At 38.2% G+C, this 120,588-nt stretch overlaps 1 protein-coding gene and 1 long non-coding RNA gene across 3 annotated transcripts; one reads left to right on the top strand and one right to left on the bottom strand.

Annotated features, from left to right (window-relative positions):
• Positions 1–24,000: 24,000 nt before the first annotated feature.
• Positions 24,001–35,356, bottom strand: LOC106047423 (uncharacterized). The gene is made up of 4 exons (XR_001213777.3): positions 35,055–35,356; positions 34,914–34,972; positions 33,207–33,337; positions 24,001–32,570 (listed from the first exon to the last, which is right to left on the bottom strand). It is a non-coding gene; the product is annotated as an uncharacterized lncRNA (long non-coding RNA).
• Positions 35,357–35,499: 143 nt separating this feature from the next.
• Positions 35,500–79,143, top strand: LRIG3 (leucine rich repeats and immunoglobulin like domains 3). 2 transcript variants are annotated; one of them, XM_048065425.2, is made up of 19 exons: positions 35,500–35,841; positions 43,360–43,431; positions 43,666–43,740; positions 58,506–58,640; positions 59,276–59,419; positions 61,733–61,876; positions 62,186–62,329; positions 62,751–62,894; positions 64,322–64,402; positions 65,089–65,160; positions 65,543–65,614; positions 67,905–68,068; positions 71,310–71,630; positions 72,196–72,477; positions 73,090–73,542; positions 73,756–73,914; positions 74,983–75,126; positions 75,205–75,480; positions 78,402–79,143. In XM_048065425.2, exons 1-19 carry the CDS (start codon positions 35,642–35,644, stop codon positions 78,644–78,646), a joined length of 3,327 nt encoding a protein of 1,108 aa, XP_047921382.1. In that variant the 5' UTR covers positions 35,500–35,641; the 3' UTR covers positions 78,647–79,143. The 2 variants fall into 2 exon arrangements, with proteins under 2 accessions (XP_047921382.1, XP_013054322.2); XM_013198868.3 differs by lacking the exon at positions 35,500–35,841 and adding an exon at positions 36,077–36,676.
• Positions 79,144–120,588: the final 41,445 nt, after the last annotated feature.

Here is a 120,588-nt window from a genome sequence, read left to right as displayed (position 1 = left end):
AGCCCCCACTTCCAGCACTGTGTTTGTTCATCGGGCAGTGACAGATCAATATAAAACACCTACACGTTTCAGGATGCAGCTGCATAATACCTGATCTGGTCTGACTGCTGTTTTAGCACCAGGCTCTATGATTTCTCGTTTGTTCTCAGAAATAGGGAGACAAGGAAGCAAGGCCTGCATTACTTCCGCTGAATTCAGTGGCAGAGCTCCAACACCAGTAAGATCAGCAATTAAACTTAAATGATGAACTCAAACCCACAACAGAAATTAGTGACAAAAGCGAGATTAGAATTGAGGAGTTGTTGGCAGGATTTAAAAATGGACATGTCAATCATGTTTCTGAGACGTAACTGCTTAAGTAAAGCTTAGATAGATTAAAATGACACAGGACAACTGGAAGAGCTAAAGCCATATTTCTAAAGTTTCTAAAAAAACATCATATTTTCTGAGTTTGGTAGAGGCCACAGAGGTAGAGGTAGAGGTTGAAACCTGGGTAGGATGCTTTAAAAAGAACTAAAGGTTCGTTAATCCTGAAACACCAATGTCATTGTAAACAGTGGTGTTTTTTTTTTCACTTCTCATGTCTGACTGCAACTATCTCCTCTCACTAGTACATTTACCCGCTTAGATCACTCCTCAGACAGCTCAGACAGGGAGCAGCATAACTGCTTTTACTGTGTCACAGGAATCTTTTGCACTATGTAAATGGCAAAAATAAATAAAATAAAATAGATTTAATACTTACATAATATTATCTGCTTTCAAAATATTTGACACACACATGAACACTCCTACAAACCATTGCATTTTACAGAGAGTGGTTTTCAGACCAAAAATTGGTTTCCTTTAGGAGCATAAGTTGTTCATCCATGTACTAGATCCAAGCACATGGATGCACAATTTATACTCCTAAAGAAACTTCAGGGGAGAATAGGCCACATCAATCCAAACCACCAGATCCCAGAACTCACTGCAGCAGCAGCCTCTATAGAAATAAAGAAAACGACGTACTTGACAGGAAGACATTCACTTGATGAGCATCCTTGATCACAGGACAGGGGAGAATAGGATCTGTTATTCTAGATGGAAAAGTTTTGAAACTGGGCATCTTTGAGCATGAGGGTCCTGGGAAGCCTAAGATTAGCTGCAGAGTCACAGCTCCCTCCCTCATGCAGGACTCCATGAAACAAGCTCTTATCTGCAGTGAAAATGAAGCTGCAGTATCAGTGCTGGCACTGACCTGTGAACATCTCAGCCATAAGCACTGTGGCTGGAAGTGGGGAGGCAGGGTTGGATACACACTTATACGGACAGTCTAAGTCTTGTTATTTAGTATAAGATAGAGGAGTCAAAATCCAGGGTGCCTCTTTTCCATGTGAGTGATTAACTACTGGACTATAAAGGCAGGTTAGTGTGGCTCACTGACTTGTGAAATTGCATGGTCTGGCTCCAACAGGAGGCTCGGTGAGCACTTTGTGCACCTTCTTGCTGCCCCACTCTTCATCCTCCACCAGCGTGTGGCTGAGGGCTCGCATTTCCCTCAGAGGTGGCAGATGTGCACGTGAATTTTCAGGCAGAGAGCAAAATTAATTGAGTGCTTCCTTTGCAACTGCTGTAATCCCCAGGCTGTTGTACAAAAAAAAAAAAAAAAAAAAAAAAAAAAAAAAAAGGTCCTTGTCCAGTCAACAACTTTCAGAAGAAAAGCATGAACCCTGCTCCATTACTTCAGAGGATGGTTTCAAGTTTCTGCCGCTGGGGGAAGGGGATCAAGAGCCAGACCTTGAAAAGACAGAAGCAAGTTTTGGCAGACGTGCATTGAGCACCTCAAAGTATGTGGGCTTAATATGTATACCTGACTTCTCTACAGACCCTGAGCAGATGTCTGCACAGCTTAGAGGATTCATGTAATGTGTCTGTTTGCCCAGGCCTGTAGAGGAAGCACAAGAAATAATGCAAAACTTTTGGATTTCACTCTAAAGTTTTGACACAGAACAGTTAATGCTGTAGTGCCTCATTTATAAATAAATACCTACTTTCTTGAACTCTGTCCTCTTCTAGTGGATATCTAGTGTTTGAAACATTGGTATTTCAGAGAATCAGGACAGAGCTAAGAATATAAGTCACAGCAATTAATTTGATGGAGTTGGCCACTCTCTCACTTCGTGAGATACAGGGAGGAAAAAAATAAAGCCAGATGATTTGAACTGTCAGTGCCAGCAATGTCCTCCAAAACAGAGGCAAGTTCAAGGGAAGTCGTATAAGCCTCAATGATTCAGTCATCTGTAGGTATAAAGCCATCCTTGGCATTGTTTGTGAACCGCATATTTAAAAAGCGGGTAGCCTTAAATAATGCTATAAATACATTGAAATACATTGTCGCAACAAATCTTTTCATTAAATTCAGGCTGTTGTTTGATGTTACAGTAAATCCAGATTATGGATTTCAGTAGTTTGTCCTAAAAATATCTTGGCCACAGAATAAAAATTAAAATAAATAATATTAAAACAGAACAAAACACAACTCTAATATAGTCTGAGCTCATTCCAATGCAAACTTGTTGAAAAACAATAACCTGGGGTTCTTTTTGTGTTGCTAGGCCTTATGCAGGACCAGGTATTGTCTTTCACCCCACTCTAACTTTGTGCCAGATCAGGTAGCATCTGCAGCACTTGCAGCTGCTGGAAAACCAGCACAGAAACAGAAAGCCAACATAATTGTTCTGTTGTGTGCTCTGGGTAATTCAGCATAAATGTGTTCATCTGCCCGTATATAATCTGTATAGTATTTGTACTGTTGAATCACCTGGTATAGCAGAGACTCTGTAAAAGCAATCAAGAAAGCAAAATCTTATTTGCCTAGCAAAGGAATGGAGAGGAAATACAATGGAGTTTAACTAAAACAGAAAATAATTATATAAAGTTCAGGAGCTTAAGGATACTAGACACATCTTTACAAATATGTTCACTCAATTCGATTGCACTTAATATACGTCTGGTACATACATAGCCTAACCACCATCTACATGCACAGAGGGTCCAAAGCGCCAGTCTTGCTGTGCCATGACTGTCTGACTGAGCTTGTCTGGCAGTGGACTACCACATGCTGACTCTGAGGATCATCTCAGAACAGGAGCACAGGCCTTTGCACCCTGGAGTTACCACTTGCACAGAGCACTGTGTGATATGCCTGCAAGATTTATTTGCTCTTCACATGCTCTTCGCATGGGTGGATAGGCATGTGTTATTTCACTAGCTACAAGCTGGAAGAAAAATACCCCTTCCTCCCTTAAAAAAGAGGGGATAATGAGGAGGGAGAGGGGAATTCATAGTTATCCTTTTAGTATTGACTCTACACTGGCAGAATGAATGTTTTTCCTTACTCTATGTAGCTTTTTTTTTTTTTTTGTAAATTCTTTAGAGTCTTGGTCCATTTGTTCAGAAAATCCCCTTATTTTCTCAGCAGGCTTCTCACAGTGGTAGGACAATACCTCATCTCCTTCCTCTCTTTCGTCCTCTCTCCACACAAATACATTCTAGGACCTTTCTTATGATTCGGGAAGCCAATGCATATTCCAGTACTGTGGTGTAACTTCTAATATGCACAACTTGGAAAGCGCCTTAGGCTGGTGCACCACTGGATCTGCTCCATTCTAGATGAAGCTAATCAAAGTGAGACAAACTTCAAGGCCCTACTGCTGTGGGTTCTGATCACTTCTGTATTCGCAGAAAAGACTAAATACACCAAACATTGCTTGTGGGTAAACTGAGCAGAGAATATGTATTGAAGGACATGAGCGAAGCCAGTAAAAGCAACCCACTCACAGAAAATAGTTAGATTTTTTTCCAGTGAGCTGTATTCATTTGAGGTTAGTGGTTAAATACAGATTTATATCAGAGTTTCCACCTAATAAAAGAATCTGTGTGGATGATTTCTGTTTAGTTACTGTTAGTAGGGATTTTCAAAATGTAATTTTCAAAAAAACAGCAGGATATCTTACTGAGAACATTATCAAAAGTTCATGAAATCAGGGGGTGTTGATTGTGATAAAACATAAATGGCATTCTTGATTTCTTATGTTTTTTCTAGGCTGGAAGAGGAATGTATTGTTGGAGAAGCTGATACATTTGCTGTTCCAAGAGCACAAATAGAGTTTGTGACCTGAATATGCTGTGCATGTAGAAAATATGAAGCTATATAATCTGATCCCATGGTAGATGTGATAACTTACAGTAAATATGAAACTGAAGAAATCTTTATGGTTATTCTGTAATCATAGAATCATAGAATCACAGAATAGTTTGGGATGGAAGTGACCTTAAAGACCATTTAGTTCCAACCTCCTGCCATGGGCAGGGACACCTCCCACCAGACCAGGTTGCCCAAAGCCCCATCCAGCCTGGCCTTGAACACTTCCAGGGATGGGGCATCCACAGCTTCTCTGGGCAGCCTGTGCCAGTGCTGCACCACCCTCATAGTACAGAATTTCTTCCTTATATCTAATCTAAACCTACCGTCTTTCAGTTTAAAACCATTCCCCCTTGTCCTGTCACTACACTCCCTGACAAAAAGTCCCTCCCCAGCTTTCCTGCAGGCCCCCTTTAGGTAGCAGAAGGCTGCTTATAAGGTCTCCCTGGAGCCTTCTCTTTTTCAGCCTGAGCAACCCCAACTCCCTCAGCCTGTCTTCATAGGAGAGGTGCTCCAGCCCTCTGATCGTCCTTTGGCCCTGGACTTATTCTAACAGGCCCATGTCCTTCTTACGTTGGGGACCCCAGAGCTGAAGAGCTGAACTCTTTCCTTGCTCTCTATAGAAAAAATGCCAAGCAGTGTTCTGTCTGCAAGGGAGATTAATCATTTAATAGCAAGTGAAATTATAGATTTGATAAATGTAACCATGTAAATGAAGCAAATATCTTTTGGCAGGACACCACGCAATAAACTAGAATGATGTAAAGTCACCAGGACCCACACTGAATGGATTAGATACTAGCTAACTGGCACGTCTCAAAATGCCAACTATAAATAGAGAGTAATTCTTGAGTAAAGTTCTGAAAGGGCTAATCTTTGACCCTAATATTACTTAACATTTTAATGAATGAATTAAAGAGGAAAAAAAAAAAAAAAAAAACACACCACAGACATCACCATAGCTTGCTTGTAGCACAAATTTGAGAAGAGTCCTGGGGAAAAAAGAAAAACAAAACAAACAAAAAAAAAAAAACAACAAAGGCTTATATACTGACATCGTTTTATCTTGGTTGCTTAGGTAATGATACGACTTTTGTCATGATCGGAAGTCATGTACTTTATCACAAAGACTAAGGACCATTCTACCAAGACTGAGGGACGTGAACCAAGACAAGGGGACTTGCACTGGGTCTCAGAGTCCCTTGTGGATTAGACTTCCCAAAACGATGGTGGTACTGAAAAGGATAGTGCAGCTCACTGAAGTGTAAACAGGGTGATAATAGTTGAAGTGGGAAGATTTCTCAGTGGTATGCTGAAGTTGAATCAGAGATATCTGACTTGATATTAATAATACAGCAAATCAGTTGCCTTTGTTATGTATGGGGTCAGATGAACAGTCCCTTCTGGTCTTAAAATATATTAATTTATGTATGGGAAAAAAATTACCCTCACTAAAGCTTTATCCATCCCGAGAGGATCAGTGGAGCATACAAGGAATAGTAATCAAGTTTCTGGTTATTATTTTAACAACAAAAAAATGCAAACAACTCTCAACAATTCTTCAGATAATTCAAGGTTTCCCAAACCAGACATTTCAAAATGTCATCTTTTTAAAACTTTGCATTCCCTTGTTTTCCCTTACCCCCTCCAATCGCCAGTGAATAGTGTTCACTCCGTTTGAAGTCTTTTTTTTTTTTTTTCCCCTCCCTCTCTGTTATTCTCAGGAATTCCTCAGGCTTGAAAACGTTATGGAGTTATTAAAAGAAAACTGATGGTCTCCCCTCTGGCAGGCACTGGCTGTTTTCTCCCAGCAACTCCATCTCACCATCTGCCAAGACCCACATGGGGTAATGGCCAGCGAGTGGCAGCCAGACACCCACAGTCTCACCAACACCTTCTCCCTCCCCTCTGCACCCTCTCTGCTGGTGGCCGGGGGGGAGCTCAGCTCGCGAGCTCCTCCTGCAACCCACCACCACCTGCAGTTTTCCCCAAGGAAGACAGATCTGGAAGTTTTATGGGGTGATTCAAAGTGGCCAGAGACGTTTGGAAAATCAGGACATTTGCATTGCCCTCCTTTTCCCTGTCTTCAATGAAGTGTTACATTGTAAATGTAAATTGTCTCGAGCAAAAAATAAAAAATAGGAACATTGCAGACGTACATAGAATGAAATCCAGACTGCCTGATGAAAGGGCTAGCAATTAATTAAAAGATTATTACAAATCAGGACTTAATCATGTTCTCACGGGTTACAGTGTTGCCTTTAGACAGTTTGCTGATATTCAGTATGGAAAGTTTTTCTTTAGAGTTGTTCCAGCAAAGAGGGTGGAGGGGTTGCAAAGTTTACCATTAGAGACATCGAGAAGTAGTTTTATCAACTGCTGGATTGCAAATCTGTGACAGAAAAATCACTCCAATCTTTTCAAATTGCTATGTACTTAATAGAAGACCAATCCTTTAAATGGAGAAAAGATACCATAGAAAGAGTTTTCTTAAACTAGTACAATCTGGGGTTGAGGAATTTGGAAGGTGTTTTATATGGATTTTTGTGGTTTTTAGCTGGGTGGCCAAAGTATACTACATTAATTTTAAGTCTGCTCTTGCAGACTGCAGCAGAGTGGAGAGTAAACAATTAGGTTTGTTTGCTCTCTGAATTGTGATACTTTGGGTCTTTCATTGATTTAAAGGTATGTTGATATTACTTTACACTTTGACAGCACCTGCCAATACAAGATCTCAAATGCTTTACAATAATTTATCAGTGAAACCCACAGATGCTCAGCAAGCCAAATACATTAATGATGAAAATGCAAATATTTGATACATAACAATGAAAAAAATATTTTAAAAATAAGAAACGTTCTCTTTGATAGGTAAGTGTTATGAATCCTGTTTTGTATACGGGGGAATAGAACAGCCAAGAAGTTGATAGTCATGGCCAGCTAGCAGCAATACAGCACAAAAAAGGTACATCCACTGAAGCAAGCATCACAAATGGGACCAGTATTTTGAGAGGCGCCCAGTACCCCGTAACTCCCATGCCTGTCCACATAAAACCAGCTGGAGTTGTAGTTCATACAAATAACTGTCTTTCAGCTTAAATCGTCAGCTCCCAAACAAGGTTCCTCCTGGTCAGAGATTACAGGATATGAAAGGTTTGTTTCTGCTGTTACGGTAATGGGAAAATGTGGTAAGGATAGGCTGAGAGAGAGCATATGCTGCTCCAGGCAATGCTAATGAAGGGGCCACTCATTAGCACAGTAGCCTTCTCTGCCATAAATCTGCCCCTGATTTGTTAATGTTTGCTAATATGTAGTTTACTGTAATAAATTAAAATAAATTGTACTAGCTAAATTGCCTGTGAAGTTGCAGCTTTCCTTTGCAAGACTGGAGCTGCCTATTTGGTTCATTTGCTTGTTCCGCTCTGTCCTGCTCTGCTCTGTGTGGCTTCCTGAGTCTCCAGTCCCCAACTCCACGTTACAGATTCAAATGTGCCCAGGAGTTCTAAGCAAAACAAAACAGAAACCATTGAGTTTCACTTGGTTTCATGCTGAAATCATGCAAAACCAGACACATTATTTTTAGAGCAGGTAATGAATCAAATCACACAATGAGGTTTATAAGAAGTTTCCAGTCAACCTGAGTTGAGATAGGAGTACATAGGTCCAGACCATGGTGTTAGACCAAGACAGCACTGATCCCAAGCACCTCATGGACTTTTACCAGTGCATATGGTAAAATGCTGATACTCATTTGCTAGATCCATATGCTGCCATCAGTACTGTTGACCACACAGAATCTAGACAGATGCACAGAATAATCACACAGAATACCTCTGTAAGAGGAATTCAAGGGGTATGCTAAGGTGCTAAATTAGTGTCATTGTCCCTAAAAATAATTTTAAAACTTTTCTTTTTTAAATCTGTTCTTGACTGCAGAAGTCTCATGTAGTTGGCAGAAAAATATTAGAAGCTTTTGTTTTTTGAAAACAAGACTCACAAAAAAATACTTTCTCTGGCAAACAAATTTAATGTAAATGCACTATTATTTGGTTAATGGTAAAATATTATAAATGTTGGCCTAGACCATAACGATATCTACACCAGTCACTGTTTCTGAGGTCATTTATGAAGTAGGATAGAACACAGGACAACTATCATTGGAGGTTAAGATATTTACTGTATTGAATAGCAATCACCTTGCAATGTACTGTAGAGATTTAGTTTTGCTACACTACAGTATTATTTTTTCATGTAATAAGTAGTTCCTGGTTTGTCTGAAACTCTTGTAACTTTTTGCACATGAAAGAAGTATATGTAGTGGGAGAAAGGAGAAATTATGGATGATCTTCAGAGGGGTTTTGATAGGATACAGATTCAGCTTCCTTTTAATCATCTGGATGTCATCTGGATAATCATCTGCTTCTTCACAAAAGAAAACAAACACTAGACATTTTTGGCACAAGATTTAAGTAGGCTGGTATTAACCAGCAGCTGTAGATCAAGTCCCCCCATAGTAACTCTCCCCCTCAATAGAGATTCTAATTTTAAATATTTAGGTTTCCATGTAGATGAGACTGTGTACTTCTGGAGACACACTCAGGCGTTTGTTTATAGAGAAGGGGTTGAGAAGAAATTAGGTGTGTTTTATTATTTAAAGACTTGTTATACTTTGCCTGTCAGGAGAAGTTTAGCACTATAATTAATGTTTCCATGAATTAAACATGGGGGTCTAGTATGTACAGTATTTTAAGTAAAATATATGGTTATTCTATCATCTGTTTAACAGACTTTGCCAGTTCATATTTCAGTATTCATTTTCAATATTAGTGAATCTTTGTTTCTTCTTCCTTTATATATACATACGTACATGTTTATTGTATTGCATTGGAAAGAAATGTAAATCTTCATTACTATAAAAACAATAAAATATTTTCAATCTTCTACAAGTGCTCAGAATATTTGACATGCAGTCTAGACTCCGATATGAATCTAGGGTTGAACCTATAAGTGTAACTTTCTGGTCCTGGAAATAATTCCAAACATTGAAAACACTAAGCATTGAAATGTTGCTTTATGCATTATATTTCCCTTCAAAAGAATGCAAACTATTTAAAATATTTTTGCTAGTTTACAAAGATATATGACATGTCCATATGCCAACAGCCATATGGACAAATATGCCTTACTGGAAGATCTTATTTCAGATTTTAAAAATCGTAAGGCTCTGAGAGGAAGATAAAAGGTTCTCAAGATAGGTCAGTGCCTACCCGTTGTTATTATCATCAGTAAGGTCTTTGGCATGTGGAAATCTTTAATAATCCAGGTACTTCTATACACTCTGAAATGAGAAGTGCTAGATGTGAAAATCCATCTGATATAGTGAATGATCTTTCAATCCAGTTTCTTATGCCAGTGTGTGCTAATCAAAAGGATAAATCCAGCCTATTTTATTCTCACTTAATGTTCCATTAACTATCTGTGAATGGGATTGGCAATGTTTAGCCTGAAGAACTTGTGACTTAAGTGCTGCTCTGAGATTGGATCTGGAGAAACAAGGAAACTCCACTTACTACTTTTTTTTTTTTTCCCCAAGTGAAGAGGGCTGGAATGAGACATTATCTTTCAATATTCTGAAAGAAAACAGCACAGTCAGTAGCTGAAACCAAAAAGAATGCAAGGGAACCCACAAGCAGCATCTTGTATGAAATGCGTACAGAGAATGTCTTAAGAGGTTCCACCCTTCAGAAGCTAACCACAGTGCTATTTTCTTGATGGAAGTAAATAAGCATAGTAATGGCATGCAGAGATATGGTCATGCTTTGAGTGGGAGATGGATTTTAGGAGAGATCAGGGCAGGGGAAATTTGGTAGATTGCAGGCTAGAAATTAAGATGCAAAGACAATACAGAATTACTTCTGGTTAACAAGTGAGGAGAAGTATTTTATTTTACCTTTCTCATATTTTTTTCTAGTGGTTTCCAGTTTCCTTTTCTCCAGTTCACAATGCAGAGCCCCCAAAGCATTTCAATGGCAGAGCTGACTCTACCTCATCACAACTATAATGCTTCCTGAGATGGAGAATATGGGAATAGCCTCACAGACCATTTTCTTAGGCCTGTTCCAAACAGAGAATGTTCAGAGATTAAAATTAAGTCTACTTTAATTCAGACAGCAGGAACTACTAGGTCTGGGGAGTGGTGGTAGTGGTGGTGGTGGGGGTGTTAAAGTTTTCATTTTCAGAAAAAATGACTTGAGTGACACAAGAACAATTTAAGGTAAGAGGAACTGTGTATCTAAATCCAGTTACCAAAAGTATTCATGGCTTCACATTAACCATTTTTGCCTTGTATATTTCTCTCCTTTTTCACCATTGAAACTACTAACTGATTATAAGTACATTAAATTAAAAAGCTATATAGGATTAATAAATGATTTATTTTGCAGTATACAAAGCTTATGCAAGCTTAAATTGACCATATGTTTTGACCTAGAGAGGAACTTGCTTGTTTTGTTTACCTGTAACCGTACAAAATCCAGGTGGTAAGAGTGCCACGTAAATGAAATGAGGAAATGAAGAGGACAGTCTAAATGATGAATGTGGACTTGGATGTTTGTGACTTTCTATTATATCAGTGGAAGCTATATAGGTTCATCAGAGGTATGCAGTCAAGTCAACTCATTCCAGGAAAAAAAGTAGCTTTGAAAACTGGAAAATATTAAATAGGGAAATGTACAAAGATTTCAGAAGAGATAATTGAAATAACATCTTTTCATAATTTTCTACCTAAATTCTTCTTCATTCTACATTCTAATCACTTTTCAAGGCTAGTGATTTAACCCTTCCATTTTAATCAAGAGAAATTCCATAGCTATATGATGAAACAAATGCATTTGGTAGGTATTTACCTCTTTGGCATTCCTACCAATGGATCTTCTATGTCAAAATAATGCATTTCTTGAATTGCTGACTAGCTTTCCTTAAGTAGCCCACAGGGGTATTTGGTATTCACAAAGTATTACTCACACAGTTTGCAATTTAACCTCTAACACGACAGAATTTTCCAAGGAATAGTTTATAAACATCAGCCATTTTATTGTTATTCCAAGGGCAAAGAAACAGATTTTGCTCAAAATTGCATTGGCAGCTCTTTTCCTCTTTTGAAACACGCAGAGGTGTTACACGTTTCCACCAGAAAACCTAAAGATAGGGCTTTTCCCACTGTCATGTATAAATCAAATTACAGTATGGACATAATCCATGAGTCACACGTTGAAGATAGTATGCTTGCAGGTGTAGAGCACAGAGCTGCCACTGCTCCTTCTGATATACCCTTACAATCACGTTGCCAGGGACAGCAGCTAACAGGAAACACTTGGGTAACCCATGCCTGGATAGTGCAAGACTTGTAAACATATACATAGAGAACTATTCACCTCCATCTCCTTCACAGAAAGCAGAGAAAGTCCAGGTCACCTTTTTTTTTTCAAGAGCCTAAACGTTCAACTCAATGAAAATTTAGTTTGGGACTAAGAAAGTAGGGACTGAGTAAATCTGTCTTCAGCTGCTTGGAAGGGAATGGACTTTAGGAGCCAGATGGTCCTTCCCAGTCATGTTCCTTGTATGAGAATGGAGTCTAATATAAGTGATTTGAATAACTCTTTTAAGATGTTATTTTAACTGTAACAGATTTAGACTTCTACTTTCAGTTATTCTGAATCACACCCAAGTTAGATATTTCAAACAGTCAAAAATCAGCTCTGCAGACACCCCCAGGATTTCTTTTCCAATGGAAGAGATAACAAATCTCAGACTTTTTATGGTGGAAATGTCTCCACGTCATAACCAAAGACTGTTGACACTCTTAATAATTTGTTTTGATTCTGTTGCTGTACCAATAGTGTTAGAATTATAATAAATTGATCTCAATTTTGTTACCATTAAATTTATTTAGACACAAGGGGGTGGCTAAAATCTTTGTAATCAGATTACATTAACATACTCTCTGTTGCTATAGCAAGAGCAGCAGAGCAATGGAAAATGGGAAAATACCCCAATACTGAGAGTTTGCCCATAATTTATTTGCCTGATGCTAAGTAAAACGAATACTGCAGTGAATTTTTACACATTGTTCTAAGTTCACACTACATCAGCAAGTAGCATGGACCAGTGGATGCAACCTACTTGGTGCTGTACATATTTCAGATGTGTTTGTTTTGGACTACTTCTAGTCTGGTCCTGTGGACTGAATGCCCATTAAACAGTTGGAGACTCCCAAGTGCATTCCTGGAATATATCTGCATTCATGATCTCTGAGACTACTCAACAATGTGAGCTAAAGCAGGGAAAAAGGGGCCAAAATGCCCTCCTTATGACTACTGGGGATCTAGTCAATAAAATTGATGGAATCTAGTTCCGTAAGTGCTTATGTTTCTCTGTTGACTGTAGTGAGAGCTTGACATGATGAGCTTATTATAACTCTCTACACTGTGGAAAACAAATGACACATTGTCCATCCCAGAAGAAGAGAATGCTGCGTGAATAGGACATTTCTAACAGCATGACCTTATGTGAGTTCTTACATATCTACTAAATGTAAACTACTCTCTCAACCCACTCTTCACTCCACGCAGCATGTTCCCTCTCCTCCTCTTCTATCTATTTTCTGGTAATTGGTAGCACATAACCTGCTGGTTCTCTGTCTCAGTTAAAACTGGTAGTAGATTCCAAAATGACGGGGCATGACCTGACAGTCATGAATGCTGAAACACTGTTCACTCCTATACACTTAATTTCTTTAGGAAGAAAAAAAAAAGGCTGAAACATTGAAAACATTAACAAAATCACACCAGAAGACTCAAAAACCTGCCACTTCATATAAAAAAAGGAGCCAATACTTTATAAGCTTTGCAGTCAAAGTAGGGCTGCCTTACCCAGTGTGTGAGAGCAATGCAACACTGCAGATTTTTTAGCTGGAGCCACTAGCTGTTAAGCAAATATCTTTCTTACAAACCATTCACTTCCATTTTGGTTTTAAGTTACACTGGGCAAACAGAGCTAAAAGAACAGAGCTGAAGCAAAGAGTCACTGAAATTCTGCAAAGGAACAAACCAGAAAAAGGCATTCCTTCTTTTTCTCATATTTGTAGAAATGGAAATCTGAAAAGTGAAAAACTATTGGTATGTTGAAAGTTCTGAGTATCTTGGGCTGTTTAAACCCTTATAGATTACTGCAGAGAAAAAGATATTTCCACAGAGTTATTCTCTGCCAGTATCAGAAATTCCCCTTTATTAAACAAGTTCAAATAACAGCTCAGTTTTTCCAAACTTAAAGAAAATGCGAAGTGTAATGTTTTCCACAGAGAAAATGAGACAATATTTTCTTTTCTGGAATAAGTCATTTTACATTAAATGAAACAACAAAACCAGAAAAATAAATAAAAAAAATCTAATTGTCATGAAAGTGCAGCTCCATCTGAGAACAGCAGCTGCCCCCGGAGAAAGCGAAGTCCTGGAAACTGAAACATATTTGGTATGGAAAATAGAATCATTACTGTTGTATGTTACAATTTTGTATACTACTTTTCTCATATACTACTTTTCATACTAAAAGTATGAAAAACAGAACTCTGCTATTACTTAATTGTACATTAAAAATTTAGAAATCAGCAATGCATCCAGCAATGAGGACATTGATAGACATCATCTGGAATTTTAGATCTAACATTTTTCTATCAGAAAATATCATACAGTTTCAGGTCTTCCTTGAGATTGAAAATGAAGATCTAATGAATAGCTTTTAATGAGGGGATTTTCAACACGGAGTTTTTGATCAAAATAAGCATAAAAAAGATTGCAGAGCAGCCAGCAGCTGAGAGAGGTGTGTATGGAATAAGAGGATGGATGTAGGTTCCTGAATTGCTTATACAAATTTGAGCAGCTGCACCATGAGGAGCTGAGAGGTGTGACTGAGTACTCGGTGATCTTGTGGTTAAGACATCCACTGGGTTGTGCAAAGAACTAGTTGTGCAAAACATGGATATGAATGATATTCTTCCACATTGCTGCATTAACTGCCAGACTGTTCTGTGGTGGGTCTCTTGCCTTTGGTTTTGACCAGACATTCCACCTGGTCAACACATAACAGTTTCCACATTTCCCAATAAAGCAAGTTTCACTGGAAAATTCCCAACCAGCTTTCATCAAGAATGGGCTCTTTTTTGTCGGGCCCAATGAGACATCCCACCACCTGACAACCTTTCCCACACTTTTTGGCAGGTAGCACTTGGTACAAATGCCAACGGGCATCATCCTGAGGCCAGAATGTGTTCACTGTAAACTGAAGCAGGCACTAAGGGGACTCCCATGAATCAAGACAGAAGCTGGAAACATTTTCATTCCTGGATAACAAGAGATCTGGAGAGAAGCAGCCCATGATGACAGCCCATGATCAAGCTGCAGCACATGCCTACACAGGTGCTAAGACAGGAATATTGAGCTGAAAGCAGACTGGGGTAAAATTAGTGTTCTCTATTTAGAAATCCGATTCCAGTTAGACAGTGAGACACTGAAAGCCATGAATCATAGAATCATAGAATGAGTGTACTGACCAGAAGAAAAAAATGAAAGGAGACTGTGGTGATATACCTTTTCAGATGCTGTGAGAAACTGATGCATCCTTCAGGCAATTAATTATGCAGTATAAAAGCACCTAGAGACACAAGAAGAGAACATAAGGAAAAGTATTAGTCCCAAGGTGCATGATACCTACAGAACAGCTAGAACTGCACTGTCCAGAGCAGCACTAACACCTAATGAAACTCCCAGGCCATGTTCTCTAGAAAAGAATGAGTTAGTGGGATGTGGTGCCTCACTGCAAGCACTGGTAACCATTTCAAAGAAAACACTGCATGCTGCAAGACTAAGCACAGTTCATGTTACTCAGACACTATTGTACTGCAAGGATAAGGAAGAATTCAGTAACAGCATTGCTAGTGACAGAGATACACATCAAAGCATGCCTTCTGGAGGTAAGTATTCTGCCAGCTCTATGAAACAGAAAGTATATGCAAAATGCAATTTCCTTTTTTCTCTTTTGAGAGTACTGAGGATGGCAGACAGTAGAAAAGTTCATACTCCAGAGCTAGCCATATATCAAGGAGAAAATGTCTCAGGAAGTTAGTCCCTATTATAGGCAAAGCTACAAGATGGACTTCTGTTTGAAAGGCAGGGATAAAGCAGCAGTTCCAGAGGATTTGGCAGTTGGCAAAAATACATTCATCACATGTGGAGGAAGGGATGTTTGAGATGAGCTGGAGGAACAGCTACTTCACAAGCAGAAATGCTAAATCAGTAGCATACATGGTTCTGTAAAAAATATTCATAGTCCATCAGTCAACAACAACAAAAAATGAGATCTGTAATACATTTTTTCATTATAAAAAAAAATACAGAAATTAAAAGATAGCAACAGATTAGCACTCCATTTACTAGGAAGCAGGCTGAATGGAAGGCAAAGCTAAGGTCACAGCCAAAATGTCTGTGGTGCCTATAAAGCCTGTCAACAAGTTGCTCTGATTGTGCTGGGACTGCTAACATCATGCTGACCAAGAGCTTCTTATTGCTTCTTTGCACTACTCTATCACCATTTCTACTTGTGTGCACGGATTCTCAGCTTACACGTAAATTCACGCAGGGACTCCCTTTTTGATCTTTGGAAGATGTGTGGCAAACCCGACTTGTTGAGACAACAGGCCTCCATGCCCTGCAGTAGAACACAAATCAGTCTGTGTCAATTGGGAACTTAAGCACAAGTTATCATGGAATAAGTGCTTTGAAAGCAGATGAAGACAGAGCTGCAAGACATCCTTGAGTGTCACAGTAGTTATCAACCATACAAGAAGGGGCCTTAAAAAAGGATGCATCAGAGAACAATGTTTCTGTTTCACACTCTAACAGAAGAATGAATGACAGAACAAAAAAGCAGTAAATGATAGGGCATAATAACGATCTGAAGATCCAAAGCCAATATACACAGGTCAGCAGATCTGGGTACAGCTCTCAAGAACTGGGAAAATGCAAGAGCCCTGCAATAGGCTGACAAGCACTGGAGAGTTGCCAGTGATTGGTCCTAATTTATGTAGATAAGCTGAGGCCAGTATCTGGACTAAATAAGAATCTGGACCATCAGTGACACCAAACACTTCCGATTTTCCCGCAGGACTTGCAAACATCAGATAATAGCAAGCAACATCAGGAGCAAGCTGGAGGAAAATGCAGTAAAAGCTACATGAACTAGAAAGCAAACAGGAACGCAGAAAAACACTAGCAAATCCATGATGACATGAAAGGAAAGAAGAGGTTCATCAAACATCTGCACACTACTGTCTGGCCCCAGTAAGTCAAGAAAGGCTTTCACTGAGCACACACAAAAGTTATGGCACAGCTGTTAAAGAACTGTATGCCCACCATGTAAGTGCTAAGCTCATACTCAGTGGGGATAAGCTATAAACTGTTTGAAATGAGGACTGTCTCTGAAAAAAAGGATCACAATTAAGATGTGTTTTCTCCAAAAACACCATCTCAAAAGCACCTCCAATCCAGAGCTCATGCTCTGCGCTACCGCTAAGAGAGGATTTTCTCTGGGTCTGCCATGAAAATCTCTAGACAGTTCTGATGGCTATGTTCAGAGGGAGCTGAAGGCAGTCACTACCTTTTCCATCCAGAAGTGACAACAAACAGTGTGAGAGCATCATTATTAATTTTATAATAATAATTTTAAAAAAAAAAGTTAATATTAGGATTTACTTTACATTGAAGCAGATTTACAGCAACCAAATGAGGAAATCAGTGAAGGGAGTGCTGATTGCTGCAGTGAAATGGTTAAGAAAATCATCACAAGTTTTTTTTTTCAAATGCTGGCTGCAGATGTTAAGTCTACAAATAACCATGTTCTTTAAAAATCTATGAATCCGTGCTTGGTTAGTGAACTGCTTGGAAAATAAGTAAGAGCTCTTAGCATGCAGTTCCTGGCAATATGCAGTGCACACTGTGCAGTGTGCCCTAGGGAGCTCCAGCAACCAACACAGAGACAGGATTTTGATAATTGCAGTCTTGGAATCAGGAATTTATTTTTAACCAGAACCTGACTGCTTCCATGGGCCAAAGTCACTTATTCAAATGTGCATTGGGAGTCAATGGCAGAGTTGGAAACTGAGTTTTGCCTTATATGCCAGAACTCTGGAACAGCACAGGGAGAGCACTCTTACTGCCACTTCCAACAGCTCACAAGGAACCCGCTCACAAGCAGCTCCACTCATGGTATCTGCCCAGCAGAAAACTATGTCCTCTGTGTACCCTGTGGCCTCTCCAGCCACAAGAAGTGATGCAGATGCCCAGACAGAGCTCCCAAGGCAACACATGGCCATCTAGGTCTCAGGCTGTAGAGTGTGCCTGAGCTTTCCGCCAGTGTCTGATGGCAGCAGCAAGCACACCTGTAGGATGTGTGCACAGGTAGAAGAACTACTCAGCATGGTCACAGAGCTTTGGGAAGAGGTTGGCAGGCTGAGGAGCATCAGTGAGTCTGAGAAGGGGATCGACTGGTAGAATCATACTCTAGTGTCCTTGAAACTGATGCGCCAGCCAGGCACAACACAAGACATAAAGTATCCCCTACCCTCTTGCCACCAGGCAGTAGATGGGGACCTAAGAGACGGGGGAATGGAAACAGGTTTCTGCTCAGGGCAGGAGGCAAACCCCATCCCTGCCCACCTCACCTTCCCAAGTGCCCGTACACAACAGATATGCGGATCTGGAACTTGATGGACAGGCAAATGGTGATGTGGATGAAGGTCCATCCAGGCTGGAGTGTTGCTTAGGGCAAGTCAGCCTACTCCTGTTATCATGAGCACCTCCATCACACACACACACACACACACAATATATATATATATATAAATAATAATAAAAAATAATAGTAATAACAAAAGAATGGTTGTCATAGGGGACTCCCTTCTGAGGGGAACTGAGGGCCTGACATGCCGACCAGACCCCACACACAGGGAAGTCTGCTGCCTCCCCGGGCCTGGGTGAGAGATGTTACTAGAAAACTCACTAGCCTCATACTGCCCTCTGATTATTATCCATTATTGGTTCATCATATTGGCAGTGATGAAGCAGCAAAGAAAAGTCCAAGGGCAATCAAAAGGGACTTCAGGGTCTTGGGGCAATTGGTTCAAGGATCAGAGGCACAGGTAGTGCTGTCCCCTGTCCTTCCAGTAGCAGAGAACAATATTGAAAGGAACAGGCAGACCCAGATGATCAATACATGTCTCCAAAGCTGGTGTCACTGGCAGAATTTGGGGTTTCTTGATTGTAAGATGGTCTGCACAACATCAAGCTCAGGAGAAAAGGATTTTTGTGCAAGACTTAGCAGGGCTGGTCGATACAGCTTCAAACTAGATTCAAAGGGTAAAGGTATAAAACCAGGTTCACCAGTAATAAGTTATGAGATAGCATGTCAAAATGTGAGGGTCTGTGTGCTAGTGAGATCCTTCGGTCTGCTCCATGAGGTGCTGGGTACAATGAAGCACATTGAAATGTTTCTATACCAATGAATACAGCATGAGGAACAAGCAAGAGGAGCTAGAAGCCTTGGGTCAGTCCCAGAGCTACAACATCATTGGTGTAAGAAAAACATGGTAGGATGAGTTCTGTGACTGGTCTGTTACAATGGATAGTTATAGGCTCTTCGGGAGGGATAGGCAGGGAAGGCGAGGAGGGGCTGGACTGTATGGAGCTTGCAGTTGGTAATGACACAGTTGAGAGACGCTGGATAAGGATTAAGGAACAAGCAAATAAAGGGGATGTCGCTTTGAGAGTCTACTGTAGACTACTCAGCCAGGATGACAACACTAATGAATTATTCTTTAAGGAACTAAGAACAAGCTTTAGATCAGCCACCCTTGTCCTTATGTGTGACTTCAACTTGCCATATGTTAACTGGGAATATCACACAGCTGATACAAACAGGTCCAGGAGATTCCTAAAACATCTTGATGATATAACTACTTGGTACAGATACTAAGGGAGATGAGGAAAGGTGTCTTACTGATTTGTTGCTTGTAAACAGAGAGGATCTTGTGGGTCCAACAGTCCCCTGTTGGATCCTGATGCTGTTCGCCATTTTAGGGAGAAAATTTGTGTGGCCAAAGCTCAATTAGAGGTGAAGCTGGCCAACACTGTGGGGGACAATACTTTATTTGTTTATTTATTTATTAACAGCAAAAGGAGGACCAGAGATGACATTGGTCCATTACTCGATGAGGATGATCACCTCACAAATAGGGACATAGATAAAGCAGAGAAGTTTAATGCCTTCATTGCCTCTGTCTTCAACACTGATGAAGACAATGTTGAAGACAGCTCTGGGATCCCTGGGGCCCTGAGTTGAAGGAATGTTACTGCGGTAATGATAACTCCCAGTCAACCCCAAACTTGTGCAGGATTTGCTGCTCCACCTGGATGCATATAGTTTTATGGGGCCTGATAGGATTCATCCCAAGGTACTCAGAGCTGGCTGATATTGCAAGACCTCTCTCAATTATTTTTCAACAGTTGTGGGAATCTGAAGAGGTCCCAAGTGGGCTGGAAGCTGGCAAACATTGTTACAATTTTCAAGAAGGGCAAGAAAGAAAACCCTGGTAATAACAGGCCTGTCAGTCGCACTTCAGTGCTTGGTAAAATTATGGAGAAAATTATTTTGGGAGTTATTGAAAAACACCTAAAAGACAATGCAGTCACTGGTGACAACCAACATGGGGGTCACAAGGGGAAAGTCCTGTTTAACAAACTTAATTTCCTTTTATGACAAGGTCACCCACCTGATTGACCAGCGGAAGACAGTTGATGTAATCTTTTGGATTTCAGCAAATATTTTGATACTGCTTCTCCCAGTACGCTTCTGAACAAAATGTCCCGAATACAGCTAGACAATGCATAATACTATGGGTAAACAATTGGCTGATGGATTGGGCTCAAAGGGTTACAGTAAATGGGGTTACATCACGCTGGCGGCCCATCACTAGTGGGGTTCTGCAGGGCTCCATTTTAGGGCCAGATCAATTTAATGTTTCCATAAATGACTTGGATGCAGGACTTGAAGGTATACTATGTAAGCTTGAGGATGACACTAAATTGTTAGAAGCTGTTGACTCTCTTGGGGGTAGAGGAACATTGCGGAGAGATCTTGACAAATTACAGGGCTGAGCAATCACCAAAAACATGAAGTTTAACAAGAGCAAGTGCCGGATTCTGCACCTGGGACAGGGCAACCCTAGATATACGTACAGTCTGGGGTACGAAAGGCTGGAGAGCATCCCCACAGTAAGGGATCTGGGGGTTCTGGTCGACAGCAAGCTGAACATGAGCCAGCAGTGTGCCTGGGCAGCCAAAAGGGCCAACCATATCCTAGGGTGCATCAAGAACAACATTGCTAGCTGGTCAAGGGAAGTGACTATCCCATTCTGCTCTGTGCTGGTGAGGCCTTACCTCAAGTACTGTGTGCAGTTTGAGACACCACAGCATAAGAAGGACATAAAACTATCAGAGAGTGTCCAAAGGAGGGCTACAAAGATGGTGAAGGATCTGGAGGGCAAGACATATGAGGAGCAGCTGAGGTCCTTTGGTTTGCTGAGCCCAGAGCAGAGCAGGCCGAGGGGAGGCCTCATGGCGGCCTGCAGCTCCCTCACGAGGGGAGCGGAGGGGCAGGCGCTGAGCTCTGCTCTCTGGGGACAGCGACAGGACCCGAGGGAACGGCATGGAGCTGGGACAGGGGAGGGTCAGGCTGGGTGTTAGGGAAAGGTTCTGCACCCAGAGGGTGGTTGGGCACTGGGACAGGCTGCCCAGGACAGTGGTCATGGCACCGAGCCTGCCAAAGTTCAAGAAACATTTGGACAACACTCTCAGACATACGGCCTGATTTTTGGGTGGTCCTGTGCAGAGCCAGGAGTTGGACTCAATGATCTTTGTGGGCCCCTTCCAACTCAGGATATTCTATGATTTTATGAACTCTGTGCTGAGGCTACTCTTATGTGACTGGATAGAAGCTGTACTTACCAGGTTCATAATCAAGAAAATATACGTGGAGCACTGTCCTTGCTCATTTAAAATCAAAGCAGAGATAAACTTTTTTTTTTTTTTTTCCTGAGATGAAGCAAATTTAAGTATAGACTTGAATTTATTTTATTTTGGGTGGAGGGGGGCAGGAGGGATGATGACATTGGCAGTTTCCTTAAAAAAAAAAAAACAACTGCAAATATAGATTTTCATTTTTTCTACAGAGAAGTTTGATAAACTTTTAACACACATTTTGCCCAAGGCTAAGACAGTCTTCATTGCTTATGTAAGGGAGAGAATGGAGACCTATTGGACCTGTCTACAGATATCTCGAGTCTCTCCAGCACCTTATGACTCTTCACTCTGTGGAAGCTGCTGGCTTTGGATAACACATTTAAGAGATGGAAAGCAAAAGGTGAGGGAGCCCATCTGCTAGCCACAGGAACTTCCCCTGCTATCCCCATGTATTTCCCATTGGAGATCCAAGCAAGAGTTAGCACCTGCTGCAAAGCCTGAGGCACAAATAGCTTCCCCCCTGTCCTACCTGGCTGTAGCTGAGAGCTGCTGGGGGCCTTGGCTCCTGGCAGCCACCTTGGGTGGTCACACTGCAGGGACTGCACTGGGCACATTAAAGAACAGGCTCTAAACTGGACCCTAGCTTTCCTCATGTCTGTGAATCCAAGAATCACAAAATACCCACCTACATTTAGGGAGGAACAAAGCACAGACTTCTGTTGTTACTGAAATTTAACAAAATTATTCCAGAAATAACCTCACACCTCCACAGGCTACGTGATTCCCAGAAAGTGCCATCATTCACTGAACTGAAACACCTGATTTATTATACACAGGTGTGAGCTAATTATTACATATTTATTACTTATTATTTTACTATGTGTTTATTTTGGAGAGGCAATAGACTTTCAGTAATTAGGCCTGCACCCATTATGAAGCCCTATTTTAAGCTGCTTTGTACCTTTGACTTGCCTTAGCTTGAAATTTACCACATTTATTCTGTAGGCGGTGGGGAAAGGGTCTTGTTTAGTTTGAAAAATGAGTATGACCTACTGCTTCAGTTACTGGATTTCAATTCAGAAACAGCAAAGTTATTTTTCTTGCATATTTCATTAAAAAGGTGAAGGGTATGTTTGATGGAGGAATTACATCTATTTTGTTCGACTTTGACAAGTTCATTATGAAACTGCTGTCTCTAAAGCACATGGGCCTTAGTCCTGCCATGAGTTCCAGCTTTTCACTAGTCTGATCAGTCTGAACATCCACAAAAACTGAGTGAGTAAAGCAAACAGGTGTCCACCTAATCACAATTCATCCTCCAGATTCAGGAGTTTATGATCTGTTTTCCATTTTTCCCATGCATCATCCTCTGTCAGATCAATAGCATATTTGGTCATGAGACAAGGAAATAAACTACCTTCAGTTTGAATTGAAAAATTTTAAGTCCCTTACTGGTACCTATTGTTGCATTTAAACAGTTTTGTGTGGTGTGTGTGTTTTGTTTTGTTTTTTTTTTTTTTTAATAATAGATTCTACTACCGAAAGCGCCCTCTTTTCTCATTATTTAAACACAAATCTGTGTCCCCCTAAACAAGGTCCTCCCCTTTTAGTGGTAGAACGGAGGAAAGTAAACCATGCAACAGTAGGTTCCCACCATTGCGACCAGGGATAGGATTGCTTTTTGTAACAATAGTATTTTCCCTCAATAATTCTTGCTTCCCTTTAAACCAATCAGGGTCAAGCCCTTGTAGTCCTCAAGTACAATTGTTTTAATCATGCTTCCCTCTCTTCAGCAAGTAAGTGGTTTTCACTCAATTTTGCTCTATTCCTTATGGAGAAAAAAAAAGTTTCTTAAAAAATTTAACACTTTTATAAATTTTAACAGAGAAAATCATTCTATTGTTGTTGGAATTTCTCTGGGTTCAATTTCCTCATTCTATTTGCTTTAAATATTTTATAGTTGCAACTACACCGTTACATAGTTTATAGTTATAAAAAAATTATTTAAATCGGAAATAACTTCTAAAGAGACAAAACAAATTGTTAAATTACATTTTTTAATACAATAAACAGCTTTAGACTTCACATCGAGTCTCTCCTTTGTTTAGCTAACATCTTTAACATCTTTGTGACCTCTTTCAGCTGATGCCCAAAAGGTGCAAACTTTTCAGCAGACTAAAGGCTTTTTCGAGGGAAGCAAAGCTGTCAGAGATGGGCTGACAAAGTAATTACCAAAGGGCTTTCTATAAGGATTAGAACCCTTTAATATGCTGATTAATCAGCTTTTAAATAATGAATACCCTTGAGTAAGCCTTTCCAAGTAAATGAAATGTCTTTACTTGCTGGTATATGATAATGCTATTTGAAAAATCAATAGTGATTAATACCTGAAATGCATTAAGTGTACAAATATAATTATTTTCAGAAAGGAAAAAGTGTTTAGTAACATATTTACTGTTTATTTGTACTGCCTGGCTGATGCTTTATTCAGGGAATTTCTTTTTCTTCCAGGAGTAGGCAACAAGCATCCCGCTGACTTCAAGCCCTGCCAGGTAGCTGATTGTCTCAGACTCCATCCACAGTTATTCTACACATCGTGAGGGCTGCTTTGTGTTTGCACTTGGATCCTCTTAACTCCACCAGCTCAATAATGGACCTAAACAACTAGTTATTGAGGGCATTCAGCATCTCAAATTACTTGGCACTTTGAGAAAGTAAGTGATAACAGTCCTGCTCTTTCGAGCTCTAATTAGTGCTATGCATTGTAAATGGCTTCTGAAAGCTACTTATGATCTCCCAGGCAAAGGTAACCTCAAAAAGCACATAAATAGCAGATGATTATTTTTTTAAAGACCAGTTATAATTATTATTCAATGTAATGTAGGAATATTCTACCGCTTCTTTACAAGGAAACATAATCACTTGTAAAGACTTCTAAACTTTTAAGTAGCAGGCCACTCCCACCCACATCTTTGCAAGTATTTACCAAGAGGAAAATGTCAAATGTTCTGGGTGAACCAGGACTGAGTCTTTTGTCTGTGCTTCCTGGTAAGCTCAGAAATATACTTACTTGATCTTTCACTTTTAAACCTACTTTTGTGTTAACTTTCCCGCCTTCCAATTATTCTCCTTTACTGCAATCTACATTTCAGGGTACAATTCTCTATTTATATCGATTTGGCTATTTAGATTAATTTTCTTCTGAAAACAAACCCAAAGCTCTTATGTCTGCCTTTGGAATTAAAATATCATTCACACGTCTAAAATTAAGTATGCGCATAACTGTTTGCAGAACAGAGCCTGAAATTACCTCCTGTCTCTGTTTCTAATATCTCCAGGCTGCGTTTATTATTTGCTGTCCTCTAATTTTTGTCCATTCTTTGAGATCACCAGTGAGAACAATAAATGTAAGCCTTGACATCCTACAGGACATTTCTCTCTGGTGTCTCCAGTCCCTTTGTTGTTCTTTTCTGAAGTTTCCAGCTGCTGCGACAGATCAATTACAAAACAGATCAAATCAACAGATCAATTACAAAACAAAACAAAAAATTAGATTTCATGGCACATATGTATTGACTGTTCTACTTTGCTCCCAGAATAGACCAAATACAGAACAATTCACCGAATTTAAGGCAGCAGTAGGACTGTTTTTAAAGTCACTGCTAGATACGATATCACTGTACTGTTAACTATGGGACACAACAGCATCATTCTCACTAGCTCCCTTACCTACAAACTTGGACTTTATATAAACATTCTTTTAGAATAAAATTTATAAAAGCCGATGGTTTAGCAACTTTGGGGAGAAATGTCAGCCTCTTTAAAGCCAGGTAATAAAACTCCCATCAGTTTCAGTTTCATACCCCTTATTTGAAGCTCGTTTGGTCTGTGTGTGGCAATAACATATTTCAAGTTTAGCATCAAAAAGACTGAAAATTCAGTTGTGTAACGATTTAGTGAGTTTAAAAGAGTGAAGGAAAGGTTCCTTCTTTGGGAACTTCTAACGCCCCAGCAGAGATGGTGTTTCTATCAGTCACAGAAACCTGTGGGATGCAGCAGGATTTTCAGGTTTTCCTGCCAGGCTGTTGAGCCTGAGGCTGCTATACAGTCTCAGCTGAAGGCTGCACTACCTGTGCTGGGAACTGACTGTGCTCCTTCTTCTAACAAAAACACACGCAGCGTATGAAGTTAAATATGTGTGATCACATGTGCAGAAAGTTTAAGTACATATAAAACATATTTGTATATGTATATAAATATGTGTGTTATATATGAATTTACAGGTATAATATACAAACGGGGGTCTGAGCTTTTATCTGCATATAATTCAAGTCAAGAAAGTAGGATTAAAAATGTGCCTTAGAGAACTGTAGCATACATGCAAACTTTGTGGCTTAGACAAGCTTCTGCAACACTAGAAATGGAAGAACTTACAGTACAAGCACTGATGTACGTTGTCTGGACTCTTTTCAACTATTTTGCAGTTTTTGAGCCCCTATACATTTTTTGCTGGCAATATGAATGCCTATCAGGTTTATGAAAATGAGCTTGTTTTTCTTGTAATTCTGGTTCCATGATCAGTAATACCCGACCTCTGCATTTCTGGAGTAAATGGAAGTGCACAACGGAACCAGATCAGGTGTGACCATGTAATTGTGTTCTGCAAAACTGGACAATATACTGTTTAATGCTATCTTTAGGATTTTATGCTAGATTTGTGTGAGCTATGGATAGATCAGATGTGATCCAGCACTAAGTTAAACCAATGGAGGGGGACAATATCTGAGCCAGCACCTTTTCAAGGGCAATGATACTCATGGAAAGAAATTGAATGCATTTAAGAAGCAGAGTGAGCTTTGTAGCTTAAAAGGACTATGCTGTTTCTAATCTCAGACTCGGTGCCCAAAACCTGGATTTACCACCATAATAAATCAGATTCTTCAGGCCACAGTTGATTTGATATGCTGTTTTCAGCAGTAACAACAGCCTAAGGTACACCCAGGACCCCTTGCCACTGGCTCCCTGTTCCATATCACAGTGCCTGGCACTTTTTGTGGCACCACATGACAAGCTACATGAATGAACAGAGCCAGGTTAAAAATAACTTCAGAAAAAAAAAAAAAAAAAAAAGCAATAGCTGGCTTCCTGCAAGGCACCACAGGCAGCTGTGCTCACACCGTGGAAAGGGTGGCAGGGGCAGGTCTGAGCAGGCAGTGGTGCTGAATGGGAAAATCTGCAGCCACAACTGCTTGAGAAAATGGTTATGAGGAACTGCTCACAAGGATACTCCGTTTGCACAGCATTCCCGCATCCTCCCAACTTGAAAAGTTGTCCATGGATGTAGAAAAGTCCTCTGGTGTATCAGATGTGCAATTTGCTGGAGAAGAGATGCTGGAGACAGCTTCGGACTTCCCATGCTTACTGAACAGCTGCAGCTATGATCATTTTCCTGTCAACTGTAGTCAGGTCTATTCCGCCAGAAATCTGCATGCTTAGATCCTAGTTCATGAAAGAGTTCTGGTAAGGAGGCATGCTCACCATCCATCCCAACAGGCTTTCAGTTTTGTATCCAAGACTCATTCTTAAATACATGCTCAAATCCTTTTCTGAATCAGGGCTTTTTACAATAGTCTGGAACTCAGACAGCTCTGGGGATCAGTGTGTGCCATTAAATAACGACAGCAAAAAAGTTTTTTTTTGCATTTGCAAAGTAGTCAGTAATGGCTTCTTTGGTAGAATTATTCATTTGTGTGAGCTTCTCTAACACATTTTAAAATTAAGTAGATATATATAATTCATTTTTTAAAAATCTGTTTAAGAAAGTGAATTAGAGAATGAAGTATTTGAAAAGCATTGCAGTAAGTTTAAGAGACATAAAATGCAAAAAAAGTCAGACAGCTATACTTAAAAATTAAAAAAAAAAATCCTACCACTTAATCTTTAACTGTTGCCCTTTTTTAAAATAACAACATACATTCAAAAGCTGTGCAAGAGATTATGGGTTTAGTCTTAACTCTGAATACCCTTTTTTGTTGATTGCATTTTAACATAATTTATGGTTTATTTTTTATGACACGTAGCCATATATATGGGTATAAAGCATACATTTATAATTTAAGAGATTAATTTATATACGAGCTGAAATATACACAAGACTAAGTTTCTTGGCTAGATCTCTTTTGATACTATTTTAAAGTTGTATTATTTTACTAATAATATGCAAGTCCAAAGGTTTAACATTGCCTCAGGAGAATTAGTCTCTGAGGAACACATTGCTCGCAGCTGCAGTGAAATATCCATCATTGAAAATTTCAGCACTTCTAATTCCATCTCAGTGACATCAGTCAGATAACTGAAATATTACTCACATGTGGTATTCAGGGAGTGTGTGTATGAAATTATCAAAATTCTAGGAAAGTAATTTTGTGTTTATCCTTAGCAGTCATTTTCCAGCAACAAAAAATCAGAATGAAAAATAATAGCGCAGTGGATTTTTTACATTATGATTAAAATAAGATGTAATTTTCCCTACGTTTAAAATGATCAGCAAGCCTCTTCCTGTTTACTTTTGTTTTTAGCTTTTGTTTCACAAAAATGAGAAAATTGTACTGTAGAATTAACTTAGCCAAGCTTAAGAAGACATTTTTTGATTTATAAATCATTGAAAGGATAACTCAATTATAGAGTATCTGCAATTCAATGAAAGCCAAAGCCATGGTTTCTTCAACACTGTTGCCTGATTTATGCCCAGCCTGATCAGATGTTAGTATCGCTTTGATTTTGACATGGCACACGTTGGCAAAGGCACCTAAAAACCTGTATTGTGTCTTCTTTTCCACTTAGGATGTGGTAGGATGCTGTTGTTTTTTCTCTGGAAGGTTGCTTTTTCTACTGCTCAGGTCAGGTACAGTCCAAAAAGAACAGTCCAGTAAGACACTGACCTATTTGGCTTGTAACACTGCTAAAGTATTGCACCCTTTTAGGCTATTTAGTTCTTCTCCATAGCCAGCAACAGCCACAGATGACAAAACTGCACAGACAGTCCCTGAACCAGAAGTTTCTTGTCTGGCAATGACAGCACATAACCAGAAAAGGACTTTGAGATTCAACATGTGCAACTCTCCGCACTCCTAAATATTTCCTTTGATAGATCAGAGAGTACAAAGAGGCCTAGGAAAGGGAACAGTGAGTGAGAGGAGCTGCCTAGGCTGCAGACCTAGGATGGAAAACAAAGGCAAAATTCACAACAGAAAACATTTATGTAAATGTTTGGTAACTGTTCTCTTTGCTTGCCCTGGAAGAAAACCCATCTGAGAATGTCACAGAGGGCCCAAGCCAAGAGAAGTGCCATGGCCATTAGTCAGTGCAGTGCACCTAGGATTGGAAAGCTGACAGCTAGCATGGCTATTTGGAAGGTATCATCTGCATTTCAGAAGATTCTCAAACCATGTTGCCCTAATGTGAGAGATGTCAAAGAGGTCATAGAAAGTTTTGCTTGTGTAAGATTCATAAAAGGTGTCAGAGTGATGAAAATGGTATCCTTTGCAGTTTCTCCCCATTTAATACTAAGAAGATCAACACAAAGAGAGTTTTGCAGATGGTTGTTCACCAATCTGGCCAGCTGGTGCACAGTGCTGGTGTTTTCTGCAGCTCCTGCTGGGCTCTAGCTGGCGTCTGGCCCGTGCAGATCAGCACGCAGTATTTGCTGCTGTCTGATCCAGCCTGCTCTTTGATGCTCTGGCTCACAAAGCCAGACTTTATTGGTAAACATGGCTATTGCAAGTAACTGCTTGAGCATCTGAGTAAGTGGTGCAATGTCTGCTTGGCCTACTTCTTACCAGGTCAATGCTTGCTTATTTTGCTTTATATAATAATTGCAAAGCAACAGGCAGCAGACAGCAGAAAGGGGGGAGCAAGGCCAGATGACACACAGTCTGCTATAACTCACCAGCTTCCCAGTGATAGCAACGGGATAGCTGTGCAAAATCTCAAGTGCTACTTGCTGTGCTGCAACACTGGGTATTCATTTTTTGAGAGCTTTAAACCATGTCCTCCTGAGCCTGTTATCAGCTTTCTGTAGCCCTCTCCAGTCCACTCCTTTCCTTTCCTCCCCTCCCCTTATATCTGACCCCAAATGGCGTATGATACTTCACCTCAGCCCTCACCAGCCCAGCTGTCATTATTTAGTTCCCTCACATAGAAAACTCCAACTGATATATCCTAAATGCCTTCTGTGATGTTTCATTGTCGACACATACTTGTTTAGTTTGTGATACGTGACTAGATCCTTTTCACAGGGTGCCCATTTTGTATTTTATTGATACTTCTCTTAAGTATAGCACTGCCCCCTAGTTTTACTAAATCTCATTTGATTTAATGTTAATAAATCCTTAATAGAACTTGTTACATCAGTAGACAACAAGCAAACTATTACATGGGTATAAAAAAATTGAAAACTACACCAATTCATATTTGTGAGAAATTTTGCTTGTTACTATTATAATGACACTTAAGATACCTACAATTTAAAAGGTTTAAGAAATATATATACATATTAGTCTATTTAGCTATTTAATTTTTATGTGTAAATGCATACAATGGGAATCATCTAAAAATACAGGATCTAATCTCAGCTAGTCATAAGGCTCTTTCCACTCAGTGGAGAGGGAGAGAAACCTCCAGAGGCTGATTCATTCAAAATGCCTTGATTGCTCATTTTAGAAAGGTAGTAATCACTCTCTGGAGGTGTCTTCCTCTATCCGCTGACTACAGAAGGAGCCAAGACAACTGCTTTAGAATAGATACCAAACTTCTAAATTGCTAAAATTACACAAGATGAATCCCAGCTGCAGCTCATTCCCTCTGGAACAGTCAATTAAATCTAAATTCTTCAAAGATTTAGGCCTTAAGTCCCACTGATTTCACACTGTGAAATTCTTACAGCCACTGACTTCAATGAGAGTCACACACCTAAACACAGTGCATACTTAATTTTGGAGGCCTCAGAACACTGACAAGAATCGTACCAAATCTGCCCATGATGATTTAAACAAATACTGCCTTCAAACATCCATGCATCTCCTCTGGCAGACGTTTCCATCCCCACTGCAGAAGGGAACGCATTAGTGCTTCAGCTGCAGTAACCCACTCACTGTAAGGAGGGGAGGAGAGAAGAACTGGAGGTGGTTGTATCTTGGAGAGCCACAGCTACAGTTGACTCAACGTGTCTTTCAGATTCCCCTTTTGGCCACTTCTTGATCTTTCTTACCACAAAACGTTTATTTATTTTAAAAGATTATTAAAAAAAAAACCAACGTACTAAAACAACTAGTAGAACAGACCTGGCAGGTGTTTTACTACAGTAGCACTATCCTGAAATTACTTCTACTTATTTTTATTCAAATTGACAACATCTCAACTTGAGTGCTCCTTAATGACATAAAACTAACTCTTCTTTTTTCCTCTTTGAAGTCACATCATTGTAGATGTTGATTGTTTAATTGTCCTTCCAATCATGCACTTAACTTCCCACTTAGCCCCATGCAGGACATGACTTGAAGACATTAACAATCGTCACTAATGTGGATTGCCTTAGGATGTTTAAGTTTATTTGTAATGGAGGCAAACAGTGTTTGGATGAATTCTATAAATGTTGAACATTTTCTGCCTTAGGCAAAGTTTTCAGTAAGAGTTCATACGGTTTTTCTGGTTGTAATCAGTACATTCAAATTATGCATAATTTGGTTTTCATGGTTTCAGTGTTGGATCACATAAAGTCAAGTTTAATTACTACCAAAAATAAATTCCTTTATGCACCTTGGGATATTCACTGTGGACTTATGATGCACTAGTAGGAGATTCACAATTGCTAGGAAATTATTTAAGAACAGTGTATTGCTTTTCCGCAAATGCAAGTGAAACTGCAGTGGTTAATCAGAGGAATTGAAATAAATGGTCATAAAGTTTTAATGCTATTATTAACTAAAAGTAATATCAATTCCTATACCAAATTGGCAGAGGAAAAGGAGGGTGGGAAACCTCTGTATTTAGAAACATTTCCATGAAAAATATCACATGATGTGGGGTGAGATTCTTGTTTATATACACAAAGGGAAAAAGTGAAAAAGGTCTTCTGCTCCAACAGGGGAGGGACTCTTCGTGGGACTCTATAGCAACTTCCAGACAGGTGCCTGCGGCAAAACCTTCTATTGCCTATTGCAAGCTATTTCATGTATGCAAGCAGTCTTCACAAAAAAAAAAAAAAAAAAAAAACTGTGTTCTGCTCTACTTTTTTTTTCTTTTTTTTTCAAAGCAGTACGATCTCAACAGTCAATCTCTCCCTCCAGCTGTGGCCTTAGAAAAAGTTTTACTAGCCTTATGATTTCATTTATTTTTTTAAAATGGGTTAAGTAGGGGGAACCTGCAACAGAGAGTGGTGATTGTCTGAGGATGAATTCTTACTTCCTTCTCCCAAATAGTCAGTCATAAACATCTTCAGCTAGAAATAAAATGTCACTAGGAAGATTTAGGAATGAATAGACAGGACGTTAATTCTGCCAGTACTCCTGCAGGGGCATTTATGGATAGGAAGGTGGATAGATGGGCCACTGATTTCTATCTCACTTTATCTGAACTGAGATGTGTCAAAGCATAAGTAATGTTGTTCTGTTTTGCTTCTGCTTCTTGCTGCTGAATACTACCTAACTCACTTTATTTACCCATGAAAAGTAGAAAATCTGAAACAAATAGTAGACACAGTTTTGGATTACCTGGTAATCAAGGAGTACACAAGGACACTATGATGTCCTTAATGGACACAATCATTTAGTGGATGTAACCACTCACTCCTTTTGACCTTCTGACATAAATTCTGCAAATTTAACTGCATATAACCAAATAGAACTATATGTAATTGTCTCTTGAAGTGGCTTGACTCCTTTGAAAACTGACTAAACAAACTGAATTTAGATTAATCACATTGTTAAAGTTCCTAGTACTAGTAAAAGCCATTCTAACTTTAAGACATAACAGAAAATGTATAGGATCTTAGTTGGTTTTACTTTCAGTCATCTGCTAAACCAGCCTGATTTGAGGCAGACTTCTTCCAGAGGTAGGTTACTTGAAAGCAGTGCTTATTTTCAATGTGTTAATGATATGTAAAAAAAATCATACTTAGCTATGGGTGTGTCTTTTGCCTGAAGTTAATGCATCTTTTAAACAAAGCATGTTTGGACTTGAATCTGTAAACGCTCGTTTATCTGATTTAAAATAATCAAGGAAAGAAAAAGACACCATTAGTCTCATCCCGTAACACCCATAACATCCCAATGAACGGTCTACAGTTCACTGTGTAACTTCCTTTCCTCCACTCCCAACTCACTCAGGCTACCACGCTGGTAGTCTTGTGGAGAAAACAAATCTCATTAGCCAAACAGAGAGCTTGAGGGTCTAGTTTTACAAGATTTTTTCTCTGCAGCCATGCTTCCCCTTTTTCAGCATTGTCCCCTCAGGCTGATCTATATTCTGGCTGCCAGGGAGAGGGCCTGTCTTTGCCTAAACAACCATCACCACTGATAAGCTTCCATGTACAGTTACATGGAAAACTGGAAGAAGGAATTATTCCAGCTCAGAATGAAAAGTGGTGGAGGTGGGAGATTGTTTTTTTTTTTTTTGATGGGTTTGTAGCCAAATCATTCTCTTCGTCATGTTGACTTTGCAGTTACACTAATGCCAATGACAAACAAGGGTCGCTAGGAAGCCTTGTTACACGTAGAGGTAACAGGGTGAGGGAATGTGAGACCTTTCATTTTGATAGAAGCTTACTTAGGGCAGATATAGTCCAGCCAAACCCATGAAGAAGACATATGGGAAGTCTCCCATTAATATTTACTTACGTACAATCATGGTGCACTCTCAGCCTAAAAGTAATGATGAAGAGACCCCTGGGTTTGGGGGCTGCCACCCTTGCAGCGTTCATATCAGTTGCAGAATTGGTTCCTGAGATTTCTGGAGAGAACAAATCTCCCTGTGGGAAGAAAGACTTCCTCTCATGGGCTCTGAAGGCATACAGGCATTTCAAAATTCATAATATAATCAGTTTTAAAATGCTTTTCTGAGTATTCAGAGAAAAGAAGCTGCAAAGACAAATGTGTTAATTTTCTGAATTGATTTACCTTTCTTAATTTAAAACAGCTTCATATATTACTAGCACTAAATATGCATTAGGTTGTGTGTTATAAGGGCACGGTATTCCATGAATGCATGAATGGTTTTCAAAATAACAAAACAGTTCTTGCCCTTTTCAGTATTTTCACTTTTTCCCCCGCTTTTTCTCTGATTTTTTCTTGTTCCATACTTCACATATATACCAGATATATTATTCACTGCTATCATAAACTAAGTACAGAATGCTTTGCTTGTATTTTTTCTTACCCTTGTATGTTAAAACTGACAGTTTAATGGCCCTGTTGCCACTTACCAGTGAATCACTGCCCTTGCCAACACTCAAGATAAGACAAGCTCGCTTTTCCCAAGTAAGAGGCACTTTGCTGTGTACTCCGGGAACTGTAGTACAGAGCTTGGTTACTTTAAATCAATTTTAATTTTAGTAAGGTGTGCAATAATTCTCTGGTGCGACATAAGGATCATCATCTTGAATTTTGATTACTCTGCAGAACTAGCAAATACAGCCTATTTTGCCTAAGCAATGAATGCAACACGTTCAAGTGTCTCCTGTATAATGGTGTGAGACAACTGCACAGCTAGAACAAATGCTAGCACTTTTGAAACAGAAGATTGCTAATGATGTATAGTTTTGAAAATCTGAATTTGGCACTGTACACATTTTTCCTACTGGATGTGGAACAGCTCACTGTTTCACAGGCTTTGTTAATCTAATGTCAACCTAATGGCTTTGAAGGGAAGAAAAAGGCTTTAAAAAGAATGAATAATTATGGCATGCCAATCTTCCCAAGATAGTTTTCATTTGCGAGAAATAAGAGTAACTTGCAAATATACACTAGTTTTTGTCCTATGTTTCATTTGTTTGCTTGTTTGCTTTTACGTGTAGAAAAATGTTTATTTCTGCAGTGTTTGTTTGCTTTTCTGCAGTGATTTCCTTAAGGACCACCAGTGGTCAACTGATCAGAGGCTGAGAAAATACCACATCACTCTGTAAACCCTGTGCACCTGAAACAGTTGCGTTGACAGCGGCACGTGAGTGTTCTTAGTTATGGAATGCCTACTTGGTTTGCAAATTCGGGATTTGTGATTTAAAATAAAATGTAGTTTTGTTTCTGTAATCTAACCTGTTCCCTGGGATACATATGGGAACAATAAAAAAGTTTCAGCCTTACATATCTCAGTAATGGAGGGAAGGGTCTCTCAGTGCTGCAGGACACGAGTGCCCAGGCCATCTCCCACCTCTTAGGTGAAATGTACATATGTAAAGGTGGGACACAAAGTGCTGGGTCCATGCACTTTGATGCTCTGCTGCTGCTGAGCAGGGGCATGTGACGTCTCCAGTAACTGCATCCACTCCAGGGTCCGGGCTTCCATATGGAACTTGAACAATAGGTATTTACTTAAATTACATAGATTACCTCAGAGATGTGGAATCTGTACGCCCTGCCTACTTCCCTGAACCTCTGGAGCTGGGATCCTGTGGGGAACATAATGGGCTTAATTACTGTGTCTGGACTAGCCGCGCAGGACCCGGAAGGCAGGAGTTAACCTCACCTCACCTTTTACATGCCAGTGACCCCAGCCTTGGCTGGGAACCTGCCGGGGCCTCCGGAGCAGCTCCGGGACCGCTCCGACCGGCGCTAAGCGGGCTCGCTGGGAATCCCGGGCGCAGCACGGCCCCGCCGCGCTCCCCCTCAGGCCCCGGGGCCCGCCGCGCTGCCAGGCCCGGCCCTCAGCCGCCTCCCGGGGCTGGAAGCGGGGCCCGGGCACCCCCGGCGGGACCCGCCTGCCCCCGCCGCCCGGAGCCGGGGCGAGGCCGGGGGGCGGCCCGGGGCTGTTGCTGTCACACGGCAGGGGGAGGGGGCTGCGGGCGGGGCGGGCCGCGCCGTGCTCGGGGCTCCCCCGGCCGGGCGGAGGCGGGCTGAGGCGCTGCAAAGTTTGCCGAGTGGCTGGCGGCGCTGCGTGCCCCCCACTCCCCCCTTCTTCCCTTCACTTTTTTTTTTTTTTCTTTTTTTCTTCTTCTTTCTACCCTCACTGCCTTCCCTCCCTCGGCGGTGGCTCCGGGGCATGCACCCGCGCTGAGAGGCTGTGTCAGCCGGGCTGCTCGACGGACGGGAGCAGCGCGGGCAGCGGCTCCGAGCCCGCCATGCCCCGCCGGCACCGCGCCGCGCCCGCCGCCCTCTTCCTCCTCCTCCTCTTCCTCGTCCTCCTCCTGCTGCCGGTGCTGGGGGGCAGCCCCGCCGCCCGCTGTCCCGTGCCCTGCCGCTGCGCCGGGCACCTCGTCGCCTGCAGCCGCCTGGAGCTGAGCCGAGTGCCCGAGCGGCTGCCGCGGGGGGCGGTGCAGCTGTGAGTATGGGGGGCTCGGTGCTGGGGTGGGGGGGTGCCCGTCCGCCATCTTCTGCCCCTCGGGGTGCCTCGGTCCGCGGCCGAGGAGGGCAGGGGGTCGGGGGGGAAATGTCGGGTTTGTGGCCGAGCGGGGCGAGTGTGGGGAGGGATGGATGGAGGGAGGGAGGGAGGGAGGGAAGGAGGGGGCCGGCTGTCAGCGAGCACCGAGCAGCGCGAGCCCTCCGCGCCTGGCCGACGGCGCTCGCCCTGGACCCCGTGAAGGAGGGGGAGCAAAGTTGTTTTACTGACTTTCTCGGGGAACGTGCAAAAATCGCCAAGTTAAATTCGATTTCTGAGTCAGGAAATAAAAACCAAACTTTCATATTGGCCTGGGTTTTATTTGTGCAGCTCTTGGGCTTCGTTCACTGATGGTTTTGGTTTAAACAACTTTACTAGGGCTGGACCTCGCCAAGTTTGGTTCGGTGACACGGGTTTGTGAAACTTACTAGCACGTAGTGAAATGCCATGTGTAGAAAACTTACCTGCAGTGACAAACTTTTATGGACAAAGCATAAATCACGAAAGCTTTCTAAAAGCTTGAAAAGTGCTGAGGGACTTCGCACATTTGTTTTTAATCTCTTGTCACTCTGGTGTCTTCTATACTAGTCGTATTAATTTTCTATTACATTTCCAAAGCAGATCGAGATAAGGACTTTAAAGTAAACAGGAAGACTTTCAATTAGCTGTGGCTAATTCTGTTCAATTGCCTCGTCTGGAGGTCATGCTGCTTTACTCATGAAATGTGGATGGCTGTATTGACACCATATGGAACTGAACATACGAATGACTCCAGGAGGTGAATATTTCCATGAGCAGCGTAGGAAAGTGTGAGGGGAAAGAAACTTTTTTTTTTTTTCCTTTTGGCTTATGTGTTTGAAGCATATGAATCAAATACCGGATCTGCTTTACATTCAACAACTGGTTTTGCTTCTTATTAAATTTCATCCCTCCTGTTCTTTTGAACTATTTCAGTTACCTAACGTAACTGAGTTAAACTAAAAACTGAAGTTTTCTGACAAAACTTAAGGTATTTTTGATACTAAGCTAAGCTTCACAGCTTAATTTCATAGCTCAGTCTAGTTTAGTGCTGCTAAGATAAAATTCAGATGTGACGGTCACTAAACAAAAAGCAAATGGAAAAATCACAGAACTTTCATTTGTAGAGCTGTTTTAAAAAGTATTTTGCATTAGCAGTAATTAAATTTGTCTATTCCACTTACTTTACCGAGAGACAATAAAACACATTGCAGAGCTTTTTTGTTAGCACAAGGGAGGTTTTTCTAATTAGAATTCCCTTGGTAGTGTAAATTGTCCTTATGTAAGTTCACATTCCTTTAAAAGTGTGAGAAAATAAGTTCCACTTGTATAAATAAGCTTTGGTCTGTTGTAAGAAACCCCGCTGTGATTACTCATTGGACAGCTGTGTCACTTGGTCTTAAACTCACAGGAGTACATCTTTGTAGGTGTCACCAAGCCATGTGGTCTGGCTGCTTTTGTGGTTTTTGTTTGTGTCAAATGCCTTAGAAGTACCCTGCTCTTTCTTCCTTCCCCTCTTCTGAATAAGGGGACCAGGGGGAGCGTGGCGTTGTCTGTTACCTCCAGCTACTCAGCTGCTTGGAGCTTTGATTGCACAATGTGTACAGTTATAACGCTCTTCTTTTTTACATACGCAAAAGAGGTTTGAATAGCCTGGATTATTGTTGCAACAAACTATGCATTTACAAATTGTAAAAGACTGTTTATGAATTTTATTGGTATATGGTGACTGTGTTTTCCATGGGAGTCCATAGCATTTATAGCCAAAGGCTAGTAGTTTAATTGCATTATTTCCAATACTCCTCAGAAAACAACTCTTACACCATGTTCTCAGCACAGGCAGACAAGGTCTCCCAGGCAGAGTAGTGAAAGCTCTTGTGCTTGAAAAGGTGTAGGCCCATGTTGGGCTTAACACCTTCCTCTGACCAGCTGTCTACACATCCAGACAGAAAGTACATCTGATGAAGTCGGCTTTTGAAGCAAGCTCTGTTTGAATCTCCCCTTCCTTTTGTATTCATAACCTCTGGTGAAATAAACCAAGAGTTTATGATGTGGAAAATGCTGTGTGACATTCTAGTGGGTGAAGGGGGAAATCAGGAGATGAACCTGAATACTGAGTTATGTTCCCCGTTTTCATAGCAAATGTGAGACTACTGCTTTCTACATAAATGGCTTTATGAAATGGGGTGTAAACAGGGTATAATTGCCAGCTTTGCTGTGACTTTAGCCGTAAATACCATCTTTTGTAATGCGGCCTTCACAGATGATAACAATCCACAGATAAATATTTGTAGTGACTTTGTGTACAAATGGTTTTAAAGTCAGATTTCAATTTACTTCTAGTATGTGTGTCCCGAGATGGAGAGAACGTTTTGCTGTGTTAGAGCTGCTGATGTTTCATAGCCAGAAGTGGAGGGAGGAAGAGAGTTTGAACACTGGCCAGTGTCCTCAATGTTTGCAAATTCTCAGAGGCATTGTCGAGTATGCCTTGCCAGGTTCACCTAGGAATGCTAAAAACTGTCAGCAAGACAGAAGGGAAAATCTGAAAGATGGCTTTCACTTGTGTTTGTATTACATCTTTAGTATTTACATTTTATAAATCCTCTAGTTCTTTACCAGAATTGCCAGAAAAAAGGGCCGTATGGTTTTCACAGCTGTTTTTCAATATTTTCCAGACTAAAACTTGAACATAGCAAGCTGATTAATGAGTCACTTTGGATCAGTGTCTTAAAACAGCTACAGCCTGGCTTTTTGTTTTTCAGCTCTCCTGATTTCTGCTGAATTAGCAGCTCTATAGGCCCCAGTGGGACTGATTAAGAAGCTGTTGCTGGATTTGCATTTTAAAATTTGACTTGGGGCTCAGGTTTCGGAGTTCTCTAAGGAAGAAGATGATAATTGTAACTAAGTGTTGTAAATTAAGTTAGTCTAAAAGTTATATTTATAAAATGTGTGAAGAAACACTCACCCTCTCCCTTTATGCATTAGGCCTTCCTTTCCGTTTTTTATCATATAAAGATTGATGTTCAGAGTTATGTTTTGGTTTTTGAATGCAGAAACTGAGTTGTGAAAGGTGTTCATATGAAAGGAATGACGTATAGAAAATATTTTCTTTCATTAAACAGGTTCTTAAAGGGCCTCAAACTGTGGCATTCTTTTTAAAGTAGGTAGAATCCCTTAAAAGCTTGATAACTTTCATTAGAATCTGAGGTGAAGAACAAGCATACATTTTTTTATTGTTATAAAGAATTTCTTAATAAAAATATAGTTTCTGAGGGTATTCACTATTACATCTGTAATGGCTTTTGAAATTCTAGAAGTAGAAGAAATCACGGAGGAGGTTTTCTCCTCACTTGTAATGTGGTTTCAACAGACAAGGAAAATTCAGAAATGGAAAATGCGTGGTAATAATCTTAGTACTTTGTCAGTGTTCATTTCTAAGCAAGGGAAAAATACTGATTCATTTTCAAATCTTTTCCTTGTATGTGTTTTAAGGCACATGGAGAAATGCATTGAATTGAAATGCACTTGTAGCTTTGGACAGGGATGCTAGAGTTTTATATTTTAAAAATGCCTCAGATCCATTGTTTGTAAGTCTCAGAAACTTCTTTAGGCTTCAGCTTCACTTATAATACATGTCTTTTACTAATGTTCTTACTCTTGGTTCACTTTCAGCCCTTCTGATTTAACTTACAAATGTAACTTGCAAGGCTTTTTTTTTTTTTTCCTGAAGCTTCTCATGTCAGCAGTACTGAAATAATATTTACAAAAATACATCCAATTCATACTTTATGCAACAATTGGTAGACAAACATGTATACAGCTATGTGAAACACGAAGTTCAGTATTGTCTGGAGTTTGTTGTTACCGTTTTGCTTTGGCTTTTTTTTGGGTGCAGTTTGTGTTTGACAACCTGTTGTGAGTAAACCAGGAATAAGAATTTGTATGGATGTGTTTTTTAAAGTAGGTGCTACATGGAAAATCTGAGAGTGTTAAAATCTTTAGTGTTAAAAGGCAAACACGAAAGAATAGTTTGAAACCTAGTGCAAGTTGTTACGCTCACGGTCGCCTTGATAGACTCCAGATGGATGTGAGCTTGAGCTATGAGTGAAAGTGTCTGGCTCCAGCGTGGTGATCATGCACAGCAGTGGTTGTAATTGCAGGATTTTTATAGTTTAAGGACTCTGCCAGATTTTTTTTCTTTTTTTTTAAACATGTTATAACTCCAGCAGAACAAATCTACTCACGTCTGTTACTGTCTGGTGGGTCCTTTAGGCAAACGTTTTAAATAAACCTTTTGCAGGGTTTTTAGATGAAATGAAGAAATGCAGGTTTTTAGCACTAATGTTGAAAGCTCTTTGTTGAAATAATTACTGATCCCGAAGTCTTGTCTAAAGTATGAAGAGCAGTAACAAATTAGGCACTAACAGCCATGGCTTCACTAAATTTTGGCTGTTTATTTGCATAGTTCTTATAATCCGTACAGTCTAAAGCCAAATACCGAGTTAAGTTTAAGGGTAAAAATTGTCTCTGCTTTGTCTGCTTTAAAGGAACAAGTTAGATTCCCATCGCTGTTACAACCTAGATCTTTTGTAACAGAGTATTTTTTCAGTATTTACATGTAAGAAGGCAGTATGAGAATATCAAACCTGTACAGCTGATGTGTTCAAATGTTAAACAAATGGATTTTTCTCAAGTCTATGGCCAGACAAATGTTTGCACTAGACTTTTAAGCAGTGAAAGATGCAGTCCTCTAACTCAAGTGTGGTTAACCTCATTTACAGGAGAACTCAAAATCATAGTGATGAAACTAACATTTGTGGCTTTTTTGAAAACGTTTAACACTATATTGGTTTTCCATTTTTTTAAGAGGAAAATCTTGAGGGTTTTAGACACCTGGAAGAAGAAGACACAGGTGTATTTTAGGTGTGTGAGTCCAGAGCTGCATCGCAGAAGACATCCTTCCGTGGCCACCTGAATGCGGTGAAGGGTGTGCCTCTTCTCTAGGTGGCTCCCCCCGGCACCTGCCCCACTTTGTTTGTGCTGAAAAATCGCTTACACACCTGCAGCTCTGCCCTGTGTGCATTCCTGAAGTGCCCCAACTGGGGAAAGGTGACGTTCATCTCCCCCCTGTGCCCGACAGAGTCAAGCTGGGGCGGCTGCACCCCGGCCCTCTGGGCCTGATCCGTTGCTGCACTGAGTGGCTGAGTGCTGGGGTACCCTTGGTAATGTGTGCATGTGGCTGGGATGGTTTGTAATGCTGGGGGTTGTTGAGTGTAATTTTTTTTTTTTTTAACTTAGTATGGTTCAAAAAGGGGGGGACGGGTGACATTGCCTGTCCTTTGCTTGGTGACCCGAGTCCTCCCTTGTGCTGGGGTTTCGGTGGGCAGTCACTGAGCCTCCTGCTGGGGCTGTGCTGGTGCTGCAGGTGAGGACTGGGGTGGGTGGGGGTGGCTGCCTGTATCCTGTGCGTAGCAGGGCAGATGCTGTTTAAGAGTCTTGTAAAGCAGATACTTAGTCCTGGCAACACTGGAAAAGTACTGTGTAAAGCAGCAAACGGGAGAGGCTAAAGCATGGTTGTGCTGTCCCCCTGCACAGTTTAAGAAGCATAAGTGCCTGGCTGGGTCTCAGGACTTCTCCTCTGTGTCCAAGGACCTGTGGTATTGGGTGAAGAGAAACCCATTCTGTAGATCCACAGTTGCTCAGGGCTTAGTTGTATAGCACGCCTAGCACAAACTGTAAAGCTGGCTTGATTTAAGCCAGTTTTGATCCATGTGCAGCATGGATATGCTGGTTATCAGGAATCATTACTTTGAAGACTATAGAAGGAGAACAGACACGTCTGTGACAGTCACAAACCTGTGCCTGGCGTGCTTAGTGTAGGTGACCATGTACTGAATTATATTCTCCAGAAAAAGTATGGATTACGGGAGTTTACTCAAGAATCAAATGGAAATATGCTTCACTTCTACATGGTCTGATGAGGATCTGTCTTGGTATTGGCCTAGGCATTGACTTCCAGGCCCTTCTAGTGATGCTCAGCACCCTCATTTCCAAGCCCTTTCCAGTTTTATCACAACCAGGCGTGTTGCTGAGTGCTCCAGATGCAGTGCTCAATTAGCACAGGGAAAAAGTGTGCTGATGCAATTCTTTGAGGGTCTCACTGAAGTGAGGTTAAGAACTCCTTCAGAATAGTGAAACTTTTGTTTCCTGGCTTGTGTTAAAAACTGAGTGTTACGATGTACAGCAAGCACTTTGCAGACAGCTCTATCAGTGCAGATAAGGTAATGACAGGCTGTAGTATGGGAGCAGGAACTTGCAGGTTGTGGGAATGGATGACTAAAAAGAGGGAGGTCTTCAAGCAGGGCTAGCAGTGGTAACATGGCCAGATGTAAATCTTGTACTGCTTGTGCAGATCTCTATAGACTTGCAAGTTTGAATTTCTGTAGTTAACTTTTCTGTCTTCTACTGTATAGCCATTCTTTTATATCTGTGATGTTTCCAGTACTTCTGAGACCACAGCAAATGTTTCTTAGGACTGTGTTTTATGATGGTTTTCAAATGGTCAAGAGGCCATATGGTGAAGAATTCCCTACATGTCTGTAGGGAAGATAATTTCCTGACAATGGTCAAGAAGGTGTGTTGCACTCTTAGTACCCTAGCCTGTTTAACAGCAAACACTGTTGTTTGCAAAGGCTCTAACATGGGCTCTCGTAAAACTGCATCAATTTGTATTTTGGGATCTTCAGTGTGGAGTGGCACAAGCTGAGCTCGAGCTACTTCAAGGGCAAGTAAGGCGATGATAATGTGAATAGTGCAGAGACATCTTAAAATTCAAGATAGAGTTAGGCCTTCCTGTATATATTTTCTTGTTTAAGGTCCCAACTGAATTTGGTTATGTAAGAATAGAGCCCTGAATTGTGTGAAAGCATGTAAATGGAACTGAGATTTATGTACAGTCCTCACTATGTACTGAGGATTTGTGAGTTGCTTTGCAGAAGCAAGTGAGGAGAGTAGATGGTGCAAGTATAATAATTGACTCAAGGTTGAAATGGCAATGAGTTTTTATGAATTTTCCTTGTAGCCAACAGGTTGCTTTAGCCAGATATTTTGCTGGGAAGAGAGGGTTTTTTGATGTGTATAAGTCAACATTTTGAGGTGTTTTTTCATGTGTCTTCGATACATAGACACGCAGGCACACACAAAACACAAAATGAGCAATTCTTTTAAATGGTTCAGGAAAGTCTTTGACACTGTCGGCAGTGATCAAGCTGTTAGCACTTATATACCTTGTAAAGTTAAATGCGTTTCTATTCTAGTTCTACTAACATAAAACATAACTTTTTATGTACTTGGAAACGAATGATATTTTCGATTGTAATTGTCTTGCTTTATGCAATATTTCATGGCAAAACTGACAGGTTGTTTATTTTTGTAACCTCATAGGGACTTAAGTCACAACAAATTATCTTCAATCAAGACCAGTTTCTTGGATCACCTCCATAGTCTTCGGGAAGTGTAAGTCCGTTTGTCTTTATTTTTTTTTTTTTAAAGTGGTTTGTATATGTTAATTGTATCACTGGGATATCAATAACTTGGGATAATAGGTTGACAGTTATGTTCTGATATTTTACATTAAGTGAAACTGGAATTAATTTCAAATTTTGGGTTGACACCAGCAATTTAATAAATCCAATGTATATACTTCTGATTTACGTTAAAGCTAACTCTCAATTTTTTAAATATTAATAGGAAGTTGAACAACAATGAACTGGAGATGATTCCAAATTTGGGGCCAGTATCTGCAAATATAACTCTTCTGTCTTTGTAAGTAGATCTATCTCTTGTCCCTGCTTAGTGGAACTAACTCTGTAGGGTTAGTGGAAATATGTGCATTGCAGAGATTAAAGTAAAATAATTGGAAATAGAGCGGCTTGTGGTTAGGAAGTTGATTATGTCATATTATTTAGCAGGTTGTTTAAAATGTGTATAATTGAGCTTAATCCTTGTAGTTTTTATGCTTCCCTCAGATACAAAGACTGCATTAGAATAAATTTATGTTGTGGTAGTGCCCAGAAGCCTCAGCCCTGTTGTGCTAGGCACTGAACAAACATTAGTAAATGTTACGTAAACTCATACAATGCAGACTTTAAAACAAGAGTTACACTCTATTATTACACGTCTTGGCTGAAATCCCAGTTGCGTTAAATCATGGCAGAAATCCATTAATTTCAGTGGGCAGTGTGGGGAAATCCCCTTGACACGCAGCTTTAGGACAAATATCTAGGTTAGAAGATGTTGTGTCAATGTCTTTAAAATGTCTTTCTGCGACCATTTTTATGTGTGGCATAAAATTTTTCCAGTTGTGGTTAATACATACAGTTGTGACACAATTATGTACACGTTCATTGCTTCGTTTGAAAAAAATAATAGGTTACCTGATGTGGTATCTATCATACAGGCATAAAATTGTAAAAGGTAAATAGGACCCCAAACCAAATTTCCTGATTTTAGAGGAAATCTTATTCCTGAGCATTTCACCTGAAATAAGTTCAATTGTTTTTCTTGTGTTCTAATTTCTCCAAAATGTTGAGGGTAATGCTTAAAAAAGAAGTTTGTATCCTACTGTTAAGTGGAGAAAAAAAGCCAACGTGTTTTCATGTGTGGGGTTTGAGTTTTATCAATGGGAATCTAAAGTGTTTAAGCCTAGTAATATGTAGCCCTCTGGCCAAATCCCACTCATGAATACAAATTGCAAGTTACCTTTTTTGAAGAAGCCTGAAGGGTTAAAACAATACAGTAAACTTCAGAAAGCTGTTCAGCTAATTAAATTGATCACTATTCAATTGCTTACATCTGGTGATTTATAGGGGTTTGTTTTTACTCTAGGCCCAGGTCAGCTAAGTCAGCTGGTGCAGCCGCTGTGTCTGGACTGCTCTGTTTGAATAAGAACTAAGTGACATTTGATACTGATGTGGTTTCTTACAGATCAGAATCAGAAAAGAATGAAAGAAAAAGCAGATGGTGTCTGACAAATAACTATTGAATTTAAGCATATCATCTATTTCAATTTTGCATTAGTGTTGACGTTATTTTTACACTGGCATAGCATTCTGTAGTTTAAGCATTTCATTGATCTAAAGAATGTATTTCTGTTTATTTTTTTTACCTTGTTAAGGTTCTTTTTACCACAAGGTTGGAAATATTAACTTAATAAAGTTTTATACTGTCTTGCCTTACTTGTGATGAATACAAACTTGAGAATTTGTCTTAACATCACCTCTAGTCCTTTTCATAGAAACTTAACTAGTTTAGATGAACCTAAAATCACCCTTCTGAAGCTGTGCAAAGATTTTTGTTTTCCTCTGAGAGAATGAAAATCAGGTGCTGCTGGATTGGTTGTTCCATATCCATAGGTTACTAGCTTGGTTCTTTTGCCCAGGTGGTAAAACATGGAAAAAAAAAACAACAAACTTTATTAGATCTGTTTTCTGTACTATGACACGTACAAGGGGGGAGGGGAACATTCTAAAAGTTGTTTTCATACAACCAGTGCGGTTAAAGTTGGTCTGGTTGGGTGATAGCTTGTTCTTATTCTAGTTTCAATTACTTCTGTATGGTTTTGAGAGAATATAGGTATGCCCAAGCTGAGATTTAATACCAGTTGTATGACCACTGTAAAGATTCATTGAGATTAAGTACTTAAAGAACTATTTCAACCACATTAAAGTTTTACATTGACTAACAACTGTCAGTATGTAATAGTTGAAAACAATTGCTTGTTCTTTCTACATACGCTTGCATATGGCATGGATAATTAGAGCATTTATAATAAAAATAAAAAATAAAGCATTTTGTTCATTTAGCAAAGGTTTCTTTTTCAAACTTCTTACAGGTTAAAAATTATTCCTGTAGAAAGATGGTAAGTCTCATTTTACAAAAAAGGGTATAAGTAAAGAAGAATAAGTATGCAGCAGTTGTCTGGCATAAAAATACCTGTAATAAACCAGTTTCATAAATCTGCAAATGTTTCTAATACTTTTTTTAGAGGTTTTAAAAAAAAATGTATTCAGTTATGGGAGGGGTTGTATCAAACTGAATTAATATGATACCTAATTCAAGCGAAGGAAACGCATAGGGAACAATTAGAATATAATTTTTATGCTCGTCAAAGAATAACTGCTTGAAATATACTTCTGATGACTTTCTGCAGTTTTCAACTTTAAAAATGAAAGGAGCTTGTGGAACCTTTCCAAAACAAAGCACTGTTTCTTTGCTGAGTCTTTGTTCCCGCTTCACCTAGTAGTGGAAAAGAGGTGGTTAGTCTTCTGAAATTTGATTTGATTATGTTCCTTATAAGATACATATAAGTCCATACATTACTGTCAGTGAAAAGCCAGCTGTTCCTTCCAAGGAGTCCTCAAGGAATGCTGTGAAAGTGGTGCCTTCCTTTCTGGCCAAAATCTTTACTGGTCAAGAAACTTTATTCTATGAAGCGGATAAAATTCTTCCAAGTACTTGTCAACTCAACAGTGGAGACTTAATTTTACCTGTTCTGCAAGAATTTTTTTGCCTTGCAGAAGGGATTGCACTCATGGTATGTCTACAGTGAATGATTCTGCAGGTATCTCCATACAGCGCTGAATGTCTGAATTCTTTTAGCAGTATCAACAAGCATGAGTGGATTATCATGTTAGTGTAGTTTCTATTTCTGGAGCTACCTCATTTCTAGCTATCTAATTGATATTTATCTAGCTCAGATATTTTCATACTGCTGAATTATGCAGGGTAAACATACCTGGAGCAATAGATGTTCCCAGTCTCATGGTCAAAGTCTGTTGGTAATATTAAACATTGATGCCAACATCTCGTTTTGTATGGATGCCAACTGAGAGTTGAACAAGGTATTGGGCACGCACACCCCCACCACTTCCCTGGAAAGACCATATGTCTGTGTGAAGGAATATACAAGCAAATGGAGGTAGGCTCATTATATGGCTGGAGGTGCATCTAACATACTCATCACATAGATAAAATGTGATGAATATGTATCATATCAAACTTCATAGGAGAGCTGCTGAGCCTTCTGGGAATCTGGAAACTCTTGTGAACTAAATGGGTGGTACTTAGAGCTAAATCTGTTCTGGAGGCCTTTGGCTGTGAAGCTGTCACGGTTTCCCGGACATTAATAGATGTAATATCTGCTGGACAGAGCAAAAAGTAGGACTTATCTTCCCTATCCTAAATTCCTGAGAGTTCAACACGGTAAGGATGAGTTGGGAGCTGTAGATCCTCTTCAGAATGAATGGAGAAAACTGCTCTTCCTGAAGTCTTTTCTAAGTTCAGATGACTTGTCCACTAAAGCCCATCCAGGTATCTACTTTAAACTACTTTTTAGGTGTCTGAAATTAGGTTCCTTTTGAAACATCTAGCAAATGTACTTAGGCATTGCCTGTTTTACAGTGATTGTTACTTGTAAAAGTCTGATAACATCTTTCAGCATGATTGACCATTTAAGTAAATTATTTGAAACTGAAATGTAAGGCTTTCTTTCTGCCTAGACACCAAGCCTTTCACTATCTTCTGGCAGAGAAGGCAGAAAGAGAGAAGTTGAGCCATTTGCTTCCATGGACTTCCAGCTCCCCAGTCAGAACAGTAGCTGCTAGGTCGCTCCAAGTGCTGGTCAACACCAGGTTTTGGAGAGAATACTAGATTTGCTAACTGATTACCACAAATATATAGAGTATGGATGCCATCCACAGTAATGTAGCTGTATTAATGTAGCCATACTTACCTATAGAACCTGAAATATGTTAGATGTTTCCTAATTTGCATTCCTGAAGTGCTTTTAAAATTGGTTAAATTGATATAGAAATTGTTCTGAATCATAGAATGGCTCGGGTTAGAAGGGACCTTAAAGATCATCTAGTTCCACCCCCCCCCGCCATGGGCAGGGAGTCAGATTTGAAAATTCTGTACTTACAGGAGAATAAATGAGTTATTCTCCATTATTTCTGGATAGGTGGATCTCTTTAGTGCCTGTTCCTCTAACAGACACAGATATTCTAGTTCTAGGAAAACAAGCAAAATTCTCAAGTAGTTTCCTATTCTAATGGTATTCCTTAACCAAGATATACTAGTCCTGTCCTATTGATCATGAAAACCTGCTAGAATTCATGACATTGATACGTGGGAAGAAAACCTTGCCTCTTAGGTCTGTCATTGCTGTAAAGTTTTGAACCTAGTTTGAATCCAGATTCCTTACATTCATACTCTGAAGAGTGGAAGTGATTTTTTTATTATTTTTTTTATTTCAGATGTCCATTATATGTACTGGTATAAAGGTAGTATATACTAAAATCAAGTATGTTTCAGCACGACTGCTTTGGTTGTAAGCTAGTAATGTTCAAAAGTTCTTACCAGAACTTTTCCATAGTGTCTCTATAGTATAGATAAGCTCTTTCACGATTCCCTGGAGAGAAAAAACAAACAAAAAAACCATGCTAGCACACAGGATCTGAGCTTATTATAGTAGACTTGATGCCTTCTCCAAGACTGAAGAAGTCTTGATTCCACTTTTGGGAAGAGATATTTAACCCACATAAGTAAAACAAACAAATGTTGTTTGAGTGTGACTTTTATCCTTCAACTTTGATTAATTTGAAATACGTAATGCTGTTACTACATACCAGAATCAAGGTATGATTTCATGCAAGGTTGAGGCTTTGTTCAGTGTTGTCATCTTTGTGTATGCATGCATAAGCATAATGTATGTCATACAAAAAACGCCTGTAGGTCTAGCATATGTTGTCGTGGTGTGTTAAGAGCTCAAGAAATTATTTGGATTAATAAAAGATTACTTGGAATTAAATTGGGTTACATTCAGAATAATTGGGAATCTCCCAACAGTCAGCGATGGAGGGCATTTAAAGATGCTTTGGGTTGTGATTTAACCTAAGGGCAAAGCAGTGCAACTAAAGCTGAAGAAATTGATTGAAACTGAGTAAAATAAGTACACCCTCCTTATATGAAAGTCCTGTATGGCATTTAACTGCCAACTATCATTTGTCTGCAGAGTCCAGTTAATACCTTCTGAAGATTTTTAGTTTATGGATTTATGCTTTGTGAAGAAGGAAGAACACCCACTGGTTTGCAAATTCTACAACATTGTTTAAGATTTTGTTTAAGGATATACAGTTTCAGTGGTAAATTCATGCTCCTTCACATGTGGAACTTAAAAAAAAAATAAAAATAAATAATAAAAAAAAATTGTGAACATCATCCAGCATCGTCAATGTACTGTATTTTGAGTGATTTGGAAAATGGAAGACAGCAGTCAGTGACTTCAGAGAGATGGACTAACTTCAAGCATTAGAGAATTCTGCCTCCCCAAATAAATTTTATTGTTCTTATCAAAATATAAGAACTAGAATTAATATTTTATAAAAGCATGTTTCTTATTACCTACACCCAGGTTATGCTGTGTGATAATCATCTCAGCAATAGGAACTTGAAAAGACGTACATGCCAAAGTCTCTATTGTGTTGTCCGTGGCTGTGTGGTGCTTAGCTGTCGACTGGGTTAAGCCACAACACGTGTATAGGGAAATTCTGACATTAGGCTAGCATTAAATGAAATGTTTTAAATAATCAAGAGATTTTCCATCTTGATGAACAGATTTTGTTTTTGATTTAAAAGCACTAATATATGTGGAACAGGTGATTTAGATAGAAGTATTCTTGTAGTTTATGTTGTAAAAACTGATCGTATTAATCTAGAACATAAATAGTTTTAGTAAGCCATAGTAGAAAATACAAAGTTCATGATGCAGAACAAAAGGAACAATGATTAAACAGTATTTTTTGAAGTTTTACACTAATACCTAAAAAGAGGCGTATAGAATATGCAATACTGTAGATGTTTTTTTTTTTTTTTTTTCTGCTACCTGGGAGGATTCTTCAAACCAATCTGCACAGGAAGCCTTAAGGGCAGTTGAAACAAGGAACCACATGGCTGTTCAGTTTCGAGTTCTAAGATGATAAAAACATTGACAGTATCTTGAAATGTGAGGTTTCTTGAAATGTGTACACTTGTCTGTTAGGTGGTAGACTGAATCCATGGGTTGGTTTTCAGTAGACTTTGTACAGCATTCAGTTTGTAACATCGTTTTGTTGGTATATGCTGAGTTTAAATGCTCTGAAGACACATGAAGTTTTATATCCTGGATGCTTAAAAAGTAAATGACCAAAAAAATTAAAATATTGGTCAGGAGATAAAATGGGCCCAAAGGACTAGGAAGTAGGCAGTCAGTTAACTGTAGGGGTCACAGGTTTTCATAGTAAACAAAGTTATTCCAACTTTAAATGTAGTTTTCTTATCAGCCACTCTAAAATGACTGATTATTCAATTTTTAATTTCAAGCCTTTGGTGTTCAAGGAGCACTTCTGAAAAGCAAAGCTAAAAGTCACTTGTTATATTGAAAAAGTGCCAGGTCATCATGTTTAAACGGAAAATAAATCAGCAAAGTTATCTAAGTCAAGAACAAAGATTTGAAGAAAAAAAGGTTGTTTTGCTTTTTTTAGTGACCAAAAACAACAAAACAAAGTTTAAAAAAAAAAAAGGCAACAGGGAATGCCTAGAAAGTTTTTTCAGGTGCAGACTGGTGTTTGCTCTGAAAGGCTGGTTCTGCTTGTTGCTCATCTAATCTGTGCAGAGGCTGCGGTGAACTTACTGCAGAAGATCTGCAAGTTTAATATACTAGGTTGCATAAACAAGCTCTGAAATTTTAAAGCTATATTATCTCAATACCCTAGCTTTATCTTTGTGTCTTACTATATTAGCTTCTTCCCTTTATCTTGCTTAGTTGCTCATTAATCATGATTTCAGTCGTCAGTAAAATTTCCTCTGTGGACAGCACACTTTGCTCCAGTTACAACATGGTTGTTCCCTGAGATTGGTAAAGCCTTATGCTTTCAGGCAGTGGAGGCAGAGCTAACTCCATTGTGTTACAAACCTTTACTTTGTGTAGCTTATGGTATTGCAATGTCAGGTTCTTACAGTAAATAAGTAATAAAAACGGGAGTGGTCCGTACCACTTAACATTTTCAGACTACGTATCTGAGTCTTCTTTTTCACTCTTACAAGTAACTAAACTACCTCTTAAGTTGAAAGTGGCTTCTCACAGATCTTTGCTAAATAAGATGGTGAACTATGATGAAAGATTTGTAAATTCATCTGTATTTTTGGCATCTTCCTGTTTTCTTCCATTCTTTTTATACCATGAGAAGAAGAGGGTGTTGCACCCAATTTTTTTGGGGGGGGAAGTACTTGAACATGTACTGATCACTGTTTTTCATTCTTAATATGTGTGCTATCTCATCCTAGTTTGATTAATCAACATACAGCAAAAATACCTATCTAATTTTATGCACAAATGTAGTTACTGGAAAAAAATGGTGATTAATCCTTTGTACTATTCAGAAGTGATCTTATTTTAATCATAGAATCATTAAGGTTGGAAAAGACCTTCAAGATCATTTGGTCCAACCATCATCCTACTAGCAATGTCACTCGCTAATCCATGTCCCTAAGCACCACATCCAACCTTTCCTTAAACACCCCCCACTGACAGTGACTCCACCACTTCCCTGGGCAATATTGTGTGCCCTTTTCTGTTTAAAATAAGGAAATGTATATCTAAATACTGGCATTTCAGATCATGCTTCAAACAGTCATTTTGAGAAGTAGAATTCAATTAGCTGAAGCAAATATGTAAAATAGTTTATACATCTGCTCAACTGGCAATGTGGAAATAAGAGTGATAATTTTCACTGTTTGGCAGTATCTCAGTAAGGAAAGTTTTTGCAAAGTGCCTTCAGTAAAGACATATTTTTTCATAGTCCTTGTTTGCAGGATTATTTGGAATAAGAGTAGGAATGACAAATCTGACTGCCATTTTGCAGTAGGCTGATAAAGGCAGCTGTATGTGGAATCCAGAAGAATGCTATCTCAGTTCATATTTAGAAAGCTGCAGTCACAAGAAAGAAGTTTAGATGCAAGTCTTGAAAATGAAAGCTTGCATTCAGTAGGAGTGGATGCCTTTCCCTTCTATGCTTGCCAGAGAAAGTGGTATTGTGTGTTTATAAATCTAGCATACTGAACTGAAGTCTGGCTCCCAATATTAAGAAAATTTTGGTCAAATATTTTACATCCTTGTCATCTCTTCAGTTACCACTTTATTATGGGAAGGATTAAGATTTGGATGCTGCCTGGAAGAGTTTGTTTTGAAGAAGGATTGAAAAAAAGGATAGAGGAATGCCAGACTGGGCTTCAGGCATAAGGCAACTTGGAGGAAGTCCCAAAAATGAGAGTGGTGGTAAACCATGTGTGACTTGGGCTGAAGTTGTGAGCAAAAAGCTAGAGCAAAGAAACTTACTGGAATTAGTTTTTGCAGTCTTTGCCATTTGGTGTGGAGACTAAGAGGAAGTAAATGAAAGAATTTGAAAAGGAACCTGTCTTAGTCAGACCTGCAGACATGGAAACTAGATTTTTATGACAGCAATTAGATTGAATGATGGGAAAGGGAAGAAGAATCTAGAAACCCAGAGTTTGCTGTAGCAGAAATATAAAGTAGTGAGAGCCTAGACGAATGCTTTTGCAATGAGAATGGAAAAGAATGCAAATTTTATGAGCTATTTGCAGTGGAAAAACTGGCATGATTTTCTGATAAACAGCGTTAAAGAAAAAGATGAATTAAAAAGAATAATGGATCAGAAAAACAGAACGCTATTCTCATGTGACAAAATGGAAGAATGGCAGGAAATTTTACCATGAAAAGTTGGAATGAACTGAGATGCCAAGCGTAAGTAGTGGGTTTATATCATAGAGATGTGGTAGATGGTTATTGCAAGAAAGAGTGGTATGTGGTGACTCAGTGCCTTGAATGAAATAGAAGTAGACAAGGAGAAGGTCCCTCAACAGTTGAGATTTGGGGTAGACCTAGAAGGGCACCCAATCTGAAGTGCCTACGCTTCAGTCTGCACTCTGCGAAAGGGAGAATAGTCTCTGAAAGTAAAGGATAGATGTTTTTCTTAATGAGCCCATAAATCAGATTAAGAATGTGATTTATAACATTGGAGGGTGTTACGCTGGGTTTAATCTAGGTCATACTTAGAGCTGTGTAAGATTTTAGCATTAATTAACAATCATGGAGTGCAGCGAGTCTGCAATGGGTTATTATTTCTGTTGTCAGCTCCTGCTGAAATAGCTGTGTTTTCATTGCTTTTGTTTACCTTCATTAAAATAAAGTGATGAGCTTATGCATTCATTTGGCTATCACATGCTAAGTAACATGGTTATTTTGGAAAGGCCAAGAAGTGGAATGGGAAGAGTCCAGTGTATCAAGAGAAGAGTTTGGAAGGAAACTTTCATTATGTACTGATATTATGACTGGAATCAGGAGAGAACTGCTGTGAAGTATCAAGTGTTTGGAAGTTTGTATTTGCTTCTGTTTTCTTTTTGATGATGAAATCATCTCTGAATCCCAGAGCAGTTTCATTCTGCATCTTTCTCTACCCCTTTTCTCAATTTGGTTTGGGAATTAGTAAACCTTTGGTATCAAGTTTGGCACAGGGAATCAATAGGCTTCTGAGTTTTGGTTTTATCCTATAAAGCTATGACTACATACCAGAAAAAGCACAAAAAAATAAGACCAGAGACTTGCGGACATCTGACATGAAAGAACAATGACAGACAAGGAATGTGGAATGAAGGAGGCCTTCAGAAGAAAGACCTGCTTGCTTCAAGGAACATGTGGAGCCTGTGCGTCAACTGGACGGCAGACTTGTAGACTTAAAAGTAGGACTGGAAGTGAGCCAGCTCCTGGCTCTATTTCTGGCATCATCATCTCAGAAATATTTCACGTGAAACCTTTTTTTCACCATTTCTAACTGTTGCAAAGATTTTAAAAAATGAAGGGTCTTAATTCAATGCAATTAATCGGATATCTGATGATGAGAAGTTTGTAGTCCCATTCACTCACATCAGGAAATTTTTGTAAGGGGAGTGTTAAGCTTGAAATTATAACTATGATATTATAAGTAATGCAATTGTTCATTAAGTTCTAGCTAATTTTATTAGTCAACTGTGTAGAAATCAGACAAAAAATTTAATCTTTTCTCTCTCTTTCTTCTTGTAGGAGAGTTACTGAGACTTTTTTTGTGGTATGCATTCCTTAAAGTTTTCCAACCTCATTCTAAAAGCCACAAAACATGAATCTTCCAGCACTTTCTAAGGAAGTTTATTACAATCTTGATCTTTCATCTTTACAAGATGAAGTAGTAGAAGATTATTTTTTATCTTTTGGCTAAGTTTTCTTCCACTCATTGTCTTCACATCATTGTTTCTTGTGAGAGCTCCGAAAGTCTGGAGGAGTTTGGGGGAAAAAAAGTGAAGGAAGCAATAGATGTGACAGCAGTTGTGTGACATCAGTGGGTGAATTGAAGGAAGACAGGTTGGAGCAACCACAAAGATTTAAAGAAATGTGAAAAAGGAGGCTTTGTGCTGTAATGTAATGGAGACCACCCTGTACGTGCTCGGATGTGGACAGTCATGTCTGCTTTGCCTGTGCTGACATGGCTGCCTCCAAGCCAGATGTAGTTTGGAAGCTGTGTAAACACAAGATCGTCAAACTAAACATCTATGAACCCCAGTGTCTTGGCTTCAGCAATGTTCAGAAAGACACATCTAGTCCTAGCAGAACATTTTTTTTCTCTTTATATATGCTCTTAGTCTTTAACAAGAGACTCCAGCATCATTGCATTTGCATGTTCCTAAGGCAAATTTAATATATCCTTTCAGCCAGGGATTAGTTGGGGGGCAGGAGTTAAGACGTCTTAGTACAGAATTATAAAGGTGTTAAAACAGAGTTGTTTTACACCTAACAACTTTGGAAAACAGACTGCATAGACACAGCTCTCCAAAATTATTGTTCTAGACAATTGCAGTTTTACCAGTTTGCTCCACCTCCAGACTCACACACTTGCTCCTTGTCAGGATCGTGGTGCAGGATAAGAAGTCTAAGAGATTCTCAGAACACAGCAGGTCAAGATCTACCTGGAAGAAAGGTATGGTTGAGCAGGAAGTGCAGGAATATATATATATATATATATATATGTGTGTGTGTGTGATATATACATATGAATATATATAAATATATATAAATAAATGTATAAATATAAATATATATTAAAATATATATATATATATTTGTGCTGAGGTTTTGTTTAGAAAGAAAAGATAGGGCTTCAGGTCTTAATCTATTTCAGAGTTGCAGCTTCCATGTTATAGAATGAGAGCAACGAGCAGTCTCATTTGTAGGCTTACATAGTTACTTCGCTGAAATAGAACACATTGGATTTTGACAATCTTAATCAAAAGATACTTAGTCATACTATCTCAGATCTTAATTTTTTTTTCAGCAAATAAGAACTGTGTTGAAGTAGTGTTAACTAGATCCTTAACAAAATGGATACAGCAGTTGCTGTCTTGCTTTATATTTCCCTAGAGGCAAGGAAAGTACAAGTCAATATGTCAAATGTGTTGTAGCTGTTGTTTATATGGAATGAATCTTGAGATCATGATTGATAGGGCTGTTATAAATGTTTTGGCCTAGTGGTATGGCTAAAGTCATGAATGCAGAGAGGAAAAGCTAGGGTTTCTCATATCCCTAATGAAAAACTGATATTCTGTCTTAAGATGCTATTCACATGGACTTGTGTGAAAATAATTAAATCAGTCTGCATGCACTTATTTTTTTCTCCTGGAAGTTGGAGTGTAGACACTCAAATGTCGAGACATATATCCAAATTCATGCAGGTATGTTGGTGGCTTTGTCTGTATTCCTCAGTGCTCCTGCCTCTTCGTCAGAATCAGGAAAAGTTGTGAGGAAGTTGCAGCATGTTGTTGTTTCTTGTGCATATGAAGAAACTGATCTGACTGCCACAGGCATGCTTCCGTGAGAACTTGGTGCACTGGTTTGCTTGTTGGAGGGGGATCTCTGTCTGCTCTCATCTTCCCTTGAGGATCTGAAAAATGAAACCAGTGCAGTATGTGCAGCTCCTTTTGTCTGAGCACAGTAGTTACAGCAACTGGAAATTTCACTGGAAATTTTTTGTAGGGTGAGCAAATATGTACATCATTGTGACAAGACAGGAGGATACTGTTTGGTTGTGTTGTGACAATTAAACATGCTTGCATTTTCAAACATGTCCTTCTTGACTAATTTTGACATTTATTTGGCACTGATGAGGAAGCTGATACAAATTTTATTTGATTTACTTAAATGATGTTGTGAAGAAAAATTAAATTAGAATTAAATTCTCATTTTAACTAAAGTTGGACCTTAAGGTAGAACTGCCTTGGATGTGTTCAGTGCTGGGTAATCTCCTAAGTGTGAATTAGGGTGTTTGAATTTTTTTCAAGAGAAAACAGGCGGGGGCAATAAGCAGTGAAGCACTTAGATATTTTGCATTTTAGTATTTTTTACTAGTGGGGTACAGTGGGGGCTCATTGGATTTTCACTGTGAGATGGACAAGAACTTTGATGTGTAGCTCTGTTTCGGTGAACAAAATAAGTTACTTTTTCCTCATGATATGACCTTGTCATCACTGATAAAGAACATTCCCTGAAACAAATAAGCTGTATTTTTTGTTTTGTTTTGTTTATTTTTGTTGTAACCTGGCCTGTGTCAGGTAATTTGCCAGTTAGTTTAAGTGCTAATCTGAAGGCTGTATAAGAGTTTTATTCAGTTCCATTAGGTCCAACTAAACTTTGTAATACAGGGGCTATTATCCTGCCAGCTGTAAGGAATTTCTGTTTTATGAAGCAATGCTGACACAAAGACAGCACTGTGTAAGCCATGTCTATAACTGAACACTTTCACACTGCAATTTAGGAGGCGTGCAGTTCAGGAAATTGCTGGCTTCTGCTGGAGCACACTTTTACTGCAAGGAAAATTTTATTCGTCACTCAAGTAATTGGCAGTTTTAATACCTTGTTAGTAATTACCTTATAAACAAACTAATGCATAAAGGCAACTCTCTATGACCTGTTATCTAGCTCACAGTCTCATTTGGCCAGTGGAACTGACACATGGTGGTGGTGTTTGTTGTTTTTTATTAAAGTAATTTGTTTCCATTTATTATAAATACTTTCAGTTAAGAGTTAAAAAAAAAAAAGCTAAAAGAAAAAAAAAAAAAAGGGTAGCTCTACCAGACAGCCTGAGGAATGAAACACGATACAAGGGCAGCATTGGAGGGGCTGCAAGATCACTTACCCATTCCCACATGTGGTCAGAAGGCCCATTAATCTAACTTATGGTTTAATTTTTGAGTCAGGATTTTTTTGTCTTAAGTAGTAATCCCTCCCTTGCATATGTGAGGATTGTCCATGCTATCCTAAATGTGTGGCTTACTATTTGATCCAGAGCAATTATTTCCAATAAAGGCACTTTCCAGAATCAATGTTTTTGTTGATAATTTAACCTGAAATTGTATTCGCCTGTGATCTCTAGAAGCTGGGGAGAGTGCCTAAATTTTGGTCATTCATTATACTAGGTACAGAGTGTACTGCAGCCAGAACTGACTTGAACTTACAAGGTAACAAGGATCATTTTGGGTTATGTTCGCTTAATTAATCATGATTACTTTTCCTCTATGTACCATTAACCCCAAACGAGTAACCCTGTTCACGTCGCTGATGTATGCATACAATTCTGCACATTATGCAACTGGAACGAAAAGCCTGGTAGTTGCTGTGTATGAACACAAAACAGGATTGCTGGAAAAAGTACATTTTATTGGAAGTAAAAGTAGGCGTGTTCCTTATAGTAGACCAGGATACCCATGTCTTTAAGTAGTTGCAGTTTTTGTTGTGGAATTGGGTGTGATGCTTTGCTGAAGCCTGACCAGACATGAAGTCCAGACCCTCTGTGAAGAGCTGTGAGAAGCACAAATTTTATTCTTTGCTAACACTAGAAGAAATTGCAGGATGAAATACTAGGTCTATTTGCAAAATTGTAGAATGTCTTTCGGGGGGGGGGGGGGGGGCACGCTGTCATTCGTCTCATCTAGTTCTATTTTTATGGAAATTCAGACTGATTTTCATGCTGTAGGAATTTTCAGAACAAAGAAGGAGAATATATGGCTACTGTGATGTTAGTTTGGTTAAAAAAAACGTAATCTAATTTCATTGCAATATTGTGACATATTGTTCAGTGCAAATACCAGATATTTCTGCATAGTTCAGAAATAAGTGATCATAAAGTTTCATGTCTTGTTTTAAAAGTTGTGAAATGCAGTAATTGGATGAAAGTACATTTTACATCCAGTTTCCTGGGAATATATTTTAAGAACTGTTGATGAACACATTTATTTATACCATTCTGGTTTGGAATTTGGGGTGACTAGAAATTAATGGTCTGCTTAGAGAACAACCAGGGAAATTAAATACCAACTTTTGTAAGTGGTGCATAGTTAACAAGTTTTACTCTGGAAATGACAAGAGATTTTCAACTACTGTCCTTAAATTTCAGGACCAGTAACAAGATTGCCAACATTTTATCTGAACATCTGAAGCCATTTCAGAGTCTAGAAACTTTGGATTTGAGCAACAACAACATATCAGAGCTAAAGATATCTTCATTTCCTTCTTTACAGCTCAAGTATCTGTAAGTAAAACCTAGTATTGCATTTTTTCTTTTCAGGTTACTTTCAAAAAAAACTTGATAGAAATTTTTGGCTGTATTTTGAGGCACTAAATATTTTTTAATTAGATACCCACTAAATATTCCTACTTTCACGCACTGATCTTACTATCAGTTGCAAATTCGAATACATCTGTTGGTGCATGAAGTGTTCTAGTCTATAGTGAAGGTCGTTATCTTAAGATGAAACAAATAGATGTGTCTGGAGAGAGAAAAATAATTATGTAGCAAAGTGAACTTAAGTTGTGGGGGCTGGTCAAGTCTTGAGTTACATGGGGTCTTATGGACTCTTTGAATTCATGTTAATGCTTTTTATAGTAATGCAGCAAAGCCAAAGCTATGCTGAGAATAAAGTAATGGGGTTGCAACATAATATATTTTGGCAACATGTTATCTTCTGCCAATAATACACTCTTGCAGAGTGGAGCAAAAATATTGGTGGTGAAATACTATTTGACTGTGGATTAAGTTGTCAAGAGCTCTGATTAATGAAATTTCATTTATCGTGGAATAGGTAGTGTAAGAGCTTTGTGTTTCACTACTAGATATTAAAAAATTAAATACCTGTAAATTTAACCTTCTAGACATTGTTTCAACAGGTACATTAACAGTAACCGAATAACCTCCCTGGAGCCTGGTACCTTTGACAATTTGTCTACCACACTTCAAGTATTGAAACTGAACAGGAACAAAATTTCAGCAATCCCTCAAAAGATGTTTAAACTCTCCCATCTGCAGCACCTGTAAGTGCAACCTACAATTGGCTAATTGTTTTCAGATTTTCCAAAGCACTGGCAGTGCTTGAACTTTAGCCTTTAATTTAACCAGATGCAGAGTGAGACAGACACAGAAAACATATTACTACAACCCTTGCTAACCACAGCTTTGTACTGAACAAAACTAGTCTTATATATTGGTGAGATGTGAATAGTCTTTGTGTTAAAATTGTTTTTGCCTATTAAAAGAAAAAAAAAAGGTGAGACAAAATGGAGAAAGGGTAATAGCAGTATTTTCGTAAGAAAACATTGGAAAAATAGTAAGTGAAATAAGCTTATTTCATTCACTACATCAGTCTGTTTGTATTTTTATAGAAATATTTAGAATTGTAGGATCATTTAGGTTGGAAAAGACCTTTAAGATCATCAAGTCCAACCATTATGGTTAAATGGAGGGAATTAATTTGCTTTCAGAAAGTAGGACAATAAGCAATATGCTCGAGCAAATAGACCTCCGTCAATTTCACTGATATAACGCTCTCTATAAATATTTTACTTAATAAATAACAGATAAATCTATTGAATATGAAAGAGGCTGGGGAAACTTTTTTTTCCATTTTTCGAAAACCTGAATGCAGTAAGTTGACGAGGATGAGCTAGAACTGTGCTTTGTTAAATCCTGAATTATTATTTTCCATATAAGATAGTCAAGAGTTGAAAATTATAAACTCTGTTAGTTTATAATAAGTTTGAAAGTAAAAGGTCACAAGAACGGTGAATTGTTAGGATGCTTGACAAAACTGGAAACTGTGACTGCATTTGCACCCAGGAAAGACACAGTCAAATTTTTTTTTAAAGTTAAAGTTTTGTTTGACTTAAGCTTCTGAAGAAGTGTGTGAAAACAGTCCTGAAAAGCTCATGATATGATAATGATCTCAGTAGAACTTCTGATGTTCAGATTCAACTGAAATGTTGTAAGTTGATAATGTTCTTACTTCCAAAACTTCTACTCATTCACAATTCAGTCAGTAGGCAGACCTAGTTATCTCAGGTAGCTAATTTGCAATGAAGGCAGAAAAAGTATATTATCACCTGAAAGAGGTATTCAGAGGAGGAGCCGGGAAGAGCTGAAGGCTATTCTTACTGAATGTTCTTTACAGCTTATGGACAGTCAGACACAGAGTAGGGTTTTATATTGGGTATTTGTTATCAGAGAGAGCTTGTATATACATGAGAGGAAAGTTGAATTATTCCAGGACTGAGACTCTGCAAAATAGCTGTGTAATAATATAGTTATATAATAAAATAACTGTATAGTAACTGTATAATGATAAGTATATAGAGAGAATTATTGAGGTCTTCATGTCCTGGAGGGAAGAAGAGGATTCTTCTTGGTTTGATGGGATGCAGGTCGATAGATCAAAGACTATCTTGAAGAGGCAAACGATCACTCACTACTATATGAGGGCCTTTTCTTAGTATTGTACAGTCCTGTCTCTTCATATATCAATTGCTGCTAAGAAAAAAAGAATCACAAAAAAACCTGTTAATTTGGCAAAGAGTAGCTAGTTTAAAATTCACCATTATAAAAGTAGTTAATGTTCTCTGTGATTGCACAGGGGTGGATTTCCTTTTTCATGTAGCTCAGATATCTGCTTGGGGTTGGTGCAGGTGTTGTGGCTGAAAAGGACCAAAACCAAGAAAACGTTGTGAAGAGCAGGAAAATGGAAAATACAGAGTGCTACCGTCACTGCAGCTAGTTCTCCAGCTAGTTATGACTTATAACTAACTTGGGTACATTTACGTCCCCGTCTCTGACTTAAAAGTGGTGTGTGTATAGTGGTGTCAGGGTGAGTGCCAAAACCACTGGGAAAGAGGGAAGCAACTGTCCATAACTAGTTGTGGAGAGTGAGGGAAGAATGCTTGACTCCAGATTAAGAGTGAGAAAAATTGTGCAGCGTATTTAATTCTGTGTAGGTTGGATTATTGATTGCAATTACAAGCCCAAATTTACAACTCTACTCCTGGATAGACACTGGGAACTTACTTTCACTTTTGAGAAGAGGATTAATCATGACATTCTACATCTACAAGTACTCTTTATATCTGAACATCAAGGACCTATCAAGTACTTGTTCTCAGTATCAGAAAGGTAGAACGGTATTAAAATAGTTAAACACAACCTATTACAGTAACATGTTCGATTTTTATTGCATCTTGTTTCTGTTGTTTTATGTGCAAGACATGTATTTAAATAAGCTTTGTTTCCAAGGAGGCAGGAAAGGTTGTTGGTATGCAGGTAAACTTACTCTGCTGTAACTGTAAAATTTATCGATGCAGGGAGCTGAATCGCAACAAAATTAAAAAAATAGATGGACTTACTTTCCAAGGACTACCAGCTTTGAAGTCATTAAAACTACAGAGAAATGGTGTTACTAGGCTCATGGATGGTGCTTTCTGGGGATTAACCAACATGGAAGTCTTGTAAGTACCAACTTTCATAGATTGTGCTGATAACATATTAAGCAGAATAGCACATAAAGAACAGAATTGCTTGCTAAGATTTAAAGATGTTTTTGAAATAAACTGTTCTGGTGTGGTTTGAAAAGCAGCTAGTATTAATCACTACGCGTATAAAATAACATATTCTGAATGCATGCATACAACTCTAAATGTAAACAGAGCCTACAGCTATCTAGCTGGTGTCATGAAGTCAGATGTGGACCCATGGCAAAGCACGCACAGCACTGAGTTTCTGAGTCTTAGGACTTCTGTCTGTTTGTGTGTGTACAGGCAGCTGGACCATAACAACTTAACAGAGGTGACCAAAGGCTGGCTTTACGGCTTGCTGATGCTGCAGCAGCTCCATCTCAGCCAAAATGCCATCAGCAGGATCAGTCCTGATGCCTGGGAATTTTGCCAAAAACTCAGTGAGCTGTGAGTAGCTTTTATTCTATTCCAGTTTTGAAACCTGGGTGCATGCCAAAGCATGAGCTTCTTACCACTGATCTGTGAATTTTTCATAACAAAGTTTCCAAGGTGACAGCAACTTTTTTGTGTGTAAGACAGTTACATTTTGTTGGAAGAAATTGAAGCCAGCCATGACTGCTTCATTTCACTGTGGCAGTTGTATGAAAGCTGTAACACACTCATTTTCAAATAAAAGAAATTCATCCTGCAGTAATTTGTGAATAATCAGAAACGCTACATAAGCTGTATGGTCAAAAATAGTGTAGTGGATTTTGTGATAGTTGTAAGGGAAAGAACATTATCCCTGCCTGAAAAAATCACCTGGGTTGAACTGAGTAATAAGTACTGCAACATGAACATTAAAGTCCATTTTTCCTTGAACTTGCAGAGATTTGACGTTCAATCACTTAGCAAGGTTAGATGATTCAAGCTTTGTTGGCTTAAGCGTGCTGGTTGGACTATATATTGGAAACAACAAAGTAAACTACATTGCTGATTGTGCCTTCCGGGGACTTTCCAGTCTACAGACTTTGTAAGTTGACAGACTTGATTTTTGATGTAAAAACAAACAAACAAACAAAATGAAAAGGAAACAGATAAAAAAAAAAAAACAGTGCACAGAAGGGTTTGGTTGTTTTGTTTTTGTGTGTTTTTTAATGAAAATATGCACAAACTTTTTCTTAATTTTCCTAGGTAAGCATATTTTCCTAGGTAAGCATTTTTCTTTCAGTAAGTTATTCTTTTCAGAGTAGTTGTGAAAGGGAAGACTTCTTTCTTTCAGGTTGTGCACAATGGATGCTGGTAATTATAAGACAAACTTCCTGTGGCATTGTTAGGGTAAAGGCAAATTCAAAGGCAGCAGGCAGCACTGCTACCCACAGCTTTTGGGATCTGGGTCACAGTTGTGTCTTAACTGGATCAAAGTTTTCCATCGTGGTAGAATTAGGATGACACAACTGAACACTGCTTATGTTGATGCTTATACTGATTGAGCAATTGTTTTAGCATTTGATCTTTTTTTTTTTGAAATAGCTTTTTTTAAAGGAAGGAGAATAAAGAAGTAAATTAATTAAAAATATTCTACTTCATTAGATTCTTCCAATTCTGTATCACCAATTCATCTGTTACCTAGATGAATGAAATAGTTACTGTTCCCTCTAGGCTTTGAAATAGTTGTTAACATTCAGAGGTATATTCATTCCTTAGACATTTGGTGTATGCTATGTTTTTTTGTTGTTGTTTCTTTTTTTTAAGTATGTGGAGAGATATGGGTCATAAAAAGAGGAAGTCAGAGATTTGTCAGTTGCCTACATTTACATGGTAGGAATTAGGTGGTAGACTTCTCCTAGACTTGTTCTCCTGTAGCTCTACCCTGTTGATTCTTTGCTGAGACACCATCTTTTCACAAATCTCTCTAATCTTTGTGCTTCATAGATAATTTAACTACTACTGTGGACATTACAGGATATAAAAATGATTGACTTATTAATAAATCTCTGTGTGTTCTCTGTGTGTTAATGTTATGAACTTACAAAGGCGCAAATGTGTTTTCATTCAAAGGGGCAACAGTTGATCCCTCCCTCTGATGTTCCTTCTGTGATAGTCCTGTATCTGAAAAACCTTGCAGGGGAATGGGGGAATGTGGGTTTGTTTTCTGACAGTTCTCAAACCTTTGTTTTTGTGATCTTTCTAATTCTCAGTGGAAAAAGACATAACTGATAGTTCTCAAAGTCTCCCAGTTAAAAAATAAATAAATAAATAAATATATATATATAAAAGTAAGTAAGTAAATACATAGAATGAAGTAGCTATGAAGTAGCTAATGGGGAAGGGGGGGGTTGTGCTACCAGACAGCTATTTTAGAAACCGTTTTAAATAATATGCTTAAGAGCATACCTTGTTCTTCCTAATAGCTCTTGTGGTTTGATTTCTCTCCCTACACCCTTTCCCTTTAAACAGGGATCTGAAAAACAATGAAATATCATGGACTATTGAAGATATGAATGGTGCCTTCTCTGGTCTGGATAAACTTACGAAGCTGTGAGTACTGCTACAATATTTTGTCTGATTCCTTAAAAAAAATATTAGCTTATATTAGCTTATATTATGCCTGTTTCAAGAGGCCAGTCCAACATGATGTTATATTTTCCATAGCTGAGATGATTTTTCTCCCTTAGCATTTTGTTTGCTATAAAATATTCCTTTCTATAAACAGAACTTTCAGACTTTTCAAGTCAAATTAATCTGAAATATGCATTCAGATTTTAAATGTGGTTCTATTGATAGAAACCTTTTAGAAAGAATGAGGGTATCCTATAATACAGGAAGTGATAAGTGTATTATCAAATATTACAGAGGCATAGTGATAGGAATAGTCTTTGGTAAAGTAATGCAGCATCCAATGGAAAAGGCTTCCATGCAGAAAAGATATAATTTGCAAATGCACATCTAGAAAAAAAAAAAAAAAAGATGCTTATGTGTATACATTTAAGTAATCCACATCACTGAATTCTATACTTTTAACATATTTTAAAATCATTGCAAGATTGAGATGTTGATTCAAGTACAATAAATGGGTATATTTTAAGGGTGAGACATTTGCCTGCATTGGGGAAGATTGAATGGTGATTATTAGTCCAAGTTTAGAAGCAAATGCTACAAATGCAATTGTTTAGCTCCAAAAATGCTCCCATCTTTTTTTGCATTATATTCTTAATATTTTTCAGGGTACTGCAAGGAAACAGGATTAGATCCATTACGAAGAAAGCATTTTCTGGCTTGGATGCACTTGAACACCTGTAAGTAGTAGAAATTCACATTTAAGCCAACATTGGAAAAAAATGAATTTTGATACTAATTGAAACAACAATAGGACTGACAAGCTTTACTCATAACTTTGAATGGAACACTCTTACCCTGGATGATGGAGTATTCTTAAGAGGGTTCTTCTAATTTGGAAATCTGCTGAATATGAGCTTTGGTATTAATGCAGAAAGTGTTACGTGTATTAAGCATGCTATAAAACTCTTCAATATTATTGCTTTGGTTTTTGAGCTAGGGAATCATTTGTATATCAGTAATGTAGCAAACTATTCCTGGAGTCATCATGCTAAATACATTCAATTTAATAAATTACTCTTTCCTCCCCTAATGATTTTTACTTTTTTTTTTTTTTTGTAGAGATCTAAGTAACAATGCAATTATGTCAGTTCAAGGAAATGCATTCTCACAAATGAAGAAACTCAAAGAACTGTAAGTTTCTGTCCAAAAATGTCACCTCTATTAAATGTGTATATCCATATAAATACATAAATAAGAGCCTTGTGAGATGTTGCCTGATGCAGTGATAAACTCTCGTTTTAACATCTCTGAAGGTGTCAAAGTTTTCTTACACTCATCACTTAAAAAGTGAAAAAGTATTTAAGTAAGATAGCGTAGGGTAGGAAATGTTCATTTTCTGCTACATTTGGTGTCTGGGGTCCTGATTTTAAATTGGCTGATCTCTAATAGATATTAGGTAAGGGAGACTTTGATGTAATGTGCTATAACATCAGCAATGCTATCATTGAGCTGAAGCTTACTGGACCAGTGAAATGAAGTAACGTAATTCTTTTATAAAGACCTGGTTGTCAGTGCTTATAATTGGGTCCTTCTATCCTGTAGTAGCAAAGGGACAGATCTTCACAAAAGTTGTGAAGCGGTCAATGGGAAGAATGTATTTTTTTTTAGTGAGCTTTTATTTTTCCTCTCTTTTTCTCTTGATTGGGGCATTAGATTTTATAGCTGCATTTTGCTGAAGAGAAAAATTTAGTCATTGTTCCTGGTGTTTTGAGCACAGTTAATACTTCCTTATTTCTCCTCTATTCTTATCTGTCTTCTGTAGTCAGATCTGTTGTTCTGAGTTTCTCTATTGTGTAGTGCAACAACAAACTAAAGAATAGCAAAAAGATACAGCTCTTATTTTGAGTACTTGGAGCTTCTCACTTGTGTTCTCCAGTATTACCGTGTTGGGCTCAGTAGAGAGGGTATCAAGAAACCATACATATTTGATTCATTTAAAGTTCAGTTTGACCCATATTCTGGCATAGCTGTAGAAAGCAGCAGCCATGTTCCTACACATAGCCAGCCATTTTCTGCCTTTCCACTTCCTTAATTTGGATCTGGTTGTATTACTTGATTAGTTTGCTGAACTCAGCCAGCCAGTTGCAGGGCAATTGCTAGATTTGGCAAAAGAGAAGCTGTGGGAGCCCAGGACTGACAGGTTTTGATAGAGATGATTTGAAGAGTGATCAGATGTGATGGAATGACAGGCTAAAACACTACTCCAGGAGATGTAAGATGCTACAAGATACCAGTCCAAGAACACTTCAGTGAAGTAACTACTCAGAAGTTGCTGTTTTTTCTCTACTTCTCCTGAAACATGTAGTACACCTCCGTTATGTTGAACAAGATGTAGGCAGGTGTCTACAGGTGTCTATGTTTACTTTCCCAGAAGTAAAATTATTTAATAAAAATTCCCATCTAGTTGTTTTATTCTAAGGCCCCTAGAGAGTAAATTTGAAAACAATATGATGTATCCTGTGCATCAGGGTAGCTAAAACTGCTGTGCTTTTGCTGCCTCCTAAGAAAAACAAGAATGCCCTTAGAACTTCAGTGAAATATGACCTGTTTCATTTAGATGTGAAATGGTCAGCTGCCATCCCTGGATTTTTATCTCTGCACTGTTAGGGTGAAAAGATAGCACAGGGCTTCTTCCTTTTCAAGAAAAATTCAAGAATTTTTATGCTAATTAGTATGTCTCCATTTACCTTTAAAGTTATTTTTCTCACTGGATCCATAAATTACTTTTCCTTTTTCTCCAAGAGTAGGTAATATTGCCAACTTTGATAAGAGTTTCATTACTGACTGTTTTTTAATTATTTTTTTGAAAAGGTGATTCTAAATTTTCAGCCAAAACTGAAACTCTTCCTACTTCACCTATTGACTGTATATACACAGAATATACCGTTGGCTTATTCTTTTATTTTTTTCTTTATGAATGTAGCTATTCACATAAGTTAGGTAAGCTGCTAATCATTCTTACACTTGTTATTGCACCACTGACTATTCTTCATCACCACGCTTCTCTTTTTAACCATCCTTCCCCAAGGTAAATTTTGACTAAAATGGAAAATGAGAGAATTGTCTCAGATTTTTTTTGATGTTAGCTTTCAGAGAGCCTTCTGGACTGTTGTCCTAAGTGCCCATTCTATGTCTTCCACTGCTGATGGTAGTTTTGTACCTGGGACACTAGAAATATGCCTAATTGCCTGGAATCATGTATGTAGCAGAAACAAGGAGTTGAGGATAACATGTCTGCTTTGTAAAATATAGAAGTCCTGACAATACTGTCATCAGATTTGAACTAAATAGTATTGGTGTCTTTCTCGTATAATGTATGTATTTAGGTTGAAGCTTAGCTTTGTTACTGACTTGTGTTCATAAGGATCTGTTTAAAAGAAAAAAAGGCAAACTATCTTTGAATGGAATTGCTTTTTCTTAGGCACTTAAACACATCGAGTCTCTTGTGTGACTGCCAGTTAAAATGGCTACCACAGTGGTTATCAGAGAACAACTTTCAGAGCTTTGTAAATGCCAGTTGTGCCCATCCTCAGCTGCTAAAAGGGAGAAGTATTTTTGCTGTCAGCCTTGATGGATTTGTCTGTGGTGAGTCTATTCTCTACTCCTCATTTCATAGAAAAAAATTTTGCTGAATGAATTGATTTTTTGTTGTGGTTTCTCTGATATGTTTTTATTTCACTAGTAAAATGGAAAGGGTTTAATATTTGTTAACATTTTCTTCTATGTTCCCAAACTTTGATGTAGAAAAAAAGTTTGTGGCTTTCTACAAGATGGGAACTGACATTTTTCTGACTTTTGTTTCATGTACAGCTTATATAGTACATAGCATAGTATGCAAGCGAAAGCTCAACAGTTTGTGGTGGTAAATGTATATGCTTCTAGATTTAAAGGATTTATATTGTTTAAATAACTATCATTTTTAAGTGAGACGTATTTTGGCAAACTTAAGATGCTGTTTGTGGTTCTGTTTATTTGTAAATTACTTTCATACTTCATCAGATTTGATGTTATTCCAAAGCTGAGAAAATTTGAAGGTAAAATAGACATATTCTGACCTTGTTTTGTGTGTGCTTGAAGTCTACTTTAAAAATGTTTGGGATCACCAAGTTGTTGTTTGTATTTCAACTGTATTTTGAAACATCCAATTTCCACAGTTGTGCTACTAATATTTTGTATTTCATTATGCCAGATAGTGAATGCTAATAAAATATTCTTACTTTACAGCGTGAGAATTTGAGGTGATAGCATTTGCCTTAAAATAACATCTCTCTTCATGTGTTTAGTAGCATTCATTATCACCTTGATGTACGTGAGGGAGAATAGTGAACATACACTAGGAGTTCAGAGCAAAGATGCAAGTGTATTTGAGTACTCTTACACGTTAAGTGAGAACTTGGAAAATCACAGGAAATTGAAAGCTAACAGGATGTCATATTTTTTTGTTGTGCGCATTTGATTTTTCTCTTAATAAAGCAATTCAAACTTTATATTCTTTGGAGACAACAGTTGTCATATTTGTCTTCTCAATAACTTTCATTTTGTTGCAAACTGGATTGCTTAATTTTTACTGTTTTTAATCATATCCTGTTTTCAGTGGCAAAGCAGGCACTGAATATAAAATAACACGTAAAAAAATTTATCCCTTCATGTTAGCAGTCAAATGTTTTAATATATTAATGTTAAATAATGAGTAGATGGTGCATAATTTAGCTAGTGCTGAAAAGTAGAAGTTGACATAGTGCAGGAAATTACTGATTGTTCGATAGCTAATGAAGTACATATGAATAATATATCATTATTTGTGAGAAACTCAGGCAATATATTCAGTTGGGGGATTTAAATATATATCTCTTATTTGTTAAACCACAGGGGACAGTGATCTTTCTTTTAGCTGCTGAATGCCATTTGTAATGAATTAATTTTAAAACATTTAAAATGTGTTGACAAAAAGGGATGTATTAAGAGTAAGTATATACATTTAACACATAAAGTAACTGATGCAGAAGTAACTAGAACCTGTTAATGAAATCAGTGGGTGTTTCACTGCTTGCTTTATTAAAACTTTAAAAGTGTGCTATCATTAGACCTTTGGATATACATGCATACCTTGCCTTATAAGTTTAAAATGATCACTTTTGCTTTTATAGAATTTTCAGGAGGAACAGATTATGCCTTATCTGAAACTAAAATAAATAATCTATTACATATTATTTGTGTAAGTGTATAAATTCTTCAAACCATGTGAAGTTACACTTTCGAAAACAGGAGACAGGAGGGAGTCACCCTGTATTTGTTAAAGGAAGGCACATGTTAGACAAGCTTCTGTGAAGCTAAAAAGTAGGAAATCCATATAATTTAAGTTTTCTAAAAGCATGTATTTCAAGCTGAAACAAATCATGAAACATTTCTGTACCAAAGATACCTGTGGAAGAAAAGTAGAAGAGATGCTTTTGTGACCTGAATTAATTCAGTTTAACATAATGTTGCTAAAAGAGTATAGCCTAGGCGAGGAATCGTTTTCCATTATGTAATAGTCAAGTGGCTTCTATAAAGTAAGAAATATATTCCTCAAAAGTGAGAGTGTGTGTGTGTCTCTATGTTTGTGATACGTCTGTGTATCTATGTGTTTGTGTGATACATGTACTCAAATAAACATGCTGTACTGAAAAAAAAAACAGGTTTGCTGGTTTTATCCTGAGACGTTCTTTTGTATTCTGTAATATCTGCTTATTTGAGTGACTTTCTCACAGCTTCCCCCAAATAATTGCCACATTAAAGTATGTTGTTATTCCATTGATAATACAACTGAAACAGTGTGAAATATGTCCTGCTATCGTTTCATGTGGCTCATTTAAGTATATACTATGTTTTCTTAGTTATCTTTGGGCAAAGTCAGTGCAAGTATCAACTGTTCTTGCAAACGCTATAATCGGTCTTGGAGGACTTAATACACGGATATGAAGGAGGTAAAACTAAGTGGCCTGAGTTTGGATTCAGGAAGGCTTTTCCTTCAGTACATGCAAAGTTTGGGCTTGAGCCTTTGTCGGTAGGTAGGAGACATCATGAGAGCTGGGAATACTCTAAGCTTTCTGCTTCTGGGAGACCAAGCATTTAATTGCCTACTCCTTTTGTACACGCAGTCTACATGCATTTGACAAAATAACTAGTTCAGAAGGCGACTAACCATGTGAAGTAACAGTCTTGTTAGGGTAACTTACAGTGAAAGGACCTCCAGAAAATAACCGCTTGATATTTTTGTGTGGTGTCTTCTTAAGGGATTCAGCACTGCTGCATTTGCAAGGTGTACCAAACAGCTGCAAATAATTTGAAAAATTACTTTTGTACGTGATTTTTTTTGTGTGTATGGGTTTGGGGAAAACCCTGGACTTTTAACTTGCTGTTTCTGATAGAACTATGCTTTCAATAAAGAAAAAATCATAGCAACCTCAGGCGTTGTAAAGATGAAGGGTAGGCTTCATGACTGACATTTGGAATAGTTCTTACAGATATCAAGGGGTAGTTCTTTTCAGTGCTTCTGTTGAACAAACTGTACATGCAGTCTGCTTTTAAATGTGCTTTCTCTTCAATAAGAGATGACTTGGCACAAAAAAAATCATAAATATGGCATCTTTAAATGCCCTAAGGCTGACAAAACTTAAAATGAAAGCATTGTGTATCCATTTTATAAATACTTATTTGACTCTTCTCTCAAACCTATAAAAACAAGTCGTACAAACTCTTTCTAAAAAGAGTCCTCAGGGCTCACATATATTTTTCTCTTCCTCAGTGTTACCTTTTGTTTTTCTCCCTTCTCCCCTCTGTGCAGATGATTTTCCTAAGCCGCAGATAACTGTCCAGCCAGAAACCCAGTCAGCAATTAAAGGCTCCAATTTGAGTTTTGTATGTTCGGCAGCCAGCAGTAGTGATTCCCCAATGACTTTTGCATGGAAGAAAGACAATGAATTACTGCATGATGCTGAAATGGAGAATTATGCACACCTCCGGGCACAGGGTGGTGAAGTGATGGAGTATACTACCATCCTTCGGCTACGCAACGTTGAATTCAGCAATGAAGGGAAATACCAGTGTGTTATTTCAAATCACTTTGGTTCATCCTACTCTGTTAAAGCCAAACTTACAGTAAACAGTAAGTATGTTACTTGTTGCTTGTGGATTTGAAGTATAATCATTTTAATCAAGATATGTAAACATATTTCTTTCCATTCTCATCATCTGCATCTTTTAGAAGATCCCTTAATAAGCTGAGATTTCTTCTTGAAATGTATCTGGTTCCAGGATCACCGTCCAGTTTTACATCTGGCCCCACTGTGCTGAACTAGTATAGCGAAAAAAAACAAACCAAATTTTTAGTAAATGTGACAAAGTCTGTGCAACACAACAGGAAAATACTAATCTAAATACTAATCTTTTCTTCACAGGGGGTAAGTCTATACTGTTTAAAGACAGTTTCTGTGGCAAGGTCATGAAGGAAGCTGTTAGCAGAAATTAGATTTTGATCTTGGTAGTCTTGCAGACTTCATATCTCCCTCCTTTTCTGTTAGCTGTCTATTGATAAATTCAGGTTGTATGGGTTTTAGTGCATTTTTAGGCCTAAGAAGAGTGTTAAAATAATGAATACGCTGTGCTAAAAAATAAATCTGTCTTTCATATATGATTTTTTATTCATTTTGGTATCACTAATTTTCCTTTAGTGCTGCCTTCGTTTACGAAGATTCCCATGGACTTAACTATTCGTGCTGGGGCAATGGCACGTTTGGAATGTGCTGCAGTTGGGCATCCTGTCCCCCAGATTGCTTGGCAGAAAGATGGTGGAACAGATTTTCCTGCAGCACGCAAGAGGCGTATGCATGTCATGCCTGAAGATGACGTATTCTTTATTGTTGATGTGAAAATCGAGGACACAGGCGTTTATAGCTGTACAGCTCAAAACACTGCTGGAAGCATTTCAGCTAATGCAACGTTAACAGTACTAGGTAAAAAATTGGCAATCCTTAATGACATAAATCTTCTTGAAGATCAGAACTATTGCTGAGCAGTTTTAAAATCATATGCTGACTAAAAATAGCATTATTTTCAAAGTGCTGAATAGTAATTATAATATTCTGAAATATTATGTATTGACACCTAATTATAGATTAGAAATATGTATTCCAGCACACAGTCACTATTATAATGCACAGTAATAAAGGATAGTTATGCTTCATTTCTCAGGTGTAGATGAAACAACTTTAATACGTCGAAAAAGAAAAATGGGCTGATGTCTTTCTTTACAGATAGGAATTTTTTTTAACTTTTAATTTCCTGATGTTTTGTTAACCATCTTTGACCTTTTTCTTTACACTCTTAAGTGTGTGTGATTCGGCCTTTTATCTTAGTAAGGAAAGCAAGCATCTAAATCTGATCAACTAACAAGCAAACTGCAGGCTCTTAGTTCAAATTCCTTGAAAGTGTTTTCTCTGAGAACGACAGTAGGCTTCATTAGGCCTTACTGATGCATTTAATTTAGCTTTTCCTCTTGAGCTGTGAAGGAAAGGAGCATATTCCCATTCTTTCAAGGTCATATAAAGCCTATTCTTTCTTTTCAGAAACACCATCGTTTTTGCGGCCTTTGCTGGATCGAACTGTAACAAAAGGTGAAACTGCAGTCTTGCAGTGTATTGCTGGTGGTAGCCCTCCACCCCGACTGAACTGGACTAAGGATGACAGCCCTCTCGTGGTAACAGAAAGACATTTCTTTGCTGCAAGCAATCAGTTACTGATTATTGTAGATACAGATGTAGAAGATGCTGGGAAGTACACTTGTGAAATGTCTAATACACTTGGAACAGAACGAGGCAACATTCGTCTTAACGTAATTCCTACTCCCACCTGTGATTCTCCTCAAAACATCGCTCCATCACTTGATGATGATGGATGGGCCACGGTTGGCATTGTGATCATAGCTGTGGTTTGCTGCGTGGTGGGCACTTCCTTGGTGTGGGTGGTCATCATCTACCACACCAGAAGGAGAAATGAAGATTGCAGCATCACAAATACAGGTGTGTAAACTGAAGGTTAGCCTTGGAAGAGAAAAAAAAAAAAATGTCTGTGGTTACTTTCCAATGGCTTTCTTGTAGGAACATCTATGTGCTTTTACTCATTCAGAAGAATAAATTGCTTGTTACTTTCAGCACTGTGCTGACAAATTTAAAAATGCTCTACAAACCCTGAAGTATGCTGATGCCTTTTGTGCATGTTTTGCTTCACCACAGATGAAACAAATTTGCCTGCTGACATTCCAAGTTACCTGTCATCCCAGGGCACGCTGGCTGAAAGGCAGGATGGATATGGTTCATCTGAAAATGGCAGTCATCATCAGTTTCTCACCTCTTCTGTGGGAGGGTATTTCTTACAGCAGAGGGACAGTAATGGTAGGTATGAAATGTAAAGCAGATTTTCCAGTTCAGTTGAGTAGCTACAGTTTGGCTATTGTCTTTCTAATTTATTGAAATAGCACTAGTGAAACATCTTCACTAAAGTTGAAGAGAGGGCATAAGATTTATTGCATGTGATTGCATCAACAAGCTAATTGCAGAAACTTGGTTCTGTGCATCCAAATGACACTATGGCTTTGCTTAAATCTTTTTCTGTAGTCTCAAGGGTAACTTTAAACTGATGATCACATTTCCAAAACAAGAGTGTCCAAAAAGAATTGTGTCTTCCTCTGATGTAGCTTGAAAAGGATGCTTATAATGCAATGTACAGATGGGTGCTAATACCAGAGTAACTTTAGTATAATATAACTGATAAAGTTTCCTGTTAGAAAAGTTGTTAGGGTCAAAGTCAATAAACAATTTAAGGTGAGTGCAGATTTAAAGCTGCAGTATTTTTACATATTTGGCCCCTAAGAATCCAAAACAAACCTCAGTTTGGGAGGAAAATACATCTTACTGGGAAGGAGTTAAGAATGGAGATGCCGTCAGCAGTTGGGGCTGATGTCAATGGAGCAGTCGTGAGAAAGTCCTGCAGTTGTGAGGTAGCGAGAGGAGCTGCCTCTTTGCAGAGCAAGGACCATGGAGCAAGTCCATAGCTTTCAGGTGCTGCTAAGCTGAAAGTCAGAAGAGCTGTTTGAGCAGCCAGTGACTCCCTCTGACTTTTCCACCCATAAATTTCTCATTACCTCTGTCTGCTCCAAAAGGAGCAGTGCGCTCTGCTATGCAACGGAAAATGAGCCTGGCTTCCAGTACTTTAGAGGAAACAAGTCCTTGGTTCTGATCATATAATGAAGCAAAGTGTGACATGTTCTCAGTCAAGCTAATTAGTTGAATGCTTTCTAGAATTAGCCTTTTCATCAAAAGGTTAGGTTAAGCTTAAGCAAGCTCTGAATATACTGTGAAATTTAATTGAAAAGACGAGGTTTTTAGCGGAATTTACTCAAAAAAGCATAAATTGAAGCTTAATAAAAGACCATATGCTGAAATATCGATTATATTTTTAAGGTATTTGCCACCTAGATAACGGCAGTGAAACAGACATGGAGGGTGTTGCAGATCCATTCCTATGCCACTATCTGGGGACTTCAGGGACTTTGTATTTAAAAGGAAACACATGTGGTTCTGAGGCCTTTGAAGCCTGCAGCACAAGTAAGTTAGAAAAAAAAATTCTAATTCAATTTTACGTGATGATAAATCTATATAAAAACAATTTGTCGTCTTCTTTAGGTTGCAGCCCTGACCAAAGAACAGTAAGCCTGGACCCATATGAGTCTGGATATTTAAAGAGAAAGGAATGTCATCAATACTCTCCTCCGCTGGAAGATCCCTTTGACCAATGTGTAGGCATTGTTGGAATGCAGGCTACAAATAGCAAATTGATTACCTCCATTTATACTCAAAATGAAGGAACTGGACTAAAAAGCAGAAGTCTTAACTCAGACAAATTTGATTTAAACAGAAGTTTGGAACCCTCATCTATTATCAGTAACAGCACTTTCATGGGTATGTTTCTCACTGTTTTTACTCAAGCTGTTGGTGTCCTTATTGTCTGCCATTGCCTATTTGCAACACTAAACAAATCTGATTTCTCAGCTTTTTGTTTCCCCCTCCTACAATAAGTAACTCTTTAACAGTGTTTTGTTCATATAACTAGTGTTGTGAATAAATGGTTTTGTTCAATGTTGTTTGGGTTTCTTTCAGCAGGTGTCAGTGAATTCAGTAAGATAATACAGCATGTGGAATACAAGTACTATTGAAAGGAGGAGAGGAGAGATGGGAAGTAGCTGAAGAAAGGCAGTTGGAGAGTTGTACTTGACGTTTTGCATGTGTTCTTGTGTCTTCCCCCCTTCCTTCCCAAGTAATTTATGATATGGCAGTGTCTATTTTTAAGGCATGCCCAACACGATGAGATACAGAACTGTATGTATAAGCTGTATCTCCACGGCAGTGCACCAGGACAGTTGGATGCTCCCGAACTGGGTGTGCCCTCTGGATCGGACTGGGGGTTAGGCAGGATATGGGCCCTCTTCTGTGTTACACAGAGCACGGCTCGGGGCTTATTCAGAAGCAGAATTGACCTGCATCAAAGAAGTCCTCAGATACATGGACTTGTACCACAGACGTGGTAGCCCAGTGAGGTGATTCACCCCGGGTGTAACCCTCTCCTAAGGGGCGTTAGGTACAGCAAAGTGAACGTTTGAAGCTCGGGAACAGAAAACTGATTGCAGTAAAACTGCGTAATGAGCAGATTTTAGATTACCAGAAGGTCTTAATAGCTCACATTTACACATCTCTTCAGCGGTGTGATTTTTATCTTAACGTAGCTGGCAGATTTCCATAAACGCTAGGGTTCTTAAGTACATCTTCTCAAACTTCAGGCATACCAGAAGTTTTGCCTACCAGGCAAAAGGTGCACAGGAGGGCTGGGGCAGGTGAGGAGACTGACTCTACTGTATGAGGATATATGGTAACGCTGTCAGCCACAACTATTTATTGTTCAAAGTACGGCACTGTAGAAAAATGCTCTGTCCACCCCTCCTGTCTCTTCTTTTTTCTTGGTGTGAATGACAGAAGAATTCCTGAAGGGGAAAACGGTTGCTTTAATTTTGAAGCTCACTAATTTTTTGGGTTGGTTTGGTTGGCTTATTTAAAATGCATATAAACACACGTACTGCTTTCATGCCTGTGATATCTGAGTGCCAAGTGCACTCAGATACTGTCGACTCTTTCCTGACTCGTGTGTCAGCAGACTTGTTCAGGGCCTGGATCTGCCTGCTGAGGCGAGGGAACCTGTGGGAATGTCTATCACTGGGCTCTTTGTCCTCCAGGGGTAGGGAAGGAGGTAGAAGTTCTGAAGCTTTACCCCTTCAAAAGCCAGATGTTCAGAACATAAAACATTGCAGATGCCACAACATCTGGCAGAGGCCCTGGGACTGCACACAGCCTCCTGGCTGCCTGCCACTGTTGCAGTGGTAGGACTGTGCAGATAGGGCTTTACCACACGTCTCCTGCAGAAAGAAAGTGGCTCTGCTGTGAGAGGATACAGCCTTGAGGGTTCATACTCCCCTTTCTGCCCTAAAAACCTACGCAGAGCTGCTTACTTGTCAGTTTTCTCAGCTACTTCCAACCCAAGTTGCATTATCACTGTCTTGGACATTAATTGTCATTAGAACTCTTGACTCAGAAGAGCCTGCGGTTAGATCCTGGAGATGGATGCGGAAGAGATCTTGATACTTTTCCTGCCTTTAGGTTTGGACTTGCTTCTTTCAGCATTATTGTCTTCAAATCCAGCCCCCTTTTTGCCCCTACAATCACAATGAAGAAAGGCAGTTGGCATTAACATCACTGCTGATGTGTGAGGCAGAAAGTTCACAGCTTGCATTTTTTTTTTTTTTTGAAGACAGCTGGTTCATTTGTGGCTTTGGTGCTGAGGCACAGCCTTTTATGTTGTATTAGGAGCAAAATTGCTTGGCAAATCATTGATACAAATACGGATCTTGTCCAAATCCATTTTTAGTAACATCTCAAATTACAATTTTAGTTGAAACTTTTGCTTTTAGCAAATAGCCAAAACTAGAAGTATGGCTTCAAAAATGAGCCTGTAACACATTCTCCTCAGAAAGTGTTTCAAGTATCACAGATACTACACTTTGTGTCCGCTGTATCAGGGCATCAGAGAAAGCCCTTCTTGTGTTAACACTAGCACCTCACCAATAGTGAAGAGTGAGGGGAACACCGATTATTTTCTGGCTAGTGAATACAGATATTTATAAATAGACGTTCAACTAAAATGCCACATTCTCCTGTGGTTTATATTTGTTCTAGCCAGTTGCAGGCAGAGAAATGAACAGGTGCGAATGAAAGCATAGTTTGGCTGACAGGACCTTTATTACTAATAGGAAATGTTAGCCAGAAGAAAGACTGTTTTAGCATTCAGATTGCACAGTGGTGGGTGTTGTATAACCATATTCTAATTATTCTTTTAATTTGTGCTGAACTGCATTGCAGATTTCATGTGTCATTGGCTCACTGAAGAACAGGACAGAGTGACTGTTCTGACTTAGAACAGTTCTGCATTAGAACAGGTCTTGTGATTTGTTTATAGTTTGGTCTCTGCCCTTCCCCAAAGAAAACAGGCATGGGAGTAGTCATGAAAACAAAGGTAATGAAGTTATGTCATGTGTGGCTGTCAAGCCATTTATGTTGGAAATGTTTATAATGTCTCAGGTGGCAGAATCTTGCCATATAGCTGTGATCACACTTAGGTTTTCTTTTAACAGGAAGAATAATAGTTACGTAAAATCTCACCTTTGTGAACTTTTGCTTGTGTCAGTCCTTGGCTTTCATTCTAATGTGAAGCCCTCAGTGAAACACAAATCCGTCTGCATCAATATTTCTGTACTTACACATTTGCTATCTTTCAGGAACATTTGGAAAGCCTTTATGGAGGCCTCAGCTGGACTCTCTTTCAAGTCGTAGACAGCCAGCAAGTCGCCAACCAAAAACCTCCCATAATAATCCTCATGCCTCATTGGACTTTGATTCAGAGGCAGATGAAGATGGAAAGGAAAGGACAGTTTCTAGAGGAGAAGATAACATTTATACTTACAAACAGTGCTTTGAAAACTTCAGGACTTCTACTTTTCAATCCTGTGATTTGGATACATAGCTCCTTTTGGACCTGCCATTGATTTCTGGAACCAAAGAAATACTTTGACATACTACTACCTCAGTGTGGAATTTTATTTAAAAAGGGAATAAGGAAAGGAAGAAGGGAAGAAAGAAACCACATGATGCTATGAACTCAGAACAAATAAATGCATTTTTATTCAAATAAAACAAAATTGCCAAAATGCTCTAAGTTTTTATACAGGGAAAGCATTCCTTATAAAAAAATACTATATTTCTAATTATTTTATAGCTTTGTTTTATGCAAATAATATCTTGTAAATTAATGGTGTAAATAATACAGCATATGTATTTCTATGTCAGACTTCATTTTATTGAAATGAGTAGTAAGCATTCTAATTTTGTACTGTTACTTGTACCTTTTTTTATAAATGGAAACTCCATGCTGTTTGCAGGTATCATGCATCTTATTTGCACATTACTTTTAATAAACTATGCTGCCATGTGGTCTCTGACCATACATTACTGTATGAAGAATGAGGAGTGTGAATTGTGTTTGTAGATAGAGAAAAGGAGTATTGCATCTGTAGGTACCTTCTGTTGCATGTTTTCACCTTGATTTGCCTGAAACTTGTGTTTCTGGATTTACTGTGTTAAATGTGTTCAGCTTCTAAGAGTGGGTGTGGTCCTGCCACAATTCCTGGTGGTTGGTAAGATAGCTTCAATCTATTTGTGCCAAAATAAATATGCAAATCTTCCACTTTCTGCATTCCCACAATCAACTATGTATGCACACATTCTCAGTTTTCATGCACACAAGACTGTAACACTGTCTGCTTGTGCCTGCAGCTAGCGTGCATGCATCTGGTGGAGGATACGCACAAATCCATGTCAAGCTACTTAGAAGAAAAAAAAAAAAAGAGGAAAGGTGCTGGAAGTCTGCCTGGTACCATCACTCTTTTCTAAGTGGTGTACTGTTAAATGTTTGCCAAATACGCAGTGCATGTCTGAGTTTTTGCTTTCCCATACCCTTTCTCCCTATTTTTTGCTTCTGCTACCACTTCCATGCCCAACATGAAAAGGTAATCCAAGTACAAGATAATGTTTTCTTTGGTTTAACTCATGCTTCTGTTCCTTATTCAACAGCCCTTTTCTGGTTATAGATGGGATCTGTGCTTCATTCAATTGCTCAGTCAAGTTGAGCAATTGTAAATTGTTGCTGGATTAAATTTGCAGTAATGAACCCAATGCCTTTAACTATACGAAGTCAGAGAAAGAGGTTGCTTACTCTAAAAAGGTAATTAAAACTAAGTGAAAACACTCTATTTTGGATTTCTATTTACAGATGCCTACTATTTAAAAAAGCTGTGAATCCTGTTGTCATCACTGCATTAAAACAGCGAGACTCCAAAATGTTTAATATTACAGGACACTGGCTTTTTAAATCTATCTGCTTTGAAGGTGCAAACTTACATGGTTGCCAAATCACTTCTTTTAAACTAAATTAAAAGCAGCTGTTAGAGGAGACCATCACAGACATAGCTAAAGCTAGAGCAAAGGTTTCACTGCCTAGTGTAGCTGAGCTAAGGGCTTTTTGTTGTTTGCAGCCAGAAACCTGGTACCCAGATTGCGATGCAATTTTCCTTTAATTTAGGCGCCAGTATTAGAGACAGGAAGTTAATCCATCCTTAGTCACTGGTGGTCTAAGTGGAGAGAATGGATTTTGCGTGCCTTAGTTTATCATATTGCCAGATTTTCTGACTCTTATTGTTAATTTGTCTTCATTGCTGCCAGATGTGCTGATGTGGTGACATACGTTGACATGGGTATTTGATTATAATTAAGTGCATTTTGAAAGAGATTAATTTTTCCCAAGTTAAGCACAAAGCTATAAGTCAATAAGGCAAGAAATCTTAAATTTGATTCAGTCAGTAACTCAAGATCATTTCTTCCCACCACTGATCCCAGTTTTTTTTTTTTTTTTTTTTTTTTTAAGGGGAGGAGAGCTGGAGGGGTGCGTGTTTGCTTTGCTTTTTGACATATCTAAAAAAAAAGTTTTAAAAAGTAAGCACATCTTTCATTTCAGCATTAATGTTTATACTTATGACTCCATGTTAAACGTCCATCATGAAAAACAAGCTTTAAGTTTGTTTTATGTAGCCAGGGTAAGGTTGGGAATGGAGACAGTGTCACTTGTTTATCCCTCTTTCATCTTCCCCCTTAAATACTTTCTTTTTGGACTTTATGTTAGAGAGTATAAAGATCCTGATTTTCCAGGGACGTGGATCCCTGTACCCAAGTAGAGGTTCAGGGTCAATGCTTGAATTTTAGACCCTTCCCATCAGATTTCTTTTAGCAGCCTAAAAATACAAATGACTGCAATTTTATTTGATGCCTTAAATACTCAGGAATGAATGCTCATAAGTCATTTTGCTAGTTTGAGTTTTCATGTTTATTGTGCTTAAATATAGTGGTAATTGTAAACTGCAAGATAGCTGTGATGACTTACTAGTTCTTTTAAAAACTGTTGATATAACCAAACATCTATTTTTAAAAACTGGGAAGTGTTACCTTCATTCTCTTTCCTCTGAAGATCCAGAGGTTAGGGAGCTGGTAGATTGGTGTTTACACAGCTGAAAGCTAAATCATAAGCTGATGTGATAGGAAAATAAATTGCAGCCAACACTGAATAAAGCTTACACTGAATCTTAGAAGAGCCTTAGAATGAGAAGTGTTGCTGAATGACAGAACAGACATTTTGCAGCTTTTTCACCAGCAGTAACTGAAATTTTGTCACATAATACCTGTAAAATGCTCTTTAGGGGCAGTATGCTCTTAATATATTACACAAAATGTTCTACCCAATAAAGTCATACAAACAATTGATGAGGTATAGATTTCTGCAAGCTCTGAATAATCACTTTAAAGAGAGAACTGGAATGATCTGTTTACTGGAATCTCTCTGGAGCAAGCATTTCCTAACTAAACAAATCTAATGAGTCCACAATTAGAAAAGCAGCCATATTGTTCAGAAGAAAGTTTGGGCCTAACTAGTTTTCATTGTGGCACTGTCACGATCCATTTAGAGTTGACTACAGAAAAAAAAAAAAAAAATCTAAGTCACAGCATTGTGTCCTGAATTACTGTAGAGTTTCTTAAGGTTTTATATATTCAAAATTGTAGCATCCAGCCTTCGGTTCAGAAGCTATGCAAACTCTTATTGCAGAGAATGTGTCTGACTAATTTAATATTTTTATTAAGTAGCTGTATGAAATTTCTTTATCTGAAAAGTGATGGGGAGAGCCTCAGTCTCTTTAGTGAAGAGAGGAAATCCATGTACTACAAGGTGCACTTCTTGTACATACAGTTTTACTTAGAAGAGGAGCTTACCAGATACCTTCCTTTATTATATTTTGTGGAAGTATTACACCTGGGAACTAAAGCCATATAGTGTCTTTGTGCAGTTATGTGTGGCAAAAAGTGCTTATGAGGGTGGTTGTGCCTAAGGATTAGGACTCAGTTGTTCCACTGACACAGGATATGGTCCTATCCTATCTTACTGGAAGATACAGGAGGTCTCTCCAATTTCCCAGGCTGCCTTTTCTTCTGCAGTTCAGTACTGCTTGCATGTCCTTTAGGGACCCTCTTTGATAACCCACACTACTCTGTTTCCATTTTCTTGTCTTGCCCTGTCACTGTGGTTGCAAGCTAGGGCAAATGTATTCGGTTTACAGAGCACAGTGTAGTTCAAGGCAAGAAGTCAGCAGTGCTGAGGAGACAAGAGGAAGCATGGGGAGGCAGGCTAGTCACAGCTTTAGAAAACTTTTTGTCTGAATATGCAGTAAATGCATAATTGAAGAGACAGAATATAAAATATTTATAATATAATGCATGCATTTCCTTATTCTTTACACTACTTTTTGTGTATTTAGTTCTACTCATTCTCTGTGCTCTAAAATGCCAAAGGCAGCTATGTACCAAAGGGCGTGTCATCTGGAGAGTTATGTCTTACTGCATCTAAATTCTCCTTTTCTGGTCCACAAGAAACACGATCCATTTGTTATTCCCTCTGTGTGTGTGTGTTCGAGACTAAATATTGCTGGTGCAATGCATAGTTTCCCAGAGTCATGTGCTCCGTGGGGTCCACTGACTGATGGTCAATGTGTCTAAAGAATGTCATGGAATAACAGGACCTGAAAGTAAAATCGGTAGTAATTTAAGTTCACTGCTTGTAAAACAAATTTAGGCATTGTGACTCAACTCCAGGATTTTATTTCCCACACAACAGAGAACAGAAGCACAAATTATTCTAGGTTATAGACTTCGGTTACAGTACTTCAGTTTTCCACAGACATCAGTACAGTCACTTCAAAGCGCTTGCTTGTTATATCCATTCAGCTTGATTGTTGACTGTGGGCTCTTCACCAACAAATGCAATGCAGGAGCTTGCAGTCCGAACACCTGTATAAACTATGTTCTGAAATGGATGGTGAATAACTTTAAGCCCTGCAAATTTCAAATGTGAATTTTTCACACTGGAAATTAGGATTTTACTTGCTTGACCAAGGTAATCAGATCACCTGAATATAAATCAGGCTTTGAGATTGTGTAGGCTGTGATGCTATTACTCTGAAAGACTTGTATGCAGCATGGTCTGAAGAGCCCCTTTTTTGCCATAGCAATGTATAATCCACCTTAATTATTGTCAGCTCTTCCTTTGTCGATGTGCATGTAGAAGCTGTGATTTATGTTCTGGGTCCACTGCTGGATAATCAAAATTCAGGTGTTGATTATACAGCCATTTGAAGCAATATAAAATAGAAAGAACGGTTTCATTTGGAAGGGACCTAGAAAGATCATTGAGTCCAACTGAACGTCTCCTCAAACAGTGAGGCTTTGGCTTCATTTGAAGCAAAAGCATGCAAAAACGTAAGTTCCTATATAGTTAAAGAAACTACCTTTGGCTCTAATCCTGGTGTCCAGTCTGCTTATTTTAGAAACTACTGAAAAAGACTGTAACGGAGGAATGGACATTGATGTTCAGGTTTTGTTTATGCTTCTGTCTTCAAGTTTGCATTACTATAACATGGAGAATTCAGGGTCCCATCCTCCATTCATCAACAGTGGTGGGGTTTTATGCTCATTTTTGTAGGTGCTCACAGTAGTATCTAATTCTGCCCTGCCGCCAATGTGTTGGCATGCCACAGTGCTGTAAGTCAGATCTACAGAGATCTACAGTGAATGTAGGAGAGGAATACATGTTCCTGTTGTATCATGAAGTGGTTTTGAATAATCCTTTTATTCCAAGGGAATAATTTATGCAGATTTTACCATTCATTCCCTCAAAACAGAGTTCAATACGTTTATCAAGAAGCTAGAGCTGCTCTGTCAGCTATTGAACAGGGCAACTATATCATTTTCTGCAGGACACAGAATATGTTTGAGCTGGAGATACTTGGTGAGAAACTTTTCTGATGCTTAGTCCACATATGGCAGAATGGCTGGTGACAAAAGGCCCTCCAGATGGAAGGGAGAATTGCATATGAAGAGAGATGCACACCTTTTCCAGACAGGTTAGGAGTTTTTGATACTGCTTTTCAATCTCATTTTGATTTTATACTCTTACAAATAACCAGGAAGACCTATTCCTTCATTTTGTATCAAGAGTTCCCTCACTCTGCTCGTGGCTTACCTGACTACAAGCAGAAAGATATTGTGAACTATTGACTGACAAAGCTGAAAACCAGAGAGCCAGCACAAAAAAGAACTTGGTCCACTGGTACCGCATAATAATTGTAACACATCTCCCAAGAAGACTATTGATCAGTAGCTTTGTACAGCTGGGGGTCACTAGTGCAGCTATGAAGAAGCTACTGCTTGAGTAAGTGGTAGAAGACATAAACAAGCCAGCTCTTATAACTGAAGCTAGTTCCTCTGCTGGCTTAAAACACGGTGTACTTGTACTGCTACCTGCTGTGGGTTTGTATGCCAGCAGCATTTAGAGAGCATCAGTGCTACAGCAGCCAACTGCCCAGAGCCTGGCTTCTGCCACGCACTGATCGTATTCTTTATTAGCGTAAACTTCTTTCTGCTATTAACCTTCCCTCAGGAAAGGGGAAGCATGGCCCTCATCATAATTACCTCACACAGCCCTCTGTGTAAGCTGAAGAATGGAAAGTGTCAGGGGCACTCGCAGCGGCTTCGCAGGTATTTGCTGTAAGCAGGGAAAAGTTAATCTGCTTGCGGATTTTGGCACGAGGACAAAACCTATGTGTAAAATAGTACTTAGGATGAATTAAATTTCACATAACTGTGACCACACAGTAGGTAGAGTAGTAAAATGATGGCAATGATGGAAAATATGACTAATCAGAAAGCTGTATTAACTTAATGAATAAAATTATGCTTTAATGTGAACGAAGGTTCTGAAGTGCCTCATTTTAAAAATGTGTTTGTTTATTGCTCTGTAGCTTGTAACAACTCTGCTTCTTTCACCTACCAGCACACTGTAGCAATTTCATAAGAAATAGCATTTTCACTCAAAAAAGTAAGTTTTTTTTTTTCTTTAGAAAAAGGGATGAAATTGAAAAGAGAAACTCTGTGACACTGAGCCACAGAACTCTTTTTGCTAAATTGATTAAATCAGAGCATGAAAAAAGTTCTGGAAAATGGAAATGCTTTGACTTTTCACTTTGAAATTACTTGCTGTTGCAAAATTATTTTTATTTTTAAATTCCTAAGAAGCTCTCACCTTTCTGTACAGAACACAGAGCCCTGCAGATTATCGGCACAGCACAGTGCAGGTGCAGTGCTTCTGTGGGCAGAGCTGTCACCTGTTTTTTCCCCACTACACATCCCTCTTTCCAAATCCATTTGATCTGACTTCTGCAGGTCCCTGTGGATTGATTCTCTTTGCTGCCAGAGCATGTTTCTTGTCCTGATTTCTTCCTAACAGTTCTGACTCAACAAGTTTCTATGGCCGTAGAGTCAGGCTTAATATTTTTCTGTGTGATTAGAATTATTTTCAGTCTCCATACGTCTGGAGAATTGCAGAAAGGTAGTACCTGATCTTCCTGTGTAACCTAGCATGGTTTTACTCCCAGCAAGTGGCCTCTCTGGACACATCACCACCCCTGCTTGTCTTGCTGCAGCAAACCCCCAGCAGCATTTAGCAGCATTCAGGAGCTGCATGAGCACTGCCCACATCAGCACTCCCATTAAAGTGAAGTGCAAACAAGAGGCTGCATCACACAGGTCTCACTCCTGCAATGATTCTGGGCAAACTTTCTGAAGTCTATGACATTTGATCAACCTTTTTTTTTTTTTTTTTTCGTTAAGTATCACTGTATTGCAGGATGATGGAAATCATATCCAGCATTCCTAAATATTATCAACTGTCTTCCCTGTTTTCTTTACTATCTCACAGAAGAAATGTTTGATAAGCAAACAGAAAAATTATTTTAGGCACAGAGGCTGGGAAGAGTGATCAGGGAAAGGCACTCCTCCTTCCAACCCAACCTTTCCAACTCTCCAGTAGCGTTGGACCTCTTTCCTCCTCACAAAACATTCTAAAATAGAAAAGCAGAGATTTGTTCATATAGTTCATAGCAATTACAAAATGACTATTATATAAATTTGGCGGATTTTTTTTTTATATATATTTTCTTTTAATGAGGTCTTTCACAAAGGAGTTTTGAGCCTATGTGGGCTTCCTGTTTAAGCTTCAAATTTTCCTCAGGGAAAAAAAAAAAAAAAAAAAAAGGTCTGCATTTTTAGGGCCAGGTGTTTTATATAGCTAAGTTAAAACATGCCTAGAACAGCTGTGGTTATTCTTCTGTCTGAAAAGTAATGCATTTTTTTATTTCTTGTAACATTTAGCATATACATTTTTAAACATGTTGTTTATTTCTAGTGTTTTCTGTTTGTTTGTGAATCTCCTACCATCATTAGTTTCACTGAAAGACTGAATTCAAGTGTGCACATTAGTTGCCTCCTCTTCTTCAAATGTTCTTACAGATGTTGCTGTAAATCAATTATGGGGCTGACATAGCATTTGGCTGGGTGACAAATGTTCCATAATAATGCAGCTCAGTAAAATGTGGAATTCATGAGGTTACTGCTTGTAACATTTTCAATGTCGTTGTAAATTCCCAGCCATGTCAGCGCAGGTGGAAACAAAGTCATAAATAAAGTGTGTGTGTGTGTACACACGTGTATGTGGGGAGGGTGGGCAGTGGAGGTTCTCACGTACTCATTCTTCCTAAAGAGTTCCCTGGGTGTTTCACCGCATCCATGATTTAATTCAGCTACTTGAACCAAATTAGAAAAGAAATCCCTTCATTAAAATCAAAATAATCTTGCTAACTAAGTTTCAGTGAGAATTAAGTGCAAATTGAAGCAAGCAGGCTGCTGCAGCCATGGTAGGAGCCAGCCCTGGTGAGCCATGCCAGGCTTCATGGCATTGATTCAAGTAGCGACAAAAGAACCTTTCCAGTAACCCACTGAGAGCAGCTGCTTCTCCAAGGGCTGAGCCAAGCCACCCCTGATTATCTTCAAGAGCAACCAGCAGTGAGCTGGAGCTCTATCCCGATGGTCTGCAGTGCCCCACAAGGGTTGGGATATGCCTTATCCAAACATCTTTTTCTTTCCTGTTTCCTTGCGGGATCAAGTCCCAGAAGCAAGACGTTTGGCAGTTTCCTCCTTGTCCAAGTTAATCAGCTTCTAATCCCACATCCTTTTAGGTCACTTCAAGGTATGGTTATATTTAGGAATATGGCTCATCTGCTTGAGTGGCCTGTGCTGAGGAGGTGGCCCCATCCGGGCTCCCTGAGCATGCCCTTTCTTCTGCCTTTCCTGCAGAAGCTGGCCTTCACCTGAACATGTGCTGAGCCTATCAAGGAGTCAGACAATCCTTCTGCCCAAAATAAGTAGTTTCTGGCTGTTCTATTTGAATTCACGTGCGCAGGACTACTCCAGAGTTGTTACACAATAGCTGAGGGTGAAACATTGAGATACCTTAGAATTTGATGAGCTGTTTCTGCTGTGCTCTAAGAACATTGATTCTATGAATATCACCTCTCTTACAATCACTGCCAGAAAATATTATTGCTTAACAATCAAATAATAAGCTCAGCCTAAGAACCTCTTTCTTAGCTATTATTTCAATCATCACTACAGAAACATGATTTAGAACAAAACACCAAGTTACAGTACACAATAACATCTATAGTCCACAGATATCGTGACTAACAGATCTGCATGCAAAACTGGTGTTAAAAGAATGTTTTTTTTTTTTTTTTTTTTTTTCAAAGCTGTAGTCTTTAAAATCAGATGGTATTACTAAAGTTAAACAAGAGTATTTAACCTTTTCAATATCTTCATGTGCTTTCTGTCTTCAGCTGCCTGGAAACACGCAATTTCTTAGATATGGTGATGTATGAATACTGTATTTTCACTACTTAAATTTATTTCAGATATAATCTACCTACTAATGTGTAATAGGGTTGTGAACCAAGAAGGATTATTAAACTGTAAAGTTTTCATAATAAATCAACTAAATTAGAAATACGAACAGTAAGTTTTTTTTCTTCTTTTTTTTTTTTTTTTCTGTTATCTACTCTTGTAAAGTTATCAGTATTTATACCAGCATTTCCCAAATAGAGCATACTTAAACCTAAAGTCCTCGTAGCCAGCAAAATGTTTGATTTAAGGGAACATTCATGATTTTATTCTCAGCATGCTTCAAAATCAGTCTATGCGCAAAAATTATAACTACCCTGCATTTTGCAAAATAGCATACCTAAATGTATGCCCTGCACAACTGAAAAAGAACTGGTCAAAAAGGTGACCCAAAAGAGTTGATTTTCCCTTTAAGCAGTAGCTGCTTGTTACTGTTGCTGTTCCTGGTCAGTGCCAAGGAGCCACACCAGGCTAGCTCCCACTTGGCAAGGTTCCTCCTTGAGCAGACCTCCAGCCTGCACAGAGATGGCAAGGGCTAAAATATAGGAGTGGTCCTGTGTGATGGCTCATTTTTGTCAGGAGGTTATGGTGGGAAGACTCAATAACTGTCAAGAGGAAATATATGAGAAGAGAAAGAAAATATCCAGGGAGGAGTGTGTGTGGGAGGAATATAAAAACTGGGCAGTATAATTGTTCATGGGCTGGGAGGAATGAGGATGATCAGCTACCAAAAAATCCCAAGAAAGTCCAAACAAAACAGCAAGAGGAATCTGGCTGGCTCCTCCCTGCAGCTGTCCCTGTAGGCTGGAGGTTGGGGTGGAGGGAAGGAGACTGGAAATTTGGACTTTTGTCTTACTGTCTCAAAGAAGAGGGACTACTCTACGCATTTTGAACTCTGTTGAATGAAATGAAATCAAACTGTTCTGCCATAGGTTGTTATGAAGAATACTTTCATTGTCTTTTATGACAGAGTTGTACGTTGGGCATCTTCACCACCCAGCCCTGAAAGATCTGTATTTCCTCACGTGCACTGTGAAGAGCCCACACTGTGAAGCCTGATGACTTTGGTGGAGGTTTTAACTCTTGCAGGTAGTAGTTAGGGCTGGGATTCTTCCCACTTCATTTTAGATGACCAAAAGACAGGCCTCCAGCCTCGAATTACATCTGGAATCAGCAGGTAAGTGTATCCCTTCTCTAAAGGAATGAAAGGGCTAAAGGGGCAAAGAAGGCAAACTTCTGTATTTACCTTTGAATATGGCTTACTTTCCCTTAATCAATTTAGCATCCATTTCTGGCATCACCTTCTTCTAAACCCATCCAACCAAGGATAAATCAACAATGGCAATTATGAACAATTACCTTTATTTTGAAAATTGAGTTAAATATTGAAGCACCTTTAGTAGAAGAACAAAAAAATTTAATCTTTAAGTGTATCCTTTATGTTTAATTAAACCACTCTTCTGGAGTCCACAAAACTTATAGTACAACCCTAACAAAACCACAGATCTTCAAGAACAGGGATAGTCAAAGGAAGTAAAAAAAAAAAAATGAATTTCTGTTGAGCAGAATCATGAAAAGATATTTTCTTGTTCTGAGGCCAGTTCTGTTACAACTGAGTACCAGCTGGCCTTGTTTGAAGTCAGTGATAATATTCCCATTAAGATTATTTTAGTGTTCTAACAGTTAAGTACAGAACTACTGGAAGGGCTTGTAACAGCGCAATGGAACACTGGGTTTAGATCTTTCTATTAAAATGATCTAATTTCTCATTAATACAGCCAGCAATTAATTGGCACCAACAAGTGATGGAAATAAATCAATTGAATCAATGTTCAAAATGTGTCATTTCTCAGAAACCTGAATTTTAATGAAAAGTAATAACATACTCTGACACTTGAACTTGTCTGATCTCCATTCTATTCACACTGAATATGTTAGTTCTTTAAAACACGTGTATAATTTTAATTACACTGTACCATTTTAATATTCTAGCCTTAAACCTGAAACAGTGTATGTAGGAGAAGGCACTGAAAGAAAAACAAGAGAAGCTTTAACTTTTCCCAGAACATAATAAATTAAATAAATTCATATTCAGACCACCTACATGTCCAAAGTTGTTGTTGCAGTAACTCCTGCATCTCAGTTCAGGAATGTAACAAAACACTTGTACTGCAGACAATCCAGAGGTGCAGGAACCTTTATCTCCATACAAGTAATATATGGCTGGATGACATTTCTGACCCTAAACTTGCCTGTTGTTGGAAGTTACCTCATGGTGCTTCCATCACCTAAAAGTAAGGCATCTTTGTAACCATCCAGTCTTTCCTGGAGGCAAAGAAGGAATCATTGGTATGCTCCTTGACAATTCCCAGAAACAGCATTTCCAGGAGGAGATGTGACTGATCAGTCTCTCTGTCTTCATAGGGAACCTCCATAGAGACCACAGAGAGCAGGTGTTTAACTGTTAGATGGCAAAACTGGGTGAAACAAATTCCCAGACAGGTGGTAGACAGTTGAAAAAGCCCTGAAATTAGTACATACTGCTTATGGCTTGAGAGATGCATTAGCCTGAGTCCTAGTTTTGTTTGGAAAAAAAGGATTTTTTTTTTCAACATATATACACAGAGATAAAGTACCTTCAAAGCCTAGTGGTCTTGTTTTTCATATTTATCTCCTTTTCACCTTCATCTGAGATTCATAAATATATGGATACGTATTTATAAGATAAGCATGATCTTTTCTCCGATATTATAATCATCTGGGTTATAAACCTCAAGTGGAAATGGTTACCACTTTGCCACGCTCGGATATTTGTATTCTAATATAAGCAGGCAAAAGCAAGTCATTCTTTGAAAGGGTCATTCCTTTGAAAAGAAGAGGCAGCTCCACATCTGCCTGCAGAGCATTCCCCAGCTCCCGGTTATTTCAAACCTGAGGTCCACCTTTGTGCACCAGCTATCTCATATTTCTGTTTTCCTCACACTCATCATAATTTCATACACAAGGTAGTTGGCTTTGCTCTGCAGCTGGCTGATTAATCTTAATTAATAAGTTAATTAGTACTTAATAGGTGTTTACTTTCAACTTTTGAGTTTGGTTTCCCTGTTTAGTTTTGTGTATTTGGTGAAGGGTATTGAGGGTATTGTCCTTCCAGGTTGTCATCTAAAAAGAATCAGTTTTCTTACAACAGAATGATTTGTATCTCTTATTAATACTTCCTAAATTGACAAGATCATTCAAGTCCCTTGTTAGCTGAGCACACAAAACCACCTAGAGATAAAAGAAATTGTACAGATCAAGAATGAAAATTTTATTTTATTTTTTTAAAATTCATCTTATCACTCTTGAAACGTGATCAGAGTGCTTTCAGGGAAGCATGGCCATCCTTGCCTTGCAGAGGCTGGCTGATCACATCAGGACCAGGTAGCCTTCTGGAAGTGCCTGTGTTTCATCAAATACAACGAAGTATACTTGGGGAAGACGGATAGGATCGAGGGAAACAACCTGCTTTAGCAAGAATCATGCCTATGATTTTGCTTTGCCTTGCTTTTTCCACACGTGATGGAGAGACTATCACTAACACACACACATTCAGAAATGTTATATTTTTACACATGAGGTTATAACAACTAGCTATTCATCATTAAATTGAATGGAACTACAAACTTTTTATAAATACATAAATGTGAAAACAGGCACAGTTTTTATCTCATGCTCCCCAAAGACCTAATGTATTCACTCTGGTTATGAATCCTGAGAGGTGGGCCCAAGGAACATGGAGGAGTATTATATTTAATTTACTGTTTTGTTATAAAATGTTGCATTATGTAAGTATTTATTTTGTAAGTCTGAATAGTAAATATACATTTCTCTGATGGAAATTCTTAAAATTTAATACCACCACCCAGATACGTAAGCAAAGGATAAGGTGAGTCTCAAGATACAGAATGAAAATAGAGATTAAAACGTATATATATATACATTTTTTTTTTTTTAGGGAAGGGAAGGGAAGGGAAGGGAAGGGAAGGGAAGGGAAGGGAAGGGAAGGGAAGGGAAGGGAAGGGAAGGGAAGGGAAGGGAAGGGAAGGGAAGGGAAGGGAAGGGAAGGGAAGGAAGGGAAGGGAAGGGAAGGGAAGGGAAGGGGAAGGGAAGGGAAGGGAAGGGAAGGGAAGGGAAGGGAAGGGAAGGGAAGGGAAGGGAAGGGAAGGGAAGGGAAGGGAAGGGAAGGGAAGGGAAGGGAAGGGAAGGGAAGGGAAGGGAAGGGGGGAGGGGAAGGGAGGGGAAGGGAGGGGAGGGGAGGGGAGGGAAGGAAGGAAAGGAAAGGAAAGGAAAGGAAAGGAAAGGAAAGGAAAGGAAAGGAAAGGAAAGGAAAGGAAAGGAAAGGAAAGGAAAGGAAAAAGGAAAGGAAAGGAAAGGAAAGGAAAGGAAAGGAAAGGAAAGGAAAGGAAAGGAAAGGAAAGGAAAGGAAAGGAAAGGAAAGGAAAGGAAAGGAAAGGAAAGGAAAGGAAAGGAAAGGAAAGGAAAGGAAAGGAAAGGAAAGGAAAGGAAAGGAAAGGAAAGGAAAGGAAAGGAAAGGAAAGGAAAGGAAAGGAAAGGAAAGGAAAGGAAAGGAAAGGAAAGGAAAGGAAAGGAAAGGAAAGGAAAGGAAAGGAAAGGAAAAAGGAAGGAAAGGAAAGGAAAGGAAAGGAAGGAAGGAAAGGAAAGGAAAAAGGAAAGGAAGAGAAAGAGAGAGAGAGAAGAGAGGGAAGGAAGGAAGGAAGGAAGGAAGGAAGGAAGGAAGGAAGGAAGGAAGGAAGGAAGGAAGGAAGGAAGGAAGGAAGAGAAGGAAGAAGAGGAGGAAGGAAGGAAGGAAGGAGAGGGAGAGAAAGAGAGAGAGAGAGAGAGAGAGAGAAAGAAAGAAAGAAAGAAAGAAAGAAAGAAAGAAAGAAAGAAAGAAAGAAAGAAAGAAAGAAAGAAAGAAAGAAAGAAAGAAAGAAAGAAAGAAAGAAAGGAAGGAAGGAAAAGGAAAAGAAAGAATCTCCAGATCAAAGGAGAAGTCATGTTCTGACTTGTATAGTATTTCTACAGCATCCTGGGGATCACAGGGATATTTTTGGAATGCTTTCCTATTCAATTCCATCAGAATTGAATTACTTCTGATATTTTGGCCACTTTGGATACTTATGATACTCTTGGCCAGATATGCTGGATCCTTAATGCTTCATGTTTTGGTGGATAAATGTCAATGTGAGATCACAAATGGGGAATATTGCCAGATTTACCTGCTGCCATCCTTTTCTGGATATTTCCTAAGTGTCGTTCCTGTTTTATTCAATTGCATTTCTAAATTATTTGTAAGATATGTAATACGATGCCTTGGTCTTGCTGTAATCAACTAGCTTTAGAGAGGTCAGGATTTAATCCAGAAACAAAGTCAAAGAATAAAATACCTTAAAGTATAGAAAAGATTTTTGCAGGTAAACTTATAAACTTTTAGTCAGATTCAATGACTTTACATAATGAGTACCATGTGATTTAGGAAAGCAAATGTACTAGCTTTTGAATTTCAATACTTTTAAAATTTGCAAAAATTTTTGCAGAAGAAAAATAAATTTACAGAAAAGCAAAGTTCATAACCCGAAAATTTGGAAAGCAGCCATAAAAACATCTAAGCAGCAATCTACCAGGAAACAATTATTCAAGATGAAATACAATGGATTCACTGAACTATCATCTTCAGTAAATAATTTGACCAGATCTCCAGGTAATCTGACACTAATTAAAAAAAAAAAAAAAAAAACCTAAATCATGCTTGTTGTAAAATCTTCTATTTTATTTACTCTTCCTTGTTAAAATGTTCACAGATAATTTTCATTGGTAGCAATTTGGTGTTAGTAGATAACCTACAATTTATTACTAGGCTCATGCCATATTGCTTTTCCGGCTTGCAGAAACCTATTTCTTTCATGCATAACACTTTTTCACTTATCACCTCTTGAGACTGCTTAAGCAACTGTGATTCAATTAAACCCATGTTCAATGGCTGTTCCAATGTTTTGCACTTGGCTGATAAAAGAAAAAGATGGGATACATTACTGTTATCTACTGACTTTTTTTTTTTTAAATTTATGGTTTTAACCTGTAAGTCTTTAACAATCACCTTAATTTTGTGTGTATATGTGGAAAGTGCTGAGCTGATAAAAGAAAGCTACAAGTGCAATCTATATTGAGATACGAGTTTTAAAAAGCTTTAACATTTTATCTGTTTATGTTAGTGAATTTATGGTTTGTGACTTTGTCAATTCTGGAGAACAATGTTCCCTCCTTATATGCATAGTAGGGATGTGATGAGAACTGGTAAAACAATCTTCCCTAAACTGGAATAGCCCCCAATGCTGTTTTAAGGGATTTTTATAACAATACAGTCTCATGCATTTCCGCTGCTTTGCCAAATTCCTGTGACAGGCTTTCTGGCAATAACGTAATTTCAGTTCATGATATCAACACATCAGAGAAAAAAAAAAAAGTCTTTAAAATTTGTGATGGTGGGAAAAATAAATTAGTCAACTGTGTGCTGAGTTGTCCAAGGTCATGTAGAAAGTCAGAGCCAGAAACCCCAAGAATCTTCTTTCTTTCTCTGTATTGGGATAGGCTGGATTTGAATACAGAGGGGAGTGCGCAGAATTTCACTGTAACATAATCCAGCTGAGGGGAATGAATAACAAAAAGACAGATTAAAATGATTCTCTAAGATACAAAAGGCATTAAAAATAGCATGATTGCATTATTTTCACTCCCTATTTAATATGCTGGATGGCACTCATGCTTTGAAATAGGGAGAGAAACTCAGAAGACAAAGTAGAAGTGTAGACAATGAAAAGTACCTGAGTGCTTACTGTGCTGTGTATTTCCTGGGTTCATCTGAATGATAGCTCTTGAAGCTGTTATTTTTCAGGGGCTCACAGGAATAAGGCAAAGCAATGCTTGTTTTCAGCTTTTTATTAATTAATTTGTGCAAAAGCCTGTCTTCAGGCCTTTATCAAAAGCATGGCTATCAAGATATCTCCTTGGAATCAAAACTCTAAAGCTTACTGACATGAACAGTGCTGTATGAGGCTCCTGTACACACAAAATCCTCCCTCACAACCCATAGAAATGGTAAGGTGAATTTACAGAGAGCAGAACGTTCTTGGAAAGAGAAGTATAAAGTACTCACTGAAACAATAAGTTAGAGCTGTTGGATATTTTTCCTCCAAAACTTTATTTGGAGTAGAACATATTTTAACACAGTTTATATTCTCTCTCTCTCTCTCTCTCTCTGTTCAGAAACTACAATTTTTCCTATTTCCCCCCCTTTTAAAGACATTTTTTTTCTAAAAGTAGAAGAGAATTTTGTAGGCTTCATGTAAGTTTTGTTTTTAAGGACGAAAATTCTGTTTCCTTAACAACTTCAAAATTCTGGCTAGAAGACTGCCAAATAGTGCTTGGTTAAAGACATAATATGGATAGTCTGTTTTGGGGTCATTACTCAAACTGGCATCTGAGTAGAAAGAGAAGACCCCAAGAAGCTCATTCTTCAAGGTACTTTCAGGAAAAGCTACTTTCCTTCCAAGCTCCTCCCTGTCAACAGCTGCCCACAGAAATGCCCAGTGTACAGGCAGGACTTCTCAACTCTCACAGGAATGCCCAGCACCAAAATCTGTTGTTCATTAACATTCAGAACAAAGATAGACCTCTACTCCAGGTGGACCAGAAAATTTTCGACCCTGCATAAATAGACTGTATATATGCTTTCATCAGCTTTCTGTAGGACTGATGGTGGAAGAGAGCTGCTATTAATCAAAGTGGAAACTAAACCAAAACTTGAGACAAAGCCCTTTCTGTAAGTCTCAGTGTATCTGTATTGACCTGAAATGTTCCGTCTTTGCTCTTTCAGGCTACAGTAATTTATATGATACTATTGTAGCCTATTTATCGTATTTTTAATCTACTACAGAGTAGATGATAAGTAATATTTTACTATCTCTACCTAACCCTAGTTATCTCCACTGTCAAATTATGCTATACAGTATTCAGAATCTGTGATGTGCTGCCTTGTAACCTTTACCAGGAGCCACCATCTAGCAGCTGCCACACAGGAGGTGAAATTCTCATCCTACACATGAACCTGGCTTCAGTTCCTAGACATGACTTGACAGTGTGTTCAGCAGGTAGTGTTGATATAGCAGGGACACCTGAGCAATCAAGTGAAGGAGGGAACCAGCAGGACTGCAGTGAAGTTCCAGTATTCTAGAGACTTTTGTTAGGAATTTCTCCTGAGGCTGACATGAGAATTAACCACCGAAATACAAACATTCTTTCTTTCTTTCTTTCTTTTTTTTTTTCTTTTCTCAAATCCATTTTCACAATCTTTGTCATCACTGATGACAGCCAAGGAAAGATGAGGACTTCCTTCCTTCCTTCCTTCCTTCCTTCCTTCCTTCCTTCCTTCCTTCCTTCCTTCCTTCCTTCCTTCCTTCCTTCCTTCCTTCCTTCCTTCCTTCCTTCCTTCCTTCCTTCCTCCCTCCCCCTTTTATTCCTTCCTTTTTTCCTTTTCCTTCCTTCCTTCCTTCCTTTTCCTTCCATTTTATTATTGTTTTGTTTTTTTTGTTTATTTTATTTTATTTTATTTTTATTTTATTTTATTTTATTTTATTTTATTTTATTTTATTTTATTTTATTTTATTTTATTTTATTTTATTTTATTTTATTTTATTTTATTTTAATTTTTTACCTAGGCCTCTCTTCTGTGTTGTTGCAGCTCATCTTCTCCTTGTTTTCCTGGTTTATTTTAGCCAGCTATTTGGATATTCTTTATGTTTTACTTTGTACTGAGCTATTGCTTTCTGGCTGGGGCTCCCACCTCTAATTTTGTATATAATGAACAAAATAGAAGAAAAACAAACATAATAGTAAAATATGTCATTATCCTTTGCATATTTTGTATGCTTTTTGCTGATCATATATGCATCATTTGTAGTGCTGCCAAGAACATCTGAGCCTCAGTAAACTACCTTTGGGATTGTAATTCCTTTATGATCTATTTTCCTTTTTCATTTTGATCTGAATAGTTTAGTTCTGCACCTTGGAAAAGATACAGGCAAAGGTCTTTGGACTAAGTTTCTGTTCAATTAACATCAAGCATTTCACATACCATTGGGTACTGGCATAACACATTTTGAGCTGGCAATTGGCCTTCAGAACATAAATCTAATTAACTTATTTTCTTTTTCAGCTCCTATCTTACTCGGGCAGCAAACACTATTATCAGAAGTCAATGCTATACTAACAATAGATTATGCTCGAAGGAGGGTAATAGATGCATCAAGTTCATTCATCTATCTATCTAGCCATTTATCCTACATGTATTACTAGAACACCTCTACTAAGCAAAATTCACTATACATAGTTTTCTTACCTTTAGTCCTTGCATATGGAGATATAGTCATATTTTTTGTTGGTGGTGGTTGGTTGGTTTTTGTTTTTGTATTTTTCATGAGAAGAAGAAAGAGGGATGTGATCTGCATTATTCATAAGGGAAAAGTATGGACAAGAGGTGGGTTTGGTGAATTGAAGGAAATCACTGGGAAAATCAGTAATTAAACTTAACAACATGCAGTATGTACATAAGAGTTCAGTATGTCTCTCTCTGAAGGGCTGTATTTCAAAAGAGGCTGTCACGGTCAAAGACAACAATGCTAGCTTTTAAAATCTCTCCAGTGTAGATAGATATCTGTACTGTAGAAAACTGTACCTAACAGCATATTCCTTTCTCCTTTTGCAGAATGCTGTAAGAAGCAGCTGCTCATAGAAAGCATCTCTTCTCATCCTGATGAACAGGTTTAAAATTAATCAGATCAAATGCGATTTAGTAATGCTTTTTTTTTTTTTTTTCTCTCCAACAACAGTAAAAAGAATCTGGCTGAGTATCTAAGATGATACTGTTGGCCGCTGCGTCAATGCTTAAAAGTTCACTGAGATGAATCCCACTGATGATCTTATTGAAGCTGGAGTATTACGCTATTTTTGATGTTTTGATAGAGTTGTGTTTCAAGACATGACATGCCTCATGCTGAAACTGGTGCACATGTTTTATATTCAGGATCTTTAACAACTCTGCAGTGGATAAAAATCAAATACTGACCAGTATGCTTCAATACAGATATGAGATTTAATGATATATTTGAGTATACCGAATATCAAATATTTAAGTGAATCAATGAAGATTATGAATAAAGGTAGCAAGATATAAAAATGATTTCAAAGAAAAAAATACCTTTTTTTTTATAATGGAGTCAAAAATAATAGCTAATGTATTTATATATGTACATGTGCGTGTATCTTAGATACGGACTTAGAGCTGTAAATCAGTAGGTGAAGAGAACATTGTCAATTGCTGAGAAATGTCAAGAGTTACTTGTATTGATCCTGACCATTTCAACTGTTGAATTAGAATTCACTTAATTAAAATAATAATATTTAAAATATTGAGCTGAAAATCCCTGAAGTCCATCCAGATGTGGAATTTCTAAATAAAAGAAGCAGTTAAGGTAGTAAAAACATAAAGAAGTATAATATAAACCCATCACTGTTGGGAAGTGAGATTAGAGCAGATAGTACAGCAAATCTCTTTGCCATCTGCTCCTGCAGTATCTTGACCAGGTTGCAAGGCAGACAGCATCCTCCCTTTTGTCCTATTAAAAGTGACATGTGCTGTCTTCTGCATCAAGGTATTTGATACAGTCTAAGCTTCACACATTCTGAATCTAAATTAAACAGAACAAACTTGGACTGAGCCATAGGAAGTTATTCTTCAAAGGTTGTCCATTGAACCATTGAACTCAATAAAGTTAGACTCAGAGAAGGCAGGGAACTACAGGAACTAGTCCTAAATGAGTTAATTTGTGCATTGGAAGACAGTGATGTGGGCTTTTTCCCATAGTTTTTGATGCCAATAAAGAAACTACTATGTTCCAAGTCTCTAAGGTAGTTGATTTAAAGTTAACGTGGGTATTTCTACATGCCTTTTTCTGCTGAAGTGTAGCCATGTCTTCAGAAGACTTATGCAAACTGTAGTAGAGGATGTTTACATACATGTAAAAACACTGCAATAGAAATATATTCTGTGGGGAGAAAAAAAAAAAAGTAAAAAGACAAGCAAAATAATTTATCTGCACACATCTTGCTATTTTTAACCTGACCTCCTCTAACAAAATTAAAAAGCTTGCTGACGTTGTTTTTTAAGTGAATTTTCTTGGTATTTCTGTATACACTCAAGATATCTATATGCATCACTTGAAAATACCCTTTCCTTAAAAAGAGTCATTACTGAAATATTTTAAAATGTTTTCTTAAAATAATACGAAATTTTATTTATTTATTTATTTATTTATTCAGAATTTACAGAGCTCTATCAGGGACCAAACATCACTTCATTATCGGGTTTTTAGTGCTAAAGATTACAGTCTCAGAACAAAGGTTCTTATATCTTGGCACTTAACATTTTGGGAACTGTGTCTTTAACAAACCTGTGTTGTTACATACCTGAGAAAACATTTAAGAAATATTTAAAAAGTAACATTATTTAAACAAATCTCCATTTTGTTTAATGGATATCAGCAAAAGGAAGGTGCTTTGCGAAACCCATTTGCCCAACAGATGGTCTTTCAGTGTTTTTTTTTCTTTTTCTTTCTTTTTTTTTTTTTCCCCCATTGTCTTTTCGAATTGACAAATACCTTGTCTAAAGAACAGTGAAGGAGGTGTGAAGAGATGAAGCATACAAGTGTACTTATCACTGTCTGAGTGCTATATTAAGAAGGCAAAAAGAAATCAGAGAACCTTCGCTACACAAAGGCGAGTTCAAGGGATGACGTTCTGTTAACAGAAAGAACAGAAGTGAACGAGCAAATCTCACCCATGAAAGAGCGGAGACTAAAGGTGAGGGCTAAATGAGCATCTGAAATACAAGGTCTACATCAAATAGATGGAAATAACTCTGCTGTAAGTACTTCATAGGCTCCTATATCATTTTACCATTTTCTTTGTTTCTTAATTGTGCTTCTCCTTCCTGAGAAAACCTCAGCTTCTTTCCTTACTAGAATGCCACTGTTTCTGTGTGCTTTTGTTTTTGTTTTTAATTTCATGTTACATTATGAGACTTTATTTTTAATTTACAAAACAGAGCAAAAAAAATCAATATGAGGCTACAGAATCTCCCATGGCAGAGTCTGTACATACTGGATGGTTATTTCTTAACATCAATAAATCAAAAAAGGTTGAAAATCTCTGATGCAGGAGAAATGATAAGTCTATAAAATACTTCCAGGAAGAAAAATCAAAATCAGCTAGTGCACTATTGAATTAACTACTCCCAAAAGCTGTTATTAGCTGCAGATGTCCCTTGATGAGGTGTACTTTTGAGGTGGCAATGCTTTACCTTGCTGTCTCATTCCTCTTGATGCTAGCAGCATTACCGCTTTCTGACCTTGTAGGGCAGGATTTCCAGCTGGTAAAATGTAGTCAGCCTTTCTGACTCTTAATTGTCTCTGTAAAGAAATCAGCCAGCATAATTACTTTTGTATTCTAAAGGCACTTTCACCTTGGCTTCCCCTTTCGAACTGTGTAATTCAGCATTGGGCAAACAAAGTAAAGTTAGCAATGCATTGTTAGAAAGTAACTCTTCTGCTGCTGTGCAGTGGTGTAGGTTCTTGGGGAAAGAGTAATTTGTATTTCCTTTATATTTAAGGATGGGATGCAGCTAAAGAATGAGCCTTTTTTTTTTTTTTTTTTTTTTTTTTTCAACATTAAAACAAAGGAAGAGGAAAACAAAGAGTTAATGAATCACAGAGAGCAAAGCTCAGTCCTGCTGTAATTCCACTAGAATTTCTGGCCAAGATGCATGTTTTTTGTCAAAGACACCAAAGGTACTGCTAGAACCTAGTATATGGTATATGATGTCAGATTCTTTTCTATGCCAAAAAACCACATTGCCTTTTTTTCAGGTGACCATTTCCTAAGGCCTCATACAATACCCAGAAATACAGAACACTTATTACAGTCATTATATGTCATGGGTTTTTCATTATAGTCTTTCTGCCTATTGTCTGGTCCTTAGCAGTAACACAAAGCCCATAATTTTTATCATTTTATCATTTAAATATTTTATTTTTTATTATCAGGTGTTGGAAACTGATTTTCATTTGCTGAACTGTCAATGAGTATATGTATGGAGAGACCACTTCCAGCTCAATAAACGCAGCTGGGTGTATGTGCATGTGTATACCAGAATGAAGTAAACCCATTCTCTATGTACGCAAGTCACTGGGGCTTTTGAACCAAGCCAATGAAAGAAGACAGCTGGGAAGGCCTTGTGGCAGCCAACCCTGGAAAAGTTAACAGAAACAGCTAATGAAAGTCTGGCCAAGTCAGCAACAACACTATCCCAGTTGCGACCATAGTGCTACTTACTGCCAGCAGAGTAGATTACAGTGCTTGGTTTATGAGCTCCTTGGCTGCCAGGCAGGCTTTGTGTGTGGCCACGTACCTAGCAAGGAGTCTTTGGTGAAGAAGGGAGGGGTACTGATGCTAATGTGCAATGCAGGAACAAACAGATGAGAATCTTCAAAATTGGGGTGTTTCCCTTAGATACTGCTGCCTGTTTCTCAGAAGCGGCACAGCAAGGCTGATCTGCTCAGTGTGGTCAGAGTTTCAGTTGTACGCATTGGTCAATGAGCTCTGTAATTAATGTGGCTACATTAAAAAAAGCAGCTGTTGGATCCACATTTTGCCCTCAGATGCATGTGTGTGGCTTCCGTGCTTCAATGGGAACAGTGCACGCATAGCTGGGGAGAGAATCTGGCTGCATGTGTGTACACATATGCGTACATATGCCTCTCTGTATATATAGTGCTAATAAGAGAGAGAAATATTTTTTTCCTGAATGATAATTTCCATTAATTTCCCATTTCCATACTGTACAAAATGTTCTTATTTCTCAGTTTCTCTGCAGACCCCTGGGCTTTGGTGTATAGCAGTCTTCTTCAGGAAGCATGTAGGGCACTTGGTGATTGTTCTGGCCAAAGCTGTGGGATTGTTCCCATCTTTTGTCCTAACCTCTAACTGAACCACAGCCTAAACTGTGTGGAAATGTTGAAAGTAAATTGTGAAAGAGAAAGGGAGACAGAAAGGAAGTCAGGAAAGCAGGAAGAGAAGAGAGGAGAAAGAAAAAGACCAAATGTTCTGTTTGTGTCTGAGACAGGAAACAGCAATACCAAAATATCCCAGAAAGGCTATTCTTGCTGTACTACTGACCCAGCCAAAACCAAGTACTTCTGGAAATCTTTCAAGAAATTCTGTTTGAGTTATTTCCAGTCATGCTTCCAGACCAGAGAGGCTTGGATAAGGCATTCAAAAGTCTGAACGCTTATCAGCTGCTTCTTGCTTTGGTCTCTCCTCACCTCTGTGAGAGCCTCATCTTCAACTCTCTGTAGATGTGGCACTTTCTTCTGCAGGGATCTCTGACTGGTTCTCTACTTATACAGGTCAGACAGCTGAAAGAAATGAGTTTAGTCAACCATGTTTTAGCTTGGTTCACTATGTTTTAGTTTTTCTAACTGTAAAGCAAAGTGTGTTAAGTAAAGCAATATGTTAAGCAGTGCCCTATAACTGAGCAAGCACTGATGGTGATATTTTCCTTCCTCCCCTTGTTCCTTTTTGTGCACTGCAACATTTTTAACATCAATATGTACCCTCTTTGACATGGGGATCACAGCTTTTTGAGTAATATAACTAGGTAATTTTCTGTTGTTGCAGAAGTGGTGTTGCATTTTTCTTCTCTCTGAAGTTCCCTCTGTATATCTGCTTGCAGCTGTACTTGTAGTTTAGGAAGTAGCTGATTGTTATTTTTTTATTTTTTATTTTTTCTCCAGATTAGAACTAATAATATGAATAACTTCTTCTCTTTAAACTAAGGGAGCATTTTCCCTAACCTCACTCTTCACATGGTCATTCATGTTTGGTTAGCATCTGGGACAGAGCGTGGTTCATTTCATATGTTAACTGAACTGCTTTTCTCAACCCTAATTATCTTAAAGACTTAACTTAAAAAAAAAAAAAAAAAAGTGAGTTTGATTAAAACCAGAAATGAACACTGTATCTCTTTATCTCTTTCATGGATATTTTTCTGTTTCAAGAAAAAAAATAAAGAGCTTAATCCTTTGCACTATATATTTGAGGTATGGAATCCATAACTAAGAAGAATTATTTCCATAATCTAACAAATGGTTCAGTTTTCATTCTTTCTTGGTAAGTCCTATCTCAGTCAAGATAAGTTGTTTAAGATACAATCTCTTACAGAAGTCTGTCTCAGCAACATAGCCATATATAACCTTACTTCAAATTATTCAAATCCAACTTGTAATTCTGCTTGGTCTGAAACGAGCAGTTGTATATGAGTCATAGATTACATGCTCAGAAAGGACCACTGCGGCTAACTACCTTGACCTGTGACACAGGACATAGGGCTATGCTGAATTAGACCTTACTGAAGATGGACCATGACTGATAGACTAACCCTTTTAAATACTTTTTTTCCTTGCATAGGCATATGTACACTAAGATCAACTCATACCTTCATTTTATCTTTGTTAAAGTGATTAAGATGTCTGAATTTATTTCATTTAATTATATCTTATTTTACTTTGTTTTGTTTATTATATATTTACAAGTTATATCTTAAAAACTAATTATCCTTACAAATCATCTCTGCACTCTATCAATCTTTCTTGAACTACAAGCATAGGAATTTGATTGAGTATTCCAGTAATGTTTACTTTGGGACAAGTACAAAAGTGATATTGACTCTTTACACTTTCCCAGAATCCCCTGTTACTAAATTCAAGGGTCATCTTAGCCTTTTCAAACAGAATCTCACATGAATCCATTTAGAGCAAGACCATGACCCTGGATCTTTCCAGAATTACTGTTTCCCATGTTAACATCTCCTCTCCTGTTAGTATGGTTTATGTCCTTTATTCCTTATTCTCTCTCTCACTTGATTTTTTCGCTTGTTCATATCAAAACACATGCTGTTTATAAGCTTCTAGTTTATTAAGCAATCAAGTTTGCCCTTTGTCAGAAACATTTCTTTGTTATATGCCAAGCTCTAACTCTTCCTGATATCTGCAAACTTTGTTAATGATGTTTTTATGTTGTCTTCCAGGTCATTGATAAAAACTCATTAAAATATATTACCAATGCATTACCTATGGGATCACACTAAAAGCACACCTGCTTGATGATGATTTCCCTGACATCTGTCACTTAGCTAATGGATAATATATGTACTGTTCACTGTGTTAACGCTGTAGCATTATATACTCTTAATTAAAATGTCCTGATATACAAAGTCAAAGGCTTTACTGAAGTTTAATCATATACTCTAATATTAGTATCTTTGTCAACTTGTAATTTCAATTTGTAATCTAACCGAAAAAAAAAAAAAGAAAAAAAAAGGAAACAATGAAAGAAATATTCCACTAGTTTCACAAAATTTATTTTCCAGAAGGCTGTTCTGAGTGGCACTAATATTATTTTATTATTTAACAATGCATTCTTTCACAATCTGTTCTACTACTTTTTTTAAGATCAAGATAAAGCTGACAGAGTATCTTTAGGCAGGTCAGCTTGTTTATCCCTTTTAAATATTGGTGCAAAGTTAATTTTCGTACAGTTTCTGGAATTCATCCAGTCTTCCTAGAATTGTTGAAAATAGTAATAACAGATTAGAGACCCTTTCAGTCAGCTCATGGGATTTATATTTTTTACAGTGCTCAAGTCATAGTTCATGTATGTATGTATGCTCTAGAAAACGTTACCTACAAGATCTGGTATGTCTGAGATGGCAAAAATTACAAGTTGTGTAGGTGTTATTAATAGAGAAAAATAAGGTATTTTTTTTTCTCCTATTTCACTAAATCATTCTAATATTTTTACTCCTTTCTTCTTCCTTAATAGGACAAACCTGCCATCTTCTGACATCTTTAAAAGAGAAGGGATCAGTGGTTCGGGCAATTATTCTTGGATTGTAAAAAAAAAAAAAATAAAAAATATATAAACTTTTAACTAAGTCTCCTAAATTTCTGGTTCCAACATGATTAATATTCTCTATGTGTTTTTCAGTGTAAAAGCTTGTATAAATAATTATGAATATGTTAGCTAACATTAACTTAAACATGACATCCTCTTCCCAGCTCTCATCTGACCAAGATGATTACTTTTGCTCTCTCTTGCTGGATTTATTCTGCTGTTTTCATGAGCTATTTTTGCTTTTTACCTGGTTTCACTGGGAGCCAATTCAGTTAAACAAAATGGTGTAACATGGACCAGATCATGATTCTAGGGAAGTGAGAAAAGGCAGAGAATGAGAAGGGTGCTGTTCAGGAGAAGTCAGGAAAAAAGGTGGAGGTATGGCAAAGCAGAACAAATGAGAGCTACTCTAATTGGGAATCAGCTGCTATATGCACTCAAGCTATTAAAAATATGTACATATCCATAACAACATATTTTATAACAGAATAGATGGAAGAAAAGGGGAAACAAGACAAAAGACAAGACAAGAACATACTAGCTGGTTTTGAATGCATATTTTACTGTTTTCATAACATCTGTACCATCATTTATTAACTACAGATTAGACTTAAACCAAAGATGAACTTCAGGTTATGTACTAAATACATGTTTTAACATATTTTCTTTGCTCATTAGTTATAAGTAGAATGGACAATATTCTACCTATTACCAGTTGCAATTAAAAAAATAATAATTTAGTAAGAATTATAATATGCAACAATATTGCACATATCAGCATCAATATGAAGTGCAAGAGCTACAAAATAGACAACAAATGTCTTAATGGCTAAATGAAATGCCTGGAAGAATAACAGAAATAAATCAATGAATTCAAAATGAAAATTTCATTGTCCTTTGCCACACAGTGAAGTTGTCCTTCATCAACACAATTACAGCACAGATAAATCATAGAGCTAAATATGCTTATAATAAAGAAGTGTTCAGTTTGAGAATTGGGCTCAATTAGAATAATGTTTCCAAAAAGCCGCAAATAATGTATTTGTTAAAAAGTATTAAAGACAGCAATGTGTAGTACACTGTATACATATTGCAGTGCCAAAACAAACATGACCACATAAATGTAAGACTAATTTGGAGAAGCAGTTTCTAGACTGTAATCCTGATGGTGAAACCTGTGATTATGGGTGCAATCCTGCAATCCCCAGCAAACGTACTAGATTTATTCAAGCCAGTAATCAAGTCAGGCATTGCCACATTCTGTCTGTTGCTAAATCCTTCTGACTTACTGCACATAAAATGGCTCAGCTCGGTGCTTTCTACTTTCTTCACAAGACCATTTCTATTGCTTGTTCTTTCCTTGCCTGTTAACGAGTAAAAGAGTGAACATCCAGCATATTGTTTCATCTTAAATTCATCACCTTTCCGGCATTTCTATTTCTTTTCCTTATATTTTCATTCTTTCTCAAGGTTTCTGAACTCATATTGCCAATACTGACTTCTAATGCCCTTTACAGTTCCACTTTTCTGCTTCCTGTAAGTTTTGATTCTGGTCTCTGATCTTTCACCATGACCACTTAACAGAGACCATAATGTGTCATACCAACCTTGACTTTCTCTTCCATGTTTTCTGTTTTTCTTGTCCTTTCCTTCTTCTCCAGTAGATAAAAAACATTGTATCTATGAAAAACAACTTCTGACAAGATAATGCCAACAAAACCAGCAGGCTTTAATTGATATCTATACATACTTATATTTATACATGTCCTGATTAGGCTGAGCACTTATTTGGTTTCTCAAGACTAATATGTAATATCTTCCTGTTTGTAATTCTCAATCACTCCAATAATCCAATAGACTTAAAAAAATTATAATAATCTCAAAACCACTGCCTGTGACACCATGTTCAGGTCCCAGAGTTTGTAGACATTTAGAAACCATGTCATAAAAAAATTTCAAACACAAGTCAACAAGAAGGACACAACCTCTGTCTTAGGTCACTGTTGTGACAGAAATTTCAGCTGTTGAAAATAGTTCAAAATATTTCTTGCTACAGAGAAAGAAAAACATTCTAAAGATCTCTGTCCATCTGTCTCTCTCTATAATGATTGGTTCTAGAATGATTCTGGATGCTCGAGAAAAGCTTCAAAGAGTTACTCAAAAAAGCAAGGTAGAGTCCATGTCACCTAAGGTTAATCCTTTGAAAAACAAATAACATAAAATAAAAAAGGAGTCTATCTGATTATCTAGACTCCTGTGAAAGTCTGCCTTTCTGTCTTATAAATACTCTCAAAGCATGATTCTTCAAAACAAAATAAATTTGAAAAAAAGGAATGAATCATGTTCTGCTTCTCTCCACTGGCCTCTCCACTGATCTCATCAGTCTATATGATTAAGTTAAAGAAGATACGTAAACATGAAAATGTTAGGTAAGAGTCACATGATTCTAACAGTTACAATGACTTTTTGTTGAGGGAGTAAGTTTCAGGCACTTTTTGTCACTAGAATTAGCATGTTCCATGTGTTCATGTTATGCTGGTTATTTCATATTCACTATATTATATATATATGTACTCTTATATACTATGTTAACTATGAATATAAGAGTACAATAGTACTCTTACTGAAGATACGAGTATAAAGACAAACAAAGATATTTTCTTAGAGGTTAGGGAATTAGATTAAATTTGTAGTTTTCCACACAACTGGTGAAAGTGTATTCAACATGGACTAAGAAAGAAATAGAAAGCAAAATTTATATTTGTACTTCCTTGAGTAATTGTTAGTCAAGCCTACCTTTTTTGACAGCAGTGGCAAAACTGTCAGTGACAAGTGAGCATGAGGGCTTGTGGTGTTTTGTTCTTTTATTTTTTATTTATTTTTTAATGATTGATAGAGATATCAAAAAGTTATTAAGTATTTAGGGCTTGCTGATTCAATTTCTTGAGAGATTGAAAGGGAAAGAAAAAGGATTATTCTTTTATTCTTTTTCTGATATTTGTGAGACAAATACCCAAGGGAGGGCAGTTGCATCAGATCATCAAGAAAGTGAAAAACAAGAAAAAAAATGCACAAACTCACCAACTGCCTTTCTCTTTAATTCCCTTTCAGTGACTCCACAGTTGAAAATTTAGGAAGTAAATTGAAAATATAAAAATTAGCTTAATGAGCTTTAGAATTAAGGCAACATAGTAAAGAAAACAGCAACTAATCCGATTTACAGAAAAAAAAGGAGGAAAAATAAAATAAAAGAAAAAGAAATCCCCAAAATAATCTTTAAAAATGGATATAGTCTTATTTTGCAAAACTAAGGTCCATATTTTTATCCCACATTTTGACAGCTGCTTGCTGGAAGAATTGTTACTGTGGCTTTATTTTCACTTTTATTTTTTTCTTTGAGACTCATGAATGTACAGATAGTTGAGCAAGTTGTGATTTTTGTGACAAAACTAACATGTTTCTCTTTATATCAATAGTAATTAAATAAACCAAGATCTAGCTTAAATTATTGTTTGATCATTTTTCTTCCTCTCTGTGATTGTACAGATATTTCCCAGCACAGGTGGGTTGCTACCATTTTCTGAAATCAGATAGAAGTGATTGATTTTATTAAAACAGAAAAACCAATACACAAACCTATAACAGACAAAAACCCTGGGTTCATGTGATGTAAGGTAATTTATCTGTGTAATGTAATCTCCAAGTGAGGGTTTACAGTCAGTTTGTTCAAGGACAGGTAAATTACTTTAAGAACTTGAAGTCTCTAGAAGACTTTTTATCACATTTTTCACTCTGTGCTGGATAAATTTTAAAGTCCACACACTCTTCTTCTTGATGTTAAGTGCAAAGTAAGGTGAGTGGCACCAAAATATCAGAAAGAGGTTTTTTAATATGAGCTATTAAATTTTCACCTGCCATATCAAAGACTGGGTGAGTGACAAAGTGTGGAGTTAGCAATAACTGTGGAACTTTGTTTCAGAGAATTTGGGAAAAACTGTTAAGTGTTTTTGTTATTAAAATTCATTTTTCTAGATGTTTCTTATGCTAGTATTAGAACTATCAGTGACCTTGGTTATTTTCATAAGTTCAGGTAAACAAAGCTTTAGCAGTTCACTGCTATATTCAGGCAGTGGAAATCTGTTTCAGGCAAGGAATTATTATGCATTATTGAATTTCAAGTAACCAAGATTTAACTGCATTTTTTTTAGTTCTAAAGTAAATCAAAATAGGAGAAGAGGTCCTGCTACGGAGAAATCAAGTTAGGCTGTTTGGAACGCTTGATTTGGATGGTGCTCAAGAGATGAGGTGCTTGGTAGAAAATATACTTGAAAATAAAGCCACTGAATTGCTTCACTAACTTCTTAGTTGCCATATAGAAGATATGTCAGTAATTTATTGCATTTTCTCTCATTTACTTTTTCTCCCCTATGTCTATTTTGGGTGCTACTCTTACAGTTTGACTTTAGTTGTGACTGTACTGTCAAACTACTGACAACCAGTTCTAGAGTAATAACTGGGAAAGGGACTTCTAGATCTAAGCGAGTACAATGCATCGTGATGAGCACAGGAAAAGTAGGTTACATGCTTAAGAAGGTGAATCATAATAGCTAGGTCTTCCAAAAAGGGGCCTCTACCTTATCCTTAACTGCCTGGTAAGAATAGGTATGTTGTGGTTTTGTATCTCCAGAGCCCCTATACAAATGCAAATGTAATGAGCTAATAAGAAGTAAAAGTCCTCTTTTGCTAATTGCTTGAACATTTCTGGAGCTTTAAATCAGACTGAAAACAATGTGGTACTGTGGAAAGAAAAAAAAATCATCTAATTCTAATGGAAGAAATATGCATACAAAGTAAGATTTTCTGTGCCATATAACATATGTGCTGGACAGAATTCATACATGTTATACATTAATTTTAATTTGGAGAGACTTTCAAAAGACGAAAGAGTAAAAAGAATAAAAAGAGAAAATAGCAAATGCTTTCTTTTCCTTCAGCTCTTAAAGTATTCCTTAAATGCAACTTAGTGCAGAATATCCATCATTGTTCAGAACAGAGTATAAAGCAGCTCCTTGGCTCTTTCTACTGTACTGTAACTTATCTTTGCCAGGAATTGTCACCCCCATAACATCTTAAAGTTTTCCCTTGGCTACATTCTCATGAACAGTAGCCAGGGAAAATGATTTACTGTGTCTGCAGAGGCAACACCAGAGGAAGAGGTCTCTGTTACAGCAACGCTGTGACGAGTGTGACATGCTGATTTTGCAGTGCGTTTTGCCAGCACGAAGTACCTACTCTCCAGAGCCCAGTTTGCTGGTGGAGTGGCTGCAGCACTACAAATATTGTTCAGGAGTCTAGGGACAGTAATGCTATTGAAAGAGACTTCGACGTGCATTGAATGTGCTTTTATGGATCCTGATCTGCTTTTCTTAGTACTGTAGAAGTATGACTGTGTCTGGGGCATTGCTGGTGAGTTCATTTAATAGCCATGACATTTAATTTCATCAGCTTTATTCTATGACCATGGTCCTTGGGGTTGTCAGGGCCCTGCGGGAACCCTCCTCTTGGGCCTTCCTCCACCCCAACCAAGGCCCAGGACCCCATATAGATTGAAGTTTCAGAGTTTGCTTAGTTGCCTTTCCCGTCTGGCATGGACGACAGATTTGTGCCTTTACTACTTGTCTGGTACTTTATTTCTGGATGAAATTTTCCTACTCTGCGATTTGTGATATACTTGCATCTAGGGACTTCTGCAACCTGAGGTCAATTTCCCTCTGGTGTGGTGTTGGTACGCTCTTTGCATCTAGAATGGACAATGAGCTGTAGAAATGCCCCAACCTGTTTCAAAGACTGAAGTAGGGAGGATTCCTTAAAGAAAAATCCATCCATCAGTAAGAAACTTAAACCATTATCTAAACATCAATTCATGAGCTTTTTCAGCAACTAGAAATTGTCTTTTCCAAGTATCTTTTCGTTTGTTAATTTTCATAGAATATGTTTTCCCAGATTACTGCTTTCTATATTCCTGATCTTGATTTATTGTTTGGATAAAAAAGAGCACTTCAGAAGATTTTCAGTGTCTGACAACAATTTAGTCTGCAATTATGCAAACAACAAAGAACCATCTGGATTATTCGTGTGAGAGCATAATTACGATCAACTAGTAACAAGTTTGGGTTGATGTCCATAAACTTAAACTTGATATCATTACCCATGAATTTTGGACTTTGCCAACACTATAGGAGCCAAAATTGTAGGCCCATTGTTTCTCATTCCATATATGAAACGCTTGTTTACATCATTAAAATGACTGACCAGAAAGAACAAACTGGTTAAGTATTGCTCTTTGCAAGTTTGAGGAAGGTAGAAAGCATGTCTCAGCATACAGTTCAACACTTACTCATTCCTAATTCTTTTAACAAAATTCTTTATTCACAGGCAACATCATAAACTCAAAACAAGAAAAAGGTTTCAATTTATTTTAATATGGGAAACAGAAGCAAAAGAAAGAAGGCAGGAGTGTTCTGACCTTTGAATATCAGCCTTTTCCTGACAGGAAATGGAGCCACTGTAGGGCTCCAAGCGAGAAAGTAGCAAGGATTACCCCAAATTCTTTCGAGGGATATTATTCTGCATTTGAATTAAGGATCAATTCCCAGGTTAGGAAGCAGAAGAAATTGGTACAGAAACAGCTATTAGCAGCTATATGAGGCTGAACTGTCTCCAGCACAGCTCAGGAACACTGGACCTGGTGTTCTTCACGGAGGAGCTGGAAATGAGAGAAGAAACCTTCAGAAGTAAAAAGCAAACAAACAAACAACAACAAAACATAATAACAAGCTAATGGATCAATCATGAAAATAAGGAAATTCTCTCTCTCTTCCTCTCTTTTTTTTTTTTTAATCAATCAAAAATTCTGAGTTCAGCAGGCTAACATTTAATTTTCCTCCCAAAAGGGAATTGTGATTGGAGTTCTAAATTACCTTCTTCATTTCTAGTTGAATTTCCATGTCTACTTAAATACCTTTTTTCCCTCAGTTGTCAAGAATATATTAGCCATGAGAGAATCATGCAAAGACCTTTAAAAATATGTTTTTGGCAAGTTATTCTTGTGTGTTTGATAAAAATGGAAGCATAATTGTGGATTATATTTACTGCACGCTGCACAAGCTAAATGCACTTTGAAGGTGATTTTGCCTCTAGTGTCCCTTATAATGTGCAGTTCTGTATCAGACACATTCAGCTGGTTAGATTTCCAAAGAATGTTAGTTCTTATAAAATTTCCACCAATGTTGGTATCTTACTCTGGGTTTTTGTTCTGCGGGTAAAAAGATTGCAAAGCCTAAAATGTAAGGGCTTGTCAAGCTAATTAAATCAGTTAGGTGAAATATCTTGAGCCAATGACTATGGTCCTGGCAGAAAAGAAACACTGGAATATGATTGCTTCTCCTAGTTTGCTGCTCTAAAGTATTGAGTTGGCAGGTGGAAAACCTGGCTTCTGATCTACACCGTCAGTATTATTTCTGTCTTTATACTTTCTTGTGGAAGAACCAACAGCCACCATTATGGAAAGCTGGGTCAAGGTGCTCCCCATTCCTTCTTTTTAACTCAGTAACTGTCAAGTTCACTGCACGGCAGTAGGCTTTTAGTTGGAGGAAGAAGAGCATGACTTACCAGAATAGAAATGGTACCTTTTGGTAAGGTGAGAATTGTAAATCAGACTCTCCTCAAGCTGATGAAAAGGTTCATGTAATCAGATTACCAATATCCACTGTTGATATCCATTAGCTATTCCATTAAACTGAGAAAAGTTCTGTTTGATTTTATGGGAAGAAGCACACAATGATTTACCTCAAGAGAGAATGCTGGACTGAGTCCCAAGGTGCCTCCTGTGTAGACAAGTCCTAGAGAAATTCTGGCATATGTTCTTAGTGACACAGCTCTATGCACAGATTTCTTTACTGTTTTCTTCCTGGTGGGTGCTTCCTCTGCTTCTTGCTGTTGTCAGTCCCACTCTGGGATGCCCATTTCTCTCTACAAGCAAAACTTGAACGGGAGGCTGCCCTGGTATGGCTATTCTGTATGGCATGAAAGTTAGCACAGCAGGAACTAACCCATATATGTTGGTATGGTAAGCGCTGTTGGATCCAGCTGAAAATAGCTTTTTTTTTTTTTTTTTATACAGATATACATTTCAAATGAAAGTGGCTGATGCTTCTTGTAAACCCATCTTTCTCACCTGCATCAGTTACAACATACTACCTGTGCACTCATTTTGTTGTTGTTGTTTTTGTTTTTCTTTGTGTGTTTGTTTTTTTAGCCAAAGTCTGGATGAACTGAGAAGAAAATGTATAACAAAGTCTAAGGGTATATCACTTCTTTGACTTCCATTAGGCATATCCTGAGTTAAGAATAGCAATGAGCTGAGGTAATGGGTTGCACTTAACCCTCAGTGAAGATTTCTCATGGTAAGCCAGAACTTCAAGTGGTTATAATGAAAATATATGCTCTATATCATTAGATAAGTAATGCCTTTCAGGCAGTAGCAAAGTTCTGTGAGATCCCTTAAAATATTTAAGTTGTTTAAATGAATATGCCTTGTCAGTAGTATAACCTACGATATAATTGCCAGGATCATTAAGGCTTTACTGAAGAAATTTGATTCATAGTGTCACAACAGTAGACCTAAATGTGGCAAAAAATGTGACAAAGAGATAGAGATAGTCAAGTGTCTTGGTGAGGAAACAACAAGCAAAGTCAGTAAAGCAGTCTAATTTTTTCTGAAAAGTATGGGTGTTGGACACAAAGGGGAAAAATACAGCTTTCAAGGTCATGGTGATCCATACTGAATGGAGCTGAGTCCTTTATTCACTTGTCTTTTTTTCCAACCTCAAATATGGAAGCAGAATGAAGCCAAAATTAAGTAATGAGGTCATTCTGAGACTTGAACTTTTGGTGGCTTGCCTGCCGTTAAATGTCAATAAGTACTGGTAAAAAGATTCCTTTTAAAGTGCAATGGCGGAAAAATGTATAATGGAAAAAGTCTGTATAGCAAAGAATCTAGCAGGAGGAAATAATTTCCATTAAATTGTCTGAAGAACAAAAGCGAAGAGCAGGCAGCTGTTAAATGTTTTCACACAGTGGGTTAATATGGGTTAAATAGCACATATATTCATCTTGTTTGTGGATATAATATGTTTACTGGATACTCTGTCTCTAATCACTTAAAGATTTTATTACAGAAACACACATGCTTAAAGAATCAATCAACATAAGTTACATACATTTCTAAATCTATGAAATGAAGACTTGTGTTTTTTTTGAGGCAAAATAACTAAAACATTTTTTAAATTAATAATTAAATTTTCAATGTTGGCATTTTTTTGCCTTAATAAAATAAGCATTTCAAATTTCAGTCCATGTTTAAAAATTGGCAGACTTCATCAGGCAGACTCAGCGGCTCCGCTTCAAACAATATAATGAAAAAAATATTAAAATAATATCACATTTAAGAGCAGTATTTAGCATACAGTTTACCATTGTAGAGATTTGCTATGTACTCTGTGGACTTCAACAAGGCTCTCTTGGTAATCAGACCAAAGTGCGTGAGGGTCTGTAATGCTGAAGAAAGTAACAAAGTCAAGACTAGTGCTATTCCTGCATCTTGGAGGATGACCATGAGCTAATTCTTCCTTCTGGCATGTTAAAATGTTTAATACATGAAAGGTTATTTCTAAACAACAACTTGATCCTGTCATGCTAAGTGAATAATTCCAGTGTAGTCACAGCATAATCTCCCTCTTGTCCAACAGCACATGGGAAGAGCCAAATTCAGGAACTTAGACCCCTTCCAACCCAGCCTGCCCTGATCCATCCTACGATCCAAAAGTCAGGCAGGAATTCACAGCTAAGTGTCAGAAGTAGGCAGCACAGCTTAGAATCTCAGGTCTCAGTCTGCAGACTCCTGGATCTCAAATTAATACGGATGTTTGTTCTTACTGTTGTTTGGTCGAAGCCCTTAACCAAATGCCACTGAAGCAAGAATGCCATTTGCAGATGTACTCCTGCTGCTCTAAGGGAGAGCGGAGAGGAGAGTCAGAATTCAGAGGCTAGTTTAGACTTTAATACATTCAGAAGTATTCTTCTGTTGGTTAGAGAAATAAGATATGAGCTATTTTGAAAGCAGCAAACTCTTTGCAACAAGAGAAATATGGATCAAAGCCCACATGAAATGCTATAGAAACCACAATATTTTGTATTAGCTTTTCTTGCTCAGAAACTAAAATACTAAAAAAAAGTACTCAAACTAATCTTAACCCATCTTAACATGGCTGAATATGAGAGGGCGTTTCTTTACTGTGAGGGTGACAGTAACTGGAACAGGTTGCCCACAGAGGTTGTGAAGTCTCCTTCTCTGGAGATATTCAAAACCCGCCTGGATGCCATCCTGCACAACGTGCTCTAGGTGATCCTGCTCGGCAGGGGGGTTGGACTAGATCATCTTCAGAGGTCCCTTCCAACCTCAGCCATTCTGTGATTCTGTGATTCTGTGATCTTTGACAGAGCACACAGCTGACCTTTACAGACATTTGAAGGTAGTACGTATGTGGTACAATAATGGGCTTGTCAGGAGACAAGTTGCAAGCACTGACAAGTGACCCCTTACCCCATACAGCTGGTGACTGACTTCATTTCAACTCCACCTTCATAGCTCATATAGCGTATTAAATATATATATATATATTCCCCAGGAATGTAGCAAGCCAATAGACTGAAACAAAGCCGTATACTGCTTTTTATTTTCTAGTCTCTGAGAAGCAGTGCCTACTGCCTGAGTTGCTGTCTAGTGGTCTTCTTCTTATTCAGACTATGCTGTCCTGTGCACTGAAATTGCTCATTCTCTGTGACATGGTAGAATACAATCACACACCATACTGTAATGCATATACCTAAAGAAAAAGAAATTAGAGTGGTATGTGGTCACTACCAGATAAATTCTGGTATTTTCTACCTTTTGGAGTATATGGCTTTGCAATATTATATTCTCCTAATGCCTTTCAGACTTCTTGTTTGTGAGGTTATATGGCCAAATGATTTTTTCTGTTATCCTAATTTTGCACTGACTTCAGAAGTTTGGCTTCTAAGCCATATTATTGGTACTAAGAGCCAGGTCCATACAATACAGCAGCCTAGTTCCAACCGCACCTACTGAAATAGTCAGTGTGCATCTACCTATACACCATGAAATTTCAGAGAGTTGGGTGGAAAATACTGTACTTGTGCAACTTCATTCAAGATTGCCAAATCTAGCTGAATTATTTCACTGCTGGCTCACCATTTTGGTACACAAGCTGCATTGTAGGAGATTGGAAGCTGCAGAAAGGCTCAGCTGTTTTAAAGAACTTTGCTGATGTATGACTTGTGTGAGGTGCAGTGAAACAGTAGAGTTAGTGAGTTCATTTCTACATGTAAGCAAGTGCTCAGCCTATAAAACTATTCCTGGGCTCCTTTACTAGCAGTCCCGTAGCCAGAAACGTTTCTCATTCTAAAACCTGATTTTTAGAATTTGGGACAGATAGCTAGACCATTCACTTGTGTGAGGGGATTATTCACTATCCAGGAAGATCCCAATTTCTCAGACTGACTGAAATTGCAGGAAATAGCCAAGGAAGTAGGTACGTCTCCAGGATGTAAGCAGAAAGGAACTGTTGAACCTACCTAGACCTTTTACTGCTCTTAATGGCAACTGAGACTTTTGTAAGTATGGATAGAATTAACTTGCCTATGCAAAGGAATGTAATGTCATTTTGGATGCTCTGTGGTATCCTGTCATATCTCAAACTGATTTTGTGGAAAAGATCTCCATATATCCTATAACATATATACCAGCCACACACACATCTCTTGAATCTCTTAACACAATTTAAATGACACTGGATGCCTATGTTTAGGCAAGTGAATCCCAGCCAATATAGTATTTTCCTTGTTTCCTTGCATTAAATCAAAACTTTGGCATCAATGTTTTTTTTCTTTTAGAAGACTAACTCAGGATGTACAGATGTCTGGCATTTATTTCTAGCCCATTGTGGAAACCTTTGAAAATGTTTTCATTGTGCAGCCAGATTTTCTGCTGACTAACCTGGCTGGATACAGATACAAAAAATCAGCATCTCCCTGTGTTGCAGATGGCTAAATATTCTTTCCCACTGGGTAGTCCCATTGCTGTCCTAACAACTACTAAGTTTAATTGAAGAATGCATTTAAAGGAAACAGTGTACACAAAAATGTACTTGACTAGTTCTTTGATGCCAGGTTCATATAAGAATGGTGTTTCTTTGAAAAAGAGAAAAAAAATGCTGATGGCAGTATTTCTAACAAACAGGAAGACTGGAAAGATTAGATTGTCTCTTGGATTGAACTCACAAACATTTTTCTATGAAATGTGAACTTGCATAGAATAATTCACTAACTTGCTACTTTTTCTCGAATATAGCCATGGAAATACTTACTTTTGTTTACTAGTCTAATTTGTGACCACGCAACTGCTACTATCAGCTGTATTTATGTTAACTCTAATACATCACACAGAAACTTATAAATGTCAGTGGTGCAGCTTCCTGTAACGTAAGTTTTTACTGATGAAAGACCGTGGGCTAATAACACAGCCCAGCGTTTACTGTTATTAATCTAAGGGAGAATTGTAAGCATGCAGGTTACTGAGATCAACTAATTCACATAGCTAATTAAAGTAGTTAGAAATTCAAAGTTCATTGTAAAAATGTCATTTTCCCCACTACTTTTTCAATTTCTCACCAGCATATTTCACCATCTACTAAGAGGCTTTTGAGATAAAGTTTAGAAAGTGTTTTAATAGTGTTTACAATTCGACTGATCTGTTTTAATATCCCCTTTTGAAGCTATTCAAATAAACATTATAAATATGTTTGTTACTAACATATGGTGCTGATACACAGAGAAGACTTAATTCACTGTGTTATTTATGCAGCAGAATATCCTAATGGTTCCCAGGCTAAGATGAAAAGTTGTTGAGGCACCATCAGTGTATTAGATAATGTCTTGGCACTTTCCCTATTATACTGTTATAAATAAATATGATGATTAAAACAGGGTGGTGTCTGGTGCATTAAGATGCATTCTTGGTCTGTCCTTGTTTCCAGGACAGATCCACCCCCTACTGGCAAGAGGCTTTTTCACACCGATCTGAAAGAGAAATAGAGCCCATAAGCAGTGCAGGGGTTGATTCAAAGCCTGTTGAAACTAATTGATGTGTTTTAATCAAGCTGACAGGTCCCTGTGGATGTGCACAGGTGACATATAAAGGAAAGGTAGCAAGGGGCCTACCTTGCCATTAGACAAATAAATGAGAGTGCTTTGGGGACGTCTTATTTCAGAGAAAAAAATCAATCTTTCTCTCATATTGTTTTTATCTGCAGAACACTTCCATTTTTTTCTCTCTTAGTTGTCCTCCTTTTTTTTTTTTTTTTTTTACCTTCCTGTGCAAGATATGTCTCATCTCTCCATCTTGTTGCCTTTCAGAAAAGCTGAAATAAGCAGGTTCAAAGTGATTGTGAAAATGAATTTTCATTATAGCTTGTAGCAATCCACCATAAATATTAAACACGTGAAACAGAAGAAAAGTTTTCATTATGGTGTTTTGCTAAAGACAGGGCAAATGAACAGGTAATGCTGTCTGACAGGTTCTGGTGTCAAATGCCCCCTGTAACTGCTCGTGCAAATACTTGGACCCTGTGGTAGACCTGAGGTAAATGTCAATGAAAGACTTCCTTGATATTTGGAAATTAGCTGATATGCAGAGACATTTACTCCAAATCATAAGAACTTTATTAGAATATAATTATTACATTATTAGAATATAATTATTACATAGAACTTTTTTACATACTTTATGCTATTCAGGCTGTTTGACCCATTTTCTGGTTGCACCAGGTGAGCACTCCCTAAAGCGACTATTTCATGGTCTGCGTCCCCAGACTGCCAGACTGTGTTGGTCTTGCTGACTTGCTTCCACACATGAACACTTCCTGGAGCCTTCCTGGACAGTCACCATGCTACTGGGGGAACTGGGCCCAGCAGAGTCACCTTGTGCTTCTTGCAAGATGGAATCACTGGCCAAGTTAGGCCCTTGGATCTGGGCAAATGGAGTCATGATATTAAGGACCATTTGTTCCTCCTGGGTAGATGCCCTGGTTTGGGCTGGGATAGAGTTAATTTTCTTCATAGTAGCTTGAATGGTGCTGTGTTTTGGATTTGTGATGTGTTGAAAACACACCGATCCTTTACTGTTGCTGAGCAGGGCTTACACAGAGCCAAGGACTTTTCTGCTTCTTGTGCTGCCCTGCCAGTGAGGAGGCCGGGGGTGCACAAGGAGCTGGGAGGGGACACAGCCAGGACAGCTGGCCCAGACAGACCAGTGGGATATCCCATGTCACATGGCATCATGCTCAGCAATAAAAGCGCAAAAAAAAAAAAAAACTGCTGTTGTTTAACCTCCGTGGGCAGCTAAGCACTATACAGCTGCTTGCTTACTCCCACCACAATTTCTGATTCTTGAGAGAAAATTTTGTTTTGTTTTTATGATAAAAATAGTGTTGGAGAGGTAAAAGTGCAAGAACTCATGGGTTGAGATTAAGACACTTGACTAGGAAAAGCAAAAGCTGTACATGCAAGCAAAGCAAAACAAGAAATTCATTCACTGCTTCCCACTGGCAGGCAGATGTTCGGCCATTTCCAGGAAAGTGGGGCTCATCTTGCAGAACTGTTTCTTGGGAAGACAAATGCCGTCACTCCAAACATCTCCCGCTCCTCTTTCTTTCTCCTAGCTTTATTGCTGAGCACGACATCACATGAGCACTGCTAGGCAACAACTGAGCATTGGTGTGTTATCAACACTATTTTCACTGAAAATCCAAAAAACAGCATTGTACCAGATGATATGAAGAAAATTACTCTGTCCCAGCCAAAACCAGGACAGCAGAGATGACATTCATACTGCTGAGAGGAAAGCAGTGTGCTCTGGAGAAGGAAAGGGAGGGCAGAGAAGTGCCGTCAGTGTTACCAAACCCATGCCCTGTACAGGCTCACAGCTGCACAGATAGGAAACACTTCCCCAAGCATGAAGATGTGTGATATTTTTTATGTGAAGATGTGTTGCTACTTGGTGAAAGATTCATTTAATCAGGTCAGAAAGCAACAAGAGTTGAGCTGGGACAATACACTTTTTCAATGAGCTCATAATTAGAGCACACAGTTTCCAGGGCCAGAGTAAGTATTCTGGCTGTCTTTATGTGTCGAAGCCTGTGCTCTGGTGGCTTTATTATTGCAACCAATGTTAATCTGCACAAATTCACAAAAGGATGTTAGCATATCATATTAGCCCACTTA

Source organism: Anser cygnoides, chromosome 1, assembly GCF_040182565.1.
Source record: "Anser cygnoides isolate HZ-2024a breed goose chromosome 1, Taihu_goose_T2T_genome, whole genome shotgun sequence".
Classification (NCBI taxonomy): Eukaryota; Metazoa; Chordata; class Aves; order Anseriformes; family Anatidae; genus Anser; species Anser cygnoides.
Note: the sequence above shows the minus strand (reverse complement) of the source record. Positions and strands in the feature narration are given on the sequence as shown.

Bases quoted from the DNA above. Each gene is read 5' to 3' on its own strand.
- LRIG3 (XM_048065425.2), top strand. From the start codon at position 35,642: ATGCCCCGCCGGCACCGCGCCGCGCCCGCCGCCCTCTTCCTCCTCCTC. The intron at 72,478-73,089 runs GTAAAAAATTGG...CTTTCTTTTCAG, and splicing joins TGCAACGTTAACAGTACTAG to AAACACCATCGTTTTTGCGG. The intron at 75,481-78,401 runs GTATGTTTCTCA...GCTATCTTTCAG, and splicing joins CAGTAACAGCACTTTCATGG to GAACATTTGGAAAGCCTTTA.